The sequence below is a fragment of the Mustelus asterias genome, chromosome 4, assembly GCF_964213995.1.
Source record: "Mustelus asterias chromosome 4, sMusAst1.hap1.1, whole genome shotgun sequence".
In the NCBI taxonomy this organism is placed as follows: Eukaryota; Metazoa; Chordata; class Chondrichthyes; order Carcharhiniformes; family Triakidae; genus Mustelus; species Mustelus asterias.
This window is the reverse complement of record NC_135804.1, coordinates 21,742,199-21,886,377: the sequence shown is the minus strand read 5'-3', so window position 1 is coordinate 21,886,377 and position 144,179 is coordinate 21,742,199.

Here is a 144,179-nt window from a genome sequence, read left to right as displayed (position 1 = left end):
CCGCCTGCTACAATTCCCGTGTTGGGCGGGTAGGGAAAATTCTGCCCTTAAGGTTGAAACATATGGAGCAGTATTGCTAATATTTTAGTCCTGAAATAACGAATGAGCATTCACAAATTTCTTTGAGTCTCCCTTTTGTTCTCTTTTTTCTAGAAAAGTGAAGGCTTAAGGGGGATCTGATAGAGGAAGTTAAAATTATGCAGGCGTTTGACAAGTTAGATCCAGAGATAAAGAGAGGTCATAAATGTCACAATTAAATCCAATAGGAGGAAGAAATTTGCTCATAGGAATGGAACTCAATACCAGATGTAATAAAAACAGAAAATACTGGAAAATCTCAGCAGGTCTGACAGTACCTGTGGGGAGAGAATAGAGCCAACGTTTTGAGTCTAGATGACCCTTCGTCAGAGCTCTGACAATAGGTCATCTCGACTCAAAACATTCGCTCCATTCTCTCCCCACAGATGCTGTCAGACCTGCTGAGATTTTCCAGCATTTTATGTTTTTGTTTCAGATTCCAGCATCCGCAGTTTTTTGCTTTTACCAGATGTAATAGTTGAGGTGAACTGCACAGATAACTTCAAGGGGAAACTAGCCAAGTACAAGGGAAAAAGGAATGAAGGATATGCTGATTAGATTAGATGAAGAGGGATGGAGGTCGTTCATGCAAAGTATAAATGCTGCCATAGAGCTATTGTGCTGACTGGCCTTTCTCTGTGAAAAAAGACTTGGGTCTATATATTGCCTTTCACAACCCCCAGATGTCCCAAAGCACTTTTAAGCAAATGAAGAACTTTTTAGAATGAAGCCACTATTGTGAAATAAGACAGTGGCCAATGTGCGTAGAGAAAACTCTTAAAAATAGTGACATGATAATAAGCAGATAATCTGTTTTCATGATGTTGATTGAGGGATAAATGTTGGCTGAGACACGAGGGATAACTCCCCAGTTCTTCTTCAAAATAGTGCCATGAGATCTTTGAAGTTAACCTGAGGGAGAAAGGGACTTTGGTTTAATGTCCCTCAGTGTTACGTTGGAGTGTCCTCAAGTCCTGGATCTTTGTCCTCAAGTCCTGGAATAAGTAATGCCAAGTGGCCAGTGCTGAGTGGGCAGTGACAGGGGGCACATGAAGGGGGCAGTACCAAGTCAGCTCTGGCAGGGGATAACCCTCTTCCATTGGGGAGGGAGGGGGTTCCCCTTGTCTGTGGTGGGGGGAGAGAGGAGACCACCAATGCCTTTGGGGAAGGTCGGGCGAGTGAGGGGGAGGCGATGGCTGCGAAGGGAGAGAGTGCCCCCAATACTTCCGTGGTGGGGGGGAAGGGCCTCGCCCTCCTTGTCTGTGCGAGGGGGTTGGGGGAACTCTATTTTAAACACAGACCTTTAAAGATGGAGTTTTGATCTCTGTGGAGCTGGCCTTGCCGTGCTTTGCCGCCAGAGTGACAGCGTAAACCACCCCCTCCCTTCTCCACCCCACCCTTATTTTCCGTGCACTCAGTGCCAGAAAATCTGGCCTGAAAACTCAGCTCTGTGACTGGAGAGAAACATGTCGGTTTTCAGTCAGACCCTGACACTTTGACAAAGATTGGGAAATACCCGCCCTATTCAATCTATGTTCTGAAATATTAACGGGTTTCGGTGATTAAAGAATGGGAGGAAGGTGGGAAGAAGTGAGAAACATCAACATAAAGGGATGGAAGTTTACATAAAAAACAAGTGGGACGTGAATTTCGTGGCCACGCTTGCCCTGAAACCAGAAAGTTCCACCCAAGGACCTTTCCGTGATCCGGCCCTCGCCCGCTACAATTCCGGTGGCAAGCGGAACGGGAAAATTCACGCTATGATGTCCCAATGCAGTACAAAGGTAAATGAGGATACAAAGTCAGCCAAGAAAATACAGCCAGATATCAATGAGAAGTAAATTCAAACTGGTGATCAGAAAGACCTTCCTTGTTCAGAGGTAAATAAACCATTGCAACAGATTTACAAATTAGGTAGACTCAATGGCCAGATGTGAGGCAGACAGCATACAGAGGCAGATAATACTGAGCCAGGAAACCTTAAACACTCGTTCAAATCAACCTCTAACTTTGTTTTTGACTGTGGCATCAGGTTGACAATGGGTGTATGGTATATATTGACAACGGTTAATTCGAAATATACATATTCAAGCTGGTACTTAATTCGCAGTTTTGGGCATGTGTTCAGTTTCTACACAGACACAACTGAAATTGAAAACATATTCTGTTTGGATTGGGTAAGCAGATGGAATGGGTGAATTTTAATGCTGGATTTATTCCAGGCTGCTCGAATCTATCCTATTTACAAAGCACTGATTCAACATAAAAGGAGCTTCAGAAGGCAACGGTAAGACAAGAGGTTTAGATACATTGCTGTATGATTCAGGGACCTATGTCTTCCTGTGTTACTGCTCGCACTCTCTCTGTGAGTGATGTAAAACGATCTTATAATGAGCTGCACAGCTGTATAGGCACATTTTATATTGCACCCATTGGAGCAATGGTACAATATATAAAGCAGTAATAAAAATCTGATTTGTTATTCTCACCCTTTAACTCATTCATTACTCGCACCGCGATTTTTGGCACCGAGACAACAGTATCATTCAGGTAAGAAGAGGCGCCAAAAAATGTCATGTCCTTTGTGTAGACTCTCCCCGGGGACCCTAAATGGCGCTTAGCCTCAAGTCTGCAAACTGTGATTGATTACAAAAATTAAATAAAGCCTTTAAATGCTGTCAAGATCAGCTTTTAAAGTATGATCCAGCCTCAGCCAACTGCATCACAAAACATGAATTATGGTGAACTGAGTCCAATCACCATCCAATCAAAAAATCATTTAAAGTTCATAATCAATTAAAGTACTTTTTTATTGCTTCTGAACAACTGTTTGCTCGGCACCCCAAAGATATGAATATTCTGGAAAATATTAACTATTCTAATTAACGCTGTAATTAAAAATTCTGATCGATGGATCTCACTTTTGTAATTCCTTCACAACTGCATTCGTATATTTCTGTGAGCTTTTAGACTATTTCAGAGTATTGGATTGAAGAGGAAGGTTAGATACAGGAAGCAAAAACTTTCCTACATATCTCTCTCCTTACTTTTTCTTTTATTCATTTGTGGGACATGGGCGTCGCTGGCTGGCCAGCTTTTATTGCCCATCCCGAGCTGCCCCTGGACAGTTGAGAGTCAATCAGATTGCTGTGGCTCTGGAGTCACATGTAGGCCAGACCCAGGTACGAACAGCAGACTTCCTTCCCTAAAGGACATTAGTGAACCCAGATGTGTTTTTCCGATAATCAGTGATGGTTTCATGGTCATCAGTAGATTCTTTATTCCAGATTTTTTCTTACTGAATTCAAATTCCATCATCTGCCGTTAGCTATGAGGAGAGGTTGGAGAAACTTTAGTTTGTTCTCACTGGAACGACGGAGGTTGAGGGGCGACCTGATAGAAATCTACAAGATTATGAGGGGCATGGACAGAGTGGATAGTCAGAAGCTTTTTCCCAGGCAGAAGAGTCAATTACTAGGGGGCATAGGTCTAAGATGCGAGGGGCAAGATTTAAAGGAGATGTACAAGGCAAGCTTTTTACACAGAGGGTGGTGGATGCCTGGAATTTGCTGTCGGGGGAAGTAGTGGAAGCAGATATGACAGTGACTTTTAAGGGGTGTCTTGGCAAATACATGAATAGGATGGAAATAGAGGGATATGATCCCCGGAAGGGTAGGGGGCTTTAGTTCAGTTGGGCAGCATGGTCGGTGCAGGCTTGGAGGGCCGAAGGGCCTGTTCCTGTGTTGTAATTTTCTTTATTCTTTGTGCTTTGAACCCTGGCCCCCAAAATATTTGCTAAGTTTCTGGATTAATATTCCAGTGATAATACCACTAAGCCCCTTCGGGAGTTACTGCTTTTAAAGCCAGAAATGCTGGTGCATTCCCTATGGCATTCCTCTGGACAGAGAATACATCATTTATTACATAGGTCCGTTAAGCCATACTAATGACCATCCTCTCTGCTCACAACAGTCAGATACTCCCCTTTGGGAATAGACCCAGCCAAGTCCATCGTCTCTGCATCCCCACTTGAAGCTCACAAGGTATACCACACCCTAAATGTCAATTTCAGTGGAGAAAATGCATGATATGATGCAATCCCTAACTATCTTGGAGTGACCCTTGAATGCACTCGAACCTACCATCATCACCTCCAAAAGATGGTCGGTAAGACCAAGACACAAGTGGACATCAAGCTGGCCAGCACATGCTGGGGTGCAAAAGCCACCATCCTTCATACTTCTGTCGAGTTCTGGTCTTCTCAACAGTTACTTATGAGCCTCAAATCCTCAGTGTTACTCCTCCCTTCATTCAAAGGATGTAACAACATGCAGGGAAAAAACTCGTATTAGCTGTAACTTAGACCCATCCTTCCCCATCTATAGAAACCTTCCCAATCTTACCACATGGTTCTGCGATACTCTGCTGGGCATGAATCAAACATCTCTAACTCCATAACACTGATGAAACCTGAAGGAAAGCTCGGACAGCTATACAAACCCTGGTTAGACCCCACTTGGATTACCGTGAGCAGATCTGGGCACCGCACCTTAGGAAGGATGTATTGGCCTTGGAGGGAGTGCAGCATAGGTTTACTAGAATGATACCTATCTTAACAACCAGGAGTTTAATTATGAGGAGAAATTAGACCGGTTTTCTCTAGAATTTAGAAGGTTAAGGAATGATCTGATCAAAGTCTTCAAGATATTAACAGGAAAAGACAAGGTAAAGATAAACTATTTCCACTGGTTGGTGATTCATTAGGGCCAGACCATTCAGGAGAGATGTTAGGAAATACTTCTACACACAGAGCGTGGTAGAGGTTTGGAACTCTCTTCCATAATGGCAGTTGATGCTAGATCAGTTGCTATCTTTAAATCTGAGATACATAAATTTTTGTTAAGCAAAGGTATTAAGGGATATGGGTCAAGGGCAGGTATATGGAGCTTGGCCACAGATCAGCCATGATCCCATTGAATGGCAAAATAAGCTTGATGGGCTGAATGGTCTAGTCCTGTTCCTATGTTCCCAAATAAACGCATTAGGCAGGGTGTTGCCATCAGTGAGATCGGTAGATTTCCCATTGTCTCCGAACCAACATCTCAACAACCAGGTTTCAATTTCCCCAACATATGGACACGCTTAACAGAATACAGATTTGTTATAGCCGATGTGGCTATCTGATGTACAAGTGTCACTTCAAATCTTGTCTGTGTGTGACTGCGGATACCCTGACTAAATCACAGAGTACATAATAACATCTTGTTCTGACTCAAGTTTGAGGGTGACACCTTGGAGTTATACTTACTCTTGAGTCGGGCATTGGGAACTTGACATTAAAACTGTGATGACAGCTTCTGTTCCCAAAGACATTTGAAGCCATGGGGAGACGGTGATATAGTGGTATTGTCACTGGACTAGTAATCCAGAGGCTCTAGGGACATGTGCTCAAATCCCATCATGGCAGCTGGTGGAATTTAAAATCAATTAAGTGTTCTGGAATCAAAAACTAGTCTCAGTGATGTTGAAAATGAAACTATCATCGATTGTTGCAAAAACTCAGTTGGTTCGCTAATGCCCTTTAGGCATTAGTTTAGCCGCTAATGTCCTCACCATCCAGATCCATAGCAACGTGTTGAATCTTAACTGTCTTCTGAAAAGACCTAGCAAGTTATTAGTTCAGAGCAATTTGGGATGGAAATCAAATGCTGGCCTTGCCAGTGACACCCACATCTCCATGAAAGAATAAAGAAAAAAACAGCTACAAGGTTTCTTTCTCAGAAAGCAAGTTAATGCATTCTCTTCTAATCTACCCCTTGTCAATGGAGACTCTTCATTTCCTAATAGGGTCCACATCTACCAGCCTTCTTTCCCAAAATGTTAACTTTCCTCCATATTGTTCACTATTCCTCAAGCCAGTCTCTCTCCGGAGTCTCTCGTTCTCTTCCTCCTCCATGAAGAAGCTTTATTTTCTGATCCAAGATAGGTTCTTTCTCTCAATTTATCAATCTCCCGACCCAAAATAGTTCTGCTTCTCTACCTATCCCAAACAGTAGGGAATCTTTCCTTCACTCTTCCTCCTCTCTGAGCAGTGTATATCCCCTGCTGTGTTCCCTCAAGAGCAAATTTCTCTTTCCTCATCACCTCCAGGAGGTTTTATGAATCTTCTTAACACTCTCTAATGGATTCTGCCATTCATTCTTCGCTTGTGACTGGAATAGATAAAGTTGATGATTTGTTCATTGGTGATGGACTCTGATTCATTCTTACTTATTCTTTACATGGGGAAAGAAGTTGGCATCTTTTCTCCACAGTGAATCTCAGCTGCTATTTGGCTTCCAGGAGTTGACTCATGAATTTGTGGAACATGTACCCAGAGTCTAGAATGTTCCAAGGCTGTAAGTACATCAAGGAATGGAAGATGATACTGAAAGGCATACTTACAAAGTTAAACTTAAGCATATTGCCTGCATCAATGAGTGGGTTGCAAATCGTGACTCCTGCTCACAAGTAACAGACTGATTTCAAGCCTGATGCTTCAACATTTATAATTTAAACTGCTGATTTAAATTTGTCTTGCTATTATTACATTTTCTTTCCAGTGATAACATGTTTTTATTCATTCATTCATGGGACATTGGCGTCACTGGCTGGCCAGCATTTATTGCCATCCCTAGTTGAGAGTCAACCACATTGCTGTGGCTCTGGAGTCATATACAGGCCAGACCAGGTAAGGACGGCAGATTTCCTTCCCTAAAGGACATTGGTGCTTTCAGTGGCCAAGAGGGCAGAATTGCAGCAAGGCAAGTTCACATCAGCAAGTTTCCATCGTAACTATGAGCAAAGTTCATTCTAACCCAACAGGTTGACTGGAATGAGTGCGCAGGTTGGCTGGAGAAAAGCAGAGTCAATCAAAACATGGGCTGGTATTTTATGACCTCATTCGGGCGAGGCTTGTAAAATCCCGTCCGAGGCCAACGGAGAATTCTGTTCTGCAAGTCACGCCTGCTCTGATTCTGGGATGGCATAGTGGTAACATTCTGGCCATGGAGTGCCTCTGCCTTCAATGACTGAAGAAAAAGTGCACAGATTGGCAGGAATCTTAATGGAGCATCTGTAGTGGCACGCTGCTTTCTGATCTCTTGAAACAGAGGGTTCCGTAGTACAGCTAGGGTTGCCAACTTTGGAGGATTCATTGCATGACTTCCGACCCCCAACCCAGTCAAAGAGCCTTTAGTCCACATTGCCAATATTTTTATGACTAATAAGCAAAAATGCTCAAAGAAAATGAGAGAAAAAAATCCAATTTTTAAAATGTTTTATGATTTTTCTCCCTAGTTGAAAGAAGGAATGTTCCAGTGAATGAACTTTTCGACTCCAGGACAATCCTGGAGGGTTGGTAACCCGAAATTACAAACTGTGGGCCTCATTCAATCCAGCAACCTGCCAATTTGGCCTGTGGAGTTAAAGTTGGACTCCTGAGCTCATAGGACACTTGTGGCCTACTCAACTCTATTTTATCTTGTGTTTCTCACTGAATAGCTTATCTTGGATGAATATTATGGGACTGAAGCTTGGAAAGGGGCTGATCGTCAGTAATTGCTCCTTTGATGAATATACCTAAATCAGTCACTGAGATGTGTTAGAATTTTCAACCTCAGGTATAGGCATATAATGGGAGCACCAATTGATACTACATATATGGCCTACAAAACTGTATGGTAAGCATCCAGCAGCTCATCAGCAGAAAAGATTTGGATATCCTGTCATTAGGGTTCAGTGAAAAAACAGTCTAACTTGATTACGCTGTGAAAACTAACCAAACTAAAAATACTGTTGGTGTTTGTACCATGGTAACAGACTTTAAATCAGTAGCCCGGTGATTTTGGTTAGTAATAAATGACTTTGCAGTGTTGGTGTAAGATGAAAATTCAAATGGCAGTTCTTTTTACTCAAAGGTCTTTGCATTTCAACGCACAGCCAATTATTTTATGATCTGGTGAGAATTGTGAATCATAGAACCTTTTGCTACTGTGTACACAGGACCTTGAGTGCCATTTTCCGAGACAACTGGGAGGAGCTTCGGCTGTTTTCATGGAAATTCAGGAAGAATAAGCCCTCCTCTCCACCAAAAGAAGAAAATTATTGTTTACATTTGTGGTGAACCATCGTTGGTTCCCACTAGATAGTACTGAGCCAGGGTCTGGCCAGTACTACAAGTATGTATATATGTTGCTGTTGGGGCTAGGGATGGGTTTTTCTACTTGTTGCTGTTGGGGTTAGGGTTGGGCTGTTACACCTTGTATTATAGTTATTGTGGTACATCCCAGTCGGGCTCTGCCTCCTGGGAGAGGTATAAAGGTCACTGCTCTGTCTGGGACCCCTCAGTCTGGGATCGTGTATATAATTAGTAGCTTCGTTGTAACAGCAAATAAAAGCCTTTATTTCCTGAGCATTTCAAGCCTCGTGTGTGATAACGCGCATCAATTTTATTTGCTGTTAAGTAAACTCTTGTCGAGAAAAAAAAACGATACAGAGAGTATGGAGCAGATATTGAAACCTGAACGTCTTACACTGGATCCACGTGCGGTGGACGCCTCTAACACCTTCGACCACTGGTTGAAATGTTTTGAGGACTACCTGGCAGCCTCCGCAGCGGTCACCACAGATGATGACAGACTCCGGGTCCTCCATGCGAGGGTAAGCGACACCGTATACCTCGCGATCCGTGCGGCCACTGACTACACAAAGGCCCTCGAGCTTCTTAAGAAGCGTTACAGTAAACCGCCAAACGAAATGCATGCTCGATATCTCTTAGCCACTCGACGACGGCAGCCCGGCGAAACGACGGAAGAATACGCGAACGAGCTCCTACAGCTAGCCAGGGGCTGTAACTGCAAAGCAGTGTCGGCAGATCAGAATATGAACGACCTCGCTCTAGATGCGTTTGTGGCGGGAATTGGATCATCTTACATCCGACTCAGACTACTGGAGCAAGGTAATCTTGACCTCACTGAGGCAATAGAACTAGCGGATATGTTGGAGACGGCCTCCAAAAGCCTAGTATCGTATCCGGAAGACCACGTGGAGACAACGTGGCAGGAGCAGTCGCTGATCCCTCCTCATCCCTCGGGTTCGAAAAGCTGCGTGATGGCGTGCCCACATGCGGGCCTGACGATGGCAGCAGCTCCGGGCGGCCCGCGGTGTTACTTCTGTGGAGGAGTGAAGCACACTCGGCAGCGATGTCCCGCTAAAGCTGTGTTGTGCTCCGCCTGCGGTAAGAAGGGGCACTATTCGTAAGTATGCCGATCTAAACCTGCTTCTAGGAACAGCAGTGCGGCCTGCGATTCCTCGAAGCCCGGTTCTTCGTCGTCGGCATCGTCGAGGGTTTCGTCCACGTGCGAGGCCAGGATGACGCCATTACGGTCGACGGAGTCGGAGATGCGTGACCACCGGGGTCGCTGGGTTTGGCGCCATCACCCACGTGCGACCTATGGGAGCGGCCATGTTGGTCAGCACTGACCGCGAATGACCAGCAGGGGTCATCCTCGTCAATCTCAGCTGCCTGCAGTGGCGCTCATGAACCAACGGTGGCGTCAATCATCCTGGACCAGGCCAAGCCTCATAGACTTGACAAGTCTATGATGGACATTCAGGTAAACAACCACGTGATTTATTGTCTGTTTGACAGCGGGAGCACTGAGAGTTTTATCCACCCAGACGCTGTGAAGCGGTGTGGACTCCGGATTCAACCTGTCAAACAGACAATTTCTATGGCATCAAGGTCCCGGTCTGTCACCGTGCTAGGGAGTTGTGTGGTAACTTTAACGGTGCAAGGCACGGTTTACGAGCGTTTCAAGCTCCTGGTGTTGCCGCACCTGTGCGCGCCAATACTTCTCGGACTAAACTTCATGGTCCACTTGAGGAGTGTAACCCTACAGTATGGTGGGCCACTCCCTCCGCTTTCGGTGGGAGAACAGCAGCCTCCAAATTGCCCAACGCCTGTAGCCTCTCGACGCTGAAGATTACCACACCCTCCCTGTTCCAGAATCTTGTGCCAGGCTGCAAGCCCATTGTGACTAAGAGTAGGCATTACAGCGCTGAGGATCGGATCTTCATTCGATCTGAAGTTCAGCGGCTCCTCAAGGAAAGGATCATACAACCTAGCGCTAGTCCGTGGAGAGCGCAGGTCGTGGTGGTCAAGAGTGGGAACAAACCCCGGATGGTCATTGACTATAGTCAGACCATTAATAGATACACGCAGCTGGATGCGTATCCCCTCCCGCGCATATCTGACATTGTCAATCAGATTGCGCAGTACCGGATATTCTCCACCATAGACCTCAAGTCTGCCTACCATCAACTCCCCATTCGCCCAGAGGACCGACAATACACGGCTTTTGAGGTGGATGGTCGCTTGTATCATTTTCTCAGGGTTCCCTTTGGTGTCACCAATGGGGTCTCGGTCTTCCAGCGTGGTATGGACCGAATGGTGGACCAGAACGGGCTGCGGGCTACCTTCCCGTACCTGGATAACGTCACCATCTGCGGCCATGACCAGCAGGACCACGACACAAACCTCCTGAATTTCCTGCGCACTGCATCTCGCCTGAACTTGACCTACAACAGGGAGAAGTGTGTGTTTCGTACGCGCCCTTTAGCCATCCTCGGATACGTGGTGGAAAACGGGGTCATTGGCCCTGATCCAGACCGTATGCGTCCCCTCTTTGAACTTCCCCTGCCCACCAGTGCAAAAGCACTGAGAAGATGCTTAGGCTTCTTCTCTTATTATGCACAGTGGGTTCCCAATTACGCGGACAAAGCCCGTCCGCTCATCAAGTCCACTTCTTTTCCCCTAACACCAGAGGCTCGATTGGCCTTTGATAGACTAAAATCCGACATCGCGAAAGCTATGATGCAGGCTGTTGATGAGTCCATCCCCTTTCAGGTGGAGAGCGATGCATCTGATTTTGCCCTGGCCGCCACACTTAACCAGGCGGGCAGGCCCGTCGCCTTTTTTCCCGCACCCTCCAAGGCCCCGAAATTCAGCATTCAGCAGTGGAAAAGGAGGCCCAGGCCATTGTGGAGGCCGTCAGACATTGGCGCCATTACTTGGCGGGAAAACGGTTCACCCTGATCACGGACCAGCGGTCCGTGGCGTTCATGTTTAATAACACGCTGAGGGGCAAGATCAAGAACGACAAGATCTTGCGGTGGAGAATTGAACTCTCCACCTATAATTATGACATCATGTATCATCCAGGGAAACTCAATGAGCCCTCAGATGCCCTCTCGCGTGGAACATGCGCCAGTATACAGGAGGACCGTTTGCAGGCTCTCCATAATGACCTATGCCATCCTGGGGTCACTCGGCTCTACCACTTTGTAAAAGCCCGCAATCTGCCCTACTCGGTGTAGGATGTCAGGTCCATAACAAGAAGCTGTCGGGTATGCGCGAAATGCAAACCGCACTTTTACCGACCTGACCGGGCACAATTAGTCAAGGCCACTCGTCCCTTCGAAAGACTGAGTGTCGACTTTAAGGGCCCCCTTCCCTCAACAGATCGGAATGTGTACTTCCTCAACATCATTGATGAGTACTCGAGATTCCCTTTTGTTATTCCCTGCTCTGATACATCTGCTGCCACGGTTATCAAGGCATTCCGTGATCTTTTCACCCTGTTTGGGTACCCCAGCTACATTCACAGTGACAGGGGCTCGTCGTTCATGAGCGATGACTTGAGGCAATACCTGCTCTCATACGGGATTGCCTCTAGTAGAACCACGAGCTACAACCCTAGGGGTAACGGACAGGTGGAACGTGAGAATGCTACAGTCTGGAAGGCTGTCTTACTGGCGTTGAAGTCAAAAAGCCTTCCAGTCTCCCGTTGGCAAGAGGTGCTCCCTGATGCGCTCCATTCCATACGCTCACTCCTGTGTACGGCAACCAACGCTACTCCCCATGAGAGGCTGTTTTCATTCCCTCGGAAGTCTTCCTCTGGGACCTCATTACCGTCTTGGTTGACGTACTCAGGACCTGTCCTCCTGCGGCGACATGTAAAGGCCCGCAAGTCCGACCCATTGGTCGAACAGTCCATCTCCTCCACGCCAACCCTCAGTATGCCTATGTGGCATACCCTGACGGGCGAGAGGACACGGTCTCGATCCGAGACCTGGCGCCAGCAGGGGACGTAGAAACCCCTGTCGCTCCCATACCCCCTGTTAGAAACCCCCTACCTATTGTTTCCCCTCCGGACACGGTGCGGGCAGCATCGGGACCATTACTTAACCCTTTTACTCCCGTGTACAGCTTGCCTGAGTCCAGAGGATGGTCGCCACTTCAGGGCGTGTCGGAACTCGACGGATTACCATCACATCAGGGTCAACCGGCCCGTGAGACTGTTGAGGAACAGTTGGACATCGCCTTGGGGAGAACGCCACCGCGAGTGCCTACTCCGGTGTCATCGCCGGTATTGAGGAGGTCACAACGACGGTGCGGTCCCCCTGACCGTCTGAACTTATAGACTGATGACAAATTATTCTGTTTTTTTGTACCCCGCCGGCCTTTGTCTTCAAAGGAGGGGTGAATGTGGTGAACCATCGTTGGTTCCCACTAGATAGTACTGAGCCAGGGTCTGGCCAGTCCTACAAGTATGTATATATGTTGCTGTTGGGGTTAGGGATGGGTTGTTCTACTTGCTGCTGTTGGGGTTAGGGTTGGGCTGTTACACCTTGTATTATAGTTATTGTGGTACATCCCAGTCGGGCTCCGCCTCCTGGGAGAGGTATAAAGGTCACTGCTCTGCCTGGGACCCCTCAGTCTGGGATCGTGTATATAATTAGTAGCTTCGTTGTAACAGCAAATAAAAGCCTTTATTTCCTGAGCATCTCAAGCCTCGTGTGTGATAACGCGCATCAACATTATATATGTGGAGCCAGAAGGAGAGGGAGTGTTCATGGCTTCACAGAACCCAATTGGCCACTGTCAACCCAAGTTCCTCCAACAACCCCCCCCCCCCATCTCCAGGTGATCACAAATTCAAACGTTGCCCTGCTGATCGACCCAAGGACCCAAGGGGGGCACAATGGTTAACACAGCTGCCTCACAGTGCCAGAGACTCAGGTTTGATCCCAGCCTTGGTCACTGTCTGTGTGGAGTTTGCACATTCTCCTCGTGTCTGCGTGGGTTTCCCCCGGGTGCTGCAGTTTCTTCCCACAATCCAAAGATGTGCGAATTAGGTTGATTGGCCATGCTAAAATAGACTCTAGCGTCAGGGGGTTAGCAGGGTAAATGTGTGGGGTTACAGGAATAAGGCCTGCATAGGATTGGAGTCGGTACAGACTAGATGGGTGAATGGCCTCCTTCTATACTGTAGGGATTCTATGATTTAATTTCCTGCCATGCCAGGCAACCTCTGGATCACTGTACCAGGTGCTGGTCCAAATTTGGCGTGGGCAACAGGTCCGCTTTCTTGTTAAGCAAGGCCCAGGCCTCAAAATTGTTCCAATCTCATTGCTCCTGAGAGGGGGGCAAGCTGCTGGGGCACTCCTTCATTGTCTGCCTGAAAGCTAAAATCTATTCCTGTGTGTTTGGCTATCACCTATGATCACAGTCGCTCTATATGTCATAAAAAAGTACTGTGCGTGCAGTGTAAAGTATTTTTTTATTCATTCATGAGATATAGGCATCACAGGCTGGCCAACATTTATCACCCATCCCTAGTTGCCCTTGAAACTGAGTGGCTTGCCAGGCCATTTCAGAGGGCAATTGAGAGTCAACCACATTGCTGTGGCTCTGGAGTCACATGTAGGCCAGACCAGGTAAGAACGGCAGACTTCCTTCCCTAAAGAACATTAGTGAACCAGGTGGGTTTTTCTGACAATGGTTTCATGATCATCAATAGATTCTTATTTCAAGATTTTTCTTTTATTAAATTCAAACTCCACTACCCGCTGCCGTGGCGGGATTCGAATCCGTCTGTGGTAGCTGAGTTTTTGTATTAATAGTCTAGTGATAATACCACTAGGCCATCACTTCCTGTTTTAAAGTACTTCAAGGTTTAAGCAAAAAGTGTCCATGGGCCTTAAATTAAGAAAAGTATTAAAATGGCATCGAGATGGGGAAAACAATTTGACCTTTCTGAAGTTGCTTCCCTGCGTGTATTTAATCTGCTTTGCTACACACAGAAGCTGAATATCCTCACAGCTAATAAAAAAATCAGACACTCTTTAATGTCAAAGTTAAGCATTAAATTAAACCAGTGTTTCACCTGAGATGTCATGTGGATGGCAGCTTTAATATGTAATACAAAAATCAAACACACTCCCAGAGGAAACGCCAACAAATCCTGGTGTGAGTTGACAAGAATAATCTTCTTCAATCACGGTGTATATGATTTTTTTTTCAAAAAAAGCAGATTGTCCTTAATTTCCATGTGTTTCTTTCCTTGTTTCCATAAGTTGCTAACATGCAGATTCTTGAAAGAAAATTCATCTCCGAGATGTCAACCCTGTTGTTATTCTTACTCGCCTGTTGGAAACCCAGTAGCTGGGCGGTTAAAACCGGGGCAGTGACTGACACCTGTCAATCCTGCCGCTTTCCAGCGAGACGTCATTTTGACCTGTTGTTTTTTAATAGACCCATGGGACACTTGTCAAAAGGAAGCAGTGCGCTGCTTTATATATGCAGATTGGACTCCAGTGGCAACAATTTTAACCATGATGTGGAGATGCCGGCGTTGGACTGTGGTAAACACAGTAAGAAGTCTCACAACAGCAGGTTAAAGTCCAACAGGTTTATTTGGTAGCAAAAGCCACTAGCTTCATCAGGTGAGTGGGATTTCAGTTCGCAAACAGGGCATATAAAGACACAAACTCAATTTACAAAATAATGGTTGGAATGCGAGTCTTTACAGGTAATCAAGTCTTAAAGGTACAGGCAGTGTGAGTGGAGAGAGGATTAACCCTCATTGAGTTTGTGTCTTTATATGCCCTGTTTGCGAATTGAAATCCCACTCACCTGATGAAGGAGCAGCGCTCCGAAAGCTAGTGGCTTTTACTACCAAATAAACTTGTTGGACTTTAACCTGGTGTTGTGAGACTTCTTACTGTGTAAACAATTTTAACCCCATGCATGTGAGCATAGTAGCCATTGTAAGGCTATCTCAGGGACCTGGACTCGAAATGTCAGCCCTTTTCCCTCCTTACAGATGCTGCCAGACCTGCTGAGATTTTCCAGCGCTTTCTTTTTTGGACCCAATAAAGTAAGTGATTTTAATGTTTTATTGGTTCCCTTGAAGAACCTGGAGTGGCAGAAGTGCTCCACCGAGCCCCTGAAAGAAAGTCTGGCCTTCTCCTCCTGTTAACCTTGGTCACTATCTCTTCTTCTCAGTCAGAAGGGCTGTTCACTTAGGTCACCCAAAACTTCATCTCCACCCTTCGGTCAGCTGGGGCTTCCAGCCTGATTCAAGAAGGACACCTGCTTGATGTGATCTGAGAGTTGCAATTGCATGGCCTAGTGTTGAGAGATGGGGGTTGCGGGTGGGGTTGCGGGTAATTGTTGGAGGTAAGCCAGGCACTTAAATACCAGTCATGGTGCCCACCCACTTTGAGTTCAAAGTTAAAATTGAGGTTATGGCACTTGTTTTGGGAATGTACAGGTTAGATGGATTGGCGATGCTAAATTGACCCTGAGGGCATGATTTTCCGTGCGCCCCAAGGCCGGAAAATTCCGCCCGAGGTAAATGGACCTTTGCATGGTCCATGTCCCACCCGCTATGATTCCTCTGGCGGGTGGAAAATTCCCCTCTTAGTGTCCCAAGATGTGTAGGTGAGCCTGGGCAAGATACTCTGTTGGAGAATTGGTGCAGACATGATGGGCAGAATGGCCTACTTTTGCACTGTAGGGATTCTATGATTCTATGTTGGACTTCAATTTACAGAGAGTCAACACCCACAGCAAAATTCATAGGCTCCAAAAATGCAAAACTAACTCACTCTTGTTCTTTCAAACACAGGAAACACGTGATCTTTGTGCTGCCAGTGAATTTATACATTGACTGCATGCAGTCCAGTGTTCCACATGCTGTTGAGTGGCTCTAAGCCTCAGCAGGGCCCCGCATTTGCTCAAAGCAGGCGCACTTAAAACTGAACTGTCCTAATCAATGCCAGCCTGCGACTCTTAAAGAGGCAAAATGCATTCTTGCTGCAGCAGGAACTCAAAGTGACTGGGAAAGATATTCTGAGCAGGAGGGCAAATGGTAGAACAAAGGAGTGAGCGGTTCTCCAACACAACACTGGAGACCTCCAAAGATGTGCGGGTTAGGTTGATTGGCCATGCTAAATTGTCCTTGAGTGCCAGGGGGATTACCAGAGTAAACACGTGGGGATATGGCCTGGGTGGCATTGTTTTCGGTGCAGCCTCAATGGGCCGAATAGCCTCCTTCTGCATTGAAGGGATTCTATGAGAGATGAGTTCTCTTCACAGAGCCTTCCACATAAACTCTCTGAAGGCAATGAGAGGAGTCGGCTATTGTAAAGCAAGCAACACAGCCATAAGGAGCTGGATGCAATGCCGCAAGAAGTGCAATGACTTCACACATGTAATCACGGTCAGTGAATTTATCTTTAAATGCCATATCGCACTAACTGCCGGTCAACAGCCTTCTAATATCCATCCTGCAGACTCTGGCATAACAATGTGTAGGAGTACTGGGACAGACAAAGACACGCAGACACGGGGAAGAAAGTGCAGACTCCATACAGACAGTGACCCAAGCCGGGAATCGAACCCGGGTACCTGACGCTGTGAGGTAGCAGTGCTAACCACTGTGCCACCGTGCTGCCCAAGGCACAGAGTGATTATGTAATTTTGGATGGAATATTAGATGGTTTACTTTATAGGGTTGGTCTGGAATGTTAGTTTTGGGGTGGATTTCATTTCAGCATTGTGACCAAGGAGAGATACTGTGATGATCAGTAACGGAGTGAAGGTAAGGAACGGGATTGTTAATGAATGGTTTGTAGTCCATTGGTATTATCGACAAACATATTGTTCAACAGCAGTTATTATGATCCTTGACCAGACTCACTTTTTAGTAAGATTCGACGAGGGACCAATAACATTTTGCTTGAAGTAGATATAATCTCATGATTATGAGAGGGCATTCGATGGAGAGTTGAGCTCCGAAAGATAGCACTGGCATCAAATTAGCTTTACATGTTACTTGATGTCATGATCAAAGTCACGATTTGCCTTCATTGCATATCCTCCAGCAGTAGCTCACTAGACGAGTGTAAACACCCTCGACATTATGGTTGTTGCGATACCTCCCTTAAAGGGAGGTAACTTAAATTGCTGTCCATCATTGCCACCTTGACAGGATATGATGTGGTAGTCCCATGACTTGTACTCAATTTGGAAACAGAATAGTAGAAAACAGATGTATGCGACTTAATTTCCCAGTTAACTTTATCTGAATATAACCTTATCTTCAAAATAAAGAATCCACATTATTGTTTCACCAATCATTGTATATAATTGGTACATTTACATTGAATAAGAACGTAACAGTGGTAGCTGGCATGGTACAGGTGTGTGCACTGTGTATGTTATGTCTTTTCTGAGGCTACTTGGAGCACCAGAAGAACAGCTGGTACAGATGCAAATTTTGTTTCAATTGTTTATTGGGGTCAAACTAAGTGTATTTTTAAAATTGAAATTCTTTACAATGAATGGCACAGCATTTTATGTGCAATGTGGGTTGGACTGTGATTTACACTGTGCTCCTGTTATATGTGAGAGGCAGAGATGGAAAAAGAAATGGCGTATCCTCTGTCCATAAGTGTATTTCAACAGTGAATAACTGAAGCATGCATGTGAGGAAGGTCTATGAGTTAGTTAAATTCAGCTGGAGTGACAATATGGTGTGACAATCCTCCGTGATCTGGATTAAGGGTTGGATAAGCAACCAATCACAACCTTACTGTGATTCAGCTACCAAACATGGAAGTTCATCGGTATGAAGATAGGGTGAAAACAGACACAGATTTGGTTGATGTGTCTATTGTTAATAGGTTGGAAACACTCACTGTGTCGGAAATCCATTTGGCTGAGGTACCGTAACCAGCACCTGTTGAACTTTACCGCAAAAAGATCTTGATTTGATTTGATTTATTATTGTCACACGTATTAGTATACAGTAAAAAGTATTGTTTCTTGCATGCATGCATGCATGCAGACAAAGCATTCCTTACATAAAGAAAGAAAGGCACAGTAAATAGTCTCACAACACCAGGTTAAAGTACAACAGGTTTATTTGGTAGCACGAGCTTTCCGAGCGCTGCTCCTCCATCAGGTGAGTGCAGCATTTGTCATCTCACAGCTCACTTGATGAAGGAAGCTCGTGCTACCAAATAAACCTGTTGGACTTTAACTTGGTGTTGCGAGACTACTTACTGTGCCTACTCCCAGTCCAACGCCGGCAACTCCTCATCAGAGAAGGAAAGGAGAGAGTGCAGAATGTAGTGTCACAGTCATAGCTAGGGTATAGAGAAAGATCAACTTAATGTGAAGGAGGTCCATTCAAAAGATTGATGGCAGCAGCAAAGAAGCTGTACTTGAGTCAGTTTAAACACGACCTCATCTTTTTCCTGACAGAAGAAGGTGGAGGAGAGTATGTCCGGGGTGCGTGGGGTCCTTAATTATGCTAAAAAGATGCCATAAAGATGTCAAGGGCCGAGGTTTTACAGACCACTAGATTAGTGACTAGTCTAATAATGATGCTGAAAAAAACTTGATGAAAGGTGTTTATTGTTTTTTAAAGTCTATTAGTGTTACAAGTAGTCTTACATTAACACTGCAATGAAATTACTGTGAAAATCCTCTAGTCGCCACACTCCGGCGCCTGTTCGGGTACACTGAGGGAGAATTTAGCATGGCCAATGCACCTAACCAGCACATCTTTCGGACTGGGGAACTGTTTTCCATTCTACAGGAATTCTACGGGTTTGTATTATGCAAATGGACCATTTAAAAAAGCTGCAATTTCAGCATTGATGCAAATGTTAACCAGAAGCCAATTCAATGCAGGCGCTGCATTTGCTGCTTCTCAGAATGAGTGTTTACCTGAAACCCTCTATATTCATTGCAGCAAAGGTGGGTCATCTGATTTAAAAGAAAATACAAATGCTGGGAATCTAAAATTAAAACGCAAAATACTGGAAGCTGTCGGATCCTGAAGGTTTTGCAACTCAAGCTACTTTAATATGGTAACTAACAGAACACCCGGGCACAAAGAAAACAATTTATGATTGGATCAGTTTTCACTGATCTTTAAGTGCATTTTGGTCCACAAGGACTTAATAAAGAAATGTTAATAGTTCGATTTTTCTTATAAGTGAAAAGCGTTTTCACAACTGCAGTGCCATTCCATTCAGTTAGGTAAGACAGTAATATTTTCATTGTAAGCAGAGTTTCACTAAATCAAAGTTCACTTTAAGTTACTTCCACCGTGTCAAGTCATTAGCAAGTCGGGTAATATGCTGGTATTTTCTTCTGTTTCATGTGACACAATTATTAACGAGTGATGTTGTGGTAATTTACAACCAGCACACACTTCAAGTCACTTATTCTGGATGCATGTCAGCATTGACCAGTGGTCTAATAGGGGTTGCATAGGGCAGGTCAAAGGTCCACTCCCATTGGAATACCAATTCTCCAACTACAGGTTTTATCTCATGTAAATAGAATGTCACCTGCAGGATCTCCTCCAGGCATGTTGATCACTCAGTGGTGTAGAGTATATAATACAAAATGCAATTGCCAATAAAAGTCTTCTTCCAGTCTTACATCTTGGTGCGGTGCTTAGTCAAAAGTGGCAGTACCATTCATTGTCCTCATTAGTCAGTCCAATGGCTATTCCAGACAGTACGTTTTTAATCTGAGACCCTTAGTTGAGCACGGAGATAGAATTAATTATTTACAGGAGCTAATTGGCAATCACGAAGAACTTTTCTCGAAATTTATACAGTTCCTAGGTAATTAGGTGCAACAGAATGATATAAAACAGAGTTGTACGAGCAATTCTCCATACATTAAATTCTGGCTTCAATCATCACACTGTAGGGAAGCATAGGGCACACACCCAGCACTGCTCCGCAGAAGAGGTGAGGGAAATCAGATGGTAACCTACACTGGCTAACTGAGCTGTGTTCTCCTTTTGGCCACCTGCAGAATGATACTAACAGGAGCAGATCTTCAACCTGTAAGTTTGTAAAGTATGGAGGGACTTAACCAACTGATCGGCAATCACATTAATCTATTTTAAGAGTATCGTCTCAAGGTTCCCAGGAGGGAATTTAGAGAAGTAACACAATAGAGGAAGGTAACATATTGCAAAATAGTCATGGATTAATTCACCTCATTCAAGGTTGCTAACAAAACACAGCCATAGTTAGGATTTGTCAGCAAGTATGAAAATACTTGTATCCCTATGGAGACCTCAGGAAAATTGTGGCAGATGAGATTGGAATGAGAAAACGTTGTGATCTTTCCACTACTATCAACCTGTTTTGGCTGGTATACCTGAAGAAACAACAATCCCTTAAATCAAATCTTATTCAGTTTATCACTATAGAGGCTTGACATTTTAAGTCCTCAGTATTCAGTGTAATTGCTCTATGATTTACATCAATTGAAAATATAAGTTCCCTTGTGAAAACTCTGTGTGAAGTTCAATGAGCACAATAGTTATTTTCCTTTTTGTTAATTTGTTCATGGGATATGGGCATTGCTGAAAAGGCTAGCATTTATTGCTCTTCAGAAGGTGGTTGTGTGTTTGGGTTTTGAAATGCAACAAGGTTTTGAAATGGGCGGCACGGTAGCACAGTGGTTAGCACTGCTGCTTCACAGCTCCAGGGTCCCGGGTTCGATTCCCGGCTTGGGTCACTGTCTGTGTGGAGTTTGCACATTCTCCTCTTGTGTGCGTGGGTTTCCTCCGGGTGCTCCTGTTTCCTCCCACAGTCCAAAGATGTGTGGGTTAGGTTGATTGGCCAGGTTAAAAACTGCCCCTTAGAGTCCTGAGATGCGTAGGTTAGTGGGATTAGCGGGTAAATATGTGGGGGTAGGGCCTGGGTGGGATTGTGGTCGGTGCAGACTCGATGGGCCGAATGGCCTTCTTCTGCACTGCAGGGTTTCTATGATTTCTATGACTTCTATGATTTCTATGAACCCTACATGTTCTAGCTGATTTGCGGTAGTCATGTGACTCTGCCATGAGGCAAGCTCACTGTAGGCTGCCATCTTAGGTCAGTTCAGAAGGTGCCAGAGTGTGGCGACGAAGGGATTTTCGTGGTAACTTCACTGCAGTGTTCGTGTAAGCCTCCTTGTGACACTAATAAATAAACTTTAAAACTTTTTAAACCTCATGTAGTCAGGCACTCAAGAAGACTGCTGCTCTTATACATTTTTTAAAAAAGTTCATTTACAGGATGTGGGCCTCACTGGCTAGGCCAGCATTTATTATCCATCCCTAATTAAGAAGGTGGTAGTGAACTGCCTTCTTGAATCACTGCAGTCCCTGAGGTATTGGTACACCCACATTGCTGTGAGGGAGGGAATTCCAGGATCTTGACCCAAAGACATTGAAGGAATGGTGATATATTTCCATGTCAGGATGTGAGTGTTTTGGAGGGGAACTTCCAGGTTGTGGTGTTCCCATGTATCTGCTGCTCTTATCTTTCTAGTTGATAATGGTCATGGGCTTGGAAGGTGCTGCTTGAGGAGCCTTGATGAGTTCCTGCAATGCATCTTGTAGATGTTATGCACTGCTGCCATAGGTGGTGGAGGATTGAAAGTTTGTGGGAAGGGTAGCAATCAAGCAGGCTGCTTTGTCCTGAATTTTGTCAAGCTTCTTGGGTGCTGTTGGAGCTACACTCATCCAGACAAGTGGAGAGTATTCCACCACACTCCTGACTTGTGCCTTGTTGATGGTAGACAGGCTTTGGGGAGTGAGGAAGCGAGTTACTTACCACAGGATTCCCAACCTTGAAACAGAAAGTGGAGAAAAAATAGATTTTTGAACACTGGAAATGAGTCAGAGAAGACATTGATAACACAGGATCATAGAAAAGTTAAAATCTGCAAAAAACAAAACAGCTGAAAAGGACAGAAGAAAACAGGCAAAGGTTGCAGGAAATTCTGAATGAGTAAAAAATGACTACTGTAAATTTTCCCATCCATCTCCAGTGGTGCTGCACAGTGATATGTGGCAAAACTGGCAGTTTTTCCACTTACAATGGCAAAACTGTGAGATTGCAACAGATTTTGTTAACAAACCTGAACCGATAAGAAGAGCCATTTTCCTAACACTGTTGGGAGGGACTGCTAAAGTGTATATCTCCCTAAATCTAACTGATATACAAAGAAAACAGATGGCAGAGATCTTGAACATGTTGAACACATATGTTGAACTCTGATTGAATGTTACGTATGAACATTATGTATTCAAAACCAGAGTTCAGTGTGAAAATGATACTATTGAACAGTGTGTGACTGCAGTAACGCAGCTGGCAGAACCTGTGAATTCACACAGTTAGAGATGATCTGATTAAAGGTGGATTAGTTTTAGGCATGTGAAACCCCTCAGTGAGAGCATGTCAACTGAAAGATCAGGAACTGATGCAAAATATGGAAGTCATGAAAAATCAGCTCGGTGTATGGCAAAACAGACCGGGAGAAATAGTGTCCTGAGAGACAATCCAGAAGCAATTGCAGACAAAAGACCGGATGTAAATACTGTGAAGGACAGACACAAAGGAATAGAAGGATTGCCCAGCATGGGGAAAGCAGCGTTTTAACTGCAAATAGCAGCATAATTTTGTACACACATTTGGCTCGAAAGAAGCTAAACAGATGGCCACAGGAGAGATATCAACAGATGAGTCTGATGAAGAATTGTATTTGATACAACAGGTTGATTCAGTCAAGTCTATGGGAGAGAAGTAGTTTGTGACTGTTAACAATGATGAATGTAAAGGCAGAGTATCAAGTGAACAAAAAATGTCAGATAGACACTGGTGTGTCATGCATTGTAATGACCTTCACAGGTCTGTGTGCCACGGCTCTATATGGAGCTCAGAAAATGAAGTAAACTTGAGGCGATAGGATGGCATGATACTCCTATCCCATATCAGACAGCCCAATGCAATGGCAAGAAGGAAAATCTAGAGCTCCAAGTCATAGATGGGATGCAACAGCCACTCCATCTCAGCTGAAGCAAGCCTAAAGCATGGACTGATAACCCTAAACATGGCAGCAGAGAAAGGTCTACAAAAGACCACAGAGAGAAAAAAACACAGAGAAAGGGAGACAATATTCAAGTAAACCACAAGATGGTTATTGACCATGATAGAGCAATGAAATGCATGACCCAAAGATAAATGAAGCCGTTCTACAGGGAAATGTTCAGATCAGAGCTGAACTGATTCCAGCTGAATACAGACCTGTGGAATCAGAAAATAAAATGAAGCCAGTCAGGGTACAAATCTTCAACACTCTCAGCAGAAATCAGCCTATGTGGAAACTAAGGAGAAGCATAGAGAAATTGTCACCTCAAACATATGCAGTGGAAATGAACAACTGAATTTACCAGTGCAACAGCAGACATCTCCATATAACTAGCGAAACTATTCCTTCATTGAAATCAGCCAGTCAGGAAGAAATGATCTCCCCAACTATACTGAGTACAGAACTATCATCACTCCCAGAGGTCCATGGGCCCCAAACAATGGCAATGGGGTAACTACCGTTACTACAGTAACAGGTGCCATGGGAACAACACTCCCTGGACAAGGACCATTATCCAGACAAACTGCCAATGTCAACATGCACGTGTACTATTAAGAGATCTGCACAATGTAAAGACTGCGTGTAATGCATGTGCAGAGACTGTCCAGCACAGTGTTGTAGTTACTACATGAGAAAAGTGGGCATATAGTAGGTAATCGGGGTCAAATTTTACATCTGAGGGGCACACCCCACTTGGAAATGCGTTAAATAGCCTGTGATGATGTTGGGCATCTATTCCGACATCATCAAGCACTCATGCGATATTTCAGTCAGGGGGCACAGGCATGGATTGGCAGCACGCGCACCAACAATTATGTTGCTTGTTGAGGGGATTAAATCCCCAGTTGACCAACATTTTACATTCCCGCTGTGATTTAAAGCTTGGCATACAGGAAACACAGACAGGTGACAGATCAACTGTATTTTTAACTTTTTGGATTCAAGGGCAGAATCAAAGGGGAATGGAGCAGATGCTGGATGAGGAGTTGGGAATTTCAGGGAGTGAGTTGAGGTGATGTTTTGGTGTTTTGAGACGGTGCTTTCTTTGTTGGGCTCAGCACAGTGTGAAACTCTCAGGACACTGCTGTCCTCTTGCTGGCTGCCGGAACTCCCCCCTCCCGCCTGCTGTTTCTCCCAGCGTTGGCCATTCTGCAAGTAGTGATGCCTCTGTGGCCTCTGCATGCAGTCTTTAAACTTTGCAGCTGGCCACCATTGCGTGCCCACCCCAGCAACCCCACTGGCCCAATGCAACTGCGACTTACGGAGGCTGCCACTTAAGCGGCCAGCCCGTGCAATCTGATGATTCTGAATTGGTCTCGGCTGGCACTGGGAATCGTGGCCACTTTCAGTTCCACCCACCCTGGGGAGAGATAAATTAAAAGGAATGGGAGAGAGCTTGTGTGGGCCATCAACACTGGCTGAATAGCCTGTAATTGTGCCTTGGATTCTCTGTAATCCAAGCTGGAGTTGCGGATAGTGATGAACATTGTCAGACAATACAGCAGGATATAGATAGGCTGGAAAATTGGGCGGAGAAATGGCAGATGGAATTTAATCCAGATACATGCGAAGTGATGCATTTTGGAAGAACTAATGTAGGGGGGAATTATACAATAAATGGCAGAGCCATCAAGAGTATAGAAACACAGAGGGACCTAGGTGTGCAAGTCCACAAATCCTTGAAGGTGGCAACACAGTGGAGAAGGTGGTGAAGAAGGCATGTGGTATGCTTGCCTTTATAGGACGGGGTATAGAGTATAAAAGTTGGAGTCTGATGTTGCAGCTGTATGGAACATTGTTTAGGCCACATTTGGAGAACTGTGTCCAGTTCTGGTCGCCGCACTACCAGAAGGACGTGGAGGCTTTAGAGAGAGTGCAGAGAAGGTTTACCAGGATGTTGCCTGGTATGGAGGGTCTTAGCTATGAGGAGAGATTGGGTAAACTGGGCTTGTTCTCCCTGGAAAGACGGAGAATGAGGGGAGACCTAATAGAGGTGTACAAAATTATGAAGGGTATAGATAAGGTGAACAGTGGGAAGCTTTTTCCCAGGTCGGAGGTGACGATCACGAGGGGTCACGGGCTCAAGGTGAGAGGGGCGAGATATCAGAGGAACGTATTTTACACAGAGAGTGGTGGGGGCCTGGAATGTGCTGCCAAGTAGGGTGGTGGAGGCAGACACGCTGGCATCGTTTAAGACTTACCTGGATAGTCACATGAGCAGTCTGGGAATGGAGGGATACAAACGAATGGTCTAGTTGGACCAATGAGCAGCACAGGCTTGGAGGACCGAAGGGCCTGTTTCCTGTGCTGTACTGTTCTTTGTTCTTTGTTCTTGACATATCAATAGGTGGCGATTTATATTGCAGCCATAAACCCTAGCACCTTCAAGTAGTCTGGAACACCTTCTCTGATCGGAACAATTGGAAGTTAAGGTGGATGGTTGGGCGAATTTAGCAGATCACAAAATGTTGTCTGTCCCTTTCTCCAATGGTTACACCCAAAACTTGCTCGGCCACTCACAGCAAAGATAATGAAATTTGCACTTGAAGTTTGAAAACTCGTTAAAAAAAAACTTATGTTTTCTTTTCTCAAATTCCGTCAACTAACATTTCATTTGGAGGCATGCAGTGAAAACAACTCGACTCTCAGTAATTCTGTGGTATTGAAATGTCACTCAGATCTCCGTGGGTTTTGGGGTAGACTCTCCAAGGATTTTGTCTCAAATGTTGTTGGATTTCTGATGGGGCTGGGTGTGACACATGCTGATTGCAGCACTGGGCTTCCTCTCTTTTGTCTTGACAATGATGCACAATTTTGCATTCTTTCTGTTCTCAGGCCTCTCATAGCATGTCTGTTGAATTAATACCAATTAATGTCAAAATTCAGAACAGCGCTGTGTTGTGCACTTACGTCCACTGGGAGCATGATTAAGCTTGACAAAATTTATTTAACTTGCGCCTCCTTGAAAATAATCACAGCGACAGTGCCATCATCATCTAAGCTGGATTCAAGCACAAGTTTGGTGGGTGGAGGACAGGGGGAGGGGGGGAGGGGGAGGCCAAGCAGTGCCTTACACCTGTTCTATTTTCTCCCAGCGCTGTGCATTTTCTCTCTGCCACGGGCCTCAACAGGCTACAACCTGAGTCTATGCCGCGATATGGTCCACGCTGCCACAAAGAGGTGACCTGATTTTGCTACTGCCCTGCATGATTTGCCCACTCTCACATCTCGTGTTTTTTTAATGGTACGGGCTAATTTATCTATTTACTCATTCTTTTAAAATTCGCTGCAGCAGCCAGATAATAATGTGCGTGAGCAACACGCCGTTTTGTTGATTGTTAGAGGATTAACTCATTGTTTTCACCGCACCTATCTATGAGGTCACCCCTTTAGCCCTCCATTTTAATCCACAATAGACTTGGCTGCCTCTCTGGCGTTATCATTCTTTTCATAAGACCTGCAGCTAGAACTAGTGTCCTGAAGCCATTTTAATCCCCAAGGTCACCTTTTTATGGAATAGCATCAACGGCTGCATACATTTACAGATTAGCAGCTCGAACCATTAGCAGATTAGAATGTTTCAGAGAGTTTCATTATTTTTTTCAAATAATGCACCTATTTTAATATATTTTTCAAGCCTCACAGTTTTGAAGCAGTTCTTCTGGTTTTTTTTTGGAGCAGCAACATACTTGCTATCTTTCTTGTAGGAAACGTGTTTGTCGTTTCAAGAATAAGGCGAAGCAAGTTAAAAGTTAGAGAGCTTCAACACATTTCAATGTTAATTCCGATGACTGCGTCACATTTTGTCCCACCGCAAAATTAAACATGGTTGATGCGGTTGCAGTGGGTGAGATTGTTTCATTCTATTCACCATCTGGTCCTTTTTTCGTTTGGGCCCAGCAAGAGTGTTTGTTCCATTTTAAGGGAACTCTTCCTCAATGCAAGCCAAGCTCTTGAAGCATTCCGTGACGGATATTGACTTTACCATCCCTGTGAATGAATGAAGCCACTTTGAATGTTTATGCTTACATCTGCTGCCTCTTTCTAAAGGGGCTGTAAATACTGGTCAATATCAATAAATTGGATTTTGAAATATGTATATCTGGAATGTTTAAATACAGGATAATGGATGGCTGGCCAGGAGTTACAAGGTGGCAATTTAATCCAACAATTCTTATGATGTCATAAACCTTACAAATGAGGAGTTTAATAAATGACTACGATGCAATTTCACCTTTGAACAAACTGCTTGTTATTCTATCAAATATATTGAGAAAAGGTCTGCACCACATTCTTTATTGATTGAGGAGAAAATCATAATACAAATACCGTCGCTGAAGATGTACTACAACAAGTGACGATAGTACGACACAGTAACAGTGATACAGGAACCAAAATTCATATGGCACTTGAACTGGCCTTGTAGGAAAATTAATGGTTTTGTCCAGACCCGCCCAGAGAAATATGCAATAAACTAAAGGGCGAGATACAAGAAAGGATGTGATGTGGAACTTATTACTAACAGTGGTGTGGTTTTAAAATTAAAGATGATCATAAGGGAGATGTTGGCGTAGTGATAATGTCACTGGACGAGTAACCCAGAGGCCCAGGCTAATGCTCTGGGTGCAAATCCCATCATGGCAGCTGGTGGGAATTTAAATTTGACTAATAAATCTGGAATTAAAAGCTAGTCTCAGTCATAGTGAACAAGTAACTATCATTAAAACCCATCTGATCCACCAATGTCCTTTGGGGAAGGAAATCTGCCGTCCTTACCTGGTCTGGCCTACATGTGACTCCAGAGTCACACCAATATGGTTGACCTGTAACTGCCCTTTGTTATGGCCTAGAAAGCCACTCAAACTACTATGAGGCCTACAAAAATGAAACCAGATGGAGCACCTGGCATCGAACTAGGCACCAGAAAAGGCAACGGCAAACCCAGCCCTGTTGATCCTGCAAAGTGCTCCTTACAAACATGTGGGGGCTTGTGCTAAAATTGTGAGCTGTCCCACAGACTAGTCAGGCATCAGGGTAACATGGTCACATTTATCGAACTGTACCTTACAGATAATATCCCAGGCACCACCTTCACAATGCCTGGGCGTCTCCTGACCCACTGGCAGGACAGATCCACCATATGTGGTGGTACAATGGTATACTGTCGGGAGGGAGTTGCTCTGGAAGTCCTCAATGAGGACTCTGGAGCTCATGAAGCCTCTTTGCATCTGATCAAACATGGGCAAGAAAATCTGCTGATTACCATGTGCTACACTCCCCCACTGCCCCTGCCAGCTGATGAATCAGTATTCCTCCAGATTGAACATCAATTGGAAGGAGCACCAAGGGTGGTAAAGGCTCAGAATGTACTCTGGATGGGGAAATTCAATGTCCAAGAGTGGCTCGGTAACACCACCACAGACTGAGCTGGTTGAGTCCTGAAGGATATAGCTGCCGGACTGGGTCTTCTGCAGGTGGTGGGGGAAAAACATACTTGACCTCATCCTCATCAATCTATCCGTTTGCAGATGCATTTCTCCATGACAATATTGGTAGGAGTGACCAACCCACATTCCTTGTGGAGACAAGGTCCCATCTTTATGTTCAGGATAGCTTCCATCCTGTGGTGTGACACCACTAGTGTGCGGAATGAGATAGATTTCAAACAGATCCAGCAACTCAAAACAGGACAACTGTGATGCGCTGCGGGCCATCAACAGAAGCAGAATTGTATTCAACCACAATCTGTAACCTCATGGCCCAGCATATCCCACAATGTATCATTATCATCAAGCCAGGGAATCAACCATGGTTTAATGAAGAGTGCAGGAGGGATTGTCAGGGGCAGCACCAGGCATACTTAAAAATTAGGTATCAACTTGGGAAAGATACAGCACAGGACCAATGCCATGCCAAATAGTGTAAGCAGCAAACAACAGAAAGAGTTAAGCAATCCCATAACCAACAAATCAAATCTAAGCATCGCAGTCTTACCACATCTAGGCGTCAATGGTGGTGGACAGTTAAGCAACTAACTGGAGAAGGAGGCTTCAAAAATATCCCCACCCTCAATGATTGGGGAATCCAGCACATCAGTGCAAAAGGTAAGGCTGAAGCATTCACAATAATCTTCAGTCAGGAGTGCTGAGTGGATGTTCCATCCCAGACACCCCCAGAGGTCTCCAACACCACAGCCTTCAGCTGACTCGATTCACTCCATGTCATACGAAGAAATGGCTGACAGCAATGGATATGACAAAGGTTATGGATCTTGGCAACATTCCAGCAACAGCACTGAAAATGTGTACTTCTGAACTAACACGCCTGTAGCCAAACCTTTTCAGTACAGCTACAAAACTGGCATCTACCCGACAATGTGGAAAATTGCCCAGGTATGTCCTGCACACAAAAAGCTGGACAAATCCAGCCTGGCCAATTACCATCCCATCAGTCTACTCTTAATCACCAGAAAACTGCTGAAACAAGCCATTTACAACACTATCAAGCAGCACCCACTCAGCAATAACCTGCTCACTGATGCTCACTTTGTGTTCCACCAAGGCCATCTCCTGACTTTGGTCCTAATAGGGACAAAAAAACTGAAATCAAAAGGTGAGGTCAAAGTGACTGCTCTTGACATCAAGGCAACATTTGACTGAATGTGGCATCAAGAAACTCCAGCAAAACTGACGTCAGTACGAATCAGGGGGAAAGCTCTCCACTAGCTGCAGTCATACCTAGCACAAAGAAAGATGGTTGTGGCTGTTAGAGGTCAGTCCCGGGACATCACTGCAGGAGTTTCTCAGGGTAGTGTCCTAGGTCCAACCATCTTCAACAACTTCATCAGTCACCTTCCCTCTATAACATCCAGTACCATTCCCAATTCCTCAGATCCTGAAACAGTCCTTGTCCATATGCAACAAGACTTGTACAACATTCAGGCATGGGCCCATAAGTGACAAGTAATATTTCTGCCAAACAAGTGCCAGACAATGACCACCTTGACATTCAAGGGCATTACTATCACTGAATCCCCCACAAACAACATGCTGGGGCTTATCATTTACCAGAAGCTGACCTGGATCAGCATATAAATATTGTGGCTACAAGAACAGGTCAGAAGCTAGGAATTTTGTGACCCAACTCCTGACTCTCCAAATGTTGTCTACCATTTTCAAGACACAAATCAGGACTGTGATGGAGCACTCTTTACTTGCCTGAATGACGGCTGCTCCAAAAACACTCGAGAAGCTCAAAACAATCCAGGACAAAGCAGTCTGCTTGATTTGCACCCCATCCACCACTTTAAACATTCACTCTAAACAGCACTGACTTACAGGAGCAGAAATATGTATCAACTGCAAGACGTATTGCAGCATCTTGTCACGGCTCCTGATGTCCTGGGACAGATGTCTAACAGCCACAACCATCTTTCTTTGTGCTACGTTTGACTCCAATTAGTAGAGAGCTTTCCCCCGATTCACACTGATGTCAGTTTTGCTGGGGTTTCTTGACAGCATCTTCCAAACCCATGACGTCTACCATCTAGAAAGACAAGGGCAGTAGACGCATGTGAACAACGCCACCTGCAAGTTGCCCTCCAAGCCACGCACCACCCTGATCTGGAACTATGGCCGGAATTTTACCGTTCGCAGAAGGCCCGCAGAACGGAATTCTCCAATGGCCTCGGGCGGGATTTTATGAACGAGGTCATAAAATCCCAGCCTATAAGCACCGTTCCTTCACTGTGGCTGGGCCAAAATCTTGGAACTCACTTCCCATCAGCATTGTGGATGCACCTACATCACCATGGACTGCAGTGGTTCAAGAAGGCGGCTCACCACCACCTCCTGAAGGACGGTTAGGGAAGGGGAATAAATGCTGGCCTAGCCAGCGACGCCCACATCCCGTGACCAAATACATTTTTTAAAAATCCTCTCAAACCATGGGTGTAAGTGATTTCTTTGCATAATGCAGGTTGATGCTTATTTAAAATTAGAGGTGTGTATTGAAAACTCAGTCACATTTTAAAATTTTCTGCCACAATAATTCACTTTATGTTGAATTAATGCAGTTGATTGAACTGTTGCTTGGTAATTTACTTCTAATTAACACTTGTATGGTGAGCAGAATAAGCTCTCACGTCATTGCAGAGTTGTTCAGCGTGAGATGAAAATAGCAATGGAACAGATAAGCCAAACAAAATCTTTTCTGTGCTGATGAGAAATTAATTTACTATGTGTAAGAAATTTCTGCTTCTTGCTCAATGAAAATTGTATTTTTCGAATATTTTATGATTTCTCACCGTAATCTCTGTAAGAAGGAGAACACGTTCCGTGCAACTGTTAGTTCACAAACAAACTGTCCCGGCCAATGAGCATTTTTATCTGGGATCAGCTGAGGGTAGGTCATATTTCGACTGGTTGCTGATTGGAATTCAAGTGGAGATGTAAGGAAATCAAGAAGCAGGAAAAGGACGTTCCTTGCTGTGGGGCAGCAGTGCTAAACACAGCGCCAGGGACCCGGTTTCAATTTCGGCTTCGGGCAACTGTCTGTATGGAGTTTGCACGTTCCTCCTGAGTCTGCGTGGCTTTCCTCAGATGCTCCTGTTTCCTCCCACACTCCAAACATGTGGAGGTTGGGTTGACTGGCCATGCTAAATTGCCCCTCGGTGTCAGGGGGACTAGCAGGGTAATTATGTGGGGTTATGGGGATAGGGCCTGGGTGGAATTGTTGTTGGTGCAGACTCAATGGGCCGAATGGCCTCCTTCTGTACTGTAGGGATTCTATCAAGGCAGCCCTATTCACCATCCCTGTATAATAACAATGATGATGAATCCACTCCTGCCACGCTACTGGTTCATTCTCTACTTTCTGAAATCTAGTCCTGTGTTAACAGCCTTAAAAAAAGGTAAAAAATTGTTTAAGTAATGTGACATTGAATGTGGAGCACTAATGTCTTCATTAAAATTCTGAGGTCGCACGTTAAATATCACATCTTGTCATGCAACCATGGCTCTTCGCAACTTCCATTGATTATTGGTTTCAATGTGGTGAGAAGATAGAATCATAGAATCCCTACAGTACAAAAAGAGGCCATTCGGCCCATTGAGTCTGCACCGAGTCTCTGACAGAGCATCTTACCCAGGCCCAGCCCCCGTCCATAACCCCACACCTTTTACCCACCAATTCCCCTAATCTATACATCTTGGGACACTAAGGGGTATTTTAGCATGGTCAATCAACCTCACCTTTGGATGAGGTGGGGGTGGTGTCATGGAGGGCTTGTTCTCAGACCATGGGCTGGATTCTTCCTCAAACTTTGGGATACTGAGGCTGGAAGCAAACAAAGTCCCTGCTGAGCCCCCATTTGCTGACCATGAGACTAATTCGGCCATCTTCCTGAAGCTGGCTCTCTGCATGCTTGCCATCCTATTAAGGACAGTGGGTAGGTGGGTTCCTAATGCTGCTCATGCAATAAGAGGGCCTCAGTAGACCCACCAGAAGATAGGCATTGCGCAGGGCAGTGACCATGTAGTACCTCAACACAGAGGGAGCCTTAATAAAAGCAAATTACTGCAGATGCTGGAATCTGTAACTAAAAGAGAAAATGCTGGAAAACCTCAGCAAGTCTAGCAGCATCTGTATAGAGAGAAAAGAGCTGATGTTTCGAGTCCAGATGACCCTTTGTCAAAGCTGAGGGAACCTTGCTGGCCTCCACAACTGAATTCAAATTAAAGAGATTTAGGCCGGTAGGATCATGTGGATAGAGGAGAAACCCCTTTATCGAGTTGATGTCAGCCAGGATCATGGCTTAACAGTTGAGGTTGAAGCACTGTGTGATTTCAAGAAGAAATTGGGTATAGCTCTGGAGCTAAAGGGATCAAGAAATATGGGGGAAGGTGGGATTAGGATATTGAATTTGTTGATCAACCATGATCAAAATGAATGGCGGAGCAGGCATGAAGGGCCGAATGGCCTACTCCTGCTTTTATTATCTATGTTTCTATGCCTCTCTCTATAGCAGAGGGCTTCCAGCTCTGATTGTGTGCTCCCCCCCAACCCTCCGCCCGCCCCCCCCCCCCCCCCCCCCGATAACCCCCATTCCCCCTCAGTGTTTTAATCTGGGATCAGCTGACAATAAGTCAGATTCGAGTGGTTGCTGATTGGAATTTAAATGAAAACATAAGACAGTTAAAAAGCAGGAAAAGGACATCCATCCCATTAATGTGGTCTCTATTCACCATTACTGTATGATACTATTGATGATGGCCATGCAGTGACTGTGCAGCCTCTACATGCAGTGGAGAAATGCTCGTGAGGACACAAAATAACCCCTAACTGGAGGGCATTAACTTTGGTGGAGAGCTGCCCACCTCAGAGGAGTAGGCAGTCGATCCAATTCTCCCTTTCCCCAGAGACAGGAACCTGTCAGGTAAGCACCCTGACTCACGTCCATCATGGTTTCCTGGCCCAGCTCCCACCTCAAGCCTGATGCCACATGGCCTGGAAGATTCAGCCCCATGTTTCACTATCTAACTCCACTCCTAATTGGAAAATCAGGGCTGGTTCTTCAACCAAGTTTTTCACTTGCGATTTATTTATCAATAAGTAAATGATCAATTAAACAAGGGGTGTATTCTTCAGACAAATATTCAGCAATGGGGTTGTCACAGAATCTTATCCTGAATTGCTCCAGAGTTAATCATAGAATCATAGGGGGGAGTTTTCCCATCCCTCCCGCCATGGGAATCGGAGCGGGCGAGGGGCAGAACATGCAAAGGTCTGTTGACCTCGGGTGGGATTTTCCAGTTTTGGGACAAGTATGGCTGGAATATTCCACCCATAGAATCCCTACAGTGCAGAAGGAGGCCATTCTGCCCATTGAGTCTGCACTGACCCTCTGACTGAGCATCCCACCCAGGCCCCATCCCCATAACCACACGTATTTATCCCCCTAATCCCCCTAACCTACACATCTTGGGATCAATCCACCCAACCTGCACATCTTTGGACTGTGGGACAATACCAGAGCACCGAGAGGAAACCCATGCAGACACAGGTAGAATGTACAAACTCTACATGGACAGATACCCAAGGCCGGAATCGAACCTGGGTTCCTGGCGCTTTGAGGTAACTGTACCACCGTTAAGGAGAAAGGATTTCTTTTGTTCACTATTCCTGATGCAATTGTAAACAGATCACATTCGTAAGGATCACATTTATGGATTTTATTACAAATAATATCAGAGGAAATGTTTTTCCTGAAGTCACAGAGATATGTGTGCACTAACTTGATGTTTATACCTAACCAAGTTGTTGTTAATATTGAGACTTACTTTAAATTCACTGTTAGTGTTTTTACTGCATCATGGGTTAACTTTATATTGTAGCATCTTTGGGTGTACACTGTCCTCTCAGCTTTTATGTTATAGTTTCCCCAGAGGAACCTCTGCTCCCTTCCTTATTATGAACTATGGAGCAGAAGGCGAAACTCACTTATTCGTCCAGTTTCTGGACTATTGTGAACACTTATCCCAGCAGGAATACTTTCAAGGCATCTCCACAATAAAAAAATGTTTCTTTAATGCAGCCATTGAGATTGAAATACTAAAATCTAATATTCAGTTAGTTTGCTTTAACCGGCTTTCAAAACCCATAACAAGCAAAAAAAAAAGTGATAACAAGATGTTTTCAGTTAAAACTGAGAAATCTACTTCATTATTTCGCAAAGAAAGAATTTTAAAAAGGTTATAAAATAGGCAAAAAATGATAAGAGAAATTGGAATTTCGAAATAAAAACAGAAGATGCTGGGAATGCATGTCAAATCACTCAGCATCTGAAAAAACAAAAATCTCAGGTTAATGTTGCCTGCCCGATAGATCTAGCAAAACTACCCACCTGGGTTAGCACGGTGGCAGAGTGGTTAGCACTGCTACCTCACAGCCCCACATACCCACGTTCAATTCCAGCCTCGGGTCACTGTCTGTGTGGAGTTTGTACATTTGCCCTGTGTCTGCGAGGCTTTCCTCCGGGTGCCCCGGTTTCCTCCCACACTCCAAAAATGTGCTGATTGGGTTGGTTGACCATGCTAAATTAACCCTAATGTCAGGTGGATTAGCAGGGCAAATATGGGGGGTTATGGGAATAGGGCCTGGGAGGGATTGTGGTTGGTGCAGACTCGGTGGGCCGAATGGCCTCCTACTGCACTGTAGGCGTTGTGTGATTCTATACTCAGCTGTCTCATTTATTTACAGATGCCACAAAATCTGCTTCTGGCATTTTCTTTTCTTTGAATAAATATTTATTTGGTTTGGTCCCCATTTTTAAAAGATGGTTGTAGCTTCTTCCGGCTAAACAGCTAAAACGCAACACCCTGTAAAGCCGACACAATAACCACTGTCATAGCTCAGTATTAAGTGTGATGCCTCATGAGCTGTACCAGACAATAACTCTCCTTTCGAACCTTATACTCACAACATTAACTGCTATTCTGCTGAGTCCCAAAATTATTTAAGACCCACGTCATCCTGGAAGTTGGGACGATGTGATTAGGGATGAGCGAAGCCCATCTAAACCGTTCAGAATTAATTTGTACAGTACCTTTCGTCTCGAATCCTTTGATGTATTCCCCCCCCTACTTATCTATCTGAATGTTCTCACGAAGGCAGAAGGAGCAGTGTCTTGCGGCATTTTAATCAGATTTTTTATTTCTTCACATGAGACTGCCTTCATATGAAGAAAACCAGCAAAACATCAGAAGAAAATGACATAAAGTAATGGCATTTCTTCCAGTTTATAGAAAACAATCAGAAAGATGAGGGGGAATAAAAACACATCAAAGGACTGAGTGTAAAAGGTGCAAGTGAAATCTATACAATTCACTCAGGCTGAGATTGCTGCACTCGATTCAAGCCAGGTTATTCTGTGATGGAAATCTGATATGCTCTGTCCCAAGCATTTATCCCAATTGTAAAGGGCATCTGCACAGCAACACTGATGCAAAAAGACTTGAATCTGAGTGCTAGATTCAACAGATAAACCCGCAAACGCGACAGGTTGGCCTCTCAGTTAGGTCAGTGGTGGCTCAAGTGAAAACATCCCCAAATTTGGAAGAGTGTCCTTTGTGTGGCACGGTGGCACAGTGGTCAGAACTGCTGCCTCACAGCGCCAAGGATCCGGGTTTGATTCCCGCCTTGGGCTGCTGTCTGTGTGGAGTCTGCACGTTCTCCCTGTGTCTGTCTGGGTTTCCTCCAGGTGCTCTGGCTTTCTCCCACAGTCCGAAAGATGTGCTGGTTAGGTGCACTGACCATGCTAAATTCTCCCTCAGTGTACCTGAACGGGCACCGGAGTGAAAATGTATAAAATTCTAACAGTGCTGGACAGACTAGATGCAGGGAGGATGTTTTCCCTGTGTGGGGAATGTAGAACCAAGGGACACAGTGTCAGGACATTTAGGACTAAGATGAGGAATGATTTTTTCACTCAAAGAACCTATGTCCAGAAGGCAGTTATTTTAAACCATCTGATTCCTGATTACATTGAGTTGCGTATGAAATGTAAAATCTTAGAAATAAAATAAAATTGACAAATGGCATTGAAGTGGGCAGAAGATATTAATCACATTTTTCACTTACCACTTCATTTAATGTTTTAAATGAAACATCAGTTTTGTTTCAATTTATTTTAAAATGTAGATCTGGACTAATTCTCTACTACAGAAGGCTGTGGAGGTCACGTCACAGAATAAGAACATAAGAACAGAAGAACTAGGAGCAGGGGTAGGCCATCTGGCCCCTCGAGCCTGCTCCGCCATTCAATAAGATCATGGCTGATCTTTTCATGGACTCAGTTCCACTTAACCGCCCGCTCACCATAACCCTTAATTCCTTTACTGTTCAAAACTTTATCTATCCTTGCCTTAAAAACATTCAATGAGGTAACCTCAACTGCTTCACTGGGCAAGGAGTTCCACAGATTCACAACCTTCTAGGTGAAGATGTTCCTCCTCAACTCAGTCCTAAATCTGCTCCCCCTTATTTTAAGGCCGTGCCCCCTAGTTCTAGTCTCACCCACCAGTGGAAACAACCTCCCTGCTTCTATCTTACCCATTCCCTTCATAATCTTATATGTTTCTATAAGATCTCCCCTCATTCTTCTCACTGAATGTATTCAAGAAAGAAATAGATAATTTGTTAGATTTTAATGGCATTGAGGGGTATAGGGAGAAAGCAGGAATATGGCATTAAGATCGAGGATCAGCCATGATTATACCGGACAGTGGAGCAGGCTCAAAGGGCTGAATGGCCTACTCTTCTTTGTTTTAACAACATTTGGAGTAACAAAATTGGCCGGAGGGAGTGCAACACAAATATTGAACATAGAACATAGAAAGCCACAGCACAAACAGGCCCTTCGGCCCACAAGTTGCGCCGATCACATCCCCACCTCTAGGCCTATCTATAGCCCTCAATCCCATTAAATCCCATGTACTCATCCAGAAGTCTCTTAAAAGACCCCAACGAGTTTGCCTCCACCACCACCGACGTCAGCCGATTCCACTCACCCACCACCCTCTGAGTGAAAAACTTACCCCTGACATCCCCCCTGTACCTACCCCCCAGCACCTTAAACCTGTGTCCTCTCGTAGCAACCATTTCAGCCCTTGGAAATAGCCTCTGAGAGTCCACCCTATCCAGACCCCTCAACATCTTGTAAACCTCTATCAGGTCACCTCTCATCCTTCGTCTCTCCAGGGAGAAGAGACCAAGCTCCCTCAACCTATCCTCATAAGGCATGCCCCCCAATCCAGGCAACATCCTTGTAAATCTCCTCTGCACCCTTTCAATGGCTTCAACATCTTTCCTGTAATGAGGTGACCAGAACTGCGCGCAGTACTCCAAGTGGGGTCTAACCAGGGTCCTATAAAGCTGCAGCATTATCTCCCGACTCCTAAACTCAATCCCTCGATTAATGAAGGCTAGTACGCCATACGCCTTCTTGACCGCATCCTCCACCTGCGAGGCCGATTTAAGAGTCCTATGGACCCGGACCCCAAGGTCCCTCTGATCCTCTACACTGCTAAGAATGGTACCCTTCATTTTATACTGCTGCTCCATCCCATTGGATCTGCCAAAATGGATCACCACACACTTATCCGGGTTGAAGTCCATCTGCCACTTCTCCGCCCAGTCCTGCATTCTATCTATGTCTCGCTGCAACTTCTGACATCCCTCCAAACTATCCACAACACCACCTACCTTGGTGTCGTCAGCAAACTTACCAACCCATCCCTCCACTTCCTCATCCAGGTCATTTATGAAAATGACAAACAGCAAGGGTCCCAGAACAGATCCCTGGGGCACTCCACTGGTCACTGACCTCCATGCAGAGTCATAGTCTCGACCGCCACCCCGGACCTCGGTTCCGACCGCCACACCGGACCTTGGGTTCTGACCGCCACCCCGGACCTTAAAATAGGGGCAACCACTTGAAGCAAGTGGTTGCCCCTATTTTAACACCCTCACACCACCCACCCCATCTCTGCCCAAACCCAACATGCAGTCCACCCGCTCCTCATCAGTGCATTTATATGATGTAATATGATGGTTAAGGAACACCAATGTTGGCTGCAACAGTGGAGATCAGGAATAGACAAGAATCCCTGCACTATGAACTGAGGGAGGGGGTAAGGGTGCAGGTGACTATTCTTGAGGACTGGGAGGGATGGAGGAAAAAAATATGAAAATGATGGGGGAAAGTTTTCCATCTAGCCCGCCACAGGAATCGTAGCGGGATGGGTGGGGGGGCACTGGCCATACCGTGCAAAGGTCCATTGACCTCAGGCGGGATTTTCCGGTTTCGGGGCGAGCGCGGACGGAAAATTTCACCTGGTGTTTGAAGATGCAAAATAACTTCAGAACATTGCACATTCAACATGAGTAATTTCTGTGCTCTCGGAACTGACCGTCCTGCTTATTAAAGGAAAAGGCAAAGCTCTCAAAACTGAAGTGAAAAGATATTTACAGCCATGTTTTGTGAGGAACTGACTGTTTTCATCTTTTGGGATTACATATAAAATTGATTGCTATAAGCAGCAAGTGCCTTGGAAATATCCACACACGACTCCATTCATTGAATAGTTTCTTTTTTTTCCAGGGAAGCACTCTTAATTCCGTATATGATAGCTCAAGGGATTAGATTCAGATTTAGTAAATTTAAAATGAAATTAAATCAATTGATGGAACAATGTTATATTTTTAAGCTGTTATGAAGATCATTAAAAAAAGTTGATCTTCATTTGATTAGACATCCTTCAATTTATTTCATGTGCTAAAATTTGTCATAGGTCATTGGAAAATTATGCAAATTTTTAAAGAATAAAATTAAGCAGCACATACGGTCATCATGCTAAAATAATGGATATACATTCACATATACATGTTGTGCATGTGCAAATGTCAGTTTAAAGGAGATAACCACTTAGAAGTTACTGTTGGCAAAATGAGAAAATGAATGTTTAATGAGTTTGTATGATAGGTGTCACATGGGCAACCCCTCAGTTGAAACAGTTGATAGGGGAGTATCACTCTAAAATTTATTTATTAGTGTCACAAGTAGGCTTACATTAACATTGCAATGAAGGTACTGGGAAAATCCCCTAGTCACCACACTCCGGCACCTGTTCAGGTACACTGAGGGAGAATTTAGCATGGTCAATGCACCTAACCAGTCTTTCAGACTGTGGGAGGAAACGGGAGCACCCAAAGGAAACCCATGCAGACACAGGGAAAACGTGCAGACTCCGCACAGACAGTGACCCAAGCTGGAAATCGAACCTGGGTTCCTGGCGCTCTTAACCTGTCCAGTGTTTGATTGTTGCCATCACATACAATCATTCCTAAACCAATGTATGTTCTTCTATCATTTGTACAGCTGTCTGTTAAAACTTGCACCTTTTTTTCAAGCTTTTGTAATCTTTGCTCTAAAGAGACTGATAATTATATCAATGTAACGTGGTCGGTGCGATATGTTTTTTTAATATTGGCTATAATCTTGTTTAAAATTTAGCTAAATACTTTGGCCTTTTCTTAAGTTGTGAAAAGTGTGCACCACTGTTCCAAATCAACTTTGGAATCCTTACTTTCTCACTTTGCTGATATATAATGGTTGGAATTATTCACGTCCCGTCGCTGTTGCAAAAGAGGATGGGGAATTTGGCGCTCAACCAAATCTCCGTCCAGTGCAGCGGGACCAGGGAATCCCACCAGCGTGAATGGTTGGAATGTTCTGGCCAATATTTAGAGTGTGTATATACTGGTTATATCTGTAAGAAGAGAATTGTTAAAGGTGAGATGGGATTGCAGAAAGGAGAGGATTGTCAGTTTGAAGAGGATGTTCAAAAAGTACTATTTAATAAGTACTTCTCTTCAGAGAAGGAGTTCAGAGGAAAAATGCGTCATGAAGTGATGAGGGCAAGATAAGCAAAATTGTGTTGGATCAAAGGAAAATTTAGATAAATTAGTAAAGCTGAAGGAATATAAAGCATCAGGGCCTTACTGGAAACATTCTAGAATAACGATGAAGCTGAGGGAGGAAATTCCAGAGGTCCTGGATATTTTAGGGCTCAATTCAGTGTGAATGTGTGCTGGAGAGTAATCAATATATCATCCCCTTTTATAGAGGGAGACAGAGCTAAAACTGAGCAAGTCCAGGCTAGTTAGTTTAACATTCGTGGAGAGGAGAAATTTAGACTCATTAATTAGGGATGATGTTACTACATATTGAGATAGGGCACAGCCTCAGTGTAAAGAGACAACCCTTTGGAACCGAGATGAGGAGGAATTTCTTCAGCCAGAGGGTGGTGAATCTATGGAATTCATTGCCACAGAGGGGGCCAAGTCATTGAGTGTATTTAAGACAGAGATAGATAGGTTGTTGATTGATAAGGGGATCAAAGATTACGGGGAAAAGGTGGGAGAATGAGGTTGAGAAACATATCAGCCATGATTGAATGGTGGAGCAGGCTGAGTGAGTGGGTGAGGATATGGCAAATGGAGTATAACGTTGATAAGTGCGAGGTTATACACTTTGAGGAAATAATAACAAATGGGATTACTATCTCAATGGAAACAAATTAAAACATGCTACCGTGCAAAGGGACCTGGGGGTCCTTGTGCATGAGACGCAAAAGCCCAGTCTGCAGGTACAACAGGTGATCAAGAAGGCAAATGGGATGTTGGCCTATATTGCGAAGGGGATAGAATATAAAAGCAGGGATGTCTTGATGCACCTGTACAGGGCATTGGTGAGGCCGCAGCTGGAATACTGTGTGCAGTATTGGTCCCCTTATATGAGGAAGGATATATTGGCATTGGAGGGAGTGCAGAAAAGGTTCACCAGGTTGATACCGGAGATGAGGGGTTTGGATTATGAGGAGAGGCTGAGGAGATTGGGTTTGTACTCGTTGGAGTTTAGAAGGATGAGGGGGGATCTTATGGAGACTTATAAGATAATGCGGGGGCTGGATAGGGTGGAGGCGGAGAGATTCTTTCCACTTAGTAAGGAAGTTAAAACTAGAGGACACAGCCTCAAAATAAAGGGGGGTCGGTTTAAGACAGAGTTGAGGAGGAACTTCTTCTCCCAGAGGGTGGTGAATCTCTGGAATTCTCTGCCCACTGAGGTAGTGGAGGCTACCTCGCTGAATATGTTTAAAGCGCGGATGGATGGATTCCTGATCGGTAAGGGAATTAAGGGTTATGGGGATCAGGCGGGTAAGTGGTACTGATCCACGTCAGATCAGCCATGATCTTATTGAATGGCGGGGCAGGCTCGAGAGGCTAGATGGCCTACTCCTGCTCCTATTTCTTATGTTCTTATGTTCTTATGGAGCAGACTCGATGGGCCGAATGGCCTAATTCTGTTTCCATATCTTATGGTCTTATGGAGTGAATAGAGGTGGCCAGTGCAAGTTTCAAATGGCACAATCATTTAACAAACCTCATAGAATTTGTTGAGGAGGCATTTTTGATCTGATTTGACCTGATTTATTATTGTCATATGTATTAGTACACAGTGAAAAGTATTGTTTCTTGCACACTTCACAGACAAAGCATACCGTACATAGAGAAGGAAAGGGGACAGTGCAGAATGTAGTGTCACATTCATAACTAGGGTGTAGAGAAAGATCAACTTAATGCTAGGTAGGTTCATTCAAAAGTCTGATGGCAGCAGGGAAGAAACAATTCTTGAATCGGTTGGTACATGACCTCAGACTTTGTATCTTTTTCCCAATGGAAGAAGGTGGAAGAGAGTATGTCTGGGGTGCTTGGGGTCCTGAATTATACTGACTCCTTTTCTGAGGCAATGGGAAGCGTAGACATTCATTGGATGGGAAGCTGGTTTGCACAATGAACTGGACTACATCCATGACCCTTTGTAGTTTCTTGCGGTCTTGGGCAGAGCAAGAGCCATACCAAGCTATGATACAACCAGAAAGAATGCTTTCTATGGTGCATCTGTAAAAGTTGCTAAGAGTCATAGCGGATATGCCAAATTTCCTTATTCTTCTGAGAAAGTAGAGGCATTGGTGGGCTATAGTGTCGGCATGGGATATGGCATTAGATCTGGTACATGGAAGATATATAGTGGATGCACTGTTCTTGGACAAAGGGAAAACCTGTCAAAAAGGTATTGAAGTGGTGCTTAGTTGAGAAGTTTAACCGGTATCGAATAGGAAGAGGATAGCATACTGGCTGAAAATTGATTATAAGGGAGAAAACAGTGAGTAGGAGAAGCACGAGGCACTTCTGTTTCAGAGTAGTTGGTAATGGGCAGTGGCTACAGCTTTCAATGTTGGAAACTGCTACGCATATCAATGATGTGGCTATAGGCCTGGAGGGAGTGGCTGCAAAATTTGCAGACGGTAGCAAAATTGGAAGTATAGTTAATTCTTTCGAAGACCAACGGAAGCTGCAAAGGGATGGGGGAAGTGAGTTAAAAAGTGACAGATGGAATTCAGTGTCAGTAAATGTGAGCTGACGTATTTGGGTGAAAAAGAAAAGCTAACAGCCCAATTCTCTCCTAAGTCCAAAGAGATCTTTGTGCAGGTATATTCAATTGTTTCAGGCATGTGGCATCAGCAGAAGGATAACACGTAGCATGTCAGTCTATCTATCCCTTATTAGTCTTGTATATTTGCAAGAATTTTTTGGTTTAATGTCATATTCACATTTTTATCTTTTTATCCCATGAAGGTACAGTTTCCATTAGTATTTCCAGTGCACATGTTCTAAGAATTTACATTCCATAGGCAAGAGTCATTTACATTTAAGCTCGCAATTTTGTTACTCCTAAGTTATGAGCGAAATATAAACAGATGTTGCAGTTATATTCATTATTCTTTACATATATCACAGAGGGAGAGTATTTCCTAGCTCCAGTGATGGTAATTGGGAACTGTACCAAAACGTACAGATCCTTACCTTTTCCAATTACTTGTTATTTTCTGTGTCAGATGAGCTTTTGCTACGATGTCTCATTATGATGGTATCTTCTCAGAAATGCCTAAGGAAATCACAAGGTTGAGCTGTGCAGTGAAGGGAGGACAAAGTTAACCCTGAAGCAACAAATGTAGTAATGATTCACAAGCAAGGGACATGTTGTCCTCACGCTACACAACTTGTTAATCTACCCACAAACAGTAAAACAAGGCACTCAAAGTGCACCCCTCCTGTTCCTGAGCTGAACCTATTTGTATTTCTGGATATTAGATCAGTTGAAATAGACTGAAGTCCTCCATTCCAGGTTGGGGTTGCCAACTCTCCAGGATTGGCCTGGAGTCTTCAGGAATTGAAGATCAATCTCCAAGACACTGCTGTTGGCAACCCTAGAGAAAAATCATTAGGACGTTAAAAAATATTGTCTTTTTTAATTTTCTTTGAACATTTCTCCTTTCCAGATATAAACATATTAACAATGAGGGGGAAAAAAACTGCTTGGCTGACAGTCAAGAATCATCCAATTGGGTAATGAATCTTGTTGCTTTCCAATTAGTGTAGGAAGGCAATATGTCACAAGAATGGATGTAATGGAAAACTAAAGGCTGGAGCTTGGGGGCAAGTTATGTAATGAAACTTCCAGGAATACATTTCATCATAGTTGGAAACCCTAATTGTGGACCTCAAAATAAAGGGGGGTCAGTTTAGGACATAGTTGAGGAGGAACTTCTTCTCTCAGAGGGTGGTGAATCTCTGGAATTCTCTGCCCACTGAAGTGGTGGAGGCTACCTCATTGAATATGCTTAAATCACGGATAGATGGATTCCTGATCGGTTAGGGAATTAGGGGTTATAGGGATCAGGCGGGTAAGTGGAACTGATCCACTTCAGATCAGCCATGATCTTATTGAATGGCGGGGCAGGCTCGAGGGGCTAGATGGCCTACTCCTGCTCCTATTTCTTATGTTCTTATGTTCCCTCCCTAGTTCTAGCTTCTCTCCGTTGTACCCGAGTTATCAGCAGAGCAGGAGAGAATCAGACCAAGTATGAAGGGCTGAGACAAAAGAAAAACAGTCTAAGAAATGCAACATCTGTACAGATTACAGGGAAGAGGACGCAAGTTGAAACATGAAAACTGGCTGGGCAGGATTTTATTGACCCCATACTGCTGTGTGCAGCAACCTTGCATGATGAAATTTGCTGTCTCAGTGACAACAACAACACAACCAGCTGTATAAATACTGACTGAAATGTGGATAATCTTCAATTTCTCCAAGGAACACTGGAACATCCATCTGGAGCGTAAAGCAGATTTTTTTTTTAAGCCAATGTTGTGGTTTATTTGGATTTGGAGCATTTCTGTTGCTGTTTAATATGTTGAAGGAGTCGGGGGAGCAGAAGGTGAAAACACTGGTTACGTTGATTATCAGAGGTTGTACAGTACTCTTGACTGTGGGGCTCTCTTCAGATCCACTCAGAGTTCTGAGCACAAGCCAAGCACAGATCGCTTAGCTTGATGATAATCTCTGCAAGATCTGAGCCTCTGACTGATCCAGGAATATCATCCTGGGGCAATACACCTGCCTGTAGGTCAATTGTTCTCCCTCCTCCTAAACAACTTCTAGGGGATGTCTTTGTTTCTGCCACGCTGAGGAGAATGTTCCCTTGGTTGTCTGACTATAGACTACTTCTCGCAGAGGGTGGTGAATTTGTGGAACCCGCTGCCCCACAGCGCAGTGGAGTCTGAATCATTAAATGGTCTCAAGAAGCAGGTAGATATATTTCTAATGAAAAAAAAGGGAAAGAGGGATATGGGGGACAGGTGGGGAGGTGGATTTGAGACCAGGGAGAGATCAGCCATGATCTGATTGAATGGCAGAGCAGGCTCGAAGGGCCGAATTGCCTACTTCCGCCACTAATTCCTATGTTCCTATATACAAACTGGTTGAAGATATACCTGATAATGTTCAAATGGTTTACCCTTTTCAAACAATTGCCGGGATTTTATGGCCTCGTTCGGGCGAGATTGTAAAATCCCGCCCGAGGCCAATGGAGATTTCCGTTCTGGGAACCACGCCCCCGGGATAGGCAAGGTGGTCGGGTTTCAGCCAATGTTATTTGTTCCTGAGCATAATACATGGATAGGGGGTTTGCCAATAAATCATTTTCTGATTGCAGGAGGGAAAAGTATTCATTTCTTTCAGTAAGACCTTAGGACAAAAAGAATCCTGAAAATATTTTAGGGGTCAGAAATGAGGGAGCTGGGTGAGTCCTGCAGAGTCTTTTGAACCATTTTTCTGTGTAACCACACCGACATCAGATAGCTTTCCTCTCCGCAGCTGCACCAAACAAGATTCTGGACTGGCTCCAGCTGTTTGCCATTTACTTCTCAGCCATGTTCCAGTGCGCACTCAAACGTCTTGAAACAGGAGCACACATTCAATTCAGGGTGGATGGCGACCTCTTCAACTTGTAAAGGTTCAAGGCTTGTACACACGTTACTGACAGACACTGAGTAAACTCTTGTTCGGGCAACTGTGCTCTCATAACACGTACTCCAGAGCACATTCAGCTGCCAGTTGATCGTTTCGCCCTAGCCTCATATCACTTTAGTTTGACAATAAGTCCAAAGGGGACAGAGATCTGGCCACATATTCCAAGACCCCAGAGTCACCATCAATAACACACTCCCCCTGTTCAGCAAGGAAGGTTTGCTACCCTGGGAGTATCCTCTCCGAGGGCACTACGCTGGATGATGGAATCACCTACTGCCTGACAAGAACAAACTCAGCATTTGGCAGGCTTGCTCATAGACTTTTGAAAGAGCATGCAGTTAGCCTTAGAACAAAGATCCAAGCCAGGTGAGTGATTCTTAATGCGAGGTGATGCATTTTGGTAGATCGAACCAGGGCAGGACTTATTCAGTTAATGGTAGGGAGTTGGGGAGAGTTATAGAACACAGTATTCCAAGTGTGTTATAGAACAAAGAGATCTTGGGGTACAGGTTCATAGCTCCTTGAAAGTGGAGTCACAGGTGGACAGAGTGGTAAAGAAGGCATTCGGCATGCTTGGTTTCATTGGTCAGAACATTGAATACAGGAGTTGGGACGTCTTGATGAAGTTGTACAAGACATTGGTAAGGCCACATTTGGAATACTGTGTACAGTTCTGGTCACCCTATTATAGAAAGGATATTCTTAAACTAGAAAGAGTGCAGGAAAGATTTACTAGGATGCTACCGGGACTTGATGGTTTGAGTTATAAGGAGAGGCTGGATAGACTGGGACTTTTTTCCCTGGAGCGTAGGAGGCTTAGGAGTGATCTTATAGAGGTCTATAAAATAATGAGGGGCACAGATCAGCTAGATAGTCAATATCTTTTCCCAAAGGCAGGGGAACTTAAAACTAGAGGGCATAGGTTTAAGGTGAGAGAGGAAAGATACAAAAGGGTCCAGAGGGGCAATTTCTTCACACACAGGGTGGTGAGTGCTTGGAACAAGCTGCCAGAGGTGGTAGTAGAGCTGGGTACAATTTTGTCTTTTAATAAACATTTAGACAATTACATGGGTAAGATGGGTATAGAGGGATATGGGCCAAACATGGGCAATTGGAACTAGCTTAGGGGTTAAAAAAAGGGCAGCATGGACAAGTTGGGCCAAAGAGCCTGTTTCCATGCTGTAAACCTCTATGACTCTATGACTTCTTTATGGGTGTGAGACTTGGACAACCTACTGGCTTCACACAAAACCAACTAGAAATATACCAACTTTGCTGTCTAAGATCTATGTGCAATATTAGGAGGCTGGGCAAGTTCCCCAACGCCAAGGTTCTTGCAAAGTTCTGCATATCTGGCATTGGGAGCATGCTCAGTTTCACTGGGCCAGTCATGTCGTTCCCATGGGGCAGCCCTGCATGCCAAAAGCAGTACTCCACAGCCAGCTGAACATAGGAACCCGCACCACAGGACGTTCCAAACCAAGAACAAAGAACAGTACAGCACAGGAACAGGCCCTTCAGCCCACAAAGACCATGCCAATTTTGATGCCCGAACTAAACTAAGAAAGAACCTTCTGCCCTTCCTCAGTCTGTATTCTTCTGTTCCCTTCCTATTCATCTTATAAGATGGGCGGCACGGTAGCACAGTGGTTAGCACTGCTGCTTCACAGCTCCAGGGACCTGGGTTCGATTCCCGGCTTGGGTCACTGACTGTGTGGAGTTTGCACATTCTCCTCGTGTCTGCGTGGGTTTCCTCCAGGTGCTCTGGTTTCCTCCCACAGTCCAAAGATGTGCGGGTTAGATTGATTGGCTATGCTAAAATTGCCCTTTAGTGTCCTGGGATGCGTAGATTAGAGGGATTAGTGGGTAGGATATGGGGGTAGGGCCTGGGTGGGATTGTGATTGGTGCAGACTCGATGGGCCGAATGGCCTCTTTCTGTACTGTAGGGTTTCTATGGTTTCATGTACCCATCCAGATGCTTTGTTGTTCTTTCTAAAGGACGACCTTTTAGAACCGAGATGAGGAGGAGTTTCTTCAGCCAGAGGGTGGTGAATCGATGGAATTCATTGTCACAGAAGGCTGTGGAGGCCGTGTCTTTCAGTGTATTTGAGTCAGAGATAGATAGGTTCTTGATTGGTTACGGGGAAAAGGCGGAAAATGGGTTTGAAAACACATCAGCCATGATTGCATGCAGATATGTAGATATGTAGAAATGGAGATATGAAGACAATCTGAAATCCAACCTCAGTGTTTGCAATCTGGATCCCAATACGTGAGGAAAAACAACCTCGGACAGACACACATGGAGAAGTCTTTGATATCAAGCACTTTTGACTTTGAGGAGAAAAGAGTCAAGTGCCTTCAGGACAAGCAAGTGTGTCACAAATCCAGTGCCTCCATTCATCTCTTCAATACTGACTTTGTATGCAGTATTTGAAAACAGTTACACAAATGAGACTTGGCCTAACGTTACACATGAGATGACACCATCCTAGACTGTAAACTGATCCTTTTTTTCACTTGCTGAAAACCCATCCATTGAATTGACAGGAGAATTCATCATTCCGTCATTTGGATAGAAATTTAAGCCGCTGTTCTCAACATCTCCCTATTTATTGACAATGACAGGTACGTTATACAATGATCACAAATACAGGATTATGCATTAAAATTATAGGATTGAAAGTATTAATTAAAATATTTACGGAAAGAAGAGCTATTGAATGGAACTAATTAGGTAACACCTTTACAAAGCAGGTTCAGGCATGATGGGCCAAATGGCCTATTTCAGTGCAGAGTCATCCTATGATTCCATGCCAGGAAGCTTTCAGCAATGGCTTCATTGGTGAGGTGAAATGTACATATAAGTGAGTACACAGTAAAGATTTCTTGATCAGCACTTATTATTCAAACACTGACTCGGCAGCCCAACACAAGACTAAAGATGGCAGACCTAGGTTACGTTAATGACACTTACATTAATGATTACCCTTCTCAGGAAGGCAAAGTTTGTTTGTCCACATGATGGCCACAATCATATCAGTTCGTTCCACCGGTCAATCGGCGAGGTGAGCCGGTAAGATAGGGTGAGAGGCAAAGAAGACTTTTTATGGCTATTTTCATTCAGGTGTTTTGGCAAATTTAATTGCCACACAATTAGTGTGTGGCAATTAAACCAGAACATATATAGAACTGCTTGTATTTTATATGGGTTGTATAGTCAGCAGCATATAAAAAATATCAGGTGATATTATAGTGAACAGCTACTGCATCATGCAATAGTAATATCATCAGACGCCAAACTTCAGATGCCTTGTACATAAGGCAATAAAGTTTGCACACTATTGTAAAAAGTCATAATTCAATCTTCAACATATTAATTTTATCAATAACATGAAAATGACAAATATAAAGCGAGGTCACTGTGTGATGATCTATTAAAATGGCATCAGTTCATACTTAATATCTTGAGGATATTTTGGGCAGAATCTCTAACCACGTTATATTCTCTCTGCCTGTTTCTGTCCTGTTATATGGTGACATTATTATACAAAAGTATCTAAAAATGGAAAAACAACATCTTTCCAGCCAACTTAAAGATTGGAGATAATTCAGCCTTTATATTTCTCTTATACTTTGATTGTATGACATGGTTGTAATCAAACAAACACAGGAAAGATAAGAAGTATCATTTCAATAGCTCAAATCTGGGGACATTTTCTCCCTTCTCTGGGATATGAAAAGACATCATTCATCACCAGGGAATTATTTTGGAGCATCAGGACTTAAAGCAACAGAGGTTAAGCTGAAAGGCAAAGAACTAAATGGTGAGATTATGTAGAATTAAAAAGGAAATGTAACTAGACAAATTGTGCCAAGCGATTACGGACAATTATAGTGCAGCTTTTGGAGGTTTATTCTTCTTAAACCTAAAGTCCTGCAAAAAAATGACTTGTCTTCAGAAAGTAAGCCCACATGTTTCTTAGCCAGGGTCCCTCAATTTCACTGTAATTGTCTGAGGAGCTGGTCTTTGATCTAGCTTCTACTAAGGATGGATTGTTTGCTTGGTAATACCGCAGCTGCACTGCAATGCACAAACACAGATGCTTCAACTGACTATGTACAGGTCTTGATCCGCTGTCTTTAAGAATTTTTTTTTTATTTGATTGTATCGAGTCAGGCTACAGTTGAGAAATATCAGAAATACAAATCTACATTATTCCCTTCTAACATTTGTTATCCTTGCTGCAAAGTTTCACCTATTTTCTGATACCAAGCAAATTTACCCAGCTGAGAGCGAGAGAGAGAGAGAGAGAGAGGGAAAACTGGTGGATAGAAATTGGAGTGCGGTATTTATCAAGTGATCCTTTTTATCTGCATTGTTGAAAATGTCAGAAACTGCTTGTGACATTTTGGAGGCCCTGAGTTATGTTTAGAAAAGAGTGTTTTCTCCTAATACCTTACAGAAGAGGCATGGAAATGCTGATGTAGGCTATCAGAAAGAGGCTAGTGCAACTTGGAACAAGCAAAATTGACGTCAATTACTTTAATCACCTGAATGAGCGTGAGAGATTATTTTTCTCACCGACATTTAAAATAGGTACATTGTTTTTAGAAGCAAGGAAAAAAAAATTTCCTACTTCTGCCGTGCAGGTCAGAACGCTTGTGGAATTCAATTTGCAGGACTTGCAGCATAGATAGCTAGCTTTTACAGCTATCTTCATATTGCAGTTAAGTTGCCCTTGGAATCAGCAAGATAACAAGGTATCCCAATAATAAATGTCGTCATTTGCTCCATCATCATGTTTACAAAGTAGTATCAAGGAAAGTACCAGAAATGTAGGTATGTAGAATCCCACAACCCAGGTAACATGTGGCTTATTGACAACAATCCCTCCCCGCATCCATCCCCAACATTGCGCCCATAAATTTTTCCAGATATTTCCGCTGCATGTGTAGCATCCTCTTAAAATGCTGCTGAGGTTGTCTTTTTTTGAGAAGGGGATTGTATCAGTCTGTTTTCAGGTAGAATTAACTGGCCTTTTCCCGATGTTCTCAGCCACGGTGGTGCTCCGATGAATATTTCTTCTTTGACAGTCCAGAAAAAGACTGTTTTACCCCAGGACGTTCACCACTCACCGACAAATGCGACCGGGCAACAAAAAAGGGAAAGATATCCTCTCAGCTGGTGTGTGGCAGACAAGGGTGAGAGGGCTGAAGAAGATTTAGTAGATTTAATAATTGAGTTGTACTCAGATACACATTATTGAAAAGAAAGAGCCCACAAAGAAACTCTTCCAGTGAGTTGACAATCCTTGCAATCGTCGCTATAACTTAGAAACTAAATACACAGCAACAGTTTTGAAATAACTTTATTTATGTTAGTTTGGTTTCTTCATGTCACATCACCCTCTTTGTCCCTTAATGTTCATTATTCTCGATCATATAACTTACGACATTAAATGAAGGTAATACTATTCTACATTAAATTAATTTCAGAGTTAAGCAACGTGTCCAATCCAATCAATTGTTCATTGCATATATTTTCTGATATTACACTGAAAGATTTTTACACTTACCTCTACCTAGGTTCTGAACCACATCCAGCATTGAGGGACACATAATGATCGAAAAGAATTAAATATTTGAAATGTAGCTCTCTTTTCAACAGTGTTTTACATGTTTTCTGGGCATGTTTGACAAGATTGCAAGCTCATATTTTAATAGAGCAATTGTTATGTGATCAGATCTTCCATAAGCTCCCAAAAAAGCATGCTGCTTTTGGATTAAGTCTTACACAATCGTGTCCAAGTGTTTTGTTAAAATATATTTTCCCACACCGTTGCAAAAATTCTTGGAGGTCCAACTTTCTGTTGGTTGAGTTTTAAACTGCAGTTGCGCAGACCAAACTAAACAGTTAACGCTCTAGTTTAATATTTATAAAGTGGAATAAAACTGGTAATACATCTAAATTCAAAGCTGTCTCTCTATGCACCAAATGGAGATGTACCTTCCTTTTCATTTAAAGAAAATCAGTTCTTTAGCAGATTTTTGCTCCCTGAAGATTATTTCAAGGTTATGAGAAGATTTCTGAATTTTATTACGTTTCTGCTTTTAAGTACGATATGTAAGGAATTACCAAATATCTGTTACAGTAGGAAACACAGTGTGAATGAATGTTCTTTTAGGCCTTTGTTTTATACATTTATGTCATTTTAATTATCTTCCACATTTATTTGAATAGCTTTGAGTAATTCTGCTGTTAATAAATTTAGTAAAAATAAAAATTTTCTTTCAAAATGACGCATGGGAAACATTACTTATCTGAATGAGAGTTGTGAACTCTGTTCATAATAAAGGACAATTAAATCCTTAGCTTACACAGATTTTATATAACCTGTCAAATATTTATGATGGAAGGTCAGTTGGTATTGACATTTACATTTCTTCAACCCTTGTACAATCGACTTTTCTTTGCAGATATCAAAATATCCACAAATTGTCTCTTTTACCAACAGAAAAATAAGTCTTCGTTTCCAGCGAATAAATAAACCAAAAATGTATTCTGCACAGAGACTTTGAAGACTGAGTCAGACTGTGTATTGGTGATTTGTTTATTTTTTCTCTCTGCTTTGCTAGTCGCTTTAAGAATACAGCCAAAGATTTCAAAGGGTTAAAAAGTAAATTATTTTCTGTTACAATGATGTGATCAAATTCACATAGCAATAAAGATGACCCCATTTTCTATCTGAAAGTAAGACAGGAGAATTGTATAAACCAAAGAAATGCCATGAATAATTCTTTGTGATTTCTTTTATATTGGCACTCAGTGTCTTGCAGTGAACCCAAGAGAAGCTGGATAGAGGAAGCTGAAGTGCAGGATATCACTTGCCTAGTTTTTCATTTGTCGCTAAGTGATACTTTTTTCTTACAGCAACAAAGAAAGTATGCTATATAAATATTTTATACCGAATTTAGAAGCATCATATGAAAAGAGAAAACAACATGGCAGCGATTACCATTGCGTCTTTAAAGCAATTTCACTTTTCTTACTTGTTGCTAAATACTCAATTTCATGAGTCGAAATCGAAAGCTCTTTTGAAAAATACCTCCACAACTAGTCAAGACACAAAAATACTCTGGGCAGTTTTAGTTACGTCAGGCTTATTCTAGCCATGGGCATTGTTTGTTTCTTTGACAAAGTGCAACACCTAGTCGGAACAAATAATTCTATTAATTACAGAGATTTAGATCTGAAGGAAAGGGGGAATGCAGCCACGGACTATTCTTTTTGCAAGTTTCTTCCCCATTCTTTTCCTTATTTGAAACTACTATGTAAGATCTCTAATATTTCTAATTACTAATGCAATTCAATAAATTGGAGTGTTCCAGTAATTCAAAATGATTTATGCCCCATTTCTACAAATGTATAAATGAGATTTGAAATTTCAATGCCATTTCACAAATTAGGTGATTAAAAGAGAGAGAAATATGGTGTAATATTGATCTCAATGCTATTTTATTCTGCAATAACCATTACACTGTATTGTAAAATTCACATGCTTGGTGCTGGGAGTGTGATTTATATTATTTTTCTATTTGCTTTAACAATAAGCGTTTTGTATGCGTATTGATTTAACTTTTACAAATTAGGACTCATTTTTGAGGACTCATTTACCCTTTTCAAATTAACCCATATTGAAAACACAAACTATTGTTTTTCTCTGGAATGGAGCTGGGAACTGGTCCATCAAACTTTCTCTTTGTAATTTTACACCTGCACTTATCCTTTTTTTTTCCATGTGCAACCAATTCAATAACGCCAAAAGGAAATGAAAGATCTTATTTGCAACACGACAGTGGTTATGCTTAATTAAAATTGTCCTTTTAATTGGTGTAAGAACTCATGTATGCAATATCTGGTCGGCTGTATGCATGTGTATCAGATTTAATTTGAGGTGAGGGATGGCCAGCAATTTCATCCCTTTAAAACTCTATCTGGTCACAGCAGAAAAATGTGATTAAAATAGCTCACACTTATAAAAGTAACTTAATCAGTTCACTGTTGCCATTTTTCGTCTGTCACAATCCCTTACTTAGCTAACCTATATTACATATCCCTGATTCAATTCTTCATCACTCTGCTTTTTTCTTCCCTCCTCTGAGTGCCTTCACAGAATAAATCAGTCATAGCGTAATTCAGTCATAGGATGCAACACTGCCCTGTCTGCGGTAGCATATAGAGAGAGCAATAGTTCTCATAAAGTGCGAGGTTGCCATAGGTCAGTCTGCATTTGCCAATCATTCCTACAGTATCCAAAGTAACCACTTTCCCTCCCCATGGCATAGGCAGTTCCACAAGAATTTGCGAACTAACGGAGGAATAATGAAAAAAAAAGAACGGATTGGAGAAGGTTGAGCCCATCTATTCAATGCTTTGTGAGCTAATGTACTGTTTGTGGTGGGGCGGGGGGGACGCTCTCTCAAAAATCAGCCTTCCGCTGCTTTCTGGAGGCTGAATGCTTAATGACCCATAATTGCCATTTTGCAAAAGGCTAGTCACCATTCTACATTCATGGTATGTACAGTATGCAAATATCTCAATAGGCTGCGACAATCCTCCATTATAGTTCACAATGATCACCAAATTAGCCTTTGGCAGCCGTTGTAATTGGGAGGTGTTGTCTTACATCAGGGGCCTCACAAAATTTGAAGAGTAACAAAGAAATGTGTTTTACACCAAGGGGTTCAGTAGCTCAAAAACAACAAACGCTTCACAGCTACTTCATCACTATAAACAAATCAGCTTTTTCTTTGAAAAGCTCTCCAAGGAAACATAGTCACTTTTAAAAGAGGGCCAACCAGGGAAGAATTGAAACACTTGCCATAGTTTTCTGACTGCACTGCCACACAGTCTCTCCCTGGGATGATGCTGGCTTCAGGCTCTTACTGTGTGGCCCATTAACAGCCACTATTTTCAGCTTTAGTTGATGTTGCCAAGGCTAACTGTACTTAAACTTTGTGTCTGATCAAGTTATGTGTATTGGATCTGAAAACAGTTAGTCAATTGTTTCTGGTCCCTAAGTGGTGATTTGTGGTAATGTTTACATCAATACTAACAAAAGGCTTGCTGGGGTACCAGGAGCATCTATAAGATGAAGGACATGGGGCTGCCTGTCATCAGCCTTCTTGCAATAAACACAAGATTTAAAGCCAAAAAGATTTTAATGCATGTAAATGAATGGCTTCTGGAGATCTCAGAGTTGACAGTGGAAACCCAAATTTTAGCCCTCGGTTAACAGAAAGCAAGACAGCTTATAGGTGTGATGGTGCAATCGAACATATGATAAACATCTGACAGGCAAAACAGCACCCAAAGCACCATACTATCTGATAGGGTTAAAATGTTACATCAGCTGTCTTTTTAACCCGCTATTTAATAATGCAAGAATTATATTAAAAAATTAAACGCTGCAAAAATATTTATACGTTCATGTGGCTTTTTAAAATCGAATTAGGGCTGAGGGAAATGAAACACACTGATCTGAAAAATACATCACAAACCTCAGTTGATGTTAGTGGATAAAATAAGACAGAAAAAGAATCTGCAAGTTGCAAAATGATATGTTTTTTCATCAGATAAAACACCATTAGGTTTGATATTAAATATAATGTGATTCACAAAAATATGGGATTACTCCATTTATCGAATCTAAGATTGTTACAATTCTTGAGAGGTGTATGCTGCATATTTATTTCAGAAAAATAGCACAATCAAGACTATCAGAATTTATTTATCAGATATTCTGTGTGCATCAGAGGCCCTCTGACCCTTTCCAAAAAAAAATTCGAAACGATTACAGTCCATTTCCTTATCCATCCTTTGTTAATCTGCTGGCTTTGACATTGTAATATGTGTAATGAGGGTGTAAGCCTTAAAAGCTTATTTTAATTTTAACGGATAATGCGCAGAAACTGTTCCCCTCACATTAACATACGCAAAGAGAGCAGGAATTGATATGTAAAATGCAGAATGCATTGTATGCTCAATGTGTTTATTATACAAACTGACACTCACTACCCATTGACGGTTGAATTTCCGCTCCGAGGCCAACGACACAACATGGGAAATCCTGTAGCTGTTCAACTGTATAGTGAAAATTGGCAATCAAAAGAAAAATTGCAAAGATGCAGAAATCTCATGGCATTATGGTGCCTGCATAACATATACATAATAACGGGGAGTGAGAAACAACAGAAATACACCAGTCCATCACTGCTCTCGGATGCTCTTAAATGCTGATTTTTTTTCTTTACGTGCTTCCTTTTTCTGATGCCTGCCACATGCACGTAGGCAGTGTAGGCATATCACAGAAAGGTTTTCTCATATAAGGTTTGCTTTAATGTGCAATGTTTTATCTGCTTTACATTGTCATTTCTTTTTAATCATTTTTTGATGGTTATTTAATGCTCTGTAAAAATAAAAAATGAGCTTGCCCTGTGATACATCTTTCTCTAGACTCGAGTCTGCAATTGAGAGAAGAAAAATCCCAGCAATAATCACGTTTAATAACTGGAATTTTTATTGTGGAAGCTTTGAAGAAGGCATCGGCCATTAGAATTGTTAGGTGAACAGATATAGTGAATAAATACATTGCAAATAAACTGATAGGAAAAGATAAAAGAACATTTTTCCTGGTTGATTTTTTTTCTTCATGGCAGTTCTGATGGCATGTTAAATGTTTTAAATTTATACTAAGTCTCTACAGCAAAAAGTGGCATTTTATTTTTTTAAACAAGGGAACATTTTCATTAGTTTATAAAAATTCATGGTACACTTGGTGAAAAAGAGGTAGGCTTTTCTTTTGAGAAAGCACCAAACTAGATATAGGAAATGATATCTGGTAAATTGAACATTTTTTCCTTTTTTTTAGCTCCACCAAGAAAGGCACAAACACACTGAAATCATGGGCATGAAATTCAGCTCTTATCTTGTTCCATACTGCTTGCTGACATACTACAAGTCAACATAACACCGAGTATGATTAACAGTCAGCAGTTGCATGCAGAAAATATCCCTCCCTGCCCTCTTTTAGTCTGTGTCTGCCTCTTAGCCCAGTTGTCTGTGCTTCTCCTCCCCCCGACCAACCAACTCCCCCCCCCCACCCCCCCGGCATCCCCCCCCCCCCCCCCCCCCCCACGCCTCCACCCCCCTTCCCAATTTCAGCCACCACAGCTTTTAAGATGAGATAACATAAGGTCTGGGCCAAATGAAGATAAAGCAGTACACTTGACCCACCTGGCTAGCAACACCATCAGACTCTGCAGCCAATTGTATCAGCAATGAGAATCCGCAAAGGTTCATTTGACTGAACGACATGCTTATGAACCCACAGAGCTGATGGAAACCTATCAAAAATCCTTAAGAGTACTGTATTGTACTGTGTGTATATGCGATTGGGGTTGGTGAGAGTGGGGGGGGGAGGGTGGGGGTAGTGGGTTGGAATTTTACTGCATATATTAAATAAAATGGGTTTATTCCTCTTGGTCATGTGAAGGTCTGGTGATACAGATAATAACAGTCAGGAAATGCGAAGCTTTCTATTATTTGGACACTGGTGATGCACACAAGCAGTGGGAAGATTAAATTAAGTATTATATGTGCTGACCCTATTGCCATGGTTACAGGACAATGGATAATATTAATCAACCCAAGACTTTTCAGAAATCCTACATGCAAAATGTAACAGTGACGCCAATTTTTTTTATTATTAAAATAACTCATGGTGAAGCTACATATTGTACACACAACAGCATAATTATTTTTGATCTATTCAAAACCGATAATTAAAAAAATAAATTGTTATTTTTCCATTCACATAGCTTATGATTCATAGCATTGCATAAGATGTCATTTCCCTTTCTGTTTTCTTGCAGTTTAAAAAAAACATAAGCCCTGAAACGGAAGAAAAATATTTTACTGTCAGTTTTGATATTTAAAAAAAGGGACAGGCCTTTCGAGGTAACAGGAAAAATTTTCTAATGATAAGATACAAAAATCTATCTTCCTGCTAATATCTGTACATAGGTGCACTCAGATCCTGTTTGCTTCCTTATGGTTGTGATTGTTAACTCGAAAGAATTTTGTTTTTGCCAGTAAACAGGTTTAATAACTTGCATATGTTTGGATCACAGCTGAATTCTATGCAGCTGATCACATCGTAAGATTTATACACGAAAACGCGACATTAAACATTGGCAACCAAAACTTGCCCTTTAAACTGCTTCTGAAGATTTCTTGCAATGTATGTCAAATAAATCAGCATAAATATGGGAAAAGTAAACACAAACTTATCATTGCTGCAATAAGATAAAGCACCCCATTTTCAACAGATTACTTGAAATTCCACAACTAAACAAACATATTTCGTAAAAAAAAATCATTACCCAGCAAAAAGACTTTGTGGTCATTTTTATGGTCGTAGATCTTAAAATATTTGACAGGAGAAGTATTCAACTACTTACATAGGAAACATGTAGAGAAGAAAGAAGCCTTTAGTGTTTTACAATTCTTCATTTGTCAAAGGAGGTGCTTAGGGTGTCACCACAAGTAGGAGTGCTAAAGGTAACAGAAAACTTACTTTCCTACTAAGGAGTTCTTGGGATTTAGTTTGAAAAAGTCTTAGGAATGTTTGAACTCGCACAGTGTTTTGTCATGCAAACTTATACAGGGCTCACGGTAACATTTCTTCTGTTTATATAAATAGCATTTTTCAGCCCCTAAAGATCTTTTAAATTGAGAATTATAAGATCTGTGGTGAAAGTTGTTCGAGAAAAGATGAGCTAACTGAAAAAAGGTAATTGTGAAGTGATTAGCTTTGGAAGCACCTAAAAATTGTAAAAGATTAAAGTTTAATTTTATTAGTGTCACAAGTAGACTTACATTGACACTGCAATGAAGTTACTGTGAAAATACCCTAGTCACCGCACCCCGGTGTGTTTGGGTACACTGAGGGAGAATTTAGCTCGGCCGATGCACCTAACCTGCACGTTTTTGGACTGTGGGAGGAAACCGGAGCACCCAGAAGAAACCCACGCAGACATGTGGAGAACGTGCAGACTCCGCACAGACAGTGACACAAGCCAAGAACCGGATCCAGGTCCTTGGCACTGAGGCAGCAGTGCTAACCACTGTGCCACCGTGCCGAAGGGGTGGGGTGAGGTTAATAGATATTGGTTATCCTGGAGAAAATTGAGTTTGGGAATGAGACAATTTAGAGTTTTGCTTTGGCTGCAGTTGGACTGTTGAGGGAAGGCAGAAGAAAAAAAGATAGGATGGTTCTTTTAGAAATAAGAAATAATGTATAGGGTTTTGATGAGGCCACACTTGGAGTATTGTGTGCAGTTTTGGTGTCCTTATCTGAGGAAGGATGTCCTTGCTATAGAGGAAGTACAGCAAAGGTTTACCAGGTTGATTCATGGAATGGCAGGTCTGTCATATTAGGAGAGACTAAGTCAGTTAGGATTATATTCAATGAAGTTTAGAAGAGTGAGAGGCGATCTCATAGAAATTTATAAAATTCTAACAGTGTTAAACAGGGTAGATTCAGGAAAACAAAATGTTCCCAATGGTGGGGGAGACCAGAACTAGGGGTCACAGTTTGAGGATAAGGGGTAAACCTTTTAGAACTGTGGTGAGGAGAAATTTCTTCACCCAGAGGGTGGTGAATGTGTGGAATTCACTACCAAAGAATATAGTTGAGGCCAAAACATTGTGTGATTTCAGGAAGAAATTAGATATAGCTCTCGGGGCTAAAGGGATGAAGGGATTTGGGAGTAGGGGACGATCAGGATATTAAATTTGATGATCAGCCATGATCAAAATGACTGGCGAAGCAGGCTCAAAGGGACAAATGGCCTACTCTTGCTTCTAGTTTCTATGTTAAGAAGGAATAAGGAAAATACAGAGATGCACTAACTCATCATTGCGTTGCTAAGGCACGGAAGGTTAGAATGAAAAAGAGAAAGGAACTGCCAATCAGATGATAAGCTTTTTCCTGCATCTTGTCCAAGAGTGCAAGAATGGGCCAATAACTCTGGCCATAGAAATGTTACTTGGGGCCTGGAACACATCAAATGGAGTGGCTCCAGGAGTGAGAGATTACAGTTACATGGGCAGTCTGGGAGGCTGAGTGTGTTCTCCTTTGAGCAGAGTTTAAAACCATGGAAAGTTGAGATAGTGTAAATAAAGAAAAGTGTGTTTCCAATGGCTACAGGGTTAAAGAGTAGAGGACACAGATTTAAGGTGATTTGCAGAAGAACCCAAAGTAATATGAAGAATTTTCTTTATACTACCAGTGGTTAGGATTTGGAATGCACTGCCAATGAGGGTGGTGGAAACAGAGTCAATAATAGCCTTCAAAAGTGGATTGAAAAAATACTTGAAGAAGAGAATATTGCGCATCTATGGGACATGAATGGGGGAGTGAGACTAACTTGATTGCTCTTTGAAGAGCTGGCATTGATGGGCTGAATGGCTTTTTTCTGTGCTGTATTACTCCATGATTAGGAAATTATTTCCATGCTGTATTTCTTTTTAACAACTGTAAAATGTAAGCAGAGTAATGAGTTTCTGAACCAAATTATGTGTCCTCTCTAATGTATGATTCAGGGATTGAAATCACCATAGAGACAAATAATACTAATGATAAAAATGCACATTTTTGTTGCCCTTCTGAAATTATTCCATTTATATTTTAATATGATTACATGTACGTCTAGGACTGTGCATTACCTTTGAACCACCATACTCCAGCAAAATTATAACTTACTGCTGTTAAATATGATACTAATTGTTTGATTAAAATAGTAACCATACTTCCAGTTAAGCTGATTCAGATGACACTGGTTATCCTCCAAATGCAATTGTAAAACAGAAAGATCATGAATATACCTGTAATTAATCTGATGACATTTGGGGAGAATTGACTTGTTCAATATTGTTTGTATTCAGCTTTTATGCTACAATATTTTTTTAAATCTAAGTTTAATTTTCCAAGCAGTTTTTATATGCATTTCTGTAGTATATAGCGAGCTAATGTCCAAAACTCATGTTGAGATATTCCTGGTATTAAATTAAATAAATCAAGAACGTAATTAATGATGGGATGTACTCATTCTGTGGGGCACCTATTGGCTATTATTTACCTGACACAGCCTATTATCTTGTAGTCGTGATAGATAAGATTCCAACTTAACAGGATTTCAAACACCAAATAGTAAATCTATACAACATTTATGGAGATGTTATAGATCCCAGTGTCTCTACAAATTATCATTGAACTGCTAAAAAGAGATGAATACAAATGTATTGAATTCAACTCTATGACTACAGTGTTTAATCTTCACAAAGTTTTAACATGTACAAATTTTTAAACACACAGAACTCAGTTTCTGAGGCCATCTATAACACCCACTCGATGTTAGGTCACATTACTGAGATCGAACACGTTCACAAGTTCACCCTCTGCAATGATGTTCATTTTATTTTCTGCTGCTGACATAAATTGTTGTTTGTCACTACGGCCTGACAGTGAAATTAAACAGACTGTGCAATGAGAGATTGCAAAAAAATTAGCAACATGATAAAAATGATGTTGATTAGGTTAAGATTTACCTTCACTCGAGAATCAACATTCTGGTGTTGAGACGAAATAAAAACTGAAAACATCAGAAAAGCAATTCTGGCATCGAATCATTGGATGGTTACAGCCCATAAGGAGGCCAATCGGCCTATCGAGTCTGCGCCAGCACTCTGCACGGACTATCCAGTTAGTTCCACTGGCCCACCCTCTCTCCTCGCCTTGCAATTTTGTCTCTTCAAATACTTACAGTTTGTAACTTATTTTTCAATCTGATTTCCCCACCCTTACAGGCAGTGCAATCTAGATTATAACTGCCTGTTGTGTGAAAAAGTTTTTCCTCATGATGCCTCTGTTAATCACCTTAAATCTGTCTCCTCTGGGTTCACAATTCCCTGTTTTTATTTGAATGTTGGCAATTTGTTTTTAAACCTCTAACACAAAGCTTCCAACAACTTCAAATGTGCTCAAGCAACAATTGGCATATTATTTCAAACTACAGCAAATCAAATACCATTCCATTCGCTGAATAATTTACGTAAATTGATAACGCAAAAGTGAAAGTGTGCTTTTCACACGGCCGTGTTTGTAGATTGACTTCTCGCAGGGACTGATCAGGCTCACCAGCCAATGCCTGTTAGAAGCTTCATCAGTTTTAACTCAAGCGGCTTCAGCATCTAGTGGATCCCACCAACCAATATGTGTGATAAATGTTGTCTGCTGGTGCCCAGGCTGTTACAGTAGCTGATGCGTCCCACCGTGAGGAAAGCTAAAACGTTCATTTGATTCTGCTGATGTAAAGTGTACTTCCTGTCACGAGATTCATGGCAGGGCCCTGCTGTTGAAAGATGCTGAGGGAATGCGGCTAATTTGACTGCCATGGAATCATAGAAGGGCTACGGCACAGAGAAAAGCCATTCTGCTCATCATATCTGTGTGGGCTCTCTGCAAGGGAAGCTCAGTTAAAGCCACTCTGCAACCTATTTCACCATCACCCTTGAAATTCTTCCTATTAAGATGAATAAGGGCGACACGTGGCAGGGTGGTTAGCACTGCTGCCCCACAGCACCAGGGACCCAGGTTTGATTCTGGCCTTGGGTCACTGTCTGTGTGGCGTTTGCACATCTCCCTGTGTCTGTGTGGGTTTCTTCTGGGTGCTCCGGTTTCCTCCCACAGTCCAAAGATGTGTGGGTTAGGTTGATTGGCCATGCTAAATTGCCCCTTAGTGTCAGGGGGATGAGCAGGATAAATATGTGGGGTTAACAGGAATAGGGTCAGGGTGGGATTGTGCTCGGTGCAGACCCAATGAGCCAAATGGCCTCCATCTGCTCTGTAGGGATTCCAAGATTATCCAATTTGCTTTTGAAACCTGTGGTTGAATCGGCCTCTACCACACTTTCAGGTGCATTTCAGGCCCTAACCACTCACTGCATGAAACAGAGATTTCCCCATGTTACCTGTGGTTCGTTTTGTTATTTGCTTTAATTCAGTGTCCCCCTGGTTCTCAACCTTTGCACCAATAGGAACAGTTACTCCCGAGGAAATTTGGCATGTCAGCTACGACTCTCACCAACTTTTACAGATGCACCATAGAAAGCATTCTTTCTGGTTGTATCACAGCTTGGTATGGCTCCTGCTCTGCCCAAGACTGCAAGGAACTACAATAGGTCATGGATGTAGCCCAATCCATCACTTAAACCAGCCTCCCATCCATTGAATCTGTCTACACTTCCCGCTGCCTCGGCAAAGCAGCCAGCATAATTAAGGACGCCACACACCACGGACATTCTCTCTTCCACCTTCTTCCATCAGGAAAAAGATACAAAAGTCTGCGGTCACGTACCAACCAACAGCTTCTTCTCTGCTGCCATCAGACGTTTGAATGGACCTACCTCACATTAAGTTGATCTTTCTCTAAACCCTAGCTATGACTGTAACACTACATTCTGCACTCTTTCCTTTCCTTCTCTATGAACAGTATGCTTTGTCTGTTTAGCACGCAAGAAACAATACTTTTCACTGTATGTTAATACATGTGACAATAATAAATCAAATCAAATGTCTAGACTGGACCCCTCATGATTTTGAACACTTCATGCAAATCTTTCAAAATTCCCTCTCTAAGGAAAACAATTGTCAATCAATCCACCTAACCATACTCCCTCATTCTTGGGATCCACTCTTGTAAATCTTTTCTGCACCTTCTCTAAAGTGTCTAAACCTTCCCTCCTGTGTAGACTCCAGAATTGGACACAACACTCCAGTTGATGCTGAACCAGTATTTTATGAAGCTTCAGTGTAATTTCCTTGCCTTTGTATTCTGTCTCTATTCATAAAAGCCCTGGATTCCATTTGCCCTAATTACGAATTAACAGACAAACTGCGGTCAATTATTGACTATTAATTATACATTAAATGGCAGATACAACTAAGAAAAACATAAATCTTAAGACAGAATTGGTTTGGCAGTTCATCTGGAAAATATATCATCAATCTCAGTCACAATATCCTTTAAAAGTCTGTCTTCCTCACAAAGATATTCATTCTTTAGCATTCCACCTGATCACCAATTAACAGCAATGCACAACCAATCAGAATTCCACCAGCATGGTCAAAATGGCACCCATCTTGCAGAGCATCCTCAACTCTCCAAGACAGCTGGTTGGTGTAGATCCACCAATGTTGTCTTCAAGTAATAGAAACAGGTGCAGCAACTATCTTCACTTACTCTCAAGGTGAGGTTTCCCGTTCCACCCGCTATGGGAATCATAGCGGGTGGGGGAGGACCATGTAAAGGTCTGTTGATCTTGGGCAGGATTTTCCAGTCTTGGGGGCGAGTGCGGCCGGAAAATTCTGCCCTCAGCGTCTGGATCCAGATCTGTCTTCTTCAGCCAGCTTGTAGTGCACCACTGGACTCCATCATCTACTGCTGAACTCTGAGGGTTCCCCATGTCCTTTTACTTCAACTAAGTTCAGTCTCCCTGGAGGTTTTGGTTTCCAGTCTCATTTCACTCTTTGAAACTTGGAGGGTCGGTTCCCCTTCTCACTTTACCTTTACCGTTTCCCTTTTCGATCAGAGCCTGTCTCAAAAAATACAAGCTATGAAATGACAGATTCCATCACAATGTTCTCTTGAAGTTCATCACCATCTTCCTTTACATGCAGTTACCAATATTTCTGAGCTTTGTATCTGCTGTGTAAATTTTGAAATTCTGTCCCTTATACCCAAGTCTAGGTCATTAATATTTATCAAGAAAGGCAGGGGTGCTAGTATCATTAACCTCTGTGGAAGTCTAATATACAGCTTAGTCCAATCCAAAAAACAACTGTTCATCACTACCTTCTGCTCCCTATCACTCAGCCAACCTCATATCCATGCTGCTGCTGTCCCTTTCTTTCCATGGGCTTTGACTTGACAACACTGTTGTGAGGCACTTGATCCAATACCTTTTGGAAGCACAGCTAAATGACTGGAAAGCAGAAGGGAATAAAAGAGAGATACCAATGGCAAAGTGGAGAGTGAAAATGCAAATAAAAATATAATAGAACGAGCAAAGTATAACTTAACTGAAGAATAAGGCTCCGTACCTGTTGTGAAATTAGCATGGGGTGGCATTGGCCTAATGATATTGTCACTAAATTATTAATCCAGAAACTCAGCTAATGATCTGGGGATCTGGGTTCGATTCCCGCCACAGCAGATGGTGGGATTTGAATTCAATGAAAAATATCTGGAATTGCGAATCTACTGATGACCATGAAACCATTGTTGATTGTCAGAAAAACACATCCGATTCACTAATGTCCTTTGAAATTGCAGATTGTGTTCTAAAGACTTCAACTGGGGACTGAGCTGCAATTTCAAGCTGTGGCCTGGGTAGGGCTGAGCGTTTGCTGGGTGGTTAATGATGGCTTCGAGTACAGGAGCAGGGATGTCTTGCTGCAATTATACAGAGCCCTGATGTGGCCACACCTGGAATATTGTGTGTAGTTTTGATCTCCTTATCTGAGGAAGGATGTACTTGCTATAGAGGGAGTGCAGCAATGGTTTACCAGACTGTTTTCTGGAAAGGCCGGACACGCGTATGAGGGGAGATTGAGTCGGTTATAGATTATGTTCACTGGAGTTCAGAACAATAGTGGGATTTCATAGAAACCTATAATATCCTAACAGGACTGGACAGGGTAGATGCAGGATAGATGTTCCCGGTGGTGGGGGTGTCCAGAACCAGGAGTCATAGTCTAAGAATACAGGATAAACCATTTAGGACTAAGATAAGGAGAAATACCTTCACCTGGAGAGTGGTAAGCCTGTGGACTTCTCTACCACAGAATGCAGTTGAGACCAAAACATTGTCAGTTTTCAAGAAGGAGTTAGATATAGCTCTTGGGAAAAAGGGGATCGAAGGATATGGGGGAAAGGCACGATCAAGCTATTGAGTTTTATGATCGTGATGAATGGCAGAGCAGGCCTGAAGGGCCAAATGCCCTAATCCTGCTCCTATTTTCTATGTTTTTCTATTTCCCTCCAGATCAAAGCTGCTTTGAGGCTCAGGAGAAAGGTAAATATTTTACATTTATTTAAAGCTTCCATGGGGACAGGAGGAGTTGAATTGCTCCTTGGGAAGGTGAGGGCGCTTTGGGTTTCCCTGGCCTCAGGCTTCCAGCATGACCCCAGTCACTCAAACCCCCAGTGTGTAATCATTCCCAACTGCAGGGGATCATTTCTGTTAGTACCTGGAGGTGGCCTCCTGTCTCCTGAGAGTTCAGATGGGACTTCGCGCCTGAATATTTAAGTGAGGCCCACAAGTCGAAAGCTCCCTGGGCCTATGTGAGTTTTATAACTCACCCTGGACTCACTGCACACACTGAACCTGTGCTGTGTGAAAACCCACGCCCGACATGGGAAGGAAGGGGAAAACTAAACAGCCAAATGTTGCTTTCATCATGACATGCAAATGAAACATTGATCGTGTTTCTGATATAATGGTGCATTTTTGACAGAAATAACAAACCAAGACATTTACTCAAGATTTTATGGACTGTGCCCCCTTCAACCTTGTATGAAATTACGATTCGAGCTACAATAAAATAGCCTTGGAACCTCTGGGCTGGGGAAGGTAAAGTAGAAATGGCTCCTACCCCTTCCTCAGTGATTCACATTGGAACTGCAGATGTTGACTGAAGATGGGGTCATAGTCAGAGTTTGGCCATATTGTTCCTTATGGTCAGATACACTTCGCAGGACAGTGAATGGCCCATTTGTTTAGTTCGAGCCTTGTGGAGAAAAAGGGAGATGAGGAAACAACTGGAGAGCAACTTGGAGAAAACAGAACCAGGCAGGAGCAATATAGAAAGCAGTCAACATAATTGAATACCCAGTATAACCTCAAAGCTCAGATTTAGATGGATTCTCAAATTAGCCCCAGTATTTCTCATCACCCTGCCTGGCAAAGAGCCATCCATCAGACCAGATTTTGTTTGGTAGGCCAGCTCATGAACATTGACACTCTGGCAGAGGCCTTTCCTTTTTTTCAGAACCTTGATAGGGAATAGGGGTGAGAACACAGATGCAGCAATGACTACAGCCTGGCCATGGGTCTAGGAGTTTTGTGGTTGCTCTTGAAAAGAGCAAACAGTAAGCCTTAAAGTCCAAAGATTCTACAAAAGAACGTAAGACTTACTTGTTGGGCCTTGGGCCTGGCTTCCTCAGAGCCAGTGATGAGAGCGGGGAGTCTTAGATGGAATGGAAACTGGCCTTTCCTTTGGATGCCCCTGCTTGTTGCTACTCTTTAGCCACAGAAGAAGAGCACTGAGAGATCAGGACACCTCTTCACCAATCCTGCTCTGCCTCATTTCTATCCTCATCCTTGTACTGTGCCAACTCAGGTGCAAGCCCAGAGTTGCCCCTTTGTGGAAGTGTCCAATACCTCAGGGGCAGCGGGCTCGATAATCTGAGTACCAATTTCCTTTAAACTTCTTGCCGCTCACCTTAAAAATATGCCCCTTTGTTACAGACCCTTCAACTAAGGGAACAGCTGCTTCCTGTCCATACCCCTCATAATCTTATACACCTCAATCCAAATGCCCCCCCTACCCCCAGCCTTCTCTGCTCTAAAGAAAACAACCAAAGCTTATCCAGTCTCGCTTTATAGCTTGAATGCTCCATCCCAGGCAACATCCTGGTGAATCTCCTTTGCACCCTCTCCAGTGGAATCATCCTTCCTATACTGTGGTGACCAGAACGGCACACAGTACTCCATCTGTGGCCTAACCAAAGTTTTGTACAGCTCCAACATAACCTCATTGCTCTTATAATCTGTGCCATTCCTGATAAAGGCAAGTGTCCCACATGCCTTCTTAACTATCCGGCAAGGTGGCACAGTGGTTAGCAGTGCTGCCTCACAGCGCCAGAATCCCAGGTTCAATTCTGGCCTCAGATCACTGTCTCTGTGGAGTTTGCAGATTCTCCCCGTGTCTGCGTGGGTTTCCTCTGGGTGCTCCGGATTCCTCCCACAGTCCAAAGATGTGCAGGTTAGGTTGATTGGCCATGCTAAATTGACCCTAGTGTCATGGGGATTAGCAGGGTAAATGTGTGGGGTTGCAGGAATAGAGTCTGGGTCTGGGTCGGTATAGACTCAATAGGTCGAATGGCCTCATTCTGTACTGTAGGGATTTTATGATTTATGAACCTGTCCTGCTATCTTCAGGGATCTGTGGACTATCAGCCCCATATCCCTTGGCTCCTCTGAGCTTCCTAGTGTTCTGCCATTCATTGAGTACTCCCTTGTCTTGTTACTTCTTCCAAAGTGCATCACCTTGCGCTTTTCAGGATTAAATTCCATCTGCCACTAATGTGCCCATCTGACCAACATTTCTATATCTTCCCCAACCGAAGAGCTTCTTCCTTACTGTTAACCACCTTGCCAATCTTTGTGTCATCAGCAAACTTACTTATCATTCTCCCACGTTCTCATCTATATCATTTACATATATATCACAAACAATAAGGGGCCGAGCACCGAGCCCTGTGGAACGCTATTGGACACCGACCTCCATTTCATCACACTCCTAACTTGTGTCTTGTAGATGGTTGACTGACTTGGGGAGTCAGGAAGTGAGTTATTTGCAATTCTCAGCCTCTTGACCTACTCTTTATGTAGTTGATCCAGTAAAGTTTTTGGTCAATGGTAACCCCCAGTATGGTGATGGGCCGGAATTCCCTGACCTCACCCACAGCTGGGATTCTCCAGTCCCGCTGCAGTGAATGGAGATTTGGCTGAGAACCAAATTTTCCATTCTCGCTGGCAGCGGCAGCAGGGTGTACAAGACCGGAGAATTCCTGCCTCAAAGTATTTTCAAATATTTCAGTTAAGCCCAATAATGCAGAGTCTTTTTATTTGTACGGTCACTTACTATTGGTGAGTTGCAGTTTATTCATTTTTCCTCATCTTTCAGGGAGTCAACTTTCAATCTTTGAAACTTTTTATTCCTCTGATCAAATCAGTTTAGGTGAATGACAGATAACCAACTATCAGAAGGTATTTTCAGCAAATGTTAATCTTCCTAGGCACCCAGCACCAAATAACTGAAACATTAGTTTCTAAAGACCTTTCATAGCTCCTGCCCTCAGTCAAATCGTTTTTTCCCATTTCTACTTTCCTGATATTGAATGCTTCCAGACTAAACATTTCGCTTTAAATAGTTGGCAAGATTTAGCAGTCATCAACTGATCTGTCAACTTGTTTGTTTATTGACATTTTGGTTTTGCACAGAATTTTACAGCACAGGCCATTCGGCCCAACAGGTCAACGTGGATGTCTCTGCTCCACAAGCGCTTCCACCAAATTTATACCATCTCACCCTATCACCAACACTGTTTTTTATTCTAAGTGTACGTGATAGCAGAGGCGATGGCCTAGTGGCATTATTGCGAGACGCTTTATCCAGAAACTCAGCTAATGTTCTGGGGGACCTGAGTTTGAATCCTGCCACGGCAGATTTGAATTCAATAAAAAATATCTGGAATTAAGAATCTACTAATGACCATGAAACTATTGTCAATTGTTGGAAAAAAAATCCCATCTGGTTCACTAATGTCCTTTAGGGAAGGAAAACTGCCATCCTTACCCGGTGTGGCCTACATGTGACTCCAGAGCCACAGCAATGTGGTTGATTCTCAACTACCCTTGGGCAACTAAGGATGGGCAATAAAGGCTGGCCAGCCAGCGACGCCCATGTCCCACAAATTAATTTAAAAAGATGAAGCAGTGAACCCGATTCTCAGAATGGTGCTTTCTTTAACTCTTTCTGTAGACTGTGGTTGGATTTCTCTGGCCGTTCATGATCTGCTGCTGCTGCTAGTAAGGATGGAGAATTGGGCGCTCAGCCAAGACTCCTTTCGTCGCAGTGTGACCAGAGAATCCCGCTGGCGTGAACGGCCAAAGAATCCCAGCCATAATGCGTTTGCTGCAAAATATTTACGGAGCCCGGCAGCATTCACATTTCACACAGAAAAATTCAAATTTTAAAAATGGTCTCAGTGTCATAGACATTGGGTGGAATTTCTCCGATGTTGCTTGCAGCAGCGGTGGGGCTGGAAAATTCCTGCCACGGTTTGTAGAATGGGAAACGAAGTTTAAACAACTTCCATATTTCAACTCTGCCCCGACAGCCGCGGCAATGGACATGAAGTGGCAGCACAACAGTCACCGGAGGAGCAGAGGGTCACATTCTCACCCGTTCTTCAGAGCCAGCACAGTCACTGGCAGCAGAGGGACCCAATGTAAATGCCAACAAAGGCCATTCTTCTTTGGCCACTGAGCTCTTCGCCTGCTTGCACAGCCAAGCAGTCGGGCTTTATATTTGCGAGCCTACACTGACCTTTTTTGTTGCTCCCATCCTTTTCAAATTGCTGTTCACTTCGGACGTTAACATGTGTACAGCTGGGTAATACAGCTGCCTTTGCCGCACCAAAGAGCAAACGGGTTAAATTCCAGAGGACTGGAAAGACCCAGAAAATTGCAGAACACTTCTGCATAAAGTTTGTTCTTTAAATATAAAAGGCAGCCTCAATAAAGGTCAACCCTTCCCTGGGTGAAGCATTGGATTAGCATATGGGTCTGTACTGCAATTTTAAGTCAGTCAGAAATAAAACAAAAAGTTCAGGGCTTAGAGCAGTGCTTTCTGCAGAACGCAGCAGCTGTAAAGGGATCTGCCATAAATTCAAAGCCTGCGGAGCTGCAAGAGGTTTGGAAAAGGTTTATTTAACCTGATTCCATCCCTGACTACAAACAATTATCTGGCCCAATGCATTGCTCAATCCAGAAGTTTGAAATCACTCTCAGAGCAGAAAGCTCAAAGGTTAATTTGGAGGGAAGCTCTGTTCTGTCGGCCTTTTAAAAACTGCAGCACCAACATCAACAGCTTTAGATTGCTGTGAGTTAGTCTTTCGGCCTTTGCCAAATCCACTTGAATACTGTATATTTGAGGAAGAGTTTAAACCCAACACGATAACTGACTTGTATCTTCTCAACTCGTACTGCCTGACCTGCTGAGTGACTCTGGAATTTTCTGGGTTTTTTGTTGCTGAAGTGTGTAACTTAAACAGCAACCCGCATTGATATAGTGCCTTTAATGTAATAAAACATCCCAAGGCGCTTCACTGGAGCATTACAAAGCAGAACCTGAGACCGAGTTTTAGTTTGACAAAACATATTAGTAAAAATACAAAGATGGATTGTGTAATCAAGCAACTTTGTCTTCAACATAAAGAATAAGAACTTGCCTTTATATAACGCATTTAATGTATTAAAATGTTCCAAGGCACATTTTTGCTTTGACTTAATTTGATTTATTATTGTCACATGTATTAGTATACAGTGAAAAGTTTTTTTTTTGCATGCAATACAGACAAAGCATACCATTCATAGAGAAGGAAAGGAGAGGGTGCAGAATGTAGTGTTACAGTCATAGCTAGGGTGCAGAGAAAAATCAATTTAGTGTGAGGTCGCTCCATTCAAAAGTCAAATGGCAGCAGGGAAGAAGCTATTCTTGAGTCAGTTGATACGTGACCTCAGACCTTTGTACCTTTTTCCTGATGGAAGGTGGAAGAGGGTATGTCCGGGATGCGTGGGATCCTTAACTATGCTGTCTGCTTTTCTGAGGCAGCGGGAATTGTAGACAGTGTCAATGGATGGGAGGCTGGTTTGAGTGATGGACTAGGTTTCATTCATGACCCTTTGTAGTTTCTTGCGGCCTTGGGCAGAGCAGGAGCCATACCAAGCTGTGATACAACCAGAAAAAATGCTTTCTATGGTGCATCTGTAAAGGTTGGTGGGAGTCGTAGTGGACATACCAAATTTTCTTAGTCTTCTGAGAAAGTAGAGGGATTGGTGGGCTTTCTTAACTATAGTGTTGGCATGGGGGACCAAGTCAGGTTGTTGGTGACCTGGACACCTAAGAACCTGAAGCTCTCGATCATTTCTACTTCGTCCCCACTGATGTAGACAGAGGCATGTTCTCCACTATGCTTCCTGAAGTCCATGACTATCTCTTCTGTTTTGCTGACATTGAAGGTGGGAGCATTGTTGTCGCACCAGTTCTCATTATCAAACAAGAACCTAGCAACAAATGATATGATAATAGGACAGGTGACCAAAAGCTTGGTCAAAGAGTTTGTGTATTAGGGAGCGTCTTAAAGGAGGAAACTGGGGTAGAGAGATGCAGGAGGGCTTTCCAGTGCTTAGCACCTTAGGCAGCTGATATGGCATGACCACCAATGGTAGGACGATTAAAATGGGGAAGTACAAGATGGGGAAGAGCAAAGTTACCTCCTCAAGGGGTTGTCAAGTTGGAGCAGATTACAGAGAAAGGGAGGGATCAGACATGGAGGCATTTAAAAACTAGCATGAAAATTTAAAAACACAAACATTGCTTCATCAGGAGGCCATACAGGTCAGTGAGCACAGGGGTGATGGGTGAAAGGGATTTGGTCAGGACATGAATGCAGAGCTTTGGATAGTTTCGTGGCCAGGAGAGCATTGAAATAGTTAATCTGGATGTAACAGAGCCATTGAATGAAGGCTTCAGCAGTAGATTAGTTGTGGCAGGGTGGAGCTGGTTGATGTTACGGAGGTGGACATTTGAAGTCTTATAACCATAATAATGTGCCACCTGAACAAATCCATTTGCAGTGTTACTTTAGTTAACTGTCCATCGTTGAACATAAATCTCAGAATAGGATAGACTAGCGCAATTTTTAATCATGTGAAAATGCTGCTGTGTGCAACTAGTGCTGAATAGATGTGCTTAAAAATATGCAACTGGTGAAGAAGCTGGTATCAATTGGAATCAATGCATTAATGTTTGATTCACAGCCTTGCAGACTTCACATTGTTGCGATGAAATATTGAGGCAGAACCTGGTAGAACCCCAGGTTGCGTTTCTTCCTTTTGCACAGAGTTGCTCAATGTATGAACTATTTTAAACGTCCCAGGTTAAAAATTTGTTAAGGCCCATTATCGGGCAAAGGAGGCCATGATTCACAATCTGCCCATACTGGTTCCTGTTGAGATAGGAGCATACAAAATTCATGCTGCCTCTGACATACCTCCTCAGCGGCTGGTGGCTCTTCATCAGATTCCCTTTATTTACAAACTAATTCCACTCCTAGAGTGCTTCAGGTACAAAAACAGAATCTGGAGTGTCAGTAGGCCTGACATATATATATATATAGTGAGACTCCTTGATTAGGCAGTCATCATTACCTCAATCAGGGAGCTCATACTCCAAGAGGCCAATCTCATGCATCTCATTGAAGTCATTGCAGCCTCCTTAATTAAATTATTTCTGGTGCAGTGTGTATCTCTGGCTGGCTGAGCGTTCAGCAGGGTGGCCTGCAGTCCCCTAGACTCGCATACGTTCAAGCTGACTTCCTCTGAAAGGGAAGCTCCACTGAATAAAAGGTGGCTGCTTACCATCATGTGCGGCAACTGGAAAGAAGGGAAATGGAGTACCAGGTGGTGCTTCATTTGGACCATGGTGATTGACAAATATGGCTTCATTTATGGAAGCAAACAGGCGGAGAGAGGCCATGCTTTTGCAGGAACCTCACAAAATGCCCATAGACTGTTCACAAGGACCTGGCAGCTGTTCCAGAAGACGTTTACGGACCTCATACGAATGGTGAATACATCTTCAAATACATCTGCTACCCAAACGTCACCAAACTCTCAGGCTGCTCAATGCACCATACCCTCTCCCCAGTCCCAACACTTAGGATTAACTCCTAATATTCAATACACTGTAACCTCAGCACCAGCTGAATGCTTAGGACTCGGGCAATTCTGGATTTCAGAATTTTTGGTTTTACAGAATAACGTTGGAATGCTTAACCACATCGTGTGAACCAGATATAAATATGCACTTGGGGTATAAAATATGCCAAAACTAATATTAAAACACAAAAGTGCATGTTTTTAAATCCATTCATTTGAAAATATGGGCTGCTGTATTAACACACAGGGGCCCAGGATAAAATTGTGCATCGTGAACAGTTAGACAAAACACTGCTTTGTAAATGTTCTTTAAGGCTTGTAAGTCTCATTGCATTCATGCTATACATTTGAAGATGTTTGCATTTATTTTACATCAGGGCTTCCCAAATGATTTGTCAATGAGACACCATTTTAGCACACACGCACACACAGTGATCAGCTGAACACACACACACACAAACACACACATATACACACAGACAGACACACTCACATACACACACACACTTTCTCACATGCACACACTCTCACACAAACACAAGCACACACATATACGCACAGACAACCACACTCACATACACACACTCTCTCACATGCATACACTCTCTCTCTCACACACACACACACACATCCACACAGACACACACACACACACACTTTCTCACATGAACACACTCTCTCACCCAAACACAGGCACACACATATACACACAGACAACCACACTCACATACACACACACTCTCTCACATGCATACACTCTCTCTCTCACACACACACATATCCACACAGACACACACACTCATGTTCATACACATTCTCCCCCTCTCATATGCACACACATGCTCTCTCACACATGCATGCACATATGCACGCACCACATACTTTCACATGCACACACACTCTCACACATTTACGCACACTCTCTCACACACTCTCTCTTGCACACACTCTCTCTCTCACACTCTCTTGCTCACACACAAACTCTCTCTCACAAATGCACACTCTTTCTCTCTCAAACACACTTTCTCTCTGTCACACACTTTCTCTCTCACTCACACACACTCTCTCTCATGTATACATGCACGCTCACCAGCACGCTCGCACACATACGCTAATCAGTTTTTCTCTCTCTTCCTCCACTTCAGTTGCCAGTTATCCTGGGCAGGGAGCCTGTACAATCAGCAGACACAAGCAGAAACACAGTAAAGTTTGAAGCTGCCATTCACCTTATCAGCTCAAACACATGATATCCTGTTTTTTTATCACACTCCAGGTACATCATTCAGTTACTGAGGCTTCTGCCTTTGCACAAACATCTCACACACACACGCACACACACATCCTGCCAAAGTCTTTGGCGCGGCAATCAGGAAAAGGAGTTCCCTTCTTATCCCAGTGATGTCAATGGCGCGTGTGGCACACTTGCAATTGTGCTGCCTGAGATCAGTTAACTAAACATAGATTTAGGGTGGGACCTAGTTCACAGTTCCTTACACAATTGATTCTTGGAATGCGGGCATTATGGACAAAGCTCACCCCTAGTTTGCAATAGAAAGTGGTCGGCCTCCAGTAGAAGGTGTTCGGCCTCCCTCTTTAACAACTGCAGTTTTAGCAGTTTGGTTCAGCTGAATGACTTGAGTTCAGAGTCAGCCACATAGAGGTGGTTCTTGAATCACATATTGCCGAGACCAAAAGGCTGTCAGATTTTTTTTCCAGCCACTGGCTAGGCCAATACTTAATGCCCATCACTAATTGCCGTTGAGAAGGTGGTGGTGAGTTGTCTTCTTGAACCACTGCAGTCCATGTAGTGTAGATACACCCACAATGCTGATAGGGAGGGAGTTCCAGGATTTTGACTCCACGATAGTGAAGGAAAAGCGATAAAGTTCCAAGTCAGGATGGTGTGTGACTTGGAGGATAACGTCCAGGTGGTGATGTTCCCATGTGTCTGCTGCCCTTGTCCTTCTAGATGGTAACAGTCCTGGGTTTGGAAGGTGCTGGTTAAGAATTCCCCCTGGTGAATTCCTGCAGTGCATCATGTCGATGGTACACATTGCTGCCACTGCGTGTTGGTGGTGGGGAAGTGAATTTTGTGGAAGGGGTACCAATCAAGTGAGCTGCTTTTTCCTGGATAGTGTCAAGCCTCTTGAGTGTTGTTGGAGCTTCACTCGTTCCAGGCAAGTGGAGAATACTCCATTACCCTCCTGACTTGTGCCTTGTAGATGGTGGAGTAACGAGATGAATTATTTGCTGCAGTATTTCCAGCCTTTGACCTGTTCTTGTAGCCACAGTATTCATATGGCTGATCCAGTTCCGTTTCTGGTCAATAGTAACCCCCAGTATCTGAGGAGCCATGAATGAATGAATCATTGATTTTTATGATAACCTGACTGTTTTATCATCACATTTTTGACTGATATCAACTTCCTAATTCCAGAGCGTTCTTTTCTGAATTCAAATTCTCAAACTGGGGAAGTGGGATTTGGATTCTCATGGCTTACTCATCCAGTCACATAGCTACTGCCCTATTATTGAGGGAGCATCAATATCAGTCCCTTATTCGTTAACTAAACTTGATGATTCCTGCCTCTGAGAGGAAGTCTTTGCAAGAAGCTGACACACCGAAGACTACCATTAAATCTACATATATGCTGGAGAAAACCTTGAAACTTTCTTGCTCAGCAAAGCATTTTTTAATAATAAAGTGGGTATTTCAACAGTTCTGCAAAGATTCAAGCTAGCATGAATTAACACAATCCAGGGAGAGCGGGATGCAGATTTTCAATTTATTATTCCTGCCTAAAGCAGGTGTTTTGGATCCGACACCCATTATGGGCCACCCAAAGTGGAGGAAAAGCATCCGGGAAGGAGCTGGACAACTCAAGTTTCACAGACATGACTGGCTTGTGCTGTGTGGAGGTGAAACATCTCTGAGACTGGTGCAGGATGCTGGGACACTGGTGCTCTAAGCCAGACCACCCTTTGAAGGGTGCCCCAATCAGCATAGAAACTGGACCCCCAGCAATTCCCCCCTCCACGTCAATGATAAGACCTCCTTAGATGCATTGGGGGCTCCTCCCTACCCCCAACCCCAATACTGGACAAGTGACAGGGGCCTCCCTGCCTTCACCCCTCTCCCACAATGCCAACATCGGGGTACTGTCCCACTTCACAAGCACCTGGGGTGACCCCCTCTCACCCTCACCCCCTTGCAGGCTTGGGGGTAACCCCCTAGCCCATCCCTCACTACCCTCATCAAGTCAGGGGCATTCTTCCCCCCCCCCCCAACCCTCCACCCTCCTCACAGCACCCCCCCAACAAACATAAGGAGAACCCTTCCCATGAGGCTGTGCAGGGGACCCAGCCCTGGCAATGCTCCTTGGCAAAGGTGGGCACTGCCAGATTGGCACAGTTACAACCTGACTGCAAACCTGTGCCTCCTGCTCTGCATGTCCCTCTCCCCCTGGGAGCGATACCTACCCTTGCGACCCATGGGGTGGGATGGTGGGGGGGTCCTCTTGACTGAATCTTGTTTTTAAAAAGCTGTTTTAAAGCCATGTCGGCGATGTTTGAATGTTCAGTGAGGGGGATAATGTGGCAGGGGGGGAGGGGATGGATAATTATGGTAAAATGTATTGAAATCCAGTTGAATTTTGGTTTTCGACCTTTGTGGGCGTGAACCTGGTGACGTCACAGGCAAGGAGTGTGGAAAATCGGGAAACGTGATCTCTCCGGAGGGAATTGTGTTCCCCCATTCTCTCCGATTTTCTGCCTTTGTTGGTGATCCTGTAGATTGCTAAAATGGGCTCAAAATTGCCCTCACATTTACCTGATGGCGGGTGATGTGAGTGGGAGAGTTTCCTGGTCAACCATGGTGCACAAGACAACACCAAACTACAACAGTACTCTGCCAAGCGTTATGACGGACCAATCCATTGGAAGTCCATGGCCATCAATGCCCGCCTGAAGGAGGAGTTTTTCATCTCATTGCTATTCATGGGACTTCACTGTGTGCAAATTGCCACCTCTGCTTACAAATAATCACAGTGCTTCAGAAGTTGTTTGTTTATAAGAGATTGCCTTATGCAACAGTACACTGAGTTATCCTGTAAATACCTATGAATAATAAGTATCGCCACAATATATGCTAAAAGAGACTGATGCCAGCAAAAAGAAGGGAACAATGGGTAATATTGGCATGAAGTATTAAATCAAGAACTTAAAGATCAAAAAGGTTAAATCAAATCTGGAAAAACAAGTCCTGAAAATTCATGGCTGAAATATCCTCTATTTCTTTCTAAACAACCGCTCACAAACTGTATCATTTACGTTGAAAACTTCCCTCCCCGCCACCAGGGAAACATCTGAGGAGAACTCATTTACCAAAAATTAAAAGGATCAAGTCAAATGGATTATTAAGTTGAAAAAACATGCCACAGGAAGCAACACAGCACAGAATTAATTAAGCACACATTCCCCTCACTCTTTCAAGTTGTGATGGCTTACCAATCCTCATAAATAAGAATCAAAAATACAAATTATGACATAGTTTTCTTTCCTGCGAATGAGACCTAATGATAATGGTCAATGACACCCGTAATTGTCTTAGTGAAGAACTTACGTGGAGAGATGACTGCACGCGATGGTAAAGCAATAACAATCTCAGGAAAGACTTTGGGAGTTTGCCATCATTATCCTTAAAGTATTGAGAAAGTTAAAGTTTATTTATTTGTCACATTAACACTGCAATGAAGTTACTGTGGAAATCCCCCCAGTCGCCACATTCCGGCACCTGTTTATTTTAAGCTGAAAGTTTATTTATTATTGTCACAAGTAGGCTTACATTAACATCGCAATGAAGTTACTGTGAGAATCCCCTAGTCGCCACACTCCGGCGCCTGTTCAGGTACACTGAGGAGGAATTTAGTATGGCCAATGCACCTAACCAGCACATCTTTCGGACTGTGGGAGGAAACCGGAGCACCCGAGGAAACCCACGCAGACACGGGGAGAACATACAGATTCCACACAGACAGTGACCCAAACCGGGAATCGAACGTGGGTACCTGGCGCTGTGAGGCAGCAGTGCTAACCATTGCACCACCATGCCGTGTGGGTATACTCAGGGAGAATTTGGCATGGCCAATACACTTAACCAGCATGTCTTTCGGACTGTGGGAGGAAACCGGAGCACCCGAAGGAAACCCACGCAGACGCAGGGGGAACGTGCAGACTCCACATAGACTGTGACCCAAGCTGGGAATCAAACCCGGGTCCCTGGCACTGAGGCAGCAGTGCTAACCACTGTGCCACCAAAATGGGTCTGGGTTCTAATATTTAGCTGTTTTTTGTGTTCATAGTGACTTATTCGTTGAAGAACACCACTTGAAGTACACCGCCAAAAGCACACATGAGAGAAGTTGTCTCAAGTAGTCTGACCTTGCAGTAAACTATAAGCTAACTTTGAGGCACTCCTAACTGTTATTATATCACCATCACAGACATCAGAGCAGCCTTCTCTAAATCGCTCTCTCAATGTCAACAAAATGAAGGAGATAGTCATCGACTTCAGGAAGCATAGTGGTGGACGCCCCCTGTCTACATCAATGGGGATGAAGTGGAAATGGTCGAGAGCTTCAAGTTTCAAGGAAATTAAGCATGTCCACTACGACTCTCACCAACTTTTACAGGTGCACAATGGAAAGCGTTCTTTCTGGTTGTATCACAGCTTGGTATGGCTCCTGCTCTGTTCATGACTGCAAGAAACTACAAAGGGTCATAAATGAAGCTCAGTCCATCATGCAAATCAGCCTCCCATCTATTGACTCTGTCTACACTTCCCATTGCCTCAGAAAAGCAGCCAGCATAATCAAGGACCCCACGCACCCCGGACATTCTCTTCCGCCTTCTGTCGGGGAAAGGATACAGAAGTCTGAGGTCACGTACCAACCGACTCAAGAACAGCTTCTTCCCTACAGCCATCAGACTTTTGAATGGACCAAACTCGCATTAAGTTGATCTTTCTCTACACCGTAGCTATGACTGTAACACTACATTCTGCACTCTCTCCTTTCCTTCTCTATGAACGATATACTTCGTCTGTATAGTGCGCAAGAAACAATACTTTTCACTGTATGCTAATACTTGTGACAATAATAAATATAATCAAATCTCTGGCTTCTACCTTCCAGTATGATTATTGGGACTCAATAAGCTAGTAGAATCATCTCTTTTTACTTTATAATACTAAATGCTTTTGACATATTGAAATGTGGTGTCCGAAGTATGATGGACATGTGTTACTCCCAATGTGATTTGCCCAAAGCCATTTATCATCAGTAGTTCTCCCATGGCATTGCCCATGATACACACTTTTTAAGAAAAGTCAGCAATGTAAATAAATAATGTTTGCATACTCACTGCATGTCAATAAAGTCTAACTTTGTTCCCCTCACACACCACGGTTACACAAGCCAATAAATATATGCCCATATCATGCTGTAGTTACATAAATAAATAACCTCATGCATAGAGTTAGTTACATTTTTCCTATACTAATATCGTAAGTAAAAGATCCTGCTTTGTTTCACTTCGAGGGTTCAGAAAAATTAGTTACCTTCAGAGAGCTTAAAAGAGACTTCTTGAGGGGTGGAAATTCCTCTCGAAAGATAAGATGCGAAGTGCCTGTATCGGCCACCCTGTGTAAACCTTGCCCTGTGTCCAAATGCAAGTGAAGCCCTTGTGATTCTGCCCTGTTTTACACTGAAAATGAATTTCTACCCCCTGACGTTTTGGTGTTGTCACTCCCCAACCTTTCCAATCATAAAGGGGGTGGGGAGGGTGGGGGTGTGGAGGTGTGGGTGGACTGCCACTTTCGGTGAATGTTCAGTTTTGCTGCCAGCTGTCAGTGAAAGACGGGAGATAGGCTGGGGTTACATTCTGGGAGCGTTGTTCAAAGGGTGACGCGGGTACATTTTGGGAGCCCCTAATGAAGTTTCTACTCAACCAACAGAAAAAAATATCTGTCAGAAATCAGGCTCAGCAGCCTCAGAAAGAGGCAAGTGACTGAAGAAAGGGAGTAGTGTGGGACTAGTGTACATCCACAGTGAAAATATTTGGAAAGAATATTTGAGCAGTTCCGCTCAGAGACAGCAAAGCAAATGTTTCTTGATGGGTTTGTTTTGGAAAATAAATAATTTGTGGGTTGTGGGTTTGTGATGTGGTGGTTTGGGAATGGGGAATTTTCAGTGTTGGTGTTGATGAGTTGCTGACGCCTAGTTGGAAATGAACCAGGTGTATGGAGTTGTGGGAAATAGTAAGGAGCTCATATGGGTGGGAGCAGGGCTAGCTTTGTGGAAAGCAAGATAGAGAGAGGTTCATTCCAATAGATGTCCAAGTGAAAAACAGGGAAAGGAAGGCCTGGAGATGGACTAAAGGCTGGAGGGGAGGAGGGAAACAGTCAGAGGAAGCTAGCAAGGACTACTTAAAATTCCTGTTGGCATGATTTTAGCAATTCTTTTGAAATATTACTCACCTGATGAAGGAGCAGCGCTCTGAAAGCTCGTGATTCCATCTAAACCTGTTGGATTTTAACCTTGTATTGTGAGACTGCTTATTGTGCCCACCCCAGTCCAACGCCGGCATCTCCACATTTTGAAATATTGTAAAGGTAGGGAGGCCGGTTAGCACAGATGCCTAGCCTGTGGATCAGATTAATGCCAATAGCATGGGGTTTGATTCCTGTTCTGGCTGAGGTCGATTCCGGTATGTATCTGCACTCCACCCATAATCAAAACTCATCACTTTTCCATGGTTTGGTGAACAATCACGAAGGACCTGCCCTTCAGCAGAGAACTGATTGAAGCCTTGCCTTTTTTAAAAAAAAATCCTTTTTCAGAGTTACAAAGCCAGTGTGCAGAGTGGACAGGATAAACCCTAAATCCATCTCCATGCTTGCTCCAAAAACCAATTCAGATTCAAATTGAATCGAATTCATGGTCCCCACTGAAGAGCCATACTAGATCCCAGCTGACAGGAGTGGATATTACACCTGATCTCATGCTTGATCTTAGCCAGTGAAACATTGACACCTGTCCCAATGAGCTTTCAGAGTCCTCCCATCATCGGTGGTACTGTGTCACACATCATCCTACCTTTCCAATGTTTTGTCCCATTACAATGAATACAACTAAATACCATTTCCTCTGATTAACTGCGAACAAGGCTCCAGGAGATCCACTGGTAAATAAGACAACGAAAAGAAAACAAAATACTTACAATGGTTGTTAGGTACTGTTCCTACTGTTTAAAATGGCGTAATCTGAACTGAGGTAATCAATGGGTAAATGACCATATCAGGTGGAAGAATTTTGCCTAGGATACAACAATTGGAACAGTATTAGGATAAATGTGTTTTTACAGACATGTGACGGAAGGAGGGAACAGCGAATAAATGTATGCTGGATTTTAATGGTGTGAATGGAGACACAGATAGATCCAGTCAGTGTCATTGATACTGGTGGATTGCATGTGAAAAGCTAAGTAACATCTTCCTGGAGTTAAACTTGACTCAGAAAGAACAGGAATATTGAAAAATGATAATCAGAAGTAAAACATGCTCTAAGCACAACTGGTCAAAAGGATAGTTTACCGAACAAAGCAATTCACTCCGACTCTGGAGAGAGAGATTTATTTCTGTAGAAGAGTCATATGGATTTGAAACATTAACTGTTTCTCTCTTCACTGATGCTGCCAGACCTGCTGAGTTTCTCCCACGTTTTCTGTTTATATTTTTAATTTGGCTCCGTGACCTGGTTGACACCCTAATGTCATATTACTGCAAGTGCCACGCTACAGAAGGGGGGCTGCAGAAGGACTTGGACAGGTTAGGAGAATGGGCAAAGAAGTGGCAGATGGAATACAAGGTGGAAAAGTGTGAGGTTATGCACTTTGGAAGGAGGAAGGCGGCATAGACTATTTTCTAAATGGGAAAATGCTTAGGAAATCAGAAACACAAAGGGACTTGGGAGTCATTGTTCAAGATTCTCTTAAGGTTAACATGCAGGTTCAGTTGGCAGTTAGAAAGGCAAATGCAATGTTAGCATTCATGTCGAGAGGGCTGGAATACAAGAGCAGGGATGTACTTCTGAGTCTGTATAAGGCTCTGGTCAGACACCATATGGAGTATTGTGAGCAGTTTTGGGCCCCATACCTAAGGAAGAATATGCTAGCCTTGGAAAGGGTCCAGAGGAGGTTCACAAGAATGACCCCTGGAATGAAGAGCTTGTTGTATGAGGAATGGTTGAGGACTCTGGGTCTGTACTCATTGGAGTTTAGAAGGATGAGGGGGGATCTTATTGAAACTTACAGGATACTGTGAGGCCTGGATAGAGTGGGCATGGAGAGGACATTTACACTAGTAGGAAAAACTAGAACCAGAGGGCACAATCTCACGTTAAAGGGACAATCCTTTTAAACAGAAATGAGGAGGAATTTCTTCAGCTGGAGAGTGGTGAATCTGTGGAACTCTTTGCCACAGAAGACTGTGGAGGCCAGGTCATTGAGTGTCTTTAAGACAGAGATAGATAGGTTCTTGATGTATAAAGAGATCAGGGGTTATGGGGAAAAGGCAGGGGAATGGGGATGAGAAAAATATCAGCCATGATTGAATGGCGGAGCAGACTCGATGGGCCGAGTGGCCTAATTCTGCTCCTATGTCTTATGGTCTTATGGCGACACAATTACAATTGACATTATAATACACAGATTTCTCACTAACCAGCCAACTTTTCCCTCATCCAATCATGCTCTGTGAAGGAAGTCTTAAAAAAAAAGGATGACACGATGGTTAACACTGCTGCCTCAAAATGCCAGGAACCTGGGTTCGATTCCCGGCTTGGGTCCCTGTCTGTACGGAGTCTACACTTTCTCCCCGTGTCTGCATGGGTTTCCTCCGGGTATCTCGGTTTCCTCCCACAGAACGAAATACGTGCTAGTAAAGTTGATTGACATGCTAAACTGACCCTTAGTGTCAGGGGGATTAGTAGGGTAAATACCTGGAGTTACAGGGATAGGGCCTGAGTGGGATTGTTGTCGGTGCAGGCTCAAGGGCCAAATGCCTCCTTCTACACTGTAGCGATTCTATGATTGCTTCAGTGTGCCCGAACAGGTGCCGGAGTGTGGTGACTCAGTGATTTTCACAGTAACTTTGTTGCAGTGTTAATGTAAACCTACTTGTGACACTAATAAATAAACTTTAAAAGCTTACTTCCCTAGTTCTGTATTAAAATAGCAGGGTTCAATCTCAGGGAAATAACTTCCCCAGTGTGATTTTACACTAAGGCCAAAAAGAAGAATTAACTAACAATGAGAAATGTTGCATCGGGTGTTATCACATAAAGCCACTGGTTGCAATGTACAAGCAAAGGGAAGATTTACATGTACTTTTCACGACCACTGGACATCTCAAAGCACTTCACAGCCAATGCATGATTAAATATATAAATCAGGAACTTGCTGTCTGAGATAGCCTTGCTCCTGCAGAGGTTGCATGATAATGGTGTCTCACCAAGAGTCCATGTCAACGGAGACAAAGTGGAAATGATCGAAAACCTCAAGTTTCTAGGTATCCCAATCACCAACAACCTGTCCTGGTCCCCCCATGCCGACACTATAAGAAAGCCCACCAATGCCTCTACTTTCTCTGGAGGCTAAGGTAATTTGGCATGTCCACTACGACTCTCACCAACTTTTACAACTGCACCATAGAAAGCATTCTTTCTGGCTGTATCACAGCTTGGGATAATTCCTGCTCTGTCCAAGACCGCAAAAAACTACAAAGGGTGTGAATGAAGCCCAGCCCATTACGCAAACCAGCCTCCTATCCATTAACTCTCTCTACATTTCCCACTGCCTCAGAAAAACAGCCAGCATTATCAAGGACCCCATACACACTAGACATGTGCTCTTCCACCTTCTTCCGTTGGGAAAAGATACAAAAGTCTGAGGACACGTACGAACCAACTCAAGAACAGCTTCTTCCCTGCTGCCATCAGACTTTTGAAAGGACCTACCTCATATTAAGTTGATCTTTCTCGACACCCTAGCTATGACTGTAACGCTACATTCTGCACTCTCTCCTTTCCTTCTCTATGCACATTATGCTTTGTCTGTATAGCGCACAAGAAACAATACTTTTCACTGTATCCCAATACGTATGACAGTAATAAATAAATCAAAAATGTTCTGAAGTTGCTGCACTAAGTTGATATTGTTATGAGGTGCAGTATAATCTGAATGTTTATACAATATAAATGTTTAGAAAAACTATACAAGGTCACACTTTGTGAAGACTATTTCCAAAATGGACTCCGAGAGGCACCTGACTTTCTCCTTGTGGATTTGGGCTAGAACCCCTTCAGTCCAATAAAGAGGGGACATCCTCAGACATATATATTTTATATTCAATGAGTGTTCCCAAAAAGGAACAATGAGTGTTCCAAAAAAGGAGTGTTCCAGAAACTCATTGAATTGGTGGTTTCTCTTCCACACAAAATACACTAAATGATAAGCCACTGAACGATCTTGGAACTTTTGATCACTTCAGGTGGTAAGAAGATTTTGGATAACTTTATTGGAACTACCTCTTACTTTATATTGAAAGTGACTTGGCATTCTTGGACAGGTCACAAGGTAACAGTAGCCATCTTGGCTAACCTTCAAAAGATATTGGAAAGGACAGGAAGCTGGCCACAACACAGATAACAATCTTGAAGATGCTTCAGTCCAGGTAGAGACAGAGAATCGCACCTAGAGAGAGTTAGTGGTCTGCTGTACAGTATCTAGGCAGCTATAAGTGCCACACCTGCAAAACAGAAATAAGGAGTACCCTTTCCTTCCTGTAAGCATGATGTCACTGACTCAGCTCACGTTAAAGCAACCCCTGGAAATTCAACATTGGAAGCCATTGTAATGGCAGTGCCAACCCAACAACTTCAAGACCTTCAGGTCAGACGCACTTAACACCTTGACTTCAAAATAAATTTCCCAGCCCTTCACGCCAGCGGAATTCTCTGGTCCCACTGCAGTGAATGGAGAATCCTGACCAGCATGTTTCATCTGTATAGTGTTCAAGAAACAACACTTTTCACTATATACCAATACGTGTGGCAATTGAATTCAAATTCATTTTATTGCCCATACGGAAATGAATTTTGGGTACATTGCTCATTTGTTAAAAATTACTGATAAATGAATCATAGAATCCCTACAGTGCAGAAGGAGGCCATTCGGCCCATCGAATCTGCACCAACCACAATCCCACCCAGGCCCTATCCCCATAACCCCATGCATTTACTTTTGCTAGTCCCCTGACACAAAGGGGCAATTTAGCATGGTCAATCCATCTAACCCGCACATCTTTGGAATGTGGGAGGAAACCAGAGCACCTGGAGGAAACCCCAAGCAGACAAGGAGAAGAATGTGCAAACCCCCACAGACAGTGACCCAAGCCAGGAATCGAACCCGGTCCCTGGCACTGTGAGGCAGCTGTGCTAACCACTGTGCCACCGTGCTGCCTACTGTGCCATTGTGCCTTGAACATTAACAATAAAAATAAAGAAAATTATCTGATCACAATTAAAACATTTTACTTCAACTTTTAATTAAAACACATGTTTAAAAACTAAACACCCGAAGGGAAATACCCCAGAATACTGAGAGAGGCAAGGGAGGAAATTGCTGTGGCCTTGAGAGAAATCTTTGTATCCTCACTGGCTACAGGGGAAGTCATGATGTGGAGATGCCGGCGTTGGACTGGGGTAAACACAGTAAGAAGTCTCACAACACCAGGTTAAAGTCCAACAGGTTTATTTGATAGCAAAATCCACTAGCTTTTGGAGCGCTCGCTGCTCCTTCGTCAGGTGAGTGGGCGTTCTATTCACAAACAGGGCATATAAAGACACAAACTCATTTAAAATATAATAATTATTTTGATAAATATGCCCTGTTTGTGAATAGAACTCCCACTCACCTGACGAAGGAGCAGCAAGCGCTCCAAAAGTTAGTGGCTTTTGCTACCAAATAGACTTGTTGGACTTTGACCTGGTGAGACTTCTTACAGGGGAGGTCCCAGAGGATTGGAGAATAGCCAATGTTGTTCCTTTGTTTAAGAAGGGTAGCAAGAATAATCCAGGTAATTACAGGTCGGTGAGCCTTATGTCAGTGGTAGGGAAATTATTGGAGAGGATTCTTCGAGACAGGATTTACCCCCACTTGGAAATAAGTGGACGTAGTAGCAAGAGGCAACATTGTTTTGTGAAAGGGAAGTCGTGTTTCATTAACTTGATTGAGTTTTTCGAGGAAATGACAAAGATGATTGATGAGAATAGGGCAGTGGATGTTGTCTACATGGACTTCTGTAAGACCTTTGACAAGGTCCCTCATGGCAGACTGGTGCAGAAGGTGAAGTCACATGGGATCAGAGGTGAGCTGGCAAGGTGGATGCAGAACTGGCTTGGTCATAGAAGTGGAGATGCCGGCGTTGGACTGGGGTAAACACAGTAAGAAGTTTAACAACACCAGTTTAAAGTCCAACAGGTTTATAAGTGGTTTATATAGGTTTATAAACCTGTTGGACTTTAACCTGGTGTTGTTAAACTTCTTACTTGGTCATAGAAGACAGAGGGTAGCAGTGGAAGGGTGCATTTCTAAATAGAGGGCTGTGACAAGTGGCGTTCCTCAGGGATCAGTGCTGGGACCTTTGCTGTTATATATACAAATGATTTGGAGGAAAATATAACTGGTTTGATTAGTAAGTTTGCGGATGACAGGAGGCTTTGGAGGGGGTACAGAAAATATTTACCAGGATGTTGCCTGGCATGGAGGGCATTAGCTATGAGGAGAGGTTGGAGAAACTTGATTTCTTCTCACTGGAACGACGGAGGTTGAGGGGCGACTTGATAGAAGACTACAAGATTATGAGGGGCATGGATAGAGTGGATAGTCAGAAGCTTTTTCCCAGGATGGAACAGTCAATTACTAGGGGGCATAAGTTTAAGGTGCGAGGGACAAGGTTTAAAGGAGATGTACAAGGCAAGTTTTTCACACAGAGGGTGGTGGGAAGGTAGTAGAAGCAGATATGATAGTGACTTTTAAGGGGTGTCTTGACAAACACATGAATAGGGTGGGAATAGAGGGATATGGTCCCCGGAAGGGTAGGGGGATTTAGTTCAGTTAGGCATCATGGTCAGTGCAGGCTTGGAGGGCCGAAGGGCCTGTTCCTGTGCTGTAATTTTCTTTGTTCTTTGTTCTTTGTATTCCAATGTATTAAATTAATCAGTGAGTCTTACTATGTGTTCATATCCTCCTCCAATGCTTCAAACTCCTGTTAAAAGTTCTTATAGAGAAGTGCACAAATGAGTTCAGGAATTGATTTGTCCTGCTTCTGATGTAGGGTTTAGAATGCCTCGAAAGAATGCTCTGCCTTTTGGTTTCTCAGACTGTCAATCAAGCCTGCTTTTGTTATGTATTTAAAAGGGTTGCAGGTTGTTTAAAGGGCGGCACCGTGGCATAGTGGTCAGCACTGCTGCCTCACAGTGCCAGGGTCCCAGGTTCAATTCTGGCCTCAGGTCACTGGCTGTGTGGAGTTTGCATGTTCTCCCCGTGTCTGTGTGGATTTCCTCCGGGTGCTCCAATTTCTTCCCACAGTCCAAAGATGTGTGGGTTAGGTGGATTGACCCTGGTGTGAGAGGGATTAGCGGGGTTATGGGAATAGAGCCTGGGTGGGATTGTGGTTGCTACAGACTTGATGGGCTGAATGGCCTCCTTCTGCCCTGCAGGGATTCTATGATTCTAATCACATGATTTGAAGGCAATGTCATTAGGGTGTTGCCACAAGCTGCTGTTTTACTTTCAGTTTGTACTCTGTGCAGTGCAGAAAATATCTCTTTCAATAAACTGGTTGTATGTTAATTTGAATCTACGTGTGTAAATCACATTCTTTGCTTTTTGTTATGAAAACGAAGAACATCAAGAAAAGATTCTAAACATTAAAAAAAATTCTGGGTTCTCTCACTTCAAATATTAGAAGGCTGGGGAGAAGCAACAACACAATTAAAGATTGATGTGCCGGTGAAACAAGGCTCAAGTAAGAAAAAAACTCTCTGTGGTTTTAACAGAGTGGGGTTTTTCAATCAGAGAAGGGTGAGATTCCAGGCAGTATCTGGCATATTTGAAAAAGTGGTACTCTTTTCTGTACGATTAGAGCCATTTGAAAAAGAACAATACATTCAAGTCAACAATCTTCAGATCAAAAAGGGGAGTACTGGGAATCATAGAATGCGTACAGTGCAGAAGGAGGCCATTCAACCCATTGAGTCTGCACTGACCACGATCCCACCCAGGCCCTATTCCCGTAAACTCACATATTTACCCTGCTAATCCCCCTGATACTAGGGTCAATTTAGCATGTCCAATCAACCTAACCCACACATTTTTGGACTGTGGGAGGAAACCAGAACACCCGGAGGAAACCCATGCAGACACAGGGAGAACGTGCAGACTCCACACAGACAGTGACCCAAGGCCGGAATTGAACCCAGGTCCCTGGAGCTGTTAGGCAGCAATGCTAACCACTGTGCCACTGTGCCAAAAACAGTAAATAAAATATACCTAGTACTCTCAAGTCACTCGTGCCTGCAAGTGAAATGACAAATATTCAGAAGGAGATACCTTAAAGAAGAAGAGTTCTACAAAATTAATTTACAACATGGAATAAAAGAATTACAACTGTGAAGACAAGAATGTCCAAAGACATGATGAAGAGTTCCAACTGAATGGTGAATCATGTAACTTCAGAATCACTTAGAATCTAAGTGGACAACCTATTAGGATGGAGGTTGATACTGGTGCTGCTGTAACTTTAATTTCTGAGACTACACACCAACAAAAGCTGAAGCATCTTCCTTTAAAAATAGCTGATGTGATTTTATGGACATACTTGGAAGAGATTGTGCTGTTAAAAGGTTAAATCATGGTCAACATAGAGTTGAATGAACAAACAGTGGAGTTACCTCTGCATGTGGTCTGTGGTAATTTTCCAGCTCTATTTGGGAGACCATGGTTGGAGAAGATAAAGTTTAATTGGAGTGCTGTCAATAGACTGGTCAGTATCAAAACAGACTTGCAGCACCTTCTGGATAAATACAAGAGTGTACTTGAAGAGAGCTCAATGAAGGAAGTGAAACTCAAGATGAAGCCTAAGGGGGCGTTCTTACTTTCTCATCCCGCAGGTCGATGGGCGGGGTGAGCTGGTAAGATTGCAAGTGAGCTGAAAAATCAGCTTCGCACCCGATTCCTCACCTCCCGCAATCTTACTGGCACCGGATAGCCAGCGAGATCAGCCTTGCATCCAAAAAGGGTGCGAGGCTGATTATAATAGTTAAATTCAATGTTAAATAGAATTTAATTATTACAAGTGAGCCCGGGACGCAATCATCTGACCTCACTTGCTTTAGCGGCCTTGCTGGTGAAGTTCCTCATTGGCGAGGATCATGTGTGGTCCTCATTAACAGGGACCCATCATGATGGCCTTACCATTAGGACTGGAGGCCATTGAGGCCTCCCCAGGAGGTTAAGGCAGGCAGGTGTCTCTTGGGTAGTGCCAGCCTGGCATTGCCAGCCTGGCACCCTGGCACTGCCAACCTGGCACATTGGCAGTGCCCACCATACACTGACAGTAATCTGCTGTAATCTTCCACCTTTCAGGCAAACTTAGGCCCCACCCCCTCCCCTGCTGGCAGGGAAAAGATCTTGCTTGATTTTTTTCCTCAGGGTGTGGTAAGGTTGGATTTTTAGCTCATCCAAAAAATCTGCACATTTCTCTCCCATTTTCACATTCATTCGGCACTTAGAATTTTTTTGGTAAGATTGCCCCCTATAATGATGAAAGCTATTTTAAAAGTACTACATCTGATAAATGTGATGCAATTGAGGTCCTTTCTCGGATTAGTATTTTTTATGGCAATCTTTTCTGAACCTAGTTACATTATTGAAGCCGTTGAATAATTTATTATGTGTAGAACAGTCATGGGACTGGACAACAGAATGTGAGAAAGTATACAAGGATGTTAAAGATGCTTTGCAGAAGTCAGAAGTATTGGTTCATTTTAATCCCAAGCTACCATTACTGCTTGCTTGTCTTGCTTCACCTTCTGGAATAAGAACAGTAATTTCACATATTATGTCTTTAGGAGAAGAATGACCAATAGCTTTTGCTTTGCATACAAAGAACAAAGAACAAAGAACAATACAGCACAGGAACAGGCCCTTCGGCCCTCCAAGCCCGCGCCGCTCCCCGGTCCAGGATTGAATCCTGAATCCAGGATCCCCGCCCAATTTTCCAGCCTATCTACATACCAATATCCTATCCACCGAGCTGTCCCTCACAGCTACGATGCTTTGTTCATCACAACCTATTAACTCACCCCCACCCCCCCATTCCAGACCATGTGATCTCCAGGGAGAGGCAAAAACCCAGAGTGAAAACCCCAGGGCAAATATGGGGAAAAAGAATCTGGGAAATTCCTCTCCGACCCCCTGAGGCGATCGAAACGAGCATACTTTGACTTATGCTGAATTTAATTATACTTAGCTAGAAAAAGAAGCATTGAGTATCATTTTTGGCATAACCAAAGTTTCATCATTATTTATATGGTCATTATTTCACATATTGACTAATCATTGACCCTTAACTACTATTTTTGGGCCATATAAAGGCATATCATCATTAGCTGCTAGACGGTGGCAAAGATGGTCACTGATCTTATCTGCACACTCAATATAAAGTATGGTCAATCAGATGCTAATGCTGATGCATTACTGCGCTTACTATAACTTATTGAGCAGAATACCACCTACTAGATTTGCTAATATTTTTATTTCTCACTTGTTGGTCATTTGCCTGTGACAGCTTCTCAAGTTCAGAGACATACCAGAAATGATCCCATGATGGGGAAGGTGATGTATATGGAATTGAAGGGAATGATAGTTGGAACGAATTGTACACATCCTGATTTGTATCAAGAAAGCTTGAGTTGACCATCCAAGGTGGGTTTCTATTGTGGGATTCGAGTGACCATTCCTCCTAGTATGCATGGAAGAGTTCTTGAACAATCACATGAAGGATGTCCTGGTATAGTCCAAACAAAGGAATTAGCACATAGTTATTTTTAGTGGCCAGGTCTGGATGCTCAGATTGAAGAAAAAGTGGGACGGTATCAATCCTGTTGCACTAATAAAAAATACACAACCGTTGTCTCCTTTGCACTCTAGGAAGTAGCCTAAAATGCCATGGCAATGATTACATGTAGATTTTGCTGTCCATTTGAGGGTTACATGTTTTTAGTCATAATTGATGCACACTCAAAGTAGCCAAAAGTTGTTAACATTGCATCTAGTACATCTGATCAAACCATTGAATAAATTGATGAAATGTTTGCAAGATTTGGTAAACCTGAACAGATTGTTAATAATAATGTTTCATAGATTATTTCACATGAATTTGAGGATTATATCAAAGTAAATGGTATTCACATAAAACCTACACCTTATTATCCACCAACCAATGGATTAGCTGAAAGATTTGTGCAACCCTTAAAACATTCTTCAAAAGCATCAAAAAAGCAAGGTTCATTATCATGTAATGTGAATAGCTTTTTGGTATCTTATAGAAATACTTCTCAAGCAACTGCTCAAAGTTCACCTGCATTACTACTCTTAAAAGAGAATGTTGAGAAGTACGTTTGATTTGTTATTACCTCCAGAAAGAGATAGTGGAGAGTCAACAACAATTTCAAGTTGTTAGACAAAAGGTGAAGGAAAAACAATGCTAATTTCAACAAGGACATTGAGTGTTAGTGTGTAATGCCATGAGTGAGAAATGGGTATCAGCTATGGTTTTAGCAAAAACAGGTCCAATTTCTGACATGGTTCAAACCAAAGATGAACTAGATTGGTGATGCCATGCTGACTAACTGTTGTCATCTCAAAATGATTTCTCAGAATCATCTCCAGAAATAATAACATCTTTAGTCCCTTGTGTTGTGAATACTACTACGGGAGACTTAGTTGAACCTGAGTTGCCTGACGATTTTGTCTATGCTGCTATACTATATAAGCGTGATACAGAATTAGTTCCAAGGGAAGAAGTGCCGACTGAAGTTTCAAATCATATTTCTAGAGTCGAGGACAACCAATTTCCAGAACGTTGTATACAACCAACAGGACTAGATGTCCTCCTGATTGACATTCTTATTGACTGTGTATAATGATTGATGATGCACAGTTCTGTGTCCAGAGTATTATTGATCCTATCTTTAACATTGTAGTAATTTGTTGTCATGACTGCAAAGGTAAAGGGGGAGGGATGTTAAATATTTTAAAGGGTTGCAAGTTGCATTAGAGCTGATCACATGATTTGATGGTGATGTTATTAGGGTGTTGCCACATGCTACTGTTTTATTTTCAGTTTGTACTCTGTCCATTGCAGAAAGTATCTCTTTCAATAAACCTGCTGTATGTTAGTTTGAATCTACGTGTGTAAATCACATTCTTTTCTTTTTGTTAAAATTCCTAACATAGTTAGGACATTACAACTTTGAAAATCTATGGGCAAATGCAAATGTACTGAACAACTGGTGCGGTTTATTCATTGCTGACCACAAACTCAGGCCTATGAAGTTTTTGGTGGCTCACCAGTGAAATACCAGCCAGCCACTAGTTTTGCCAATGAAGAACTGCATATGCCTGACTGATAGCTTGCCAATTTTGGGCCACATGCATGTCAGGTGCCGGACACACTGCAACCAGTTGCAGCAAAGTGCTGGGCTTAGGGAAGAGGATGGGACTATGGTGTGAGGTTGCGGAAGGGACAGAGTGCAGAAGGCAAGATCGAGGGGAATGAGCCCGGGCATCGGACCACTGTATTTTTGAGGAGTTAAGAGGAGCAATTCTGTAGTATTCAACATTTCCACCTATCCGACCTCCGCTCTCTGGTCCAGTACACAGTTCTGCCTTTTCCTGGCTTCACTTCATTTTATCCTTCTGCACTTAATTCATTTCCTCCAAACGTTATTTTGCACCCATATGCTCAGCTCCAATATGCAATAAAGTTATATCCCTTCAGTAATCCCTTTCTCTGTCATTCACTGTTACAATTTAGGAATATTCCGTTAGCTTCCACATCCATGTTATTGAGACGCAAACCTGAGGCTGGTTGGAGCACCCCTTGTGCATACTCTGGCCAGTTCAGTTCAGAAAGAGCAAACAGAGTCCTATTTGCACTATAGGATCTTGATTCCCATTTTAAATGGGCCAGCTGTCTGACACCAAAGATTGCTCTGATCACCCAGCATCAGGCCCTAGTGCATATTGCCATGGCTACAGTGACACCAGCAATGTAGCAATTGGAGACCACTACCATTATCTGAGTGGATAGGCTGAACACTCAGCCCTGTTGAAGAAATTGCAGCATATAATAGCATGAGTTTCATTCACATATACACTGCATCATTTTTATTGTTGCTAAGGTCTTCAATCATACCTTTATCATCTCTCTCATTAGACATGATAGTAACATTAGAGTAAAATATTCCACCTTGCCAATTATGCTGTCATTGACATTAATCCTCCACAAAGCCCACACACCCATTATCGCTATCTTGTCAATCACAAGCTCCCTGCTCCCCAAAATCCTTGAGCTCATTTTCAGATTGCTGCATGACCTTGCTCCACCTGCCTCCATGATCTTCTCCAGCTATCTGTCCCTACAAGTTGATTTGATTTGGTTTATTTTGTCACATGTACAGTGAAAAGTATTGTTTCCTGCACGCTATACTAACAATGCATATTGTTCATAGAGAAGGAAAGGAGAGAGTGCAGAATGTGGTGATATAGTCATAGGTAGGGTGTGGAGAAAGATCTACTTAAGACTTTTGTATCTTTTTCTTGACAGAAGAAGATGGAAGAGAGAATGTCCATGGTGCATGGGGTCCTTGCTTTACCAAGGCCGTCGGAAGTGTAGACAGAGTCAATGGATGGGAGGCTGGTTTGCATGATGGATTGGGCTACATTCACATTTTGTAGTTTTTTGTGGTCATGAACAGAGCAGGAGCCACATCAAGCTGTGATACAATCAGAAAGAATGCTTTCTATGGTGCATCTGTAAAAGTTGGTGAGAGTCGTAGCGGACATGCCAAATTTCCTTAGTCTTCTGAGAATGTAGAGGTGTTGGTGGGCTTTCTTAACTATAGCATCGGTGTGGTGGGACCAGGACAGGTTGTTGGCGATCTGAACACCTAGAAACTTTAAGCTCTTGACCATTCCCACTTCATCCCCCTTGATGTAGACAGGGGCTATGCTTCCTGAAGTCAATGACTATCTCTTTCTTTTTGTTGACATTAAGGGAGAGATTATTGTTGTTGCATCAGTTCACCAGATTCTCTATCTCATTCCTGTACTCTGTCTCATCATTGTTTGTGATCCGACCCACTATAGTGGTGTCATCAGCAAACATGAAAATCGAGTTGGAGGGGAATTTGGCCACACAGTCATAGGTGTATAAGGAGTATAGTAGGGGGCTGAGGGCACAGCCTTATGGGGCACCGGTGTTGAGGATGATTGTGGAGGAGGTGTTGCCTATCATTACTGATTGCGATCTGTGGGTTAAGAAGTCTCGGATTCAATCACAGAGGGAGGAGTCGAGCCCCAGGCCATAGAGTTTGGAGATGAGTTTGGTAGGAATAACGGTGTTGAAGACTGAGCTGTAGTCAATAAATAAGAGTCTGACATAGGTGTCTTTGTTATCCAGGTGTTCCAGGGTTGAGTGCAGGGCCAGGGAGATCGTGTCTGCTGTGAACCTGTTGCGGCGGTAGGCGAACTGTAGTGGATCCAGGCAATCTAGGAGGCAAGAATTGATTCATGCCATGGCTAATCTTTCGAAGTACTTCATAATGATGGGTGTCAGATAGTCATTAAGACACACTGCCTGGCTTTTCTTTGGTACAGGGATGATGGCCATTTCTTAGAAGCAGTTAGGGACCTCCAATTGGTGTAAAGAGAGGCTAAACACGTCTGCAAAAATTCCCGCCTGCTGATCCGCGCAGGATCTGAGTGCTCATCCGAGTAACCTATCCGGGCCAGTCGCTTTCCATGGGTTGACTTTTGAAAAGGTTGCTCTGACCTCGGATACGGGTTTGGCCAAGGCTTCCAGGGTAGAGGGCATGCTTTCACTGACCTCTTGCTCAAAATGGTCAATGAATGCATAGAATCCAAATCATTGAGGAGTGGTGCCAGTGAACCGACATGCCTTCATCTTGTAGCCTGTTATGACTTGCATGCCTTGCCATAGTCGGTGGGAGTCCGTGAGGCCAGCCTGGGACTCTAGCTTGTTCTGGTACTGTCTTTTGGCATTTTTGGATCTTGGTAGATCATATCTGGATTTCTTGTATTGATCAGGGTCACCTGACTTGAATACCTCAGACCTTGACTTCAGCAAGCAGTGGATATCCCTGTTCATCCATGGTTTCCGGTTGGGAAACACACGGATTTGCTTCTTTGGTGCACAGTCTTCTACATACTTACTAATGAAGTCTGTTACTGTAGTGGTGTACTCATTCAGGTTGGTAGCTGAGTTTTTAAATATTGAGCAACAGGTGCCTGCTCTTCCTCTGCCTCTGCTATACTGTTTGTCTCTCCCTTCACCAACTACCCAACCTCACATTCTATCATTAATGGCAGAAGATTAAGCCTGAATTAGAGTCAAAGAGGTTTATAGCACAGGAACAGGCTCTTTGGCCCAACTTGTTCATACTGCCCAGTTTTTACCTTTAAGCTACTCCCAATTGCCTGCATTTGGCCCATATCCCTCTATACCCTTCTTACCCATGTAACTGTCTAAATGCTTTTTAAAAGACAAAATTATACCCGCCTCTAGTATTGCCTCCGGGAGCTCATTCCAGAACTCTGTTCCTAAGATTTCTCTGATCCTTTAGAAACTTCCTCTAAACTTGTCTCTTTGAATGTGTCTCCAGTTACCTTTCCTAACCTCTGTCTTTCTTCACATAGTAAGAAGTTTAACAACACCAGGTTAAAGTCCAACAGGTTTATTTGGTAGCAAAAGCCACACAAGCTTTCGAGGCTCTGAAAGCTTGTGTGGCTTTTGCTACCAAATAAACCTGTTGGACTTTAACCTGGTGTTGTTAAACTTCTTACTGTGTTTACCCCAGTCCAACGCCGGCATCTCCACATCATTTCTTCACATATTCATAAGCCAGTTATGGATAAGGAAAGCAATTCGCGTCATCTTAGTTTGTCCACCTGGAAAGCCCTCCAGCTGTAGCACCCAATTGTTTCTTCAAGGATTCCAGGCTTTTCACATCCTCGACTTTGAAAATCCAATCCAAGTACTAATTACTCATTTTGCAAAGAAGTGCTTCCAGTTTTTGTTCCTAACCTTGCTTTTCATTTGTGACAATCTATGAGCTCTTCTTTTGACTGAGTGCTTAGTTAAATTTTCTGAACTAAGCTTTTCTGTACTGTTTAGTATTAAGTCTAAGATAACCTCCCAGACACTTCTGTTTCAGTTGAAAAGTCCAAGTTCCTTCAGTCTCCTCAACATTCAGACTAGAGGCAGCCTAACAGGTCTTTTCCGCATTGTCACTAGCTCTTTTGTCTGCACATCACACACTGGATGTGAGTCTGACCAGAGAACTTGAGCATGATTGCCTCTGGCTTCTTGCCCATTGTCCAAAAGGCTCCATCTGGGGAACTTTCTTATGCAAATACATCAGGATGTTGAATGTTTAAATCAAAAATTTCAAATTAATTGATATTACTTACACTTTCAATGTAGGGCACCATTGACATAGTTATCAACACTTTCACCTCTGAGGAAGATATTGTAACATTTAGGGGTTTTAAAAATTATCATTTTAATCCCCTGATTTTATCCCAGTATGTAAATTGTTTTTTCTACATGTGCACCACAAAATGCCCATAAATTAGGAGTGTTTATTTGCAAACAAAATACCATATTATAAGTAAGCTATCTCTTATAAATAGCATTTCACATGTTGTGTATTTTTAAATATTTTTTGGGTGCTCTTTTACCAACGGATTAATGTAAATAAACATAAAGCAACATTTCCAACAGTTTTCCTTTTCTTTAATTTTCACCCCTCCTCTCCTGAGCATTTTGTTTTGGTCTCAGGTTCAGGAACATTCCAGCATCAAGTCAAAATTGGAACATAGGGCTTGGAGGCAAGAATAGACCATTCAACCCTTTGAGCCTGCTCCACTATTTGATGAGATCATGGCTGGTCTAACTTTGTCTCAACTTCACCTTCCTGTCTGTCCACCATAACGAGTAGAAACTGATAGCCAAGTTCCGCACTCATCAGGATGGCCTTAACCCTAATCTCGGGTTCATGTCGCGCTACATCTCACCCCACCATGCTGTTCGGTGGGGAAAAAATCTCCCTGAGTGTCCTGTTTTGACACCAAGCACATCTTGATTATGGATGATGATCTATCTACCTGAATTAGTTTGCATAGTGTTTAGCACCATTTCATTCTTTGATTGTTTGTAATTACCCCTTTGCCTTAAATTATCGGCTCTTAGGTCATCCCTTCACTTGTTATACAGCCTGTTGACACTTTACACATACTGATTATACTTAACTGCTTGCATTTGTCTATTAGCACTCGTGATTACCTCTAAAGACTTGTTATTCAGCCGGCCTACACTGTCTGTACTTATACTTTGACACTCTTGAGTACCTGTTAGTGTCAGGCTATCGTCACTCCGCCTATATATTCCGTGCCTGTGCACCTCGCTCCACTTCACCTGATGAAGGAGCAGTGCTCCGAAAGCTTGTGATTTCAAATAAACCTGTTGGACTATAACCTGAGGTCGTGTGACCTCTCATCTTCCCCACAACCCTTGACTCCCTTGTCTACCAGACATCTATTGAACCCTGACTTGAATAAATTCAATGACCCAGCCTTCACTGCTTTCTTGGGAAGAGAATTCCACAGACCAATGACCCTCTGAAAGAGTAAAGAAAATTCTCACCTCCATCTTAAAAGGAAGGCCTCTTATTTTTAAACTGTGTTTCCTAGTTCTAGTCTCTCCCACAAGAGGAAATATCTGCTAGATATCGACGCTATCAAGTCCCCTCAGGATCTTATATATCTCAATAAGATCAGCTCTCATTCTCCTAAACTCCAATAGGTATAGGCTCAACTTATTCAACCTGTCTTCATAAGATTATAGCTCTTCATCCCAGGAATGAGTCGAGTGAACCTTCTCTGAACTGCTTCTAATGCAGTTATTTCCTCTTTCAAATAAAGAGACCTAAACTGTACACAATACTCTCGATGTGGTTTCACCAAGGCCCTGTACACCTGCAGTAAAACTCCTGTGCTTTTATATCCTATCCCCCTTCCAATAAACACCAACATCCCATCTGCCTTTGTAATCACTTGCTATACCTGCATGCTATCTATCTGTGATTGACGTACCAGTACACCAAGATCCCTCTGTATCAACGAGTTCTGCAATTACTCTCCATTTAAATAATATACTGCTTTTCTATTCTTCCTGCCATTTTCCCACATTATACTCCAACTGCCAAATTTGTGCCCACTCACTTAACCTATCTATATTCCTTTGTAGACTCTTTACCTCCCCTTGACAGTTTATTGTCCTACCTCATCCAAATCATCGATATGGATTGTAATTATCCATTCTTCATCTGTCACGCTGGATATCAAATATTGCCACATTATTCAATGGGGGGTGGGGGGGGGTGGGGTGGGGGGAGGGAGCGGTGGGGTGAGTGATGGGGAATGGATGGTGGGTGCATGATAGTTAAGTCAAAGACCATGCTCCCCCGACACCTACATTTGTCGGGCAGGGGCCAAGGAATATTGGGCATTGGGAGACTTGGCTGATTTTCCTCAAACTTAACCCAGAGGCATTGGGTAAACTGCCGTTGCAGGTGAGATCACTGGGACCTTTTGGTCTGTAGGCTTGGTAGCAGAACATGTAGGTCACTTACTCATTCAGCCACCAGGGAAGCTCAGGTAATGAAATTGATACATCAACAAATTATATATGGTTGCACATTATCTTATAACTCCCAACTTTATTGCATGCAAATATAGATAAAAATTTGTGGTGTATCTGTGATCACAAGGCTTCTTCTGATGTACAAAATAGATAATATTGCTTGATTTATTGTGGTCTCATATGGAGTCTGATGAATACCGCAGGGCTCTGCAGAAACATTCATAATATTAAGGTAGTTCAACTATGAATCTGAATGCTTATTAGCTGGACCATCGGGGAAACAGGCACATCTGGTGATTATATCATCATTTGTACTGTTAACTCTGGTTGTATTATGAATTAAATGCAACAAAAATAAAGAAGAGTTTGACCTCGAGTTTCGGAAACAAACCGCGTGACAAATTATTCCGCGTCCGCATTTAAGAAAAAAAATAGCAGGTTAAAAAAACTTTTAAACTGTTTCCTGGTTTCTGTTTTTACAGTCACAAACAGGAACCAATTAATGGCAAAGTAGAAAAAATATAGAAAGAAGAATAAATAAGAAAAAAAAATGCTTAAAATGATTTCTGTACAGCCATGGCCCCCAGGCCATTGGTGAAGTATAAATTGTCATGAATGACCATCAGCACTTACAGAAACAATTTAATCCTACAGCTTCAGCCATCACTAGCTGATATATTCCTCCAAGGTCATTAACCAAGGCTAGAAAGGTCATATGATTAATGAGTGACAAGCTTGAAGAGCACTAACGTATATGAGCATGGCTTACATTAATTATATAGAGATTGTGGAAAATGAATGTAATTTCCCATCAGTCCAGAATTTCTCCCTAGCATATCATCCCCCTTGACGGTTAAAAATTTCACTGGACCCTGTTAAAAATATAGAAAGAAATGAAATCCGCGTTGTTACTTGGTGTTTAAGCTAAAGCCAAAGGAAGGCCTTTCATGTGTATGTTTGTGTGTAGCATATCTGTGTGTTTTGTGTTGCTGCTGGGAAGGATATCACCCTGCCTTCATTTGCAAGGCAGAGATTGGTGATGGAGATAGCAGGGCAACAATATTATTAATGATACTGTGTTCGTGACCGTAGGATCTGCATAAATCAAGGACCCTCAGAATGGTGCGGAGCTGGTGTGTGATGATGAATCCACAAGCTCAGTTTAGGTTCACTGAATTTTTATCTTATATATTATAAATGATGGTGAAGTAAAACTGCACATGAGCACAGGAAGGGGGCAAACTCTTAGCAGAGGGCTGAGCGTCATTTTTTGAAGCAAGGGTTGGGGGATTCTTTAGAAAGATGAGTTGCAAGATTGCACTGCACACATCAGAGGTGTGGGTTGGTGTGGGAGGGGATGTGCTTGGAGTGGGGGGTGGGGTGCTGTGTGGTGTATGTGTGTGTGTGTGTGAGAGAGAGAGAGAAAGAGAAAGTGAAAATCTACTGGCTTCAGATGTTTGATCTGATTTTAAACATTTACATCTGCCCTTTAATGAACTGTGTCACTATAACAGCAACCCAAAAACTTCCAGGAGTGGCACCTGCACTCCATATTCAGCCATTTTAAGGCCCACAACATCAAAGGCTGTACAATAGTTTAAAAAAAAACATTGTGTGCAGTGTGATGTGAATAATAGTAGCTTTATGACAGAGTAGAACATTTTATGACTATATGTATATTTATATATATTCTTCACCTGACCTCGATCATAACACATAAATTTCCCTAGAAAAATGAGAATTAAAAATGATATTACTAACCTCAATCATTGGTCAGGATTATTCGAAGTCCTTCCAGTTCCCCCTTTTGGCAGGAGATTATAGTAGGACCAACAATACATACACCCTTTCATAGTCTCATTCCATGGCTGAGCAAAAATTATTACAGCATTCAATAGACGTGGAGACTGGTGGAAAATTGCAGCAGGCTGCTAACACACTCAGAGTGTTGAGAAGACAATTTGAGCAGGGATTGTTCCCAATCTGGCTTGGTGATCCACTTGGATGAGTTGTAATATGCCAGCCTCTGTCTCTCATGCACAATTGTTATTTTAGCTTAATATGATGACGTCATGTTCGCTTGATGATGAAGCCTAGCAATCGTGAGGGCACAGATTAACAAACTAGAATGTAATCTGTGTTAGTTATGTGTTATTATTTATTACACTCGGATAATGCAGGAGGGGCACTTGGCTTTTTAAGTCACACAGTGCCGCACACAGCTGTATTGTGTGTATGTGTGGACTGGGGTGGCGGGAGGGGGGAGGGAGAAGCTTTTTGGTTTAAGTCTCCTTCAGAAGGCAGGGCCAGATATGCTCCTGCTTGTCAAAATCATTTAAATGGGGTAAGAAAAAAATGTCAAAAGTTGCAATGACATTACTCCCAGAAGAACAAAAAAATGTCTTACGGATTCTGTATCTCATTTTTCAAAATCAAAATCCAAGCACCGATATAATTTTGCATTCTCTGGTGCTTTTATTTAAAATCAAAATCTATTTACAAGCCCTTTAAGTCCATGATATTTGTTTCTGATTTCCGCTCTTTTCATATGTACTGCACCTCTTCCAGGCCTTTGAAAAATAAGAAAGTAGACATGGAAAACAGAGAGTGAGGCGATAAAGCTAAGTGCAGAATTGCTTTATAAAAGCCACTCAATAGCCTGGCAGTTTGGACTTGAACCTTGGCCCCTAACCCACGGGTCTCCTTTTTATAACTACCCCTGCCTCCTCCCTTTTTTCCCTTTTAGATCACAGATGATGCACTTGCCTAGACTGTTGAGGGATGTAACTGCCCTGTTTACGGAAGGTTTTCTGCCTAACACAGAGGTAATTAAGCCACAGTTTCAAGGTTGTGTGGGCAAATGACAATTCAGCCTCATGAAGCATCGATCGACTGCAGCCAAGGTAAAATAAGATGACATTCATTCAAAGGTATCTTAGCAGATGTAAAACACAACGTGGGGAAGTGTTGCATTTTACTGCCATTACCTTTAACTTGGTAAATTAATCGAATGCCAGAGAGAAAAAGATCTCGGAGAGATTAATTTTTCAAATTTAGGCAGACTTAAATTTTTAAAAAAGATTACAACTGACCTACTTTAATGACATCTGTTAGATCTGTTATCACATTAGGAATTATTTAGTTCCAAACTGGACTCCACTTGGTGCAGATTTTGGTTTATTTTCTTTCCAAGCTTGCGCTGCAAGGTAGGAAAGCTTGAATCGGTAACAATTAGAAAGGTTTGAATGAAGTTGCTTATCGTTCTCGCAGTTTGAAAAACAAACAACTGGTAAACTAAACAATGTTTGCATTGGGGGAGAAAAAAAATCAATAAAAAATATTTTAATTTTAGCAAATTAATCATAAATCTTTATTCAAAATTATTGGCATTTTTTTGAACCTATAGCTTGTTCCTAAATCCGAAAAAGGTCCTGTTCCCCACTCTTCTCTCTCAAAGTGCATGTTTTGGTAGGAATGGATTCCTCGCTCTTAAGTTATTTGGACGACAGAACACTTAAAATAAAAACTGTGGTTGATGCGCAAGGAGAGTATATGGCCAGAGAAGTGATGTTTAAAATGAGAGAGGTCTCGCTAGCTTCATGCCACATGAATGTTACAATACCTTTTGAGGCTCTTGTACCTAACTAGTAGCCGGGGTGGTCTCCTAGCCTCTGATTTCAAGATACAGTGTGGGCACAGAACTCAGATATGAGTGTAGTGTTTAAAAAGTTTAATTAAGGTCTAATTAAAACCAAAGTAACCTCGCGATTAAAAAGATTATAAGGGTGACTTATTAGAATTTATAATGGAAGGTGGACTGATTCATGGTTTATGAAAATCAAACCCCAGTATTTAGCATGCTCATATCCTGTCCACTGTCCACACCATTCTTTCTCTCCACGAAGGCAAATTTGCATTCCAACTTAAGGCAACAACAGGAACTGACAATTTGCAAAGATTCATCAATCAAACATTTTGTTAACTAAATGCGAATTCTGATACAAATCTTTAATCACGGAGCAACAAAAAACAAATAAGTTTTATTTTATCACAAATGTAGGATATGAACAGAAATTTATCGCATGAGCTTCTCAATATTGAGGCTGTCCTAATTTTAACTGGAGTACACAGGAATCATACATTTTTATTATAGCTTCAAAAACTGTTATTAATAGGTTATGCTTTGCTTGGTCTAAGCCAACCTTCAGGCAGAATATATTAAGCAGTTTCAAAGAATTTGCTTGTTGAGACACTTTTGTGCTGATGATTGAATTCATACAGTTTTTACTAATTAAAGTGGGCTTGATTGGCAGACTGAGAGATCAGTATCAGTGGGAAGATCCATGAATTAAGCAGCAGTGTGACGATAGCTGATGGGTGGCATTGTCAGCGGACATTTGGGAAATGACCACTGCAAATTCAATCACAGCTGGGGGTCAGGGCTGCGTTTGCATGTTTTATTTATTTCCCAGATCATGGCTATCTCTTTGTGTCTTGCTTCAGACCCTGAAGTTGCAATGCAGCTTCCAGACCATATTGTTACACCTCTGACACAATGCAGCTTACACTATTTGAGGGAAGCCTTTGCTGTCATGAAGCAGGCAATTAAACACATTTAGTAATGTGAGTCATTAAATGCGATGCGAGTTCCCAATTTAACATTTTGAAGCGAAACACTTTGAGATGTAAAGAAAAAAAATAGGTTCAGAGTATACAACAATGGAAGTAACCTATTTTTACACAGTGATAATAGAATGTAACAGGAATGGCCGTAAATGTATTTAACTGACTGCGAGCACAATGAATATATTTGCCAGTAAAATTGCACATGAACAATTGTGAATTTAAATGAAACTTGACTGAAGAAAAGCACTTCAAAATTTAAATTTTCAAAATTTGTGTCGAAAATTGAGAATTACCTCTCTGGATATTATCAGAATTTTAAAACTTAAAATACTTCAGCACCTGTTTTATATTAAATAAAGTCAAAACACAGAAATCGTTAAATACAATTAGTATGTCAGCTTCTAGTTGTGAATCATCAACTCTGTCACTTATGAAACCTGGACCTAACATGCGATTTCATTGACAGCATTCACCGCAAAAAGCATGCTGAAATACAATTGCATGAAGTGGCCATTTCAATTGCTTTTCAATATTCACTATTTAACACAATAAAATAACTAATTGAAATTAAATCTCGAGAATAATTGAAACACAGAAGTAACGTGGTGTTGGCCAACTAAGTGACAGTCTCCCTTTTCAAATGAGCAGTTCGTCTTCATCATTTAAGAATAGACAGACAGAAAGATGCAATTGTTTCCCTTGTTGTTGGGACATTGATCCACCTCCCGTCTGTTGGTCTCAAAGGTGAGGGCAGGTCCCCTCGGAACATTTTGCTACTTGAGTATGTCAGCGAGGCTGCATTTAATCATGAGCTAAATTACTACTTATTGAGAAACAGGTATTGGCTTCTGCATTCAGCATCGGCGGCTCCCCAGTACTTAAACAAGACCAGTTGCTAATGTCAAGCCACTAGGGAAAACCTCAGAGCTGTCCACTGACCATTAGCCCCTGATAAAATGGACGATAAACTTGATAGGGTGGGCTTCAGGACACTGGACATTCAGTGTTGACAGCGTATGAATGGTTAAGTGCTAACCGTTGTGCATCGCCCCTGGGTTCATGTTACAATCAGATAAATACTTATCCCCTGAAAGCATTATTTAACACTTAAAAATATAGCGTGGTTTAACAACCTGAGCAATTCTGCGCAAGATGTCAAAAGGCTTTCAACAGTAACGAAACAGCTTAAATTTATAAATCGTCCACTGTAGCTGATTGGGATGAGACATTTAAGAAAACCTTTTAATGAGGCTAACTTTTACTCGTACAAAATAATTAACAACTTTTCTACAACTGAATTGAATTTCCTGAAACAAAAGACTCCTGCATATTCATATAGCATGCATATTATTTCCGATATTTAAAAAGGTTATCAAAGAGACTTGCAGCAAAGAAACTTAACAGAGTGATTAGTGCTCAAAAGAAGGTGAAAAGCAGAAATGTAACGGGTTTGATAAACGTTTCTTCACATTAGGTGTAATTTCCAAACAAATATTTTTTTTAAACTTTTCATAATTGTGGATTTTTTTTGTCCCGATGAAATTGCTATAACTTGAATTTATTGGCACAGCTTCCTTGAGAGTGAAAATGTACTAATTCCATAGTTGTGTAAAAGATAAGGCAGTAACTTAAATGAAGTTTAATTTGTTACTATAACGCTTTAGGATGCCACTTTATTGACATCATCCACCAAGTCTGGTATCACAGTTTTCTTCCAAAGTCGGAGGCTTCGTCATTTAATTTTTTCCTCACAACTGTTCAGTTTCTTATATATAGAAAATACAAATAACTTTGTTCCAGCACTCTTCCCAATTTTATATGATAATTATTTTAATTGTCCCTTATATTGATTCTAAGTTGTATTTGTGAGACTCAAGCTCCTGAATGAATTAGGTTGGTATCATTTCATAATATATCTGAGCTGATTTCTAGTGTTGCCACGGAAATTACTTAACACCGATTGTAAATATTAATTTTTGGTTAGAGTACAGGGCATTTGAAAATGAATCCTTCACTAGACATCCAACAAAACTGGACATACGTGTGCAGCGTGTGTTTACTGTGTGCTGGGGTTATCAATAACATGCATGCGTGCCCCTTTTCTCTCTCTGTTAGCTACATGATAGCACAGGATAAAACAAACCGAACATAAAAATGAACGAGTAATTTAAATATTTTTAGTCATTCAGAAATGATGGGTGATATACAGTGGCAAACAATTCGCAAATACATTTAAAAAAAACTTTCTGATAGAAATCTTGTTGGACTGATGGACAAATAAATCTTCCAGAAAGTGATTTTGAAACTATGTACACATTGCATTTTAGAAATGTTTGCATATTTAATGCGTCGGCTAATGTATTAAACAAATCCACCACATGTATATTAATCTCCAATAATTTCACTTTCTTGATGACAAAACAATCATCCCAACTTTTAAGCTATGGGTTTTTAGAATAAACAGATCTAATAGATATTCTTCATCTAAGGACACAGGAACAAAATACAATGTCCCAATATTTACATAGTTATGAATGCAGTTTAAAGAACTATTTAAAAGATCTTTCAAATGAGAAAGACATTGGGCTGTAAAAACTGGCTGGCAAATCTAATCATCTTACTATATACTTTAGGCAAGTATTTTCTGGATATTTGATTAAAAAAATTCTTTGTTGCTCTTTTAACCTCCAACATAACAAGAGTGGGACTACCGTTATTTTTTATTGCAACCAATTTAAATTGACAGCATTTTGATATTGGTTACATTTAAGTGGTTGAAATTTTCGATAAGCATTTTAGTATTAACACCATGGTATACTTCACTTTTGTTCAGGGTTTTATCGATAATGGGTTAAGGAATTCATTTTCCTAACCACGCCTGCTACACTATCAGCTTCCAGTGGCAGAGACCATTTATGTTTTTGCTTATTCACTAAGTGTGCGTTTTTGGACTCAAACTAAAAGAAAATGAGTCACGAATCTAAACATTGTATTCCAGCAATGATCTCCTTCTTGTGCGATCCTAAGTGCAAGGAGCAAGCATTAGGATTTTTCTGTAGTATGTAGGGAGTAACTCTTTGAATGGTGAATTCCCTCAGCACACACGGTACCAGTCGACGTAGGACTTGTTCCAAATTAATAATAGAACACTCGAATCCTTTTCAAAATCTAAATTCCATGTAGTCATCCCGTGGTAAAATCATTAGGAAACAGATGCAGATTTTTTTTTCTTTTTAAATTATACATTCTAGTATAGTCCAAATGCACTAATTATAATAACCTTGAGTTGAATGTTGGCACAATATAGGAATCATACTCTAGACATTAGGGGGTTAAGTAAATATTTTTTTTTGCTGTTCTGGTCGATGTGTTTAGTTCCCTTCCTGCCAAGACTCATTTTGCTATGCTATCTTGTGAGAGACACATATGGTGCAGTGAAATTGCTATCTATGAAAGCATGTCCTGGCCTGTTGAGACATCATCAAATAAGATTAAAGCAAAGTAAAAATAAAACGATAGACTGGGTGATTTTTTTGCTTCTTCTTGAGCACATCAATAAAAGTCAGAGAGCACTTGGCGAGGCTTTAGGGTTTTGTTTCTTCCTCCTATAAAAGCCAACTAACACAACAAACCCCGAACAAAAGCAACATAAATAGCCCAAAGCTAGGATTAAGGAACGGAGGATGAAATGTGATAATTTAAAATCGTTTACATATTAACCTTCGCCTCATGACAGTGGTCAAGCTCAAGCTCACAGCATAAATTATCTCCAATTACTTCAAAGTCAGGCATTGCCTGTCATCTAAATTTCACCATCTGTTTGGTTTGAAAACAGGCAATCCTGCCTGTCAATTTGACTTCCCATTTTTCCCTTGCTGGACCGGCACCAGAAGGGGAGAAGGGTTATGGTTCTCGGGAGAAAACTTTTTTTCTCTCTCTGGTTCAGACAAGAGGGAGAGATTCAAGTGGAAAGAATTTAAATTGGGGAGGGAGAAAACAATTTGCATAGCATCTGACCCCTTCTGTCAAATGTTATTCATAAGGCTGCTTAGTAAATTGAGCTGTCAGTGAAGTCTGGTCCTACTTTCTCCTTTCTACTTTACAAAGGGTCAAAAGCAGAGACTAAATTCAGGTAATGCAGGACTGCTTGTAGACCAGCCAAGGTAATAAACAACATCTTTTAGATTATTTCATAGAAGAAAAAATGTTCCCTAATTTCTGTCGAGAAGATGACATTTTACATTTCAACTGACATTATTTACACCATTAACTTTCTCTCATTTTGGATTGTGAGGGGGAGGAATGGGGGAGTTGATATTAAGTGGGCACTTGCTCCAGTTTCGATCAAACTGTCCCCTCTTTCTGTGTACCCTGAGTATGACTGCCATCAGGGGATTGAAAGCTACTGAACAGCTGAGGAGCAAACTGTTCTCCAATGCTCGGACTGACACCTTCATAGAATCATAGAATGGATACAGCATAGAAGGAGGCCAATCGGCCCATCATTTCTGTGCTGGAACAACTCAGCCTGCCCCAATCAATCACCCTTTTTCCATAGCCCTGCATTTTTTTTTCTTTTCAATTGCTTATATCCAAATACGTTTTGAACGTATAATTGTATTCACCTCCAGCACCTTCTGGTAGTGCATTCCAAGTTGAAACCACTTGCCGTGTAAATAAATTGTTCCTTGTTTTGCCATTGGTTCTTTAGCCAATCACCTTAAACTGGTGTCCTCTGCTCTGCGACACTTCCACCAGTGGGAACAGTGTATTTCTATCTACTCTAACTAGACACCTCATGACATTGAACATCTTGTCCAAATCTTCTCCAATCTGCCCATGGATCTGAAGTCCCGCATCCCAGGAATCACTCTGGTAAATCTTTGCTGCAACCCTCTCTGAAGCCTGCGCATCCTTCCTAAAATGCGGTTTCCAGAATTGGACACAATACTTCAGCTGAGGCTGAAGTGTATGAAATGAAGACATCATTGTACCAAGCCAAAAATTCAATCTCCTTTATTGATCAAACATAAAACCTACAAAGCATGCTCTACTTTATTTACAACCTACATAAACAGTTAATTGATTGATTTTAAACATTTGACAAATAATTACAAGCTTTGAAAATTTGCATTGTTTTGTCACCTAAATGTTTCAAGAAATGACAGGCCTGCGATTCCATGGGCTGCATTCCCCTACTGTAATGTCATTGAGGATTGGTGGAACCGTCAAGGAAGAAGGAGAAACCCAGTTTCTACACTGCCTTGGAAGGAACAATCATCCACCTAGCCCATTCAACGCAAAAGATGGGCCAAGGCAGGGACTATTTAAGGTGAAAGTTCTTGTACTTTGCTGTAGATCGGGACTTGATGTATCAGTGACAGCCCATACATCAAGAAATATGAGAGGTATATCATCCTCTTGATAGCACATTTTGGCTTGAACAGTGTGGTGCCCAGACCTGGTAAGCAGGCATATACTTCAAGGATGTCTATTTTAAAACAATATTGTTTCCTGGATTGGCTGCTTTGTTTGACAACTCGTAGACGTTTAGGTTCTAAGTTTATTTATTAGTGTCACAAGTAGGCTTACATTAACACTGCAATGAAGTTACTGTGAAAATCCCCTAGTTGCCACACTCCGGCGCCTGTTTGGGTACACTGAGGGAGAATTTAGGATGGTAAATGTACCTAACCAGTGATGCCATTGTCAGTGGGAGAGGCGCTGAGAAGCCACTCCGCTATGATGCGAAGGACAGATGGGCTCTGAAAGTAAACTAAGGGATACCGCCTACAGCACTCTGCAGATGAATTATATGCCTACCAATTCCATGTACTCTGGTCAGAGCATCGGCAGAGCGAGCTTTGGCACTGCAACTGAGATAACTACACATGAGGTTTTGGGGTATTTGTTTTTTTTTCAGGATTATGGAAAATTATGGCAACACATATTCCAAATTCTAATTTAAATGGACTAAAATCAACAGGTTCCCCATCTTAAAGTGCAAGTGAACTGATATTTGGTTCGGGTAAAAAGCATCTGGAGTGTAAACATGTTTCATAAGAATATTCTCGGGGCTGTTTAGCTCAACTGGCTGGATTGCTAGCATCTGGAACAGGGTCCAGTCCCCATTCTGGCCTTTGTGCCCAGAGTTCAAAAGGAAATCACTGCCTTGATTCAGTAGGTAATCACCAAGGACCTGCCTTTGGGCACAGAAGACGAGGAGAGGCATATTCTGTAACATATATTCTCTTTAACATATTCAATGCCATGTTAAGTTTGGAGCCTATTATGTTATTAACAAAATGATGTACCCGTTGCAGAATGTTTTCACTGTTCAATCAGGCATCTTTAATTAGAGTTTAAATGGAGGAACAAGATTAAACTTTTCACTCTCTTCTCACCTAATTATTGCTTTCCTGTTATAGCTGGTACAATTCTGTTCAAATGCTTAAGCAATTAAGTTTAACTGGAATTGAGGAATGAGAGGTGCAAAGGAAATTAAAAACGCCAAAAAGCTGCTGACATGACTATTACCACTAGATGTCTCTAACAGTGCATCCACACTGCAATTTGTGCAGCTAAAGTGCAGATAGAACTATGGAGTCAGTTTGCTCAAAATCATAATGGAAAAACTCTGGCAACTGGGGGTTTCACTGCCAAAGTAGGGATCACTCGATGCAGTGAAAATCTGAATTACAGGTTGGAATGTCGGAGAGTGGCAAAGTATCATGATACAATGAAGCTACCCAACATGGGGAGGCGATGTCCTCATGGTATTATCGCTCGACTATTAATCCAGAAACTCAGCTAATGTTCTGGGAAATCCAGATCTGAATCCCGCCACAGCAGGTGGTGGAATTTGAATTCAATGAAAAACATCTGGAATTAAGAATCTACTGACGACCATGAAACCATTGTCGATTGTCAGAAAAACACATCTGGTTCACCAATGCCCCCTTTAGGGAGGGAGAATCTGCCATCCTTACCTGGTCTGGCCTACAATGCAACTCCAGAGCCACAGCAAAATGAGTTGACTCTCAACTGCCCTCTGAACAAGGGCAACTAGGGATGGGCAATAAATGCTGGCCCAGCCAGTGACACCCACGTCCCATGAATGAATTTTTTAAAAACTTGTGATTCAACCCCTTAATTAGGACACAGTTCAAGTGCCAGAATTAACGGACGCTCCATTAACTATTCAAACTCAAGTCTAAATTGTTCCCCTTTCCCTTTGTGCACATAAATTGCTTTGAAAAAAGTTTCAGTATGGCGCACATTTATAATTACAAATGAAAGATCCAAGTCAGTATTTTCCCCCCAAGGCAAATAGAACTGACGTGTGTCAGAAATTGACAATTTGTGAATTCTGGGTGTTTCAGTGGAGTACGCTTCCAATGGACTTGACAGCTTTGCTTAACTAATCATCACTCCCATGCTGACGTTGGCCATTCCAACCCCTTTTATCTTTGTTGCAATGCTTCTGCTTGTTTCCCTTCTAAAATCTGCAGTTAGAAAAACACATGGGATTTGCATGAAGTCGAGAACTTTGCCATCTCATATCTCATTCAGTATACAAGCAAATTCTGGAGGCAGCAACATTCATATCCATATTTGTGTTCTTCTCAGTTTCCAAGACGGGACAATTTAGTCGATGGGCTGCTTGGAACTGGGGAACTTGGAGGGAAAACAAGTTAATTGGTATCATATTTCTGTTTCTCATTTTTTTTTTACAAACAGTGCCTAAGTAATTAAAGTAGGGGAGGCAATGGCCTCATCGCCAGATTATTAATCCAGAAACTCAACTAATGTTCTGGGGACTTGGGTTCGAATCCCACCACGGCAGGTGGTGAGATTTGAATTCAACAAAAAATATCTGGAATTAAGAATCGACTGAGGACCATGAAACCATTGTTGATTGTTGGATATATAAAAGCAGACGATCACCTTTTTAATCGCTAGATTACTAATCTAGAAACTCAGATCTGGGGACCCAGGTTCAAATCCTACCACTGCAGATGGTGGAATTTGAATTCAATAAAAATGTCTGTAATTAAGAATTTACTGATGACCTTGAAATCATTGTCGATTGTCGGAAAAATCCATTTGGTTCACTAATGTCCTTTAGGGAAGGAAATCTGTCATCCTTATCTGGTCTGTGACTCCAGAACCACAGCAATGTGGTTGATTCTCAACTGCCATCCAAGGGCATGTAAGGATGGGCAATAAATGCTGGCAAGCCAGTGATGCCCATGTCCATGGATGAACAAAAAAAAATTAAGGTGCCTTGAAAGGTCAACAACAGTTAGGGCAAATGGCAGCCATTTCTCTGGTCTAATAAAACTTTGGACTGCAACCTGTGTGCATAATTAGTTACTAAGATTTGGAAATGAGTTAGATCTTGGGTCAAGTCTGGGATGGACCTTAACCAACGTCAAGTCGTGACAGAATTGCAGAATAAGACTTAGCCTGGGCCTCTGAGTTTAACAAAATTGGATGCAAAGTGAGCAACCCTTTGCCATGCTTACTGGGGGACATCAGATTTGGCGGGTACCTTCTTCAGTAATTGCACTTCAGAATGGGGTTCACTGATTTGAACCAAACCATTTATTACTCAGAAAATGCTGGAAATACTCTGGCAGGTCAGCTAGCATCTGTGGAGAAAGAAAACAGTTGGCACTTCACGTTGATGTCTTTTTGTCAGAACCCACCTTAGGTCACCGACCTGAAATGTTAGCTCTGACCCAAATTTTCATCCCTGGGTCGAGTTCGCAGGTCAGTGGATTTCCCAGCTCAGTGAGCCTGACCTTTAAAAATGCCCATCTACAAGTTGGATTTTCAGTTGGGTGGGTGAACTGAAACAAGAGTTAGGGCAGGCAACCCTGGAATGAAGGCACAGACTGTCAGGAGCAGAGGTGGGCTGGGTGCAAGGTACTGTATTTAAATAAATAAAAAAATCCCTCCCACCCTCCCCAAACCCAACACATACTCCTTATACCCCACCCATGTCAACATATGCCAAATTAGTGCCTCTCTATGCATTCGCCATTGCTTCCATAGGCCTACACCAACTTAGTGCCACTCTACCCAACCCTCATTGCCTTATACTTACAATGCCAACATAATGCCAACTTATGCCAGCCCATGCCCTTATTCTCTCCATGCCAACTCACCTGGTATCCTTGGACAGTTTCTTGACAGCTTTGACACATCCTGGACAGCTTTGACAGGTTTGAAATTTCCTGGACAGCTTTGATAGGATTGACACTTCCTGGAGAGCTCTGACAACTTTGACAGCTTTTATATTTCCTGGATAGTTTTGACAGGTCTGACATCTGGACAGATCCTTGCCAGATGAATAGCTCTTTAACATTTCCTTGACTGCCGGACAACTCTTTGACAGCTTGACAATTCCAATGGGTTTGTGCATTAAAAAGCGTATAATCCTGTTCACTTTCAACAATTCCAAAGGGTGCCTGATCTCTCCCAAAGGGTGCATTGCCTCTCCCACAGGGCATCCTACCTCTCAAAATGATGGCGAGAGTACAAAAAAGGTTTACCAGGATGTTGCCTGGTATTAGTAATGAGAAGAGATTGAATAAACTGGGACTGTTTTCCCTGGAAAGACGAAGGCTGAGGGACGACCCATTGGAAGTTTATAAAATTATGAGGGATATAGATTGGGCTAACAGTTGGAAGCTTCTCCCAGGGCAGAAATGACAATTACAAGGGGGCACAAGTTCAAGATAAGGGGGGAAAGGTTCAGTGGAGATGTGTGGAGAAAATCTTTTTACACAGAGGGTGGTGAGGACCTGGAATGCACTGCCAAGTGAGGTGGTTGAGGCAGGTATGTTAGTGGTAACGATACGATAATGGTACCTGATCTCTTCCTGTCTATCCAAACCCATCCACCAAGTTCAGACCTCCTCTTATCTGTTCTATTCGGCACACTCCGGGTTTCACACTCCTTTTCTTCCAAAATTCCATTGCAGTGGAGGCAGCTGGTGAGTTAAGTGGCGCATGTGCAAACCCCAGCCTGACTCCAGCCCTGCCCATGCAAAATAGGGAAATGCGTCGTTTGGGGGCTCGACTTGGAAATTTCACCCATTTCTGGGATATTCGCCACAATGGAGAGGCTATCCTTCTGAGTGAAAATCTGGGCCTTTGTTTCTCTCTCCCAAGATGTTGCCTAATCTGCAGAGCATTTTCAGCATTTTCTGTTTTTATTTCAGATTTCCAGCATTCTGCTTTTGCATTCATGCATTCTCTTTGTTAATCAGTGTAATTCCTAGTAGACACATGTAACCAGCCAGTGATATGACAAGAAAAAAGAAATTCCCCAGTTAGCAATAGCTCCCCATAAACAACGCAGTGGAGTGAAGAACAAGAGATTCCCGTCGCTAGGTTTCTAATTCATGCTTCACAGTTAGAAGGTTCTGAGAAAGTTTGCATCAAAGTTTCCTGATTATAGTGCAATCTTTTGCTATAGATGATTGAGGTGCACTTGTAAGTTTCCCAGTCCCGGTGGTTCCACAAAGATCTTCAATAGTTATAAAACAGTGCAAAATAGTTTATTTTTGTACAATTGAAAAACTTGTTGTTTGAGATGCATCACATGGCATTCATTCTCTGAACCCCCAGATTTAGAATAGATTTGTAAGTTAATGCATTAAACTGGCAATCAAAATATTTTTGTTTGTATAGGCAACTGAGGGCGATGCATGTAGGTGTTACTCAAGTACTCAATATTTGCTAATGCGCACATTTATTTCATTTTCATTTTATTGGCATGAATCACACAGTCATATAGTTATGTAATGATTGGTTACAAACACAAATATATTTATCAGACCAGGATTACTTCGTTCATGGGTGGGAAATAGCTATGAAAGGCATTTTTAACTAATGTTGATTTTTCTACAAGTTGAAGAAATCTTATAAAGCCCAGTAGTCATCTATCTATTGTGAGGGTATACCTTAGCACACATTCTAAAATACATAATTTGTTAGTAGTGAGGCTACAGCCAGCTGTCTTGGATTTTTAAAAAATCTTCATTGCACTGACATGGTGGCACAGTGCTTAGCACTGCTGCCTCACAGCACCATGACCTGGGTTTGATTCCTGGCTTGGGTCACTGTCTGTGTGGAATCTGCACCTTCTCCCCTTGTCTGCGTGCGTTTCCTCCGGCTGCTCTGGTTTCCTCCCACAGTCTGAAAGACATGCTGGTTAGGTGCATTGGCCATGCTAAATTCACCCTCTGTGTACCCAAACAGGGGCTGGAGTGTGGTGACTGGGGGATTTTTACAGTAACTTCATTGCAGTGTTAATGTAAGCCTACTTGTGACACTAATAATTAAACTTAAAAAATATTATAGCAAAAAATAATTCTCAATCTAATAAAGTTTAAAGTTTTCACAATTAATACACTTACACAGTAAGTTACTAATATTAGTGTTTTTAAATGGAACTGTTCAGAGGGAAGCTGTATAATCAGGCTGCTAAGTTATTGAATTTAAAACAAATAGTACTCTTCACCGAGCTTACATTAAATGATTGCGGAATTGGTCAAAAATTAAATGGATTTGATCAAAATTCAGTCTTTGTCTTCATTATGCCGACAAGGTTCCAGTTCTGTTGTCTTGTGCATTCAGTCTTTATCACATCAGCCTGCTTCAGTTCTGATCAGTTTTGTTGGCAGAAGGAACTTTAACCCTTCATCTTAAGGAGGATATTGACAAATAAGGTTCAAAACCACGCTCACGATTTAAATAAAAGAAAATTAAATTAACCTAATATGTCCCGTAATCCTGTAGACATTTATTGCAATAAAATTGCTGATAATTTAAAAAGAAAACTACTTTCTGCGCCTCCTCTGGCATTTTGACAGTAGAACTGATATAATGGCTGAAGAAAACTAGGTACTGAAATATTGGCTATCGTTCCCTGTACCAGTCCTGTTGGTTTGCTATTAATCATTTATAAGTCTACAAATCTGTCAAAAGTGTCTCCCCAATCTAATATAGTTTATACAAGTCACTAAATATGCTTTTCTGATAAATTGCACAAAAATATGCAATTATATTTTGCATACTGAAAGATAGAATGTTGGCCCTGCTGGACTGCAAAGAATTTGATCTTCCTATATGACGACATTTTTGTTTATACACTTAAATAAAGCTTCCTTCTTAAATTTAGTCAAAAGTCCGCCTGTGATGGACCTGAATATTTATTTTAAAATATCTACGAGTATATTTTTTTTTCAAGGACCCTTGTGGCCATCTGCATAAACCCCACCTATGCCACTGTGTGGTCAGCTATCAGTGGTAGTGAGGAGGTGGGATCTCAACTTCTTTTCATTCAATCTTAATAAATTGTCACCTTGCCATCTGGAGAGAACCCAAGTGGAAACATTAGCCAAAGCTGGGACTCACACCCAGATCTCCCAGTACTTGGAGCACCACACTGACGCATTGATCTACTGGGCCACCCAGAGAGGCATTTGTTTAATTAAATAGGAATTAGCATTTCCAAACAGTAATTGCCAGTCACAGATTTATGACAAAAATTAAAGATTAGACAGTGATTGCAATTACGCTATATACACATATTATTGTAACTTAAAAGAAATCTATTTAGATGATGCATTGTGGCAATATAATATGTTTCTTAAACAGCAGGTTAATATTTAAGTGTAACAATAAAAAGTGAATGGCTAACATAGATCATCGGGCTCATGTGACTAAATTACAGGAGAGATGAGGTTAGCTTTCATTTGTTTTTATACATGTGAAATAATATGGCTTATCATGAATGTATTAACTGGTAGACTGCTTTAGATTAGATGCAACAGTATTTGAAATGGAGTTTTAGAATTTGGGGTGACATAGGACTTAAAAAGAGTTACAAAATGGTCCCAAAAGTATCATGCACAGTTACATATGAATTCCAACCAGTAAAACCCATCGATATGAAGCAAAAATGAATCAAAACATGTGGGAATAATATCCCAATTCAACACAGATTTACTCATAGGTGCAAAACAAGATTGGCAAAAGAATGTAAATCAAGAATGTAAACCATCCGTGGTGAGGGCCATCTCTCTACTACACAGTGATAGTGTCAAGAGGGAAGAGAACAGAAAAGCCAGCACTGTAGTCTACTCAGTCTTGTTTGTAGACTCTGGATCAGATCTCAGAAAATGTCTGGAATCAGAGAGGGTCATTCCTGGAAGAAAGAAAAGGAGGAGGAGGAAGTCAGAAGGCTGTGTCACAACAGGAAGAAATGAGAAGGAAGGAAGGGGGGTAGAATAGGAAACTGAGATTTGCTTCATATGATCAATGATTCAACAATTCATAAAATCACGGTAAATTAGATTTCCACATCAACTGTAATGACAAAAATATTTAAAATACAGTCTAATCTCCTTAATGTTTCATCCTAATTAATCCAGAAACTCAACTAATGTTCTGGAGACCTGGGTTCAAATCTTACCACGGCAGTTGGTGGAATTTGAATTCAATAAAAAAAATCTGGAATTAAGAATCTACTGATGACCATGAAATCATTGTCGATTGTCGGGAAACCCATCTGGTTCACTACTGTCCTTTAGGGAAGGAAATCTGCCATTCTTACCTGGTCTGACCTACATGTGACTCCAGAGCCACAGCAATGTGGTTGACTCTCAACTGCCCTCAGGCAACTGGGGGTGGTGGTAAATGCTGGCCGGCCAGCAACGCCCTTGTCCCATGAATGAATAAAGAAAAAATAATTTATTGGACTGCCAACGGATCATAATAACTGAAGGTGCTCTAGAACTTGTCAAACTTTCCAGAGCCTAACCAATGCCATGACTGCATGGAGTCCCACATCCCCATATCAATCCAGGAAAACATTGCAGGTGAAAAATTTCCCTTTGATCTACCGAATGGGAGCAGCCAATGTACACATCGAAAATCATGGATTTCATCAATAAGTATCAGTGGCTGGCCTAAGCGATCACCACAATCTTGCTTGGCATATGAGGATCCTTATCTGGGGAAATACATTCCAAAGAGGTTGATGAACCTATCACAGGAAATGTATGATTCTGCATATTTTGAACTGAAGAGGGATGCCAAGAGGCTTGAAAAATTAAGGTTTTCTTTTGACCTTACTGCGAGTGAAAGTTCAGAATTTCAAAGATTATGGTCTGGATTTTATGCTATCCTATCTCACCCGGCATGCTTTCAGAAGCGTCATGTAAAATATTTTGGGTGCTCCTCGCCCCACTCCTTCCTGACTTGTTCCCCATAATCCAGGTAAATTGCCCACTCGCCCGCACATCCTTAGGCCTATTGAGGCCTGTAACTGCCAAGTTAATTGATAACTAAGGCTATCAGTCTGCCTCCACTGCCATAAGGTGGGCACCATCAATTGGTGGGTATTCTGTGCATATCAGGGCAACATGTTGCAAGGTGTGAACCCCTCCATCACACTCATCACTGTCTGCCCTTCAAAGCCTGCCCCACAGCTCCTCCCAAAGGCTCTCCAGCACCTCCCTTTCCGAAAAGCCCAACACTTAGTTGTTTCCGGTTGACATTACCCTTCTTCCTGAGCCTCCTTGCAGCCTCAGCAGTGCCCACTATTGAGCTTTGGTGCTACTGTGAGTCCTGGAGATGCCGCCCATCTTCAAAGGGTGAGACATCCTGTCCACCAAGGGGTGAAAATCTGACCCTTGGCCTGTTTATTATAGAATCCCTACAGTGCCGAAGGAGGCCATTCAGCCCATCAAGTGTGCACCGACTCTCTGACAGAACAACTTACCCAAGCCCAGTCCCCATTGGTGAGAGTGAATGAGAACCCTGAGATTGGGCTTAAGCCACTTGCACACATACTCACACACACACACTCTCCCCTCTCACACACACACACATTCCCCCCTCTCTTTCTTGCACACACTCACACACTCCACCCTCTCTCATACACATGCTCACAGACTCACCCCTCACACACTCATACACTCTCCCCTCTCTCACATACACATCCTCACACTCTCCATTCTCTCACACACACACCCTCACACTCTCCATTCTCTCACACACCCTCACACTCTCCTCTCTCTCACACACACACCCTCACACTCTCCCCTCTCTCACACACACACCCTCATACTCTCCATTCTCTCACACATACACTCTCCACTCTCTCACAAACACATTCCCCCTTCTATCCCATACTCACACCCCCTCTCTCACTCAGGCATGCCCCTCTTCTCTGGGACTCGCCCTCCCGCTTCTGACACTAAATGTGTCGCATTGTACTTTGTTTAAAAGAAACAGCAATGCTTGTACTCTGAATAGAAGTGGAAGAGCAGTTCAACCTAGGGATGCAGGTTTGCCGAGTATTACAGGGAGCTACTCAGGTTGGTTAGGCTGTGAAATAAAGCTCATAAAAATTTAGGCTTTATCTCAAAAGGACTGGAGCCTAGAGGCAAAAATGAACCGATATAAAACCTTAATAAAACCTCAGATAGAATACAGTTTTGGGCTTCACATTATAGGAAGGATATTGAGGCTTCAGAGAGTATACAACATAAATTCACTCAGATACTGCCTGCTATGAGGAAACGCAAATACGAAAAGGGGCTGAAACTTCAGACCTTTTCTCGTTAAAACAACGCAGATAGTGGGATGATACAATAAAATGTAACATGAAAGGATGGGACTGGATATATAAAAGCAGACTATCACCTTTTTACCTCTAGATTATTAATCTAGAAACTCAGGTCTGGGGACCCCTAGGTTCAAATCCCGCCACGGCAGATGGTGGAATTTGAATTCAATAAAAAATATCTGGAATTAAGAATCTACTGATGATCTTGAAGCCATTGTCAATTGTCGGAAAAACCCATTTGGTTCACTAATGTCCTTCAGGGAAGGAAATCTGCCATCCCTACCTGGTTTGGCCTACATGTGACTCCAGATCCACAGCAATGTGGTTGACTGTCAACTGCCCTCGGGCATCTAGGGATGGGCAATAAGTGCTGGCCAGCCAGCGACGCCCATGTCCCACAAATGAGTTTAAAAAAGGCACTTTTCGATAATTGAGGGGATCCAGAATGAGAGGTATAAGGTTAATTGTTAGGGCGTTAGAACGGAGGGCAGGAAAGACTGTTTTTACATGCAACACTGTGAGGCTCTGGAACTCACTTCCAAAGTTAATGGTTGAAGCAGAAACTATGACATTTTCAAGATTAGCTCATATAAAATAAGAGGATGAAGGAAAAGGGGTTGAATGGATATGGGAACAAGTGGATAAATGTGGTTAGTCCTAATTCCCTGCATGGAGAGTAAACACTAACAATGGGCCTGTTGGGCCGAATGGCCTGTTCACATATTGCAATTTCCACGCATTTTCATGAATATTTAACAAAGTTCTCAACCTTTGGATGGTAAATATTATTATCTCATCACTGATTAAGAGGATATGGACACTGTTGGTGAACTAATACAAACACAGAAAATACAAAATAGCATAAGCAATGAGCATTAATAGGCCATTTGCGCTTGCAACTTGCTCTAGCCTTCAACATGATCATGTTTTCTACCTCAACTCTCCCTTCCCACATTATCCCCATGTTCCCTAATTCTCTTTGTATCAAAAATCTATCGGCCTCTGTCAATATACTCATTGACTGAACATCCATGGTTCTCTGGAGTAACATCCTAAGGGTTACCACTGACCAGAAACTGAACTGGACTAGCCACATAAATACTGTGGCTAACAGAGCAAGTATAAGGCTAGGAACCCTGCAGCGAGTAATTAATTTCCTGACTCCCCAAAGCCTGTCCCTCATCTACAAGGCACAAGTCAGGAGTGTAATGGAAGTCTCCACTAGCCTGGATGGGTGCAGCTCCAACAACACTCCAGAAGCTTGGCATCATCCAGGATAAAGCAGCCCGCCTTGATTGATACCCCATCCACAAACATTCACTCCCTCCAATACCAACACACAGTTGGAACAGTGTGTACCATCGACATGATGCACTGCAAGAACTCACCAAGGTTCCTTAGGCAGCACCTTCCAAACCCATGATCACTACCATCTAGAAGGACAGGGCCAGCAGATATCTGGGAACATCACCATCTGGAGGTTCATGTCCAAGTCATTCACCATTTTAACTTGGAAATATATCGCCGTTCCTTCACTGTCACTGGGTCAAAATCCCAGAACTCCCATCCGAACAATGTGGGTGTACCTACACCTCGTGGACTGCAGAGATTTAAGAAGGCAACTCACCACCAAACTTCTCAAGGGTAAGTAGGTATGGGGAATAACTATTGGCTTAGCCAACAACTTCCACATCCTGTAAATGAATACAAAATAATCCCCAAGATTCACAATACTTTGAGTGAGAAAATGTTGCTGATTATGATTGAAGAATGAGGTAGAGGGCTGTCTGCAACTCAAGGAAAGGGAGAAGCATTGATAGGGGAAGGGATAGTGGAGGGGAAGGTGGGGAGGAGCAGCAATGGGGAAGGGATAGCGGAAGGGAAAATGAACAGTAATGGGTAAGGGATGGTGGAGGGGAGATGGGGATTAGCAGCAATGGGGGAAAGCTAGTGCAATGGGTGATAGGGAGGATCAGCAATGGGGAATGGAGTGGAAGGGGGCTGGGGAGGATGGTGGAAGGGAACATGGAGGGTGGGTAGGAAGGAACAGCGATGGAGAAGGGTTAGTGGAGAGGGGGTAGAGAGGAGTAGCAATGGAGGAAGGGATAGTGGAGAGGGGGTTAATGGAGCAATGGAGGAAGGGATAGTGGAGAGGAAGGGATAGTGGCGATGGGGAAGAGAGTGGAGAGAGGGCGGTAGGGAGAAACAGTGATCGGGAAGAGAGAGTGGAGGGGAGTAGGGAGGATCAACGATGGGGAAGAGAGTGGGGAGAGGGGTAGGGAGAAGCAGTGATAGGGAACAGAGAGTGGAGATGGGGTAGGGAGAGTCAGCAGAGGAGAAAGGAGTGGAGGGGGGGTGGGGAGGAGGATTGATGGGGAAGGGACAATGAAGGGGGGAGTAGGAAGGAGCAGCGATGGAGAAGGGAGAGTGGAGATTAGGGAGGATCAGCGATAGGAAAGGAAGTGGGGAGAGGGGGGTTGGGAGAAGCAGTGATGGGAAAGACAGAATGGAAGGGGAGGAGAAGAGCCAGGGAAGATTTGGGACATAAGGTGCAGTTAGGTGAGCTAGGAGGATCAGAGTCCAGAGCCGGGGAAGATGGGGGGACCCACAGGGGATGAGCTGGGTATAGGCAATATAGGGGAAAGTCAGAGGAGATTTGAGCCACATCAGGGGCTGGGATAGGGGGAGATCAGAATGGTTGGCATGGGAAGAGAGATCAAAGGCCTCATGGAAGAGCTCTGGGATTCAGCAGGGTCAGGAGTGGGTGGTCATCTCTTTTACTTCATTCATGGGCTGTGCACTGTCTGCAACTCAGGGAAAGGGAGAAGCATTGATAGGGGAAGGGATAGTGGAGGGGAAGGTGGGGAGGAGCAGCAATGGGGAAGGGATAGCGGAAGGGAAAATGAACAGTTGCTCCCTGCCCAGCATTTATTGCCCATCTCTAATTTCCCTCAAGATTCTGGTACTGAGCTCCATACTTGAACCACTGCAGTCCATGTGGTGGAGGTACATCCACAGTGCTGTTAGGGAGGGAGTTCTGATTGTGGGTCTTGGTAAGTGGAGCAGGGCGCTATTACAGGGATGTTCCTTTCTTTAGAAGTGACCTTGCCATGAAATATTGAAAGTCTGCCTTGTTTCTGATAACTTATCAATCATCAAGAACCAATGGGAATAGACAAAAAGAGGAGAGTCTATTCAATTAAAAAGCGGTTACATAAAGAGCTCCATGTTTTTTCAATGAATGATGTGTGACAATATATCAAGTCCCACTTCTTTGGGAGAATACAATATAACTTTTAGAGAATAAAATTTTGCTTCCTTGATTTTGTTTCTTATTTGTCGAGGGAACTGGCCAAAGTATCAATCGTTTTGGAGACCGAAGTTTCAACTCTTTCAGCAATGCATGTAGCATCATAGAATCCTACAGTGCAGAAGGAGGCCATTTGGCCCAACGAATCTGCAGCGATCACAATCCCTATCCCCATAACTCCATGCATTTACCCGAGCTAGTCCTCCTGACATTTAGGGGCAATTTAGCATGGTCAATGCGCCTTAGCAGCACGTCTTTCAGACTGTGGAAGGAAATCGGAGCACCTGGAAGAAACCCACATAGACAAGGGGAGAATGTGCAGACTCTGCACAGACAGTGACCCAAGCCGGGAATCGAACCTGGATCCCCTTTTGCCTGGACGATTGTGATTATCTGCTCTGGAGAAATGATCGTTGTACAATTGTACAACTTCTTCAATTCCTCCTTATAGAACCTGGTCTTAATTTTTCCATTTCGGCTAGGTTTTCTCACACATAGATATATATTTTTTTATTGCATGTTGATCTTTTTTTAAATTTAAGGTTTTAATTTCCCACCACTGAAAACTGTGAGGCAGCCATGTTCAGCATAGGTATAAACTATCCCATTACATTGCACATCAGTGCACCAATGACTACAAGGCTTTTTCTGTCTTTGGTCTTTCCAAATTGGAGCATAGGGACAGGAGTAGGCCATTCAGCCCATCAAGCCTGTTCCACCACTCAGTATGATCATGGCTGATTGGACACTTCCATGCCTTTTACCCACATTATCTCCATAATCCTTTACATCATCGTTAATCAGAAATCTATCAATCTCTACCTTAAACATACTCAGTGACTGAGCTCCACAGCCCTCTGGGGTAGAGAATTCCAAAGGTTCACAACTCTCTGTGGAAATAAATTTTTCCTCATCAAGTGGCTTCCCCCTTATTTTGAAATTGTGTTCCCTGGTTCTAGACTCCCCTGGTTCTAGATATCCACTCCATCTGACGAAGGAGCAGCGCTCCGAAAGCCAATGGCATTTGCTACCAAATAAACCTGTTGGACTTTAACCTGGTGTTGTCAAAACTCTTACTGTCTAGACTCCCCAACCAAGGGAGGCAACTTACCTGAATCTACTCTGTCTATTCATTTAAGTATTTTGTAAGTTTCAATGAGATCACCTGATCTTCTTCAAAAATCTGAAGAATACAGGCCTGGTTTGCCCAATCTCTCTTCATAAGACAGTTCCGTCATCCCCAGAACAAGTCTGGTGAACCCTCATTATGTAGACAGGGGTATGTTCTCCACTATGCCTCCTGAAGTCAATGACTATCTCCTTTGTTTTGTTGACATTGACTCTGTCTACACTTCCCGCTGTCTCGGAAAAGCAGCCAGCATAATTAAGGACTCCACGCACCCTGGACATGTTCTCTTTCACCTTCTTCCGTCGGGAAAAAGATACAAAAGTCTGAGATCACGTATCAACCGACTCAAGAATAGTTTCTTCCCTGCTACCATCAGACTTGGAGATGTCGGCGTTGGACTGGGGTAAACACAGTAAGAAGTCCCACAGCACCAGGTTAAAGTCCAACAGGTTTATTTGGTAGCAAAAGTTACTAACTTTCGGAGCGCTGCCCCTTCATCAGGTGAGTGGGATTTCAGTTCACAAACAGAGCATATAAAGACACAAACTCAATTTACAAAATAATGTAAATTGTAATATAAATAATGTAAATTTTGTAAATTGAATTTGTGTCTTTATATGCCCTGTTTGTGAACTGAAATCCCACTCACCTGATGAAGGAGCAGTGCTCTGAAAGCTAGTGGCTTTTGCTACCAAATAAACCTGTTGGACGTTAACCCGGTGCTGTGAGACTTCTTACCATCAGACTTCTGAATGGATCTACCTCACACTAAATTGATCTTTCTCTACACCCTAGCTATGACTGTAACACTATATTCTGCACTCTCTAATTTCTTCTCTATGAACGGTATGCTTTGTCTGTATAGCGTGCAAGAAACTATACTTTTCACTATATACTAATACATGTGATAATAATAAATCAAATCAAATATGGCAATGATATCCTTTCTGAAGTAAAGGGACCAAAACTGCACACAGTAGTTCAGGTGTGGACTAACCAAGCTTCTATACAATTGAAGCAAAACGTCCCTACTCTTGTACTCAAACAGTCTTGCAATAAAGGCCTTTCACTAGCCTTCCTAATAGCTTGTTGCACCTGCATGTTGGCCTTCCGTGATGTCTGGACAAGACATCCAGGGCCCTTTCTACATTTTCATATTTCTTACCAATTTGGAAATACTCTGCACATCTGTTCCTTCTACTAGAGTAGTGCAACCCTGCTTACCCTTTTTGTAATTAAATATAAAATTGTATGTTAATGTAAATGACAGTTTTTCATCTGCAATAAATAATTGAATCGGCAGAATTCTGGAATTCCTTAGAATAGGAAGATGGTGGTTTCAGGCAACAAGTAACTGACCTTATTTTCATTAAGAATTCAGATCACTTGTCGACAGTCTGACAATATTTTAGAACCTAAAATGTTAGGAACAGCAAAATACCCTGCAAGAGCTATTCCTTTTTTTTATTAATCTCAACTTCAGTTCCCAGTCTTATCATCATATTTCTCAATCTCTTCTCCACCAAAATATGCAGTTACATCTTGAACCCATTTGTGTTACTTGCTTCAATGGCCTTCATTCATATCAAGTCTATTACTTTCTTACTCTTAACTTACACATTTTAAACTTGTGTCCCCTGGTATTTGAACCCTTTGTCCATCTGGAAAAGGTTGCCCAAATCAACCTTCGTAATCTTTGAAAAATTACCAGTGAGGCCACTTCAAAGTCCTCTTTAGTTGAGAGGACGGCCGAACTTCCTTAACATTCCCTGTCATTTGGATGCCCGAAGACAACTTGGTCACTTTCCGCTGTACACTTTCAATGGGCAATGATATATTTGGTGTAAGTGTGATCCCCAAGGGTTACAGTCGTTTCCAATAGAGTTTTTTTCAACAGTGTTCATATAACCGCTAACACTATTTGAAAAAGCAGTGAACAATTGGAGGATGGCACACTAGTTGGGGTCAAGTGTAGATTTTCTTTTGCATGAATGAATTAATTTGTGACACACTTAGCAAACAAAAGGTTAAGTACAGGGTGCTACTGCAGTAGGCAACCTGCACACCTGTGGTGATAAGATAATTTAATGGTAATTAAGGCATTACATAAGGGCCTGCACTTAACCCTTTATTCATTAACGGTGCTACAAAATTGGTCTATTAATTTAATGATTGCAATTGGGTCGTCAAAACAGACTGTTTTCCAATTAGTATTTATGGTGTGCCTTTTTTTTGCTATTTAAGCGGTTTTTGCTTTAAGTCTGATTCATAATCTGAAATAGAACTTTCTCTCTCCATCGCCAGATGGGTTAGCAGAATTTATAAGAGCCACAATCAACTTTCTTTGCGTTGACTCATGTCAATCAAGAAAATATATCTTTCTTACATTTACAGGTTAGATCTGCCACTAGTGCAAATGTAAAACTGACAGCAAATTCTTCCGTTTAAATCGTGTGGTTTAATGGGAGTTAAAGGTTGCAACCATCACCTACTGTCCACTGCAAAAACTTCCCCGAAACTTATTTCTGAAAATGAAACAAGTTCATTAATCTCATTGAGATAGCTTGCACAGCTTTCAAATATCCCGTCAGCTACAGCAGGTAAGGAATTATCAATGTTTTTCAGTGGTTGATTTAGGTGTCTAACACAGGGTTGGAAAATATTAAACATTCTATGACTGGATGCAACCATGCTTTCCATGATTGTTCCTCAATTTTGCCAAGCTCAATTTTCACTCACACTAATTCCTGTGCTGAAACTTTGGGCCTGATTTTACCATTTTGTCTAAGTGCTGGATCTGGGCATCAAATAGATCCGAGCTTGGAATCCTTGTTCCAGCGTGCCCATACGCGTTTTGCCGGCTTCGGTCCGATTCGCGCTGTGGGCGGGGCTTAGCGCTGCCGGAACGATCGGAGCTCTGAACTGCGCATGTGCAGTTCGAAAAAAAATCTGAAGCAGCGCGCCCGGGTGAGGAGAAAAAAGCAGAGAGAGCGGTTCTCTGACCCAGATCATCTGGGGTGGGGGGTGGGAGGAGGGGAGGGGGCAGGACCCAGATCACCCTCTGGGGACGGGGGGGAGGGGGTCCATCTGGCTCACCAAGTGTGGTAAACCACTGTTAGCTTATTGCCTGTGTGTGTGACATGCCTGGACAGGTCCCTGCTGGCCCTGCCCGGGACTCCTCCCCCCCACCGGTCCAGGTATAAAGGCGACTGCTCCCCACCCCCCTGCCTCAGTCTGGACCAGTTCATCGACATGGGTGTGCGCCAAGTCTTTTGCTAATAAAAGCCTATTTGTTCTTGCATACAAACTAGTCTTTGCTTGATTGATGGTGCATCACCAAGTCAGTTACAATACTGCGTTCAGCATCTACTGAACCATCTTGGATTCAAAGGATAATGGCATTAGGGTTCTGCATGTAAGCCTTATGCTAAAAATTATATCCTTGGTGTCGGCAGTCATTCCTGATGTTACAGTACTGATAACACCAGGAAGATCGACCAGTACCATTCATTGTCCTTTGTATCCAAGATGGTTCAGTAGATGCTGTACGCAGTATTACAACTGACTTGGTGAGCCAGATGGACCCCCAAGGCCGAAGGACCATCTTTGTGTTGACCAAAGTAGATCTAGCTGAGGAACATACAGCTTATCTTGCTAACGAAGGATGGTAGAGGGAGACCAGGATTCGAGGTAGGTTGGGGGGTGTGCTCTGCCGAGGGGGGCCTCCCTCCCAGGGGGGTCTGATCCCGGGGGGCGGGGTGGGTCTGCAGGGGGGGTTGCCTCCAAGGGGGGTCTGATCTGGGGTGGTTGGGGGTCTGCCGGGGGGGTTAGCAGGGGGGTCCGCGAAGGATGGTTGAGGACAATGGTGACTTCACAAGGGCAGAGAGGGCTTCAGAGGTTCCCCTGCAGAATAGAAATCCGCTTCGGACTTTTATTCTGCAGGTCGCTAAAAGCACGGATCCAGAACGAGCCAGAAGACGGTAAAGTGGGATTTGGTGGTAGAGTTGGGCACGCGGTTCATTAAGTCAATTTAAATGCATGCTAATACATTTAAATCGTCGGGCCGCCCGATTCGAGCATGGGCCCATGCCCAAATCGGGTGTCGGTAAAGCCGCGATCTGTTCGGAATCGGGTGCAGATCGCGGTATAGGCCCGATGCCCAACTTTACCGCGATTTTGCGTCCAAAAACGGACACTAAGTTTTGGTAAAATCGGGCCCTTTGTATCCTCTTGACAGTTGGGACTGCTCAGTTTTGTCTCTTGCATTGTATTTTTATCATAGAATCATAGAATCTCCACAGTGTAGAAGGAGGCCATTCGGCCCAATGAGTCTGCGCCGACCACAATGCCACCCAGGCTCTATTCCCGTAACCCCACATGTTAACCTGCTAATCCCCTGACAGTAAGGTCAATTTAGCATGGCTAATCAACCTAACCTGCACATCTTTGGACTTTGGGAGGAAACCGGAGCACCTGGAGGAAACCCACGAGTTTCTTATGGTCCCTCAAGAAACAGGAAAGATTGGATGGAAGGTGCCATTCCGGAGGCCAAGATCAGTGGCAGGCAAGAGAGTTGGCATGATTCCTGCTGGGCGGTGGGACAGATTTGAGTGACCTATAATGTAGTAGCCTCCTTGGTCAATCACTAATTCTCTCTTTTCTCTACTCTAGCCACCAGCAAGGCGAAGGAAGACACCAAGCAGGCACCTCAGCCCCAGTCCCCATAGCACCACAGACAAGGATGTTGAGGAAGCATCAGAGGAAGACCCATAATTTTATTCACCTGCACCATCTCCCAGCACAGGTACACGCACCTCAGTGGCTCCTAGTTCCAGAGAAGGCTTGGGGTCACAGCCTGGTGATCACCTCACAGACACGGGTCCACAGCAGGCGAAACCCTGTTTCATTAAGTCTCACTCAATCTCATCACAATGAAACGCCCATAGTTCCACATCAACAACGTGAACAAAGGCACTTCCTAGCTGACAATGATGGCTAGGTAAGACACAGGTAACCCTTGCATCTTAGGCAAACATTATGTGAGCTTATGAGAATTGTTCATCAAGGTTAGTGATCATGCTGATGCTAAAGTCTGCAGTTTGTGGATGTTATAAGTAGTTGTCGCGAACCACTTTGAAGTCTTTTTGCCTAAATACACTTTATTTTATGACAATGAAATCTTGGTTGAAATAGTGTTCATCATCTCACTTTCATGCTGCCCAGCACTGTAATTCTCCATGTTTAAGGATGAATATTATTCCATTATTAGACCCCGTTCTCCCCATGCTGACTCAGCGATGGAAATTGGTTCCACTTGGTGACAGTAATGAATATGTGCTCATCCTGATAAGCCCATCCATTTACCTGTGAGGATTATCATTTGTTTCGGAATGGTCACCATGCGATGCTTCACAGAATCCCTCTGTGAAGTCACAGAATGCAAATTAATACACAATTCATGGCATCACTGTGCAATCAATGACTTTGGGCTCAGAGATATGATTGGTCTTTGTGAGATGGACAATGTCAAGGACTGTAATGGAATGAAAATGAGGCTCCAATACGCCTCCTGACCGCGCAGCTGTATCAATGAAGGGAACAATAATTATTGACTACTGTGTCAAAACTGACTGGGTGACCTCTCTCATAGATATCATGGCAATGCAGGGCATAAACTTGGCAGGCTTCCAAAGAATGTAGGATTATGGGTGTTTGTCAATAATCACATGATTGTCCTGCTGAACCTCTCGCTACGAGGACAATGCAAACTTAACTCCCAGCTTTAGCTATATGCTGCTGCATTACAAATTACAGTGTCCTGATGTCCCATGGCATCTTGGGGCTCAAGATCAAGCTGTGACCTCTGCATTAATCACTTCAGAGAAACAAAACAATATGAATGACATCACTGATAAACTTACCTCTCATGTACAAAAGCTATCCCCATTTTGATGTCTCTACGTGGCTTTTGTGTGGATTCTTCCATTCTAATGAAATTTGGGAAGAGATAGCCAACTCTGGTTTGACAGGCAGGACTGATGTATGAGGAGAGATTGACGAGGTTAAGATTATTTTCGCTGGAGTTCAGATGAATGAGGGGGAATCTCATAGAGACTTATAGAATTCTAACAGGACTAGACAAGTAGATGCAGGAAGGATGTTCACGATGGTGGGGGAGTCCAGAACCAGGGGTCACAGTCTGAGGATATAGGTTAGACTCCATTTAGGATGGAGATGAGAAGACATTTCTTCACCCAAAGAGTGGTGAGCCTGTGGAATTCATTATCACAGGAATCATTGACGCCAAAACATTGAATGTACTCAAGAGGCGGCTAGATTTAGCATTTGGGCAAATGGGACAAAAGGTTATGGGGAGAAAGCAGGATTAGGCAATTGAGTTGGACGATCAACCATGATCGTGATGAATGGCGGCACAGGCTCGAAGGGCCGAATGGCCTCCTCCTACTTCTATCTTTCTATCTTTCTATGGATACATTGCTAAACTTGGAATTTCAGGCTCGATGTAAGGTTTCTATCAAAAGGGTGTGATGTTGTGAAAAGGTTTGGGGGGGCATTGCATACAAGAACATATTTGTTTTACTGTATTTATACTGTCAAATCATCTTATCCATTATGGCTTAATATTTTGTTCAGTAAGTTAAGGGTGCAAGTGCTAGATATCAACATGTTTGTCTTTACATCTGACCTGGAAACTTGGCTGCACACCATCCTTTTGTCAAGAACTGAATTCCCTCCTCAACCTCCAATGTTGCAGGCAGGAATTGCTGTTATTATGAATAGCAACGGTAAAGACTAAAAGATGTGCAATGTTCACACCCTAAACATAGTCATATGCAAATAAGTTGGCTTAATACAAAATTGGTCTGCCCTGAGGCAGATCAATCTTGACAAAAAGGTAAGTTTGAAAAAAGAATCAATTTATCTGAATACTTTCCCTTGGTCTACTTTGTAGGACATGCCCAATATTCACCGTTCATTTGCTTACTGTCAAGCTCTATCTATACAGCAACTGTTATGCTCAGACTGTTAGCTACAGGCCATGTTTACAGTGTACTGTCATTTTAAGACTGGTAGCTACAGGTCACATTTACCAATCTAAAACTGGTAGCTACGAACTGTATTTAAACTTTAATTATCCATCTGGGACAGGTAGCTAGATGCTGTATAGATACTATACTGCCATTCTGAGACTGGTAGCTACAAGCTGTGTTTATACTGTCCTACTATTCTGAGACTAGCAGCTACAGGCTGTATTGATACTGTACTGCCATTCTGAGACAGACAGCTGCAGGCTGTGTTTTTGCACTCTACTACCATTCTGAGACTGGTAGCTACAGAATCAATTCCTTCCCGGTCCTACCTTGCTTTTATTTCGAAGTTGAATTATCTGTACTTAGGAGATAGCTCCCAGATGGTGAATATTAAATGCACTAAGTGAGCAGCCAGAAGTTCCTGCACCCTCAGAACATTTGAAACAACTTTATGCAAGTTTGTAAACACTTAAAAAAAAAGGTTTGACAAGGAATTGTCGACTGTGTGGTGTCAAACCCAAATTGTGTGGAACAATTTGCCAAGAGCTGTCACGCTGCTGTACTCTGGGGCTGTGTCTGGAACTGTACAGTAATTTTTGCATTGCTGTGAAGCAAAAGAGGCTTCTCAGCGATGCTAAGGTGGCAGATGTGGGGGCAATGTTGTGAGGACATGCTGCCAATGCACACTGGAAAACTGATTACAACGCACCCATGGTTTTAAGATATGTACTAATGGCTGGCACAGTTCACCCTATAAGTCCGTACTCAAAACCTTACCCTGTATAAACACATGTTTGAAGTAAGCGTTCTCAAACAATTAAAAACACTTGCATTAATTGAAGCAAAGGGAGAAATGAAATGGTTTGTTCCTCAACGACATTTTGCTTTGTAAAACTGGTCCCTCTTATTGGATTGAGCAGCTATAGAAAATGGGGGGAGAATGTGGGAAATTACTGGAGTGCGCTCTGCCTAAACAATTTTCGAAATTTAAATTGTCTTTTATGTAATAGTTATGACCGTATTCTCTAAAGAAGGATCTACTTTGTATTCTGCATGTTTCAAATGGAGGAAGCAATTCCGTTTTCAAATCAGAACTTTTGTAAACATAAGTGTTAATGTCTTCTTAAACACAGTTAAATATTCCATAGTAAATTCAGTTACAGCATATTTCCATTGAACGCTACCTAATCTGCAATCAACATAATTATTGACTTTCAATACTTCACTGTACAATAGAAGTATTGAAAAGTTAAACACCCCAGAATAATGTGTATAGATCATTTATTTAGAGAGTAAATGTTAAATAATGCAGAATAATATATAACATAATATATAATAATATATAAGGTAATAATATATAAGATAATAATATATAACATATTAACTACATAAACAATGTTAAATAATTAGCAATGCTACCACATGAATATATTGTCAGATTGAAGCTTCATATTTCCCACCTCAACAACATATAATTCCTTATTTCAAATATGTTCTGAATGTATTTCTTGACTTCCTCAAGATCATGCAGAATTATTTTTAAGAATCACTGTTTGCATAACAAGTTTAGCATGTTAGTTCACACAGAATGAACGAGTTTAAACATTTTTTCTTCAGACGTATTTATATCGTTACTGACCAAAAACAATGTCCTAGGTTAAGATTAATTGGTGCTCTCTCTACCCTTTCTCCTGCACGAACGTAAGATCCTAAATCACATGGACCTCAATGTCTTATTACATCTGAAAAATCAATAGCAGTTCCAATTTATTCAGCATGTTAGAAATGAAGTGTATCTTTCAATAAACAATTTCTCAAAAATAATACAAACGGAATAAATATTCTTTGTGAAAATTAGGCAACAAAACATCAATCAGAAAAGATACACCATTTTGTGATAACCAGAATATAGTAATGAGATAAAACAACTGATTTCTTTATTCTCCTTTCTCTTTCATACCTGGCAGCATATTGACAATCCATTTCTCCCATGTTTACAACCTGCACATTGTGCTCTGGGTTGTGTCCGTAACAAGGACTCTTTAGATGTGAACAAGTCGTTAGTCTGATTTTTACACACCTGCTCTTCCAGGCTGATTTTTCTTTCAAATCACCCCTGCATCAGGGAACTTTGAAAGTTATTATTCAAATGACTTTATCAAACAATTCTGTGCTTTCAAATATGTTTCTATTTGGAGAAGAATAAACATTTTTGAACTTTAAGTCCAGGTACATACAGATTACTTTCCCTCCCATTTATTAGTTACAGAATCTGCAGTGCAAAAGGAGGCCATTTGGCCCATCGAGCCTGCACCGACAACAATCACACCCAGGTCCCATCCCCGTAATCCCACATATACAAAGAACAAAGAACAATACAGCACAGGAACAGGCCCTTCAGCCCTCCAAGCCCGCGCCGCTCCCTGGTCCAAACTAGACCATTCTTTTGTATCCCTCCATTCCCACTCCGTTCATATGGCTATCTAGATAAGTCTTAAACGTTCCCAGTGTGTCCGCCTCCACCACCTTGCCTGGCAGCGCATTCCAGGCCCCCACCACCCTCTGTGTAAAATATGTCCTTCTGATATCTGTGTTAAACCTCCCCCCCTTCACCTTGAACCTATGACCCCTCGTGAACGTCACCACCGACCTGGGGAAAAGCTTCCCATCGTTCACCCTATCTATGCCTTTCACAATTTTATACACCTCTATTAAGTCTCCCCTCATCCTCCGTCTTTCTAGGGAGAACAACCCCAGTTTACCCAATCTTTCCTCATAACTAAGCCCCTCCATACCAGGCAACATCTTGGTAAAAATATTTACCCTCCTAATCCCCCTGACACTCAGGGGCAATTTATCATGGCCAATCAACCTAAACTGCACATCTTTGGACTGTGGAAGGAAACCAGCGCACCCAGAGGAAACCCATGCAGGCACAGGGAGAATGTGCAAACTCCACTCAGGCAGTCACCGAGGCCGGAATTAAACCTGGGTCCAAGACGCTGTGAGGCAGCGCTAACCACTGTGCCACCATGCCAGTGTTTACTGTTAAGCCAAGTCTCCATACCCTACAGAATAAAGCACACTGTCAATAGAATGGGTGAATTCTTGGACTCAAACAAACCAAGTGTCGAAGATTCAAGATTACCCAGCAAGTTGTCATGTTATAAGTAATTAGAAATCCTGTTCAGTTTTCAATTATTTTACAATTGATGAGGAACTCATGCATTATTCATTAAGTTTTTAAAGCAATAACAAAAAGTAGCAGATCTCATATTTATTAATTGCACATTAGTTGCAAGTGATCCCTGGTTGATTGTTTTTTTTGTTCATTTGAATTTCAATAAACCACTGTTTGCTACATTCAACTCATCACATTAACCGTTCCTGGCCTAATGTCCCCACACAGCAAAATAGATATTTCATTCTGCCGTCTTCAGTCATGTTCCATCAGTGCTTTGAAACTATGGGCAGAATTTTACGCTCCTCCGCCAGTCGGGGGGCGCGATGAGCGTAAAATTCCTTGGATGGAATTCCAACCCAATCCGTCTGCCCCAACCTCTCTGCAATTCTATGCTGGGATGGGCAAGGCTTCGGCTGGCCCACCCACTCTAACCCCAAATGGGGTCCTTAAGTGGCCAATTATTTACCATTTAGGGGCCATTTCCTGCCAGCCTCAATTTTCAGGCTGGCAGGAGGATTTCTCCGGTCTGGGGTGAGAGAAAATATTTGAGGAAGGACCATGAATGGGAATGGGGAGGGGCATCTCCATCAGCAGCTTGCTTTTAAATTCATCCCCCTCCCCCGTGCCGCAGTCCGGTAATGGCAGAACCTCCACACAACACTCCTCCCCTACCCCTCCCCTGGCTCTCCACCAACACCCCAATGCCCCACTGCCCTACACTACCCCCCCCCCCACACTACCCCCCCTCACCGCCCCCCCCCCATTTCCCAGGTTTCCCCTACCCTCCCCATCCTGAGTCCGAAACTTATCGCTTCCTTGACTCCAGGACTTAGGCTTTAAGGACTTGCCTAGGTCATAGAGGTTTACAGCATGGAAACAGGCCCTTCGGCCCAACTTGTCCATGCCGCCCAGTTTTTACCACTAAGCTAGTCCCAAATTGCCCACATTGGGTCCTTATCCCTCTATACCCATCTTACCCATGTAACTGTCCAAATGCTTTTTAAAAGACAAAATTGGACCCACCTCTACTATTACCTAAGGCAGCTTGTTCCAGAGACTCACCACCCTCTGTGTGAAAGAATTGCCCCTCTGGACCCATTTGTATATCTCTCCTCTCACATTAAACCTATGTCCTCTAGTTTTAGACTCCCCTACCTTTGGGAAAAGATGTTGACTATCTAGCAGGTCTATTATTTTATAGACCTCTATAAGATCACCCCTAAGCCTCCTACGCTTCAGGGAAAAAAGTCCTAATCTATCTAGCCTCTCCTGCTGCTACTGCTTCTGGCAGCTTGTTCCAGACACACACCCTCTGTGTGAAAAAATTACCCCTCTGGATCCTTTTGTATCTCTCCCCTCTCACTTTAAACCTATGACCTCTAGTTTTAGACTCCCCTACTTTTGGGAAAAGATATTGACTATCTAGCTGATCTATGCCCCTCATTATTTTATAGACCTCTATAAGATCACGCTTAAGCCTCGCAAGCTCCAGGGAAAAAAGTCCCAGTCTATCCAGCCAATCCTTATAACTCAAAACATCAAGTCCCAGTAGCATCCTAGTAGATCTTTTCTGCACTCTTTCTAGTTTAATAATATCCTTTCTGTTACAAGGTGACTAGAACTGTACACGGTATTCCAAGTGTGGCCTCACTAATGTCTAACAGTTTTGCTTGTGTTACTTGCAGTCCCAGCCTTGTTCACTACAGTTTTTGACGCTGCAGAGACCAATCAGACTGGTCAGCAGCTTTCTGAGGTGGGAATTCCTTCTGAGTGAAGGGTAGAAGTCCCGCCTTCTGCCAATGAATGCTTGTTGGAACTTCTGATGTGGAGTTGGAATTTGAAATCACTGTGGGGCAGGCAGTATGGATGGGATGTGTTTCCTGCTGACTGTTCAGATGGTGAGAAGGGAAACCCCACCATCTGAAGAATCCTGGCCTATAATTTTGTGACACTGAATAGAAAATTCCTCTTCCCCACAATGCTGCTCATGGTATTTGCAAAAACAGTGCACTGATGTTACAGGGTGCAAAAAATTGGGATTCCCTCCATCCTGACTGCCATGATGAATAGTAGTTAGTGTGTCAATTGAAAATTTATTTTTTTCCCATCCTGCTCCATTAATTTGTCATGACATTACCTCACCAACATTGCAGGAGCTGAGAGTGAGTGGGGGATATGACCACTGGGACAGCAACCTCGTGATAACTGGATAACGTGCCTAAGCTTGGAGAAGGAGCCCCATGCCATTGCTCTCTAAATCTCTGTGCTAGAGGCAGAACCACGTGAGCTCCCATTCTAAATGGGAAAGCAAAAGAGAGGCAGTGTTAAACACGCAAGTTAAAAACCTCTATGGTATTTCCATCTCCCTTCCTGCTTGGATTAACATAATTTTCTAAGGTGAACACAGCTTTCTTCTTTCTTTAGACATGTGGGTTGCAATACTCCGACCTTGTCCGCAGCTGGGATTCTCCAATCCCGCTACAGTCAATGGAGATTCGGCTGAGTGCCAAATTCTCCATTCTCGCTGGCAGAGGACAGAGAATTCGAGCTGTCACCTGTGCAAACTTTGCAACATTTGGGTGCTTTACAATAATAGTCTAAGTTATTCAATGAAAGTTTGGGGCTTAACCTACGACTGTTGTGTATTCCACCTTATTCGGAGGTATTCAACACAAATAGTTGTTTATAGAATGGTCTCTTACTCATTGGCAAGCACTGCAATGTTCCCCTTTATTTTTCAAATGACAGAATCCCAATTCAAGCAATGCACAGTTGGACTTAAATGTCATTGAGAGGCATATTCACAGTAGTTAATTATTGACTTGTAACTAGAAAAGAACTTGTACTTTTTACCAGGTTTACCAGACTGATTCCGGGGATGGTGGTACTGGTGTATGAGGAAGGATTGACTAGGTGAGGATTGATTTCGCTGGAGTTCAGACGAATGAGGGGGATTCTCAAAGAGACTTATAAAATTCTAACAGGACTAGACAGGGTCGATGCAGGAAGGATGTTCCTAATAAAACCCAGTCTGCAGGTGCAACAGGTGATCAAGAAGGCAAATGGGATGTTGCCCTATATCGCAAGGGGGATAGAATATAAAAGCAGAGATGTCTTGCTGCATCTTATTGAATGATCTTATTGAATGGCGGGGCAGGCTCGAGGGGCTAGATGGCCTACTCCTGCTCCTATTTCTTATGTTCTTATCTGTACAGGGCATTGGTGAAGCCGCAGCTGGAATACTGTGTGCAGTATTGGTCCCCTTATTTGAGGAAGGATATATTGGCCTTGGAAGGAGTGCAGAGAAGGTTCACCAGGTTGATACCAGAGATGAGGGGTGTTGATTATGAGGAGAGACTGAGCAGATTAGGTTTGTACTCGTTGGAATTTAGAAGGCTGAGGGGGGAATCTTATAGAGACCTATAAGATAATGAAGGGGCTGGATAGGGTAGAGGTGGAGAGATTCTTTCCACTTAGAAGGGAAACCAGAACTAGAGGGCACAGCCTCAAAATAAAGGGGGGGGGGGGGTCAGTTTAGGACAGAGTTGAGGAGGAACTTCTTCTCTCAGAGGGTGGTGAATCTCTGGAATTCTCTGCCCACTGAAGTGGTGGAGGCTACCTCGTTGAATATGTTTAAATCACGGATAGATGGATTCCTGATCGGTAAGGGAACTAGGGGTTATAGGGATCAGCCGGGTAAGTGGAACTGATCCACTTCAGATCAGCCATGATCTTATTGAATGGCGGGGCAGGCTCGATGGGCTAGATGGCCTACTCCTGCTCCTATTTCTTATGTTCTTATGTTCTTATTAGTGGGGGTGATCAAAACCAGGGGTCACAGTTTGAGGATAAAGGGGAGACCATTTAGGAGGGAAATGATGAGACATTTCTTCACCCAAAGAGTAGTGAGCTTGTGGAATTCATTACCACAGGAAGAAGTTGATGCCAAAAAATTGAATGTATTCAAGAGGCGGCTAGATATAGCTCTTGGGGCGAATGGAATCAAGGGTTATGGAGAGAAAGCAGGATTAGGCTATTGAGTTGGATGGTCAGCCATGTTTGTGATGAATGGCGGAGCAGGCTCGAAGGGCCGAATGGCCTCCTCCTGCTCCTATTTTCTATGTTTATGTTTAAAAACTTATTTCAATGCCAATAACTTTTTTGTAAGTCCATAAAAGAATTGTGCTCTCTCTTGTTCTCAAATAAAGACAATTCTCAACACGTTTGAAATGACAGGCAGTATTCTCTGACTGTTCACGCCGGTGGGATCTGGCTGAGCGCCATATTCCCCATCCTCACTTGCAGCAGCGGTGGGGCATGAACAGCTGGAAAATTCCGGCTGACATCAATGGAGATTCACCAAAGCACATTTACTTAACTTACCTACGAGGATTCTGCGTCGTATTTTTGTTTAAAAAAAAAACCACGGCCAGAAAATTCCAGCCATTCACGCCAGCGGGGTTCTGTGCTCCCACTTTAGTAAATGGCGATTTGGCTGAGTCCCAAATTTGCCGTCCTCACTTGCAGCGGCAGTGGGGCGTGAAGAACTGGAAAAGTCCAGCTCACATTCTTCCTGACAACTGTTTCTATGAGTATTCGATCCTTTAAGCCAGTCAGTTCTGCTTCCCATCACTTGATGTCTAGGCCAGTTGAAATGGGGGATATAAATATGAATCGATCCCAAATGGTGCTTACAGTCTGGGAAACAGTGCAAGTGGGTGGATGTGCACAGCTTCAGTCTATTTGAACTTGGCCACATCTAAAATGGTGGCCCTGCAAAGGAAAGCTGCATTTTTATTCATTGTTGTATGATTTGAATATTGGTCATCTAACACCCACAATGTTACATTCAGGAGCACTGATTCATTGATTTCGGTAATCAAAATAAAACTTAGAGCTGTAAATTTCACAACCTTGACATGGTAAAGTTTGCATGGTTTCACCTTAACCTTACCATGGTTTCACAACCCAACTGATCTGAAACTTGTCAGTATTAATAAAATTTATTTATCAGTGTCACAAGTCGGCATACATGAACACCACAATAAAGTTACTGTAAAAATCACTGAATCGCCACACTCTGTTGTCTCTTTGGGCACACAGAGAGAGAATTTTTATCATGGCCAATGCACCCAACCAGCAATTCTTTCAGACTGTGGGAGGAAACTGTGATGACTTCAGCCAGGCTAATGAGGTTGGCTTGCTAGAGTATTAACTACCTAATGAGTCCCTCTCTGATAATCACCTTTTGGTTTGATGTTTTAAGCTTCCTTTCGACTTTGTTTTTGGTTTGGGCTGTTCCCCCTTCCTTTGGGGGAGCTGCCCCCTTTAATTTGTCCCTAAGTTAATTTGAGTTCGTTTATTTGGTTGTTATCAAAAGAAATATCTATAGAGTCCCTGCAGAAAAGAAGTACCGAATGAGTCCTAATTGATGGTTAGATCAGGGAGCCTCATGCTCCCTATTTAAAGCAGGTGTGTCAGACTCCCAGCCTGCAGGGAGCAACTGGAGAGCTGGCTATGTACAGATGTATGGTGTAAATAAAGTAACTTGGTAACGGGACTTTCGCCTCTGTGGAGTTATTACAGCAGACACGGGGAGAATGTGCAGACTCCACATAGACAGTGACCCAAGCCGGGAATTGAACTCAGGTCTCTGGCACTGTGAGGCAGCAGTGCTAAGCACTCTGTCACTGTGCTGCCCCAATGAAACAACATTCAAGCGGGTTCTATAAAGCGCGGGCACCCCAGTCGACCAAGCCAGGCAAGGGAAAATTAACCCTGCCCAATGTTTTTGGATTTATACTTTAAAGAGGTGCACATTTATCAGTTTGCAGAATATTTTTTAATGAAACTCTTTTACTGGAATAGGAGATAAATTTTACTTTCTTATCATCAGTAAGTGATGTATGTTCATCTCTGTGGATCAATGTTCAACCTCAACACCTTGTGGTGTCTTGAGAAAGCAAAGCATTCACCTGTTGTACAACTAAGATTGCTAACCCCTTAAGGATTACCCTGGGGTCTCTAGGAATTAAAGACTAATCTCCAGTATACTGCTGTGAGCAACACTGGAGAAAGACTCTGCAGCATTGAGAAGAGATATTTTTAAATAAAATTGAATCCTTTGATCTTTGTTGTAAAAGTATCTGAGATGGGGGAAAAAGAATTGTTTGACTAACAGTCAAAAATTATCCAGTCGGGTAACACAGACTCGATTCATTTTCCAATGGGAAGTAGGTGCTCCGTGAGGATGGACTTGTTGAACAACCAATGGTGTAGGCTGGGATGGTTGGAGGTCATGTGGTGACATCTTTCGGAATATGGCAACCCTAACAACAACTGCTCCTCCAGGTTACCCCAAGGTGGAAAAGTTGTACACCACTTGTCCTGTGTTTTTCAGGTCTCCCTCCCTGTTCCATACTTCAGTGAAGAAAGCAAACAGGTGGATTGTTTCCATGGATCTATCCGGTGGCAGAGTGGTTAGCACTGCTGCCTCACAGCGCCAGGGACCCCAGTTTGACTCCCAGCTTGGATCACTGTCTGTGTAGAGTTTGCATGTTCTCCCTGTGTCTGCGTGGGTTTTCTCTGGGTGCTCCGGTTTCCTCCCACACTCCAAAAGCCGTGCTGGTTAGGTGCATTGGCCATGCTAAATTCTCCCTCAGTGTACCCGAATAGGTGCCAGAATGTGGCGACTAGGGGATTTTCACAGTACGTTCATTGCAGTGTTAATGTAAGCCTACTTGTGACACTAATAAATAAACTTTAAATCCGAGCAGTTCAGTCAACTGCTTCAAAATACACTCGAATATCCTTATAATTAAGCCTCTAATTTCCCCTTAATCTTAGGGGTCACGTGTAAGATTCTTTTTGAAAAATCACCTTACAAACTGATGCATTGCAGACTGCTCCTCTTACGAAAACATTGCAGTCGACCAGCCCACATGGAGGCAAGCACTGAACTTTGTTCATTATGTTTCGAGGGCAACTACTCCAAACACGCAACACTTGATGTGCCCAGTGAAAGGCTAGTGGTGGCTCAGCTGCAGAAGTTCCCCCAATTCACCAACAATCTCCGGGATTTTCCCCGTGCCACGCCGCGTGTTTCACGGTGGTGGAGGGGGCCAGCCATTGTCAGCAGGGTTTCCCAGAAAATTCCAACCAATGTCACCAATTCTGTGCACATCCGTGCCAAGCTAATGCTTCAGTCATCGGAGGATCCACGGAAGATGGTGAAAGCACTTACATATTGAAACAATGGGTGTGATTTTCCAGCCGCGCTCGCCCCAAGACCAGAAAATCCCACCCAAGGTCAAAGGGACCTTTGCATGGTCCGTCTCCTGTCCACTATGATCCCCGTGGTGGATGGGATGGGAAAAATCCACCCAATGAGTCTACTGTGGTGAGGCACTTGAGATATGGAACACCGTAGTTGGAGCTCAGACGTGCTGTAGCATCTTAACCTGAGTTCTTAAGATAAAGTTTAATGAATGATACACAGTCTAATTTTGTGACATAAGCAAGTTCAGTGATGTGGACCTTAGCAAATAGTTTTACGCCCTTGTTCCGAAAGCAAACCTGCTATCAGATTTAGCTTAATGGCTATGGATTTTCAGCACTTCCAGGAACATTACTGCCAACAATTAGATTCAAAACACACACAGTTTCAGTCGGAAGAACAAAGTTGAATTGATATAGTGATTTAACAATCTTTCTTTTTTTAAAAATTCTTTTTAATTCAGTTTAAATATTGCTGGATTAACATCGCATCAGTCTTCACAATCTTCCAGTTTCTGGTTTAGTGACAGATGCAACAGAGCTCTTGCTACATATGTCGCTTTGCAACATTTTCAACCTCAGGCATTAGGCAATGCATTCAATCACTTCTGTAATCCTCAGGTCAGTGTTGAAGCCACAACTACAGTTGTTACTTATGTATGGAAAAGGAGCAAATTTAAAACACAGTGATCAGGTGGTTACACAATATAATCAGATCAGCCTCTCGTTCACAGAGAAAAGGGTTAAATATAGGGCTAAATCTAACCAAAAAGTGGAGACTGTTGTTTCAGGTGGAAAAACTGAAGTGTTTCACTCCAGAGAAACCCATTGATTTACTCTCCGGATCATACGACGCTGTCAAAAAAACTCAAGGGGGCGTGTTTCACTCCAATATAAAGGGGGCGGGACCTCAACACTCCAGCAAAACCCAGCTGTTCAGAGATCGAGGCACCATCTTTAAAGGACACCCCAATCAGAATGTGAGTAAACCTCCTCCCCCCACCCCAGCCCACCACCAAGGTCTTGGGGGCTCCCCTCCCCATTTCCAATCAGAGTTGGCACTTCTCTTGCCCCCTCCGATCATCAGTCCCTTTCACCCACCACCCCCGCCCCCCCCAACAATCACTGGCCACCCCCCACTCCTCCACAGTCTGAGTCGGCAGCCAGCTCCACCATCCCCACCACCAAATGGCCATTGCCGAAATCCCCAGCTCCTCGGCCCGCTCCCGACCACCACCACATAAATTCCTCCCAACCATGAGGTTCCCACTGGGGCCTGCCTCTTGGCACAGGTTGGCACTGCCAGATTAGCATGGTGCCAACTTGTGCCAAGGGGGAGTGCCAGGCCACTGACTAGCCAAGACCCTCTCCCCCAGGGGCTATACTTACTCTTGCGCCCCCCCCCCCCCCCCCCCCCCATCCCCCCCTCCCCGGGAAGATCCCCAAAACAGGTTCATGTCTAGGGGAACCTGTTGTAAACTACTC